Genomic DNA, 144,179 nt, shown 5'->3' with positions numbered 1-144,179 from the left:
CTCATATTTTAGAAAAAAGTAAAACACTACTACAAAAAGAAAAGAAAAAAGAACAAGATGTTCTCACCTCCCTGAACCTAAACAGACAGGATGGCAATCTGTCAGATAATGGAAAAGAAGTCCAGTATATTTATGGATGAACTGCTGAAATTAACCTTTAGGAAAACTACCAGTCATACATTCCACAGTCTGGTCTTTATTAAAAGTCTAGCAGGAAGACAGTCCCCTTTGAAAGACAGTTACTGCAGTTTGCCACTGGCCAAGGAGGGACACAACAAATATGCAGATGAAGAGCGCACTCTAGTCAGGTGAGACCAAAATAAAACTTTTTGGCCTATGTGTCAACAAACTATGTGTGGCAGAAACATTCTGAAAACACAAGTCCCAAATGGTGATGGCATGGCAGCATCACACAGTGGAGCATGCTTTGCTTTAGCAGGACATCACCACGGTCACTGATGACGGGAAGATGCATCCATCCATTTATCTATTCCCAGTACCCGCTTGTCCTTGCAAGGTTGCTTGTGGGCTGGTGTCCTGTCATTCATTAGGTGTTAGGCAGAGTAAACCCTGGATACATTGCCAGCCCATTACATGGCAACACAGAGACACATAGGAGAAATAACAAAGCATGCACACACACACACACACACACCCGCCCACGCCCACACACACACACACCCCACACGCCAGCACACTTAAGGACAATACAGACAGACCCAATGGTCATGTTTTGGGACCTGTGGGAGATAATCCATGCATGCAAACTCAGATAGACCTTTTAAACATTGATGGGAATTTGAAAATGTGTGTATGTTTGATTTGTAGTAGGGCATTTACACTTAAGGAATGTATAAGTAGTACTTTATATTATGTGTTGTTTTCTCTTGGTAAAATGTCTTAAATAGAAATTTATCATCATTATACTTGCGATTAAGCAAATCGATGCCCCTCGGGGTTAAAATGTTAACACAGCAGTGACATACTTTGGACAATTAAACTTATCATTATTCGTGTTACATTGCAAAATAAATTAGCTTGTAAAATTAGAAAAGTAATTTTGTGTGTATGGTATTTTTCCACAAGCTCTGGGGTCCTGACTTTTACAGAGATGCTCTGCAGAATTTGTATAGAACATGAATGTGTGCAGCATTAATTCCACAGTTGTCGCAGTGGTTTTCCAGTCAGTTCCCCAGTAAATCTCTGGTAGATCATGGAGTCAGATAATTTGTGAAAGTAGCAGTTAGTCTTCTGGGGCGTGCACTATGTGTTAGAGAGTAAGTGTTTAAATCGACTCTTTTGCAAATAGTCAGCAAAAATAAAAATAAAAATTAGCACATTCCCCAGAAAATATTAGGTGTTAATGCCCGGAGAAAAGGCTTTTGTCAGTGTGAAAACATTTGGGTGTATCTGCTTTTATATGGGTGTGGACTATAAGGAAGAATGGTCAGCTGTCCATTAGCAAAAGTCAATTTGTAATGCACAATGTTTCTTTGGTGTTTAACTTGTTCTTGACTCACAGTAACTATATGGAAGTGAAGACTTAGGCATTTGGACAACAATCTGTGGATCTCAGTTTAATTGCTTTTACAGAAGTACACAGTAGTGCACAAAATTATAAATTGGAGTTAATTTATAATTTATAATTCCTCCCTGCCTAGATAGAAAAATGTGGCTTGAGTTAGCATGGATGTTGTTTTCAGATGTCTCTCCAACATTGGGAATTTGGCAGAAGAGAACCAAAGTTTTAGAAATGCTTAACTTTGACATTGAAACACTAAAGAAGCAGTACCAGTTAGGAAATTTAAAAAAAGAGCATGATAATAAAAATTTCTCTGAATCATAAGATTTTCTCACATTCCTCTTTGGATGTTGGAGAACATAGTTTGATTAATGACATTAGCCAAATTTTCATTGGCTCCTAGAATGAGATACTTGTGCGCATTCAACATCTTGATTACATTTTTATCCATCAAAACAAAGAGCATTACTTCTGTAAAAAATCTGCATTTTTTTCTGAGTCTTACATTTCTTCTCCACCTTAGGGAAAATAGAGCATCTTTAACAAACCAGTAGTGAGGTTAACAAAGCAGTCACTGTTCATTTTTAAATATTGCAGCTAAGACATCCTAAATGCAAAACCAACACTCCAGGTTTCTGACATGAACAAACTGCATCTGCTCTGAGAAACCCAGCAGCAACATCACTTGGTTTTGTTATTGGGATTTTGTAACATTACAGCAAGAAACGTTGGTAAATTATTTAGTCAATAATAGTAAATAATGCCAATTATTTAAATAAATTATAATCATAAAATCCTATTTACTATACATTAACATTTTTAAAACCTCTGAAAGATTGATTTAAGATATTTTAATTCAAATTAAGACCTTATTTTTAGATTAATTCAATGCCTACTAAAACTTTTTAAGGGAATCCTGCTCTACTTGTCCATGTGTCCGACAACGCTCCACTGCCTGGCCAGCTACAAACCTCCAAAGATCCTTCTGCTCCAGCAGCTCCAGGTTTCTTACTCGGTCTCTGCTCAAGCAAGCTGGATCTCACTCACATCTCCAACCACATCCCCTCACAAGCCAACCCTTGAGATTCCACTCATTCCTCCCTGGCGGACATTCACACCAACTCCAGTAACACTCTTATCTCTATATCTCACCCTGCATATTATATTCCTCAGCTCACCACCGTTCATCTGCTTCCTCTTTGTGTTCCTCATCCCCTGCGTCGTCAAGGTTCTCCCCGCTTCCCACACAAACTCATCTCACTGTTCAAAATTCTTGTAAAATAAAACTTTGCTGCATTATGAGTTCTCCTAATATTGCATGCATATTTTCTCATTTGTGTTTCTAATTAGAAAATATTGTTGCAATTTGCACTGCACAAACCCCTCTGCAATGAAAATTAATATTTTCAAGTTTACTTCTGTAATAATTTTGCTTTTAGACCAGAATTATTTAGTAGTCTTAGAGATGCAATTGGTTCAATCTCCCACTAAATCTACCGCTAGCTACTTCCTGTCACATTTAGCTCTCTGAATTTTCACTCATCTCCTTTAAACTCAACTGCTCCACATTCATGTGCAGACACATGAATGTACAGCAATGTTGTTAAACTTAAATGGCATAACTACTGATACTGTCCTATTAAAGGTCACCATGCTATTGATTATTTCACAAGGGGATATTTTAAAGGGAATGAAAGAAAGGAAGTGATGGGGTAGGAAATATGTACCGCTGTTGAATTCTAATATTAAAAAAAAATAAAATCCCACTAGATCACGGATATACAAGTTTTTTGTGGTAGACAAAAGAACTAATAGAACCTAGAAGTGAATGTTCATTTCTTTAATATATTGTAATATTAGACCTTATAAAACAAATGGCCATTTAAAGAATAAATTGTTCTAATAAAGTTTAAGCCAAATATCTACATACACAGAATCAAAAGAAATTGTCTGAAGTTAAATCAGCTCAAACTTCTCTTGTTTTAGGTTAGTTTTATCGGAGGTAAAATCACCAAGGACCAGAGGGAATTTGATAAGTTAAAGCTGCAGCATGTAACTTTTATTAAAAAAATATTTTTTCTGTATTTGTTAAAACTTTCACTACGTTGTGACATTATAGCAGAAGAGAGTTTGGCTGTGAAAAAAAATCAAGCTCCTCTGCCTTCTCCCTGATGACATGTACAAAAAGATAAAAGTGTAATCTGAAATTCCAGAAGAATCCAATGATATAATGCCATAATGTTATTATTTTGCTCACAATAGACAAAACAATTACATTTGTTTTTTGTTTTGTTTTAGGCTAATCAGTTTCACATGTTTAGCCTAATAATCATACAGTCTATGGTATGGTATCAATATTATTATGTTTAAGGTAGCAATCTTACCCTTCAGACACTGTTTCATTGTCTCAAAATGTGAGTTAAACCACAAATTGTTTTGAAGCTGCCGCCACAAGGCATGACCGGGAGTTCTTGGCAGACTCTGACAACGACTAACATAACATCTTTGGAACTTACTTAAAAAGAAACTCGAGAAGCCATTTAGAAAATACATAATACGTATTTTTTTCTTGTTTTAAAATATATCTAATTCCTACAGGATCCTAAAATCCTGGAATTTAACTTTTATGTGTTCTGGCGTTACATGCTCTCATGTAAAGAAAATGTTTTAATCCCCTAATATGATTTTATCTACTTCTGTCATCATAAACTACTGCTTTCTTTCCCCTGTGTGCTTTTATCTTTTTCAGGTTTTTTTTTTTTACATTGCCTTATTCACACTTTCACTCTCCCCTTCTGTCCTGCCTTTTACTATCCTAGTTTACACCCAAGTATTCACGTGTAAAGCAAACGCCCCGATAACTGCAGTGGCTGAAATTGATGTGACATGTTTCAAATTTTCTTCAGTTCTTTAATATAGCATCTGCCCACCCCATCTCCACCCTCGCTCTATTCAATATCTCACTCCCTCCTCCTTGCGCTCTTTCACTGACTTGAGCAATTCTAAAGCTAGCAAAGTCATTCCATTCTGCAGGCTAGTTATTAAATTTGTTTGCAAATCTCTGTCCCTTTCACCACCCCCCCCCCCCCTCTCTCACTCTCCCGATATTTCTTTCTCAGGCGTCTTCGTCTCTCCATCCCTCCCTGCTCTTGGCGAACTGCCACATCCCCAGCTGTCATCAGCATTCAGACCCATAAATGCTGTAATGGCAATGAGAAATTGAGGGAAGGAGAAGGAGGAATGCCACTGTTGAGACAAAGAAACGGGGAGAAGCCATAGGGAACAGAGAGAAACATATCTCCTGGAAAAATAGCTCAGTACGATATTTTCGAACATGGAGCAATCTTTAATATTTTTTTTTATAACAGCAATTTGTCACCAACTCTCCTGACTACACTGGGGATTGAAAGTGAAGGCAGAAAACCAGGTAAAGATGCAGAAAAGTGGGAGTAAGGTTTGGAGAACTTTGGTTTGGGCCAACACATCTACTGACATGTTTGAATGATTATAAAACATCCCAATCAAAAGCCATACATGAATAAACTGAGATACACAAATGTATACATGAAAGACTGCGTCACTGATATACAAACGCTCCACTGCTTTGTTAAATTATCGAGATTACTTAATATCATCTATACATCCCTTGTTTTCCTTTTACATCACTGCATTAACCCTGAGTTCATTATTTACATGTTGAATGAATAGAGAATTTCCAATGTCAAATTTTGATCAAAAAGGAAGTGAAAGGTTATGTGACAATGTAAAATTATTTCCTTAGTCTTCCTGATGCAATATGTAGTATAAAGATGTTTACCATTATTGTTTGATGTACTACATACTTGTGGCAGTGCATCAGTAAATGGCTTGTTAACATTTTTTTATTCACCTAAAACCCATGTTTACATGGCTGTAGGAGCTGTTTAAGGAAGGGTCACAAAGGTCATGTTCAGTAGACAACTTGTTGTGGCATGGAGAAAAAAATTATAATTTAAAAAGCAAGACATATTCCCTGATTTCTCCAGTTGCTGAAAGCTGCAAAGTGAAATAATAATAATAAAAAAACACATAAACAAATGCAATTTTGGTTTGCTTTTCTTGTTTAAATTTCTCTTGAAAATAAAAATTGTGATTTTGAACAGGTAGACTGAAATAATTGTAACAGATAATTTGAGTTAAATCAACTCAAATTATAGCTAGGATTTAAATTTCAGCTATATTAAATATAAGAATTTGTCTTTGTTAGATATTTCTATTCAAATCAACTTAGAAATAATTACAATGGACTTAAGCTATTGAATACATTATTAAAATATGAAAATAATACAACATTGCAAAAGATTTTAAGTTGACTCAACTTTTAATTGAGAGTGTTATGCTTATATTAATTACATATTAACCAATGCGTTTGATTCTTAATTTTCAAAAGTTCTCCTGAACATGTTTTCATTTTGTGAGATGTTTCACAGCTCACAGAAATATTGTTGTCTTCCTCTTTGTCACTACTGCATCTGTTGCTTGTGGTTCAAATTCATGCTTAGATTGTTCAGTGAGAACAAAGACAACATAGCAAAAAAACCAGTATTGTAGACCTACTGGGAGTGACAGGAGAATCAGACTTTAAAGTTGTAAAAGTAAGGGGCAAACTCTCACCATTTTATATACATAATATAAAGTCTTTGCTATATTTTAGACTATAAAAAATATATTTTACCATGCTATTTATTAAACAATAAAACAGAAACAAATAAACAGAAACTAAAGACTCCACACCATTTTGTGGAGTCTTTAGAACACACACACAAATAAAAGAAACTAAAAAAAGAAAGAACATAATATACATGAAATCTAGAATTTAGAGATATAGTTTCTTTTTGACATGACTGTAGTCGGACCGATCTGCTATGTGAAACTTCTTTCTTTCTTAACATTTTCTAAATCTGTTTACTTCAAAAAATGTGAACATGTTTCTATGCTGTGTATGATTTTAAGATTTGAGTAGGATCCCAGGAGATGCAAAATATGATACTCATCTTGATGTCTAAACCAACTGCCTATATACTTGGATAACTGCAAGTGGAGCACAAGTTAGTTTTCTCCACGGTTTCTATCTAATTGGATTTAGATGGACACAAAGGACCAATGTGCCGGCTAACGAAATAATTATTATGTTGTCTGGGAATAAACACTGAAACTCAGACTCTAATGATGGTGGGATTTTGTAAAATAATGTTTTCATATAGAAACCACTAATTGTAGCTGTAAAAAAAAAACTGCAACAGAGACCTCAGAGACTTGTGGAAGATACAGACATGATCTTATGCAGACTGGGAGAGACTTAATTTGTTTTTGTTTTGTGGTTCTCTGTTTTAGCATTTTTCTGGATCTTTCCCATTACATTTCTGTGGGTCAGGTTTGATGGCTTGGTTATATTTTCTTACTAGCTTCACTGGGTCAGTGGAAGTCACTGTCCATGCTTGGCATCCAGACACCGTTCGCAACTCCTTAGTAAGGAAAGTAGCTATTGACCTTCCTAAAAGTTGTTTACTGATGCCATAGCCTATAATGTGCATTTCAGTCATGTGTGATTGGGCATTATAAGTAAAGGAATATTAATGCTGGCAGGGCAAAAAGTGATTATCACATTAAAAATACTCCAAATATAGCTTCAGATGAACTTGTGTAAATGTAATAATGTCGATACTTTGCCTGAACCTAAAGTACATAAATCTGTCTTGTCTAAAATCAAATTAGACCAGAGGCATACACAATGCAAGAAGTATGTATGCCCTGCTTACAACCTTCCCCTTGCTCTCTCCTGCACAACCTTTCCCAAAGAGGAAATTAGTTAGCATGGCCACCGATAATGCCATTTAAATATCAGTGATGATGTAATTTAAACAGTTTTCCTGTAATGTAGGTTAGGTTATTTCTCTGCCATTAGCACAACGGTAGCATCTTGAGCTTCTATGCACTGTATCCCTATACAGTGCATCCCTATACAGTATCCCTATGCAGTGCATAGAAGCTCAAGATGCAGCATGCACAGAAGAATCATAGGCAATTCTAAAACCTTCCTTCTCGCTCTGACTGGTTGTGTTTGACCAGGACTGGTGTATTTCTGCAGATGGCAATAGGAGCACAGTTTTTTCACAGATTATCTGTCTCATTCTGACAGAATATAGGGATGTTTATTTATTTTTATTTTAGACACTAGTAGCCTTCATTGAGCAGTGAACAGACAGGAAATCATAATGAGTCTGAAGGGGAAGATATACAGCAAATGGCCCAAGACTGGGAATCAAACCTAAGAACTGCATAGAGGACTACAGCTAAGCTCAAATGGGGACTGCAGCTCTAAGGAGGAGATTGTGAGAGAGTCAAGGCAACACTCTAGGTATAGTTTTAATGAGGGAATATTATTATAGCATGATATAAAGCTAGATTTTACATAAAACACCTTTTACAGTTCACTTTGCCCTTCAAGGCAAACCTCTGCTCATATCTTAGCTCAGCTGAACTACAGTTCACAACAAGCTCTTGAAGCTCTGGTTTAAAGACTGTTTACTCAGAAAACAAGAGGAAAAAAACAGCCAAGAGGAAATAATGAACTGATTTCTCATTTGAATATCAATGTTTTTATATCATTGTTGCTCAAGAGAGACAAAATATCCACAATGCAAAATCACTGTATTTGTTTAAAACAACGTTTGTTGTATTTTTGTCTTCATGATTTGACCCATTGTTTTTGTTATCTGTGTTTGGCACCATGCTCTGACTGGGACTATTTTTGTTCCTTGCCAGCACATGAAGCCTATGTATTAACAGAAATCCTGGCTTCATGCACATATAAACAGAGAGTCCTAGCCAAGCAGCGACGTCGCTTTTTGATCCTTCGATGTCAGTTCTTCCTATCATTGTTAAGCAGAATTCTCTGATAGAGAATGGGAGCCGGGTTTAGACACAAGAGGGAGAATGTTGATGATGACCTTTTACAATCGAGTGGACGGTAGAGTAGACTAAGAAGCATAAATTAGGCCAAAAGCACTACAGACCTCACCAGCCTCAGTCATGGTCATTGTATGTAACTTAATAAGAAGCAGACACAGCAACCATTGAATCTAATGAAGAGCAGTGATGGTCCAGGACTGACGGGTCATACTCATGGTGAATCAGAACAGCCAACTCCCATCAAATAAGTTGAGGGCACTTAAAATAATGTTGTAAACCAGTTGCCATAAAAAAATTAAGTAATGTGTAATGAAAACCCAAGTGTATCTAAATTTAACTTTTGAGTGGACCAGAGTAATGATTTTAAGTAAGTATGTTCTATTTGTTTAGCACCTTTCACAGATAAAATCACATAGTACTTCATGAAACACAGGAAAAGTACAAAGATAGACATCAAATCTCTCCCACTCAGCTCCTTCAGACTAGCTAGCAGAAATTAGCAAACAGCTGGTGGAATTGTATATTGGCTGAGCTCATATATGAACTACTTTTCAATTTCAAACATTCTTGAGAATGATGTAAAAAGCTTAAATGGAGGAATGTTGTGATGCATGACAGAAAGAGCAGGAGTTTCTTGAACAGAGACCCGACTTTCAAGGTGTTAAATTGCAAAGTGCAATTTATTTTAAGTCCTGTTTAATGTCTGCAGCATTTTATAACAACTGGAGATGACAAAGGTATTTGACTGTTGAATAAAATTGCACCATATGCCCACAAAACACATGAAACTACTCATTTGAGATCATATGAGCAATTTCACAAGGCAACAAGAATATGACAAAAGACAGCATCCTGCAGGATGTAGAATGCTAGTAAATGTCACTTATTCAGAGAGTTGCGTGAGTGACAAAAAAGAAAAGGTGAGTTTATAAATGGGATACAGAGGATAGTTTGGCAAAAGGCAAACAAAGTCAAAGAGAGAAACAATGAGAAAGTTTGACAAGAAGGTAGTAGACATTGAAGTTGAGAATGGCTCCAAGAACGGGGATTAGTAATAAACAGCGGTGTGGTGGAGACGAAAATCCCAGGGAGCAGAAGATTGTCTCTTCTTGTTTCCTTTGAGCAGAGCACCAGGCTGCCCTGCACCTTTGTAGGGAGTCATCTACCAAATTGGATCAATAAGTAATTAACACTCTGGCTCTTTGCTGGCAAGTTCTCTTACCTCTCTTCACTGATGCTTGGTCTAGTGTGCTAGTCTATGGAAAAACAAGCAAACACTGAAAGGATGGAGATAGCGGTCCAGTCATGTATAAATACATGCAAATTTTTCATCTTTAGATTATTCTGTTCATTACAGGTTGAGCATGTTGAATAAAAAAAACTCAGGTCATCTAAACATCTTGTGTTTTCAATTTCTTCCATTTTCCACACTGTGCTCTACATATTGATCCTTCTTCACACAAATACATACAGTAAAAACTTGCTTCCCTTCTTTTTCACTTTTTGTCTCATTTAATAACAGTGTGGTAGAGGTTTTAAGGGATAGTGGCACCTGGTAACATACATCTAAGGCTGTGTTCACACTGTAGCCTGAAGTGACCCATTTCAGATTTTTTTGGACGTAATGTGACCTGTATCTGATCTTTTCATGACATCCTGAACAACACAGGTCAGATTGTTTTCGAATGCAACCCAGGCCACTTGGATACCAGATACTTATCCGATTCAGATGTGACCTAATGTCCCGGCCGACTTCATCCGACTTGAACGTCACTGGTACTCGACAAACGTCACTATTCTGCGTCTTGATATGCACAAACGGGAAGAACAACAACAACCATGACGGACTATAATGAGGATTAAGTCATTAATATGCTGGCTCCAGTCAGACAACAACTTCAAATGTGTCGATAGCATCCATGTTTATTTCCGCAAACACTGAACACTTCTTATGGTGGCTGGCAAAACACCAACGCTGACATTATTGCGCCCTCTACTGTACATGCGGGACGTTTGCCCATTCACACTGGAGAACACATACAGGTTGCATATATTTGGAAGTTAAAGATCTGATTTGACAAACAATCGGAATTGGGTCACTTCAGGCTGCAGCGTGAACGCAGCCCAACTTGTAAAAATAAGAAAAACAAGTTGTGCATGGATGAATCAGATGGAGTAGATTGAATGTGTAGCAGGTGAAATGCTGCAGAGGAAAATATACCAGGTAAACCTCTACTGTATGCTAATGAGACAAAAAAGGAGGATGAGAGAGAGGGGTAGCAACTGATAGAATGACAAAGGCAAAGACAAGAGAGACAAGAAGACAGGATTGGAAAGATAACATCTCTGGGCAAAGTAGAGGATTGATGTGTGAGGATTCAGCACAGAGCCCTATCATCAATCCTATTGGCTAATCACATGTACAGCTGAATTATTGATAAGAGAGCTTCATCAATAATTGCAGTGCTGCTGCTTGTGGACCACAGAAGAAGGGAATCAGAGCTGGTGGCTTGCACAAGGAAAACATGGCCTGGACATGTTTTCCAGGCCATATATATATATATATATATATATATATATATATATATATATACAGTATATACACTTATATATAGGTGTGTGTGGGTGTGTGTGTGTGTGTGTGTGTGTGTGAGGGCGTGCATTTGCGTGTGTGTGGAATCATTTTCTTCTCCACTTGTCATGTGGAATAGACTGATTGACAGGGTCAAAGAACATTGAGTGAACATTGTGGAATATTTGGCAGCTGAAGAGTCAAATATTTCTCTCCCAGGTTTATTCATACCAGGAAAAACAGCTACAAGTAGAGAGTAGATTCACTAGAGGCTCAGAAAGACAAGTCCAAAAGCAATTGCAGTAAAACAATAAGTTCAAAGTTTCTGCTGCCCCCAAATGGACATAAATTGAGTTGTGCAAATGTAATATAGCATAGTACAGTGTGACTGCATGTGTCTGCATTTTGTGAGCTGGAACCTATGAGGCTTTTACTGTAAAGGTGGCTAATTCCTTTAACATATTGATTCTCTACACTGCGTTGTAAAATGACACACCTCTCCATAGGCTGTAGATACTGGCAAAATATGGAAAACGCATTCAGACCTGTTACCTTTACCTTTCATTTGCAGTTTGCATTCATATGCGGATTGCCATCTCAAAAGTAAATGTATTATTTTTATTTGCTATTAAATTAATTTAAAACTACAATTTATGCAGATGTACAGCTGCACACACCATAAATCTACAGTCAGTTTGTCATGAGTTGCGGTGTAGGTGGTGAGGCAAAACGCTAGGAGACCCAGGTAAGAGAGATGTGGTAGATTTAATGATGAAATAATGCTCCAAAACAGTCCAAATCCCTGGCAGCACTGCTGAGCGGAAGCTGAGGCTCAACACAGGTAGCAACAGAGAGCACGAATGGACTAACACGACACACGGCAGAACAGAAGCCAAAATGAGACGAGGACCCGACAACGACACAGACACACAGGTGACACTAAATACACAGGAGGTAATCAGGGAACGAGACACACCTGGGAACTAATCAAAGGGAGACAGGACAACACGGAGACTCAGAGACACAGGAAACTCGAAAAAAACACACAGAAAAACACGGAACATGACACAGCTAATAATATACAACTGAAATAATAGAAATGAAAACATATTGTGTAGAAAATACAAGATTTTTCTTAATCTGAGTTTTGTGACCCCAGCTTTACTTTTTTGCCTCAACTAAAAGCTCAGTATGCTGGACTATTAAATCTTATATGTAACACTCTTTCTTCTCTGTCTCTAGATGAAAGTTGAAATGAATCTAAATTAATGAATATCATTACAGCCTCTTCAATAGCTGCACTGTGTTACTAACCTCTCTTGGCTTCATCTCCCTCGGCACATGGGTCCTAGGCAACCAAACCTTTCTGGGACTTACAGATAGAAAAGTGTAACTACTGTTTTATATGTTTTTTTCCCTTCCAAATGGAAGAAATGCTGATTCTTTGATCAATAGGGAGCAAGACATGCCATAATGAGCTTTACACTTAACAAGGGTGCTTTAATGCCTGCCAACATGTTTTACACTGATATCAGTGTCTTACATTCTGTTCAATTTTCGGTGGCATTAGACTATCAATTAATGTTTTAAACTATTTAAAAAATAGAATTTATTTGAAAGTGCTACATGTATTCAAATAGTTTATTTGCTCTTGAAAAGTCATGTTAATAAAGATATACCACAGCCAGTGGTTGTTGTTTCCTTAAACAGTTAAATCTAAATACTTATTTCAGTTTGCACATGTAGGCTAGTAAATATGGTATTGTGTAACCTTTTACTGATTCTAGGTTTTGCTGTATTATTTCCACAGCATTGCTAAAATTACAGAGAATAAAATCCCATTAATTCAATCTGAGATGAAAGATAACATTCTGACAGCTTTTCCTCACCCCGCTACTTTTCACTAATATTTTCTATTTATGATTTATTTTCAGTTCACGTTTTGCTGAACCAAATCTGCAATTGCTGTGACTATCGTTGTGTCCTTCCTGGTAGAGTCCATATGTTTTTGCAGCCAGGAGCCTTATAAACTTAGCCCCATCCTTGTTTACCACTAAACCACTAAAGGAGCTACTGATATCATCAACTTCTCAAATTTTTATTCCATATATAGTATTAGAAATTAAACATTACATTTATACCTCTCTTACCTAAAATAACAATAATGGGTGCCACTGCTGGAGGCTTCTTCCTGTTTAAAGGGAGTCAACATGTGACTCTTCGGCCACATGTTTTTTAAGTCAAGTTTATTGTATAGCACATTTCAGAAACAGGGCAATTCTCCAGAGGTTGTTGCGACAAGATGAGTCCAATAACAAAATGGCAAGATTTTCATCACACAGCTGCAACAAGGAGAACTGATTTTGGCCGTTCAGTCTTAAAGTCTGAAAATTTTAATCTTCACAACTGACAGGTCCCTTCCCAGTGCTTTCTGTGAAACAAAAGCTCTTTCTCCACAGCAAAGTCTGAGCAGAACCTGATACATTTATAGCTTTCCTGTAATGTTATATTGTTTCCCCACCACTAGCACAGCTGTAGCACACCAGCATCCTTGAACTTGAATGATGGTACAGGAGAAGGGTTTGAGCAGCGCACACAAGAGCATGATCGACACTGCTAAGATCCTCCTCCTGGATCTCAGTTGTTTCTGGTTTGGAGCAGTGTATTTCTGCAAATGGCAGCAGGAGCACAAGGAGGAGCCAAAGGATTTTGATCTCGTCACAAATCTCATTTTTATTGTCTCATTTTCTGCTGTCATCACATAGTGATAGTTTTAACAAATCTGTAAGAAAAAATATGTTTTTATAAAAATTACATTATGCAATTTTAAACGTGCATTTATAACCACACATGCGTATTGTAGTCAAAGCTGTGTTTCTAAGCATAAGTATATGCTTTTTTTGTACCATTTCCCTTGATCAATGGCCCCTGCCTGTGCTTCAGCTGCTTCATAATTACACCTGTCTGCAACATCTGAGGGTTTAAAAGATCAAACATTGTCTCAATCCTCTCACAAGGAACAGATCTAAGAGTCAGACATTGCAGTAAAAGGTCACTTGCTGTGTTTGGATGCTACACAATAGTTTCCTTTTTTTTGGTTTCTTTTTATCTATTTGCCTCCCTTTTCTGTTTAGTCCCTTACTCCCATGTGTGGTGAATGATCCTGTAAAATGTCACTCGCTCTAAGAAGTGATTATTGAGCAGAGGACAGCAGGTGGGATAGGTTGACAAGCAATCAACAAGCAAGCAACCAAGCAAAAAATAAATTTTATTATGGTTGTGATCAAGCTCAAGCATATAATATAAAGGTTTTCAGTGTAGTCAATGTTGTGTGAAACACAGAGAAACACCATATGGCTATTATATAACACCACCAATTTAACAGGTGGAGGTGATTAAAATCCTTGTAAGAAAATGGCATGCATAGATTAAATTAAAGGAGTGGAAGTTACAATCATGTTCTATCTAATACGTATTCTTGTCGGCACTTTAAAGATATTTCAATGTAAAAATGTATTTCTTCAATTTACTTATGTTCACAGGCAGATATCAGGCAAACTTATTTAGTTTGTCTTTTCGATATCACACTAAACATATTACAAGAAAACATAATAGATTAAGAATAGAGAGAGGGTTTCAAAAGATGGCGCATTGGGGCGTGCTGTGGTGGCGCAGGGGGTTAGCATGCCCCACATTTAGAGGCCTTAGACCCGCGGACGTCGCGGGTTCGACTCCCGGTCCAGACGACCTTTGCCGCATGTCCTCCTTCAAAAATGGCGCCGGCTCAGCTGGCTGCCTGCAGACGCAGCTCCTGTCGTGTGTGTTAATCTGTGTATAAAAAAATTCTTGCTGTAACTGCGAAATAATTTCCCTGCTGGGATGAATAAAGTAATTCTTCTTCTTCTAGAAACAAAAACAAGAAACAGAAGGACTGATCCAGGAATACTTTCTACGTTGAAGAAAATTAACAAGTTAATAGCTTTTTAGTGGTTTCATCTATAACAGAAACACATATAGTAAGATAGGTTCTGAGTCAGTTTTCAAATCTATAGCATGAAAGACATTGTTCTTTAAAGTAAAAGCCAGAACAATCCGTGTCCAGGATGTGTGGGGTGTGCAAAGATGTTAGCTGCCATTTTTCTGAGTTTAAATCTGTACAAGTCCTGGCTGGAGGGAAGGTCAGTCCTGATAAACTTCTCTCCAGACCTGATTGTTGATCGCAGTTTGGTCCTGTACCGTTTTGTGGCTGAGCCAGATCACACTTTGATGGACAAAAGGAGGACTGTCTAAATAATAGCAGTGTAGAAGTTAATGTCGAAGTTTGTACTTAATGTACTTCAAGAATTATGATGTCCACTGGCCCTCCTTCTGAACCATGTCTATGTGTAAGAACCATCTCAGGTGAGGGAAATGGTGGTTCCTGTAGGAACCAGATGCTACCCACAGTAGACTCAGTGTGGTTGAGGAGGGCTGTGTAAGGAAGCATGGAGGTTGTTCTCTGTAAGTCCAATATGAGCTCCACAGCCTTGAGCTGGTTAAGCTCCAGGTGGTTCCGACGGCACCAGAGGACCAGCTGATCCACCTCCTGTCTATATTCACTCATCAATTTCCTGGATTGGACTATCACAGTGGTGCCATCTATGAACTTGAGGAGTTTTGTAAATGGATCTGCTTGGTGCAGTCATTTCTGTACAAAGAAAAGAAGAGTGGTGAGGGACCACAGCCTTGTGGGTCTCCGGTGCTGATGGATCTTGTGTTTGTAAAGATGCTCCCCAGTAACTACTGTTCCTGTTAGGTTCTGGTAGATGACGTCTGGACTGATGGTGTTGAATGTCTACCAGAAGTCCACAACTGCATTGTGGCATATTTCCATTAATAGTTAAGATGAAGTAAAGTCCCAAGTTGACCTCGATACGCAATCTGCTTGGTGTCCAGCAGAGGCCCTGTGATGCCCTACAGATACTTCAATATAGGAAAGGATTTTATGACCACATACATTATGATGACAGGCCTGTAGTCTCAGTCACAGGCTCTCAGACAGAAGGTGAATTAAAAACATGAGCTCCTGGAGCTTTTCTTCCTGCCATTTTTTATTTTTTGCCATCACTTCCTTTTCATTGAGTCAAATATGAGTTGACAGGACATTTAACTAATGACAGAGACATTCAATTCCTACAGTGAAAATGTATAATTTTCCAAAAAAACATCTGACATTGTTTGAATCCAGAAGCAATGAAATAGTATTCAAATGGTTCAAAGTCCCACTTTGAAGGATTTATTCTACATTTTAGTTTATACACATAAAACAAAAGTTCCATTCAGATAGTTTACAAACTTCTTTGTTTTTATTAACACACATACACGAACACCCCCACTCACATGTAATTGATTGCATCAAGCCCCAAATAGGCAATTTTAGTAAATTATATACATTGTTGTTGAATATAATGAATGTCAACTGGAGCAGCAGACAGCTGGGTTGAATAAGCAATGTGGCCAGCTGGTACAAATATGTAATAGCTGACAGATCTGATTCATCATAATTCTCAACATTTTGTGACCCTCATCAGAATCACGAGCAGAGTGGCTCTTAAAAACCTCTCCATTACTTAGTGACCCACAAAAAACATGGTTTGTATGGAGCAACAATAATAAAGATCAGAGCAAGCTGTTCACTTATGCTTAAGGATTATCTTCCTGGAGAGTAATTCATCACTGTGGTTCATGTGCTATGATCTGTTTATGAACCACATCTGCTCAGTGGGCTATTAATAGGAATTCTTGTTGCGATCGTGCCCACAGACACCCAACCAAGCAAACATTAGCTCAAGCATCCAATGAGGTGCAATTCTTATACCCGTTCTGCCTGCTTTATTTTTAGACAGTCTCTACAAGATCATTGAAGGACAAACTTGTTTAGGGGTTATTTATGCTTAACTTTATTGTTTTGATTTGAATTCAGTCTTAAGGCTTCATGATGCTTTCACAGAAAAAGAAAACTTAACAAGGACTTCCCAATGGTGTTTCATGTTTCTCTACTGACACTGGTTTGAAAAAGGACAACTTTACAGAGAAGACAGACAGCCAAGTTTAATTAGATTCCCAAGACTAAGGAATTTTAAAGATCAAAATACTAGCATGGCTAGAAATATGACTTATTTTTAGAAGTTCATGCAAGATCAATTTAATCATTAAATTGTGTGTTCTGTTTTCAATTAAAACGGGGCAGATTTTGTTTCAGATTTCCAATTGGTCTTGAATGCACAATTTGCTTTTGTCCAACACTAACGTAACTGTCATTTATTTAGGATACCAGACAATTGAGTATCCTAAACATATATAGGGTGAGTTTGTTGGTGGTGATAGGTCAAGATGTTACCTATCACACCCATAGCTGATATGCAAGCAAGAACTGAATGTCAGCTGTAACTGGCTTCATAGAAGAGATAAAAAAAATAAGATCTCCTTTGCAGGGGAAAAAAATATGAGGTAAATGTTTTTGTTCGGTACCAAGTAGAGTTTGTAGCTACAAAAGTTTTTCCTTTAGCTTATTTTAATGTTTATCTGTATGATGTAGCACTGGAAAAGTTTCTAAGCCCTTGTAGGGTTTGGAGAAGGAGACAAGGGACAGGTGTGATTGGTGTTGCACTTGAGGCTTTGTCCATGGCAACGCTCTGAGGAAACAACACAGATGATGGAATTTCATGAAGAGCATATTGCATTTCAGCACAGTATGTGTTATGTCCTATTGTGCAATTCTGTATCACAATGTTATATTTTTGTAAACAACTATATAACGTGTTCTGTGTTATCATTGCAACAACCAAACCAACACAAGAAAATAGAAGGCAAATGAGATACAGGTTCAAAAGATGGAAGGAAAAAGTCAAAGTAAAAACACTTTAAAAAAAAAGGAAATATGGGACCAGAGGGAGTGGGTAAAGTGGGAAGCCCAATCCGAGTTGATGGGGTTCCACAGCACAGCTGCAAAATCAATTTGACTGGTGGTGCTTCTGCTGTGAATGAGAGGCAAAGATGATGGACCAAGTAAGTGGAGAAGGCAGAGGAGAAGGAGAGCGGGATGACTGAACAAGGATGAAGCTTTGACGTTAATAAGACTGTGGCAATAAAGAAGGGAATATGGTAAGAAGGATTGAGGGGGGAAAGAATGAAGAGAGGTCATATTGGGGACAAAACAGAGAGAACGCCAACGCACAGTATGCAGGTGATGCAATGTAGCATACACAAACACATAGTGTTTACTTGCTGATATGAATGAGGACAGCTTTGACTCATACTACCAAAAGATAGAATGTGCCCTGTACAGACAATATGTCCCTAATAAACCAGGTACAATTTTAAAACAGAGTAATAAAATATTGCTGAGAAAATAAAGTTTAGGCCATTCTCGTATTGCTATCAAACTGAGATGAGCTAGTAAACAAAACAAAAAGTGTTCACTCCATTACTTTTTTGTTCCGCTTATTAAATAAAAGCAAGAAGAGAAATGGCTGTGTTCCTTTAATGTAGTTACTATAACACAGTAAAGGCAATTCTGAGCCCTATATTACCTTGTCCTGTCTAAAACGAACCTCAGAGTAATGTTTTAAAGTGTCCTCTGCACACTTTATCTACTGACTTTAATGTTAATACATGGACTGCTGAGGATGTACATTCAGGAAAATTTATTTTTACACGTTATCAATGGGGTTAATCATGCTTATTGCCTTTGCTGGTGGATGAAACAAACCCCCATGTAGTTCTTATCCTGTTTGCCTAAAGCCCTATAGATTTACAAGAGTAGCACTTGAATTAATTAACTCCACAGCTTATTAGCTAATTGGAAGAGGAGAAACAATGATGACCCACATTTTGATATCAGCAGGTACCAGAGTGGCTTGCCATCTCTCACGTCGTCTCTGGCTATGTTTGAATGTGCTAATATTTTCATAAGTTATGGTTTTATTATCCAAGTGGGCTGCAAAGGAGCTGCTTTGCCTTGCAAAAGTACTAAAAAAGTGCTCCTTGAAATTTTAAACATGTTATTACATTAAAGCAACAAACATTATAGTTTACAGGGATTTTATGTGAAAAATAGGGCATAATTATGGAGTGGAAAATCATTTTTGAAATAAATAGGGCAATGTACTTGGATGCGGCACATTTTTACCTATTTAATAGAGGGTACCATAATCACCTCTAATGTTAGCTTTTTTTTTTTAATACAATACTTTAAATGTTGTAAATAAGTATTTGTCAGTAGAAAAAAAATACAGCTGCTGCTGTGACAGTTACAGCTTCTGAAGGTGGGCAGTGATATGTCTGACAGCAAAGATTCAGTAATGATTCTGATTATGCAGATTGTGAGCTCTGATGAACAGGGCTTCGAGACCAACTGCAGGAAATTGGAGGGCTAATGTTTGCAACCAGTAACACTTAATTCACTTGGGTAAATAAAGGTTAAACATAAAATAAACTCCTTTATGTTTTGTTGCTGAGAAAAGGCCACTTCAAAGTAGCATGGAAAATTAAAATATTTCTTAAACATGCAAGAATCTAGGCAACACTTCAGGTATGTTTTTGATGAGGGAATAATATTATGACATGATGTAAAGCTAAATAATAGTCAGTTTTACATAATACAGCCCCTTATTAGGCACATTGGTCTTGAGTTGGATGGAGGGAAAATAAATAAATGTAGTTATTGGGACCCTAAACAGTGTATTTCTTTTTCCACTGTGGTAAAATGTTACATGTATTTATCTGCTTGATGTGTAGATGAGATGATATATGAGAGTAATAATATGAAAAGAATAATATGAAAAGAATAATATGAAAAGAATAACTTGTAAAATAAACTCATGAGTAAATGAACAGGAGGATAATTTTTCTAACATGAGACGATGTGGGTCCAACAATCCACTTGTTGAACATCATTTCAACCAAAAGAAAATACAATGCAGATGAATTTGTCTTTATTATCCTGTAAAACCTTTTGGGTAAGAATAGATTATGATGGTAAATTTTTGACTCCATGTATCAAATTACAGACATCAAGAAAGTTTAGCATTCCTCTTACAGAGTTTTGGAAGATGATTGGTCTCTTTCCCGCTCTGCAGTCAATGCACCAATTAACAGCTGACTTCAAACCAGTGCTGACTGGCCGGCCCGATTGGAACCACATGCTCCAGGGAGTGAGGTGGAACTGGACCTTGCAGTGCAAAAGGGGCTTAAATGCACCAACGGAGAAAAGGAACCAGAGTACATCCATTCTATTGTTCTTAACACAAAGTTTGTGCATTTGAGGCAACAGTGTGTGCCGGTTTAGTTTAGTGCTTTCCCTCAGCCACCATATCCTTATTGTATTATGAAGGGTGCGACTTCCAGAGTGGAACTCCTTATTTTTTCATTGCAGTTGACAGCCTCAGCCAAGAGGTTGCTATTTTTGAAAAGGAGTGGGTGACTGTGGAGATAATAAATGAGCACACACAGAAATACATGAACACACTTTCACTCATTTAAGACACAAAAACGTGGCAGCAAAACATACTTTGGACTAAAAACAAATGCATCTGAACAGTTTATTTAGAAACTGTTTTAAATACTTTTTTTGCTTTAGGATAAGAAATATTCCAAATATACATTTTAAACATGAACAATTACATTCACTCACACACCTGCATACTCTATTGTAAACTGTTTTGATTTTCTGTCTTGTTTTACAAAACAAGACAGACAACCATCAGTCTAATGCTGTTAAATAATTTGGACAATTTTCCAATTTTTTTGTATGCTTCTTTGCCTTTATTTTACTATGACAGTTGTTGCTTTTGACTAATATTCTCAGTGATAGCTGTTGAATCTATAGAATGTCTATTGGGATTCTGTTTCAGCCTAATTGGATCCTCTCACTGACATCAGTCTAACGTACGGCTATTGACCAGTAGGGTCAAATGCATCAACTATTGTGTTGCTAAATGCCTCATTTATATCCCACCTCTAAAGGCAGAGCTGTTTGGTGGATTAGGCTGAGTGTTCAGTAGAGCTAATGACTCCCTCAGGGTTAAAACTGTGAATGGATAGTTTTTTAGTGATACAGGTTCCAATACATCTTATTTGAAATGTTAGCTATGCAAAATTTAGCAGATTTCAGGCCTGGATTCCTCTTCTTTCATTGTGGTGATGCTTGGACAACCAAACCTTTGTCTGCGCTGTGTTGTGTGCTTGTTTGCAAATTCAATAAATTGTCAAATTATTTCTCATACCACACTATTTAGATATAGTAGTACTAACTGCAGAAAATATCTAAAGGCACAAAATTGAATACATTTAAAATTATATTGAACTGAAATATTTTGGTCAAATTTTGAGAAATCTAATGTGGTAGTAAAAATTATATTAGCAAGTAGCTGTAGGAATGTGGCTGTAATTTAGGCCCTGACATTGAGAGCTTTTGTGTGTCACATGCACTGTGCGTCTTCTGTCTTTTAGCTCATTCTCTTTTTTGGTGTGACATTGAAACTGGCCGCTTATCCCTTGATCACACTTAGCTTCATTTGTCTCAATTAGCAGTGACAGATTTTGCTTTTCTCATGTCCACATCAATTAGCTGAATACAGAACATTGCTCGTGGGTTTATGTCAAGGATCGGTTCCTGTATGTGTGTGTTGACCAGCATATGAATGTCGGGTAAAAGTCATTAGTAGGGAAAACAGATTTTTGCTAAACCTGATAGCCTGGATATCTGGAGAAAAATATTGTAAAATTAAATAAAAAAATTAAGGAAGATCTAAAGTAGAAATTTGTGTCTTAGGCAGTCTATGTTTGGTTCACATCTGCAGAAACCATTGAGCAAGAGGCAGGGCATACCTTGGACAGATTGCCAGTCTGTCATAGAGCAATGACGCACACACACATTTGCATAGTACATGACTTACCCTTAATCTGACCTAAACTCAATTCACAACCTGGTCGTAAAGCCTCTAACACCGCATACGTGTTTAAATTTTATTGATGATGCATTAATTTATAAGCAATGTAGACAAAAAAAACCCAAAAACAAACATTCTATACAACTGTAAGAATAAATACACATACACAAGTACACAACCTTATTTAATAAATATGTATAATAAGGGGTATGAAGAAGTAGAACTTATTTAATCATAACCCTTTTCCATCTCATGGTCCTTAACTTAAATAATCTTGTACTTTTTTCTGTAGTTGTGACATTTAAATAGAGCTCTTATTTAAATAACCTATTGAAGATTTCCATGCACAATTTAATGTGTTTTTAATTCAAATGCCAAAAATAGATAGCAGTACACAGAATTGGGAATACTGGTAAAATTCTGGTACCCAGTGTCAAAGCAATCACACAATTTGTTTCTCACTCTTTTACTCTCATTTGCATGCAAATGAGTGTGAAAATAAGGAAAAAGTGAAAGATGGTTAGCACTTTCTCCTGTCTAAGTAACAGGCTGAATAAACCATATGTTCTCTCACCAACAACATCACCTTGTTTTCGCACCTCCTGAAGTGTGTTTTCTTTACTGGATAAGACACTCTTTCAAAGGTGCTACTCTAAAGTGTGGCTGACTTAGCTTGTAAGACTAACAGGATATATTTCAGAGCGGGGGGGTTATATTCAGACTTTATAGGTATCCATCTGTTGTCTTGCTGTTGTTTAAATGATCAATGTTTCTCACCCAATAAAAATGTGCTAAATGATGTTTGATAACACTCCATTTAAAGGACATCAATTTTACTATCATACTTAATGTTCCATTTATTTCTATTATATTCTATGCATAACAACTTTCCTATCTTGCTGTCAAGGTTTTTTTTCCCATTTTGTCTCCAACAAACAATTTCAGAATAACACAAGATAAGAGTGTTTTTGTGGCTTTAAATAAATTGTAAACACCTGTGTTGTGACACATTTTGTCTTCTGTTAATTGTTTACCGTTTAATAGTTTTCACTGGGTAAAACAGACAACAGAAGTACAAGTGCGGTTTACAAAAGAGACATTGATTGGTCCCTTGCCTGTGGCAGCAGCTAGAAGATCAAAGCAGTAAGCCTAGACATACCCTGGGGAACTGAAAAGAGAGATTTTCCACAAAGCAACAGGAGTTCACCAGTATCCTCTGCTGCCAAGCAATTGATTTTGGTACTGACAATGCAATTGTTCACAATGCCAGCTCAGGACAAAAGGGTGACACTTAGTTATATAGTCCAGAGTCTCTACTGAGGATAGATAAGATGGAGATCTATCCAGGGGCAGGCTGGACTGTCCCAGATTCGTCTCCTCAACTCATTCTAGGACTGCGTGACTAAGACCACAACTCTAGTTTTCTTTTTTTTTTTTTGGTCCCGTTTTCCTCCTCTTTCTAGTCATGGGGGGGCAGTGTTCCCTTTGTTATGCTGGACCTCCTCCTTCATTTACTCTCAGGATGTTACCATGGCAACTACAAGACACTAAATCACCTCAAGTAGAAGTTTCACTAAGAGTGCGTGTGTGTTTCAGTGTGCTCATGCATGCAGCTTCGGATAAGTGTGGTTGCCACCCCCTTCATTGCTACTGGAGCCATGAGTCCTCTATTCCCAACCCCAGAGAAGATGCACTCAAAAACACAAACATAGATACCAACCAATTTACTAACTAGACACATTTATCAGCACAAAGACACGACAGAAAGTTGTGGTAGAGTGCTCGTGAAGTGTGATAAAGGACTACCCTATTTCTGGAAACTGTTACCATGGTAACTAAGGTATAGTAGAAATAGGCTTATGTTCTTTAGAAAGATGAGTGTTTTGTTAGTTGTGTTAGGTAATAAAATAAGCAGCCACAACTCTTCAAGAGTCATGAATATTAGTAAACAAATGCTTAAAATGTAAAGTTTTGAGGTAAAAAGGATGATTGTGAGTCTAAATAGAGAAAGATAAATGTAAAGAAAAACACGAAAGTCTTTGCAAAAAAAAAAACTTATCTCAAACTGCCCTTGTGTACAATAATGTGTGATATGAGGCTCTACTAACCGAATAGGCAGTGCTAAAGCCGTCAAGTTCAGTGTGGGGCAGCTGCTTTTTCAGTGCAATGGGGCATGGGATTAAATGCTGACAGTGAATCAACTGGTATGACTTGTGCTGTGTTGGGAAATCTCTATGCACTGCACCAGGTCAAAGAGATCGAGTGGGTTCTAATTAGAGTTGTAGAGAAGTCACACAAGCCTCACTTGAACCATCGACTACCTTTACGAATCATTCTCGTCACAGAAATAAAATTGTATCTGCTGTGTCATACATGTATATATAACCTTGTTTTGTTATTTTTTTAAATTAAATAACAATGAAACACTTTCATCTCTGAACTACCACCAGAAAGATAATTTAGAAATAACATCCTGTCAGTAAATCTCTTCCCTAAACTGTTCTCTGGGTAAAAACTTATCCAGTCTTTAAACTTCCTCAAAACTTTCTCTCTCCCCTGTCTACTGTTTTTTGTTTTGTTTTGTTTTCTATGCGCTGTTTGTTCACTATTATTCTCTAAAGAATCCACTAAATTATACAGACACAATTTAGTGGACCTGTTTTTCTTAGGTGTTTATAAAGTCAGTTGATCAGTTTATTTAGGTTAATCAAAGTAAAAGGATCTGAATATATATGCAAATTATATATATATATATATATATATATATATATGTTTTTAACCAAGTATCCTTTCCCTTTAACTCCACAATACTTTGTATCGTTCTATTATTTAAACTCTTCATAGAAAAAAACTGAGGTTATCAAATAAATGTTTCAATCCTGCATCAGTGGCAGAACCTTCTGACAGATGAATGAAATTTTTTTAAGCACTGTAGAGTTTGCTCCTTGGCATATTCCAGCAGATTTTTTTAACCATGTAAGCACTACAGCAAGCTTTACATGTTAGGTTTCGAGTGTGTGGGTTTCTCCATGCTCTTGCTATTTTTGTTCAGGTAGGTGCAGCCGTGAATATGAGCTGAGGGCTGAAACTGAAAATAAACTGGAGGTGGCAAATCACGTCAATTGCAGCCAGTCACATGAGAGACTCTACTCGTCTGAGCAGATGAGCACGCTACAATAAGGAATAAATGCAATATCCCACAGCTGCATGGAGCAGCTCTTTATTAAGGTTCACTTGTGACTGAATAAATTGAAAAATGCTAAGAAAGCCATTAAGAAAAAAAAAAAGTTTTAAACAATTGTAATTTTGCAGCACTGTATAACTAAATGATTTAGCATAAGGTGAAGGGATACATTACAATTCTAGTGTGATGCAAGCACCTTTAAACTTTGATGTATTTCAAACACATTTAATCCAGTTAGTTCTGATGTCGTTTTTTTCTTTAGTTATGCGTTTCTTAATTATATCATAATTGCTTTATACATTTACACATTTCTAAACAGGGGTTTACTAACAGGACAATATATGTTGACAGACAACATTTGAGCAATATTTTTGGCAAACAAAATATAGAAATATGTAAATATTCCTCAATGAAAATGCGGAATGTATATTCCTTCCCTGCTTATAAATTTAGCGGCAATAACAAACTATATGGCAGAGGTCAACTTTAGCTTTGTTAGCAGCTCAGTAACACTATTCTCACAGTGCCTGTAAATTCTTCACATCTTGTCTCATTGTCTCATTTCGCTTTTTACTGAATACCCAAAATTCTGTCACACAAATTATTTAAAACTGGAGCAGGCTTCTTCAGAGGTTGACACCTAGTACGATATCTTTAGGTAAACTACTTCCCAGCTTACTTAAAATAAGAACTTAAAATGAAGATACATGAAAGTATCAAGCCTAACGTAATCACCTTCATATTATAATAACAGCTTATACTCGGTGAAGTAGGATATTTACAAAAATGTCACTTTTTGTTACAAAGTTGTCCATATAACAAGAAATGTGCTTTAATGCCTAGATATAAACCATGTTCTGCTTCCTCTTGTTTATATGTAAGCAAGGCTAGTATGACAATCAACAGACATTAAGTTCAAACAAAGCTTAAATGAAGCAATGTCACATCAGACTGATTAACCACACTAATGCAAAATATTTTGTTTTAAAAGCAGCAAAATTGCAGGTAACAACAGAACACTCCTATTTATAATTAGCTGGAAACACTGTAGCATCCTGTTATTGTCTGTACACAAGTCCAAAAAGATAAAGATGCAAATTACAGGGTACTAATTTATCAAACTGCCGTTCACTGCAACAATTCAATGAACTGAAAGTGTCATAAAAATGTGCATATATATATAAAGAGCCTGTAGACAAAATGTGATGTAGATATCACTTGTAGTGGTCTATAAATCACTGTGGACTACCCAATCAATGATGCTGGGCGTTCTTAATTAATTTGTTTACTTGCGTTTTCTCCATCATTCCTGCATCTGCTTCAAAATGGTAAATGTTAATAAAATGTGGTAGCAGACTGCTGCTGTGCCAAAGACAAAGATAGTTCTAAGTGTTTAGTCTGGTGCCAGGGTTGCATGGTCTAATCTGCATTTCATGGCATAATCAATCTGATTACTTCTGTTTAATTTTTTCTTCTTACCCATCTTTTCTGTCTCTTTAATTCTTTCTTTTTCCCAGAGTCTTCCCCAGGATTCTGTAGCCTACAGAACTAGACTAAAAGAGCATTGGAAGGGTGTTGCAGGTATTTTGAGTTAATTAACTGATTAGTGTGGCAAAAGGTGTCTTCAATATTGAACCTTTTCACAATATTCAAATTTTCTGAGATACTGAATTTCTAATCATCAACATTAAAAGAAACAAACATTTGAAACATATCAGTCTGTGTGCAACGAATGGATCTAATATATAAAGTTTCTCCTTCTGAATGGAACTACTGACATAAATCAACTTTTTCATGATATTCTAATTTTATGACCAGCACCTGTATATCTTATGATATTTTTATTTAATAGTGTAAAAGTCTTTTTAGAAAAAAAAAACTTGAACAGAGACTGATGATGTGTCAAGGCTTGATAGAGTTGGAATGATGATTTGGTGCATCTGTTCTTTTGCATACTTGTTTGTGTTTATTTACATCCTTCATGCGTCTTTGCGTTGCAAGCATTTCCACAAGTCATGGTGTCATCCTACAATCTGGAACTTAAAAATGGTGTAAAAACAGAAAACGTTGTTATTGCCCCTCTTAAAAGCAGCAGGAGGTGAATTCTTCACTCTGACTTGCAAAAAAAAAGAGAGAGAAATTTATTCAGAAAACTTTACAAAGTGTTGTGGGCAACTGAGCTTGGAACATTGCGTTTAATTTAAAGAAAAGTAGTGTGTATATATATTTATATGTGTGAGTCTCTGTGTATGTGTATTCGTGTTTTTATCTCCTTACGGCTGAGAGCTTGAAGACGTATCCCGCTGCTGGTAAATTACCCAAAGCAACATGGTGTGGGGGGGAAGCAGTGGAGAGAGTGTGGAGAGGTGAAGTAGGGGATTGAAAGACAAGCAGAAAAAGACAAAGACAGAGGAGTGATCATTTGGAACCCTGGGTCTTATCAAACATTGTTAGAGCACCCTACTGCCTCTCATTTACAATTTTATCCTCTTCTGAAACAACCGTAGACAGAAGTTACACAAACATATTACCCAGCATTGGCAAAAAAAAAAAAAAAAGCTAAAGACCAGTTCATTATCAATATTGAAGGAAAACTTTCAGAAAGCACTTCGATGGTGCAAAGAGAAACAGTAACTGAAATGACTACTTCTGTCAATTCTTCATATTAGCAAATGAACTGGCTGTGCAACATTGGTGGAAAATGATGATTAACAGCACTAACAGAATAGAAAATAAAATGTGATGGTGGCATTCCTAGAATATAGAATAATCTTATACATTACTTTTAGTATGTAATTGATTTGGTGCCAAGATGTGCCGCTAATAAGTTACCTATAAACTAATTATCTACACAAGTAAATAGGCATGTGTGCAATCCAGGAAATGGTTGACCAAATTGCTGCCATACAAACAGTTTAAATTATCTTTCATTCTAGCATCACAAGAAGTGAATTTTAGTCACCGACATCAACAGGGCAACTCAAGAAGCGATCAGATTTCAGAATGTTGGCTCCATTTCAAACAAAGATCCATATCAGCCTCAAAACTATAGTGTTGCAATACTAAAATAACTCTAGAATATTCACACTGGGAAGAGACAGCCATCCCATCCGCCAACCCTCACTCTGTGCTGCTGCCGATTGTTGTTTGGTTGACTTTAGTTGAAGTTTAGGCTTAAGACCAAAAACTGTTGCATATTTATGTAATGAAATATATCCAATAGTTTCATATTTATATAAATAAGTCTTTCTTTGCCAGACGTCATAGAGTTTAGGCAAAACAGTGGAACCTTTAATGAAACCTGTAGCTGGAGAAGTTTGCTTGCTTAATGTATCCGTTGAAAATATATTAGGGCTGACGCTGTTTTTGTTTTTTTTAGTTACCTTCTATCTTTTTGTTGTTATTCAGCACTTTCTGCTTCAAAATATAAACATAAAAAGACATTATGCTGACCCCAAGAGAGGGTATTGTTGCGCAAATGTTATGACTAAGGGGTGTTCAAATATTGGGATGAACATTTTCCTCCTTTTATCATTAGATCACAGGATTTTCTTTCTCATGAAAGTACATTATATGCCCATGTGATGTGCCAAAGGATGGCTTTTACCTGGCTACTCGTTTAGAAGAATTTTATGGACTTGTGGATTGCTGGTAATTATTCAGAACTAATTGGCAGTTGTTGGCCAATTGGCATATGATTCCAATATACTGACCTAGAATAGCTTCCTTAAATACAGTAAATAAAAAAAAACCTCTTATGGAATGGTTAAATTCTCCCTAGGTGTGTGTTTGTGTGTGAATGGTTGTTTGTCCTGTATGTCTTTGTGTTGCCCTGCGACAGACTGGCGACCTGTCCGGGGTGTACCCCGCCTCCCGCCTGGAACGTAGCTGGAGATAGGCACCAGCGACCCTCCCGACCCCATTAGGGACAAGGGTGCACAGAAAATGGATGGATGGATGGATGAAAAATAAAAGCAAAAAAGTAACTCTTCTGAATAGGAGTCAAAACTATAAACGAAATAAGATTTCTTTCAGTCTAATATTTTGCAAAGCTTGGTACATCAACTTTTGAGTGAGATTGAGCATCTGTCTCATATGCAATTGAAATGTCAAAAACAAAAGCAAAACATAACCTGAAACTCAATTCAGCTTTTATTGTTGCTATGAAACCTTTAACGTTATTCTGACAATTTAACATTTTTATTATTTTTGGAGCCAGTTTGCTGTATTCTTCTTCACAGTCCTATCTATAACTGAATGTTTGGATAAGCCTGCATGAACAGTCAACAAATCATGATAAAAAAACTATCCTGGGGAAAAAAAGATATAGAAAGGGAGAGATGACAACATGGAGAACCCAAGCAACAAAGAAGATTTCTTTAAACAGTCTAATATTTTGCAAAGCTTGGTACATCAACTGTTGAGTGAGATTGCACATTTGTCTCATATGCAAATATTTGTAAATATTTTACAGAGAAAAAACAAAGAGTGTAGGAATTGTCAGACTGCTTGAAAATGTTGTGTATGTCATTGACTTTGACTAGTAGCTGATCAGTTCCGACATAATGGCAACAACTTTAAAAAAGACAAAGAAATTATTTGTTTGTTTGGAAGTACAAATCAGTTTTTATGTACCTCAATGATTCTGATTCTAATCCAATTTTAAATATAACAGTCCTCCAGATATGGTGGTTAGTTAGCAGATAGAACATTACATTCATATTCTCTTTTTGGATATCCATGATCATTGACTGACTAATAATTTGTCACAGCATTATGTTCACTAACAGTATAGCGTTATTCAAATCAATTTGAAGATGTGTTTCAATGAGGGTTGTTTGAAAATAAAAACCTTTAACCAGGTATTAAACACACTTATCAATAGACCCACAATAAATTGGGCAACACTTTGGAATATAAAGAGATGAATTATCTCAACAAATGTTATAGGTGTACTGTATATGGCCCCCTTTGCTGGAGACATTATTTATGATCAACTATATTATTAGCTATTTTTCTGTAAATATAAAACATATACAACTAGTAAATTCAACATGCAAATTGATTTGATATGCATGAACAAATCTGAATGTAGAATGTAAAATTATAATTTAATTACTAGCTTATCGAATCATATTCCATCTCTCTGTGTAAGAAAACCTCCTAGAATGAGGTTCAGAAATGCTGACGCCTTCTGCACCAACTCTGTTGGACTATCTTATGAAAAGCTATTCAAAAGCAACAGCCTGCATCATGACTTTATTAAAACTCTGGATGTAATGGCGTGATAAAATGTGCATATATGTATGCACAGTGATAAAGTCTTTAATACCCCACACATAGCATATGCAAATTATTGCCTTTAAAATATATGAACATGTTTGACCTAACGTAACCAGTAATTTATGTTTAATAGGACGCTTATCCAAATTTAAAATTATTTTTTTATGCTGTAATTTTGCTAGGCACACAGACATACCCACTGACATATTAATTTTGGAGAGACGACCATGACCTGAGATAAAAGAATGTACAAGTTGAGACGATGGATCACTTTAATTAGTATTTGGTCTTTGCCTGATGATACCCAGACGCAAATGTTCTTGCAGACCATCTGTAATGATAATGAAATGAACAAGTTCACGTGTGTGGCCATGTGCCACCGGATGAGCACAAACCAGATAGAGTTTGGCTCCAACAAACTCTATCTGTTATTTATTAGAAGATGCCTGCTTAGCTAAAAGCAGAAAATAAATCTGAGTTTCACAAGAATAAGACAAATGGGTGATACTGCCACACATATGCAGGTATAATGTCATGGTGACAGTGTTAATAAATATGTAAAAATAAAATATCTATATAACACACATACCCCACATTTAACTAAATATTCTTGAGGTCCAAAAATTCAAGTAGTTGCATTTAGATATAGCATTGTATTAACTTTTCTCATGTTTTCCTAAATCCTACTGCTTTGCAAAGTAATGTCTGCTGCTTAGTGCAGTATTTTGATTTGCTGGTTCTGATTGGTTGCTATTTATCAAAGTGAATGTGGTTTTTGCAAGGAATACACTGATTGGATGAAAAAGACCTGTCTGTAATTGGCTAGCTGTGTGGCTCATTTACATAAACATTGTCCAGTTGTAAGGACAGACATAGAGCCAAGCGCATGTGAGAACACAAACTGGGCGAGCATGTGTGAGATGTGAACACATGCCACAAGATAGATGCAGTCACATCAGTCGCACTGCACGCTCAGATTGGTGGCACAAATATGATGCTATTAGTTGCTTTTACAAAGAACTTGCATCAATGCTAGCTAACTCTGCCTCATCTAGCAGCGACTTGGCTAACATTAAAAATGTGGGCTAGGCGATGCACGCCCCCCTCCGTCAGTAGATGAACGAGCAGCTCATTGTCTTGCATTTTTAACCATTTCACCAAAAATACCCTACCCGTCTTTGCAATCACTGTTACTGGTGTATAAAAATATATATTTCACATTTAATAAACAAATAATGCCTGGTAGCCTGCCAGCCTTATAATTCACTGGTATGGTCATCTAAAAATAACTGAAAATATTTCTCTTCTGGTCATTGTGAATGAACTGATTTATAATAGAAAACTGTCAGAAACAATTTTCAATAACCCTTTTTCCTTAATAAATGATGAACCTCTAGAGAATAATAAAAAAATAAACATGGTTTCAGTCCCTTTCTTCATCTCAAGTTTTATTTCAATCCATCTATGAAGGACTTTCCCCCCTCTTTTCTTCCCTGCCACCTAGTCCCAGTCTTTTTCACATCTTTTCTTTGCTTCTTATTACCCAACCTAATGATAGCCCGTCCGCAAAGAAAGAGGCACTGATGGCAGTGTGTGCCTGTTGTTATACTTAGATCTAATTAAAGATCATTATAATCCATCAGCACAATCGAGGCTGGGTGCTGATAGTCAGAAGAATGGGGATACAAGAGTGGGAGGGAAGCTGTGAGGGAGTATAAAAATGAGATGGATTGTGGGATGTGTGCTGAGGGGGCTTGATAACGTGAATGGATCTCAGTCAGATCTCAACCTCAAATACCCCCGCACTACTTGATATTATTCCATAACTACCCCTTTGATTTGTCAATTATCTAAATGTGATTACAACACATTACAATGATTGCGACCCTTGTACTGCCACAGAGGCAAAAAGGAGAGGGAGGAGAAAGGATAAAGAAACAGTTAATGAGAGGTGATCAAGAATGTACTCCAGAGAGTTATTAGCTAGAGGCAAGGCAGTTATGGAATTAAAATGTAACTGTAAGAATCTGAGTTAAGTGATCATTGTAACACGTACTGTTAGCAATTTAAATATACAAAAATTCTCTCTAAAATCCCATTTTCTGCAGTGATGCTAAAACCTGTTGTTTGCTCTAGCTTTGAAAAAAACAACAACAGGCAAACAGAAAATAGAAAACATCACAGACAGAAATGGTCTAAAACAACAAGTATTTTGGCATAATTTGAAGCAAACCAGAAGACCTCCAATAGAACTGCTTTGTTTTTCAGAACCGTGCCTGTGGAGGTAAGTGGGGCATTAGTAGCCTCTATAAATTTATTGCTCCCAGGATAAATAATCTTATTAATTATTTTTATGCATCCAGATGTTTTCGTGAGTTGCCATAAAGTTCTTTTATTATTTATGCTCCAGAAATTCTAGTTAGTTTTTTTTTTCCTATGGAACCCGAAAGATTTTGATATTTAAATAATGATTCATTTTATTACATTAAAACACAATTGATGATGCGGGAGGAGTGATAAACCCATAAATCTCACTCTTATCCTTTGTTTCAGCTAAAGCATCCAACTTTTGTAGATCTTTGCAGTGGTATAATTTAAGTACTGGATTCAGGCTGGTTTAAAGACATTCCAGATGGCTCTCTGCAGCTCAGAAGCAGTAAGTTTCCAGATACCTGGGAGTCACAAAAGTATGACATGCACAGCCCCCTTTCAATGTCTTATATTGTTCTGTTGATCAAAGAACAGAATATCCAATTCCAGTATTACTCATCCAACAAGGCGACCACAATGCCAGTAAAACTCAATTGAACAAGAAAAATATGGGTGGAAACGGTGGAAAATAGTTTGATATTAATTTTGGATTTAGTATAAATGTATTTAGGAACAAAACAAAAGAAACTCCATAAATTGAGGCAAAGGCATGTCAAGGCATGGCCCATAGTTACTTCATAAACATAAAAATAACAATTATTGCTTAAGTAAATATCTGATTACTGGTAAAGCATAGCTGTTGACTGTTGTTCTTGTCACTGACCTGACTTCTCAGAACTTGTCTTACACAATCCAAATATTTGTCTGTTGTTGCTTCCCTTGTGGCCTCTTTGTGGTTGCAGTTTCACAATTTCACATTCCTTGCCATCTGATTTTCTTCCTTCTGGGACTGTAATCCCCACTGTGTGGATTACCTTTCCTCTCTTTGTCGCCATCCGGCCACATTTCTCCAGTCCAAATGACGTTCTGATGTCCGTGCAATAGATCCTAGGTCTGACAGTTCTTCATACCTGAGAGCCTTTGTTGAATGTCTGCCACTGGACTTTGTTCAGACAGATTAGTGTGGTCTGCTCATTTGCCTACTATTTGCCCCTTTGTATCATTGTTATGTGGTTCTTTCTTCTCCTATATATTTTACCAGTATTGCTCAGTCTTGTACGTTTTTCTATTAAAAGGAAATAGGAATTACTTCCCTATCTTTCTCTTTGTTAATCTCTCATAAAAAATAAATATCTTTTGAATTAAACAGCAGTATTGTTGAACATTTATTTTCAATAAATAAATTCTCACACCATCATATACAAATATACATTTGTATACAAATGTTTCTCAGTTTTGGCGACTAATTATCAGATTCTCTTGTACATGATGTACAATGAAGGGAAGATTCTTTGAGCTGCAGTTGGACGCTTGCTAAGTTTTATTACCTTCAGAAATCTTTCAGTTGTATAATAAACCCCTAATTATCCAAGGTCATGACTCAAGACCATTAACTTATAGCACAGCTGGGCACTGTCTGACTTCCTCAAGAGGTTTCAGAGTTTGTATGTGTTAGTATCAATATTTATATGTATACACATTTTCAGTTTGCTGCGTACATGTCAAGCCACAGTTTCCTTTTCGTTGCTGTGGCCTGTGTTGCTGCTGTTATCACCGGCTCCAGGCTGTATAAATTAAACAAGGCCAAGGAAAACAGAGGATAACAAGAAGAGGTTACGCACTGTAAAGCAGAAACATCATACTGACACCCATGAACTGGGGTACTGATGTTTATTTTTTCTTATCAGTTTGTTTGAAAACTCCTTTCTATCTTTCTAGCAGAACCAAAACTGTTGTGCACAGTGCAAAAGAGGAATTCTATCTGAGTACTTTAGTTAGCAATCCATAATTAAAGACTGTGAGGTATTAGAGATTAGCCCACACCCTAAGAGTTTTGCAACAGGCATCAAAGCATAACGAGAATAAGAAGAGTGAAAACGTGAGAAAACCACTGAACTCACAGTTCATTATCTGTGAATAATTTAAAGCATATGAGAAAAATACACTGAAAATAGGAATTGCTTGTTGAACACAAATCAAATAATGGAAATAATAGAACATGATCCTCAGTGCTATGCTCTCTGGCCAGATCCCAGTGGGTATTAAAAGCAGGTAAATTATGGAAGTTTCAATGCCAACCCCAACACAATAAGCAAAATGCAGCAGGTCCTGAAAGATGCTTCTTTGCTTACTTGGAATCTCTCTGGCATTTTTCTAATCAAAATGAAATCTATGCTTGAGGTAGTTATCTGTACTAAACTATAGTGTTGCTGAATTTATACACAGCTAATGTGTTCCTAATATATTCATATTATTGGGGTCTTTAATCTGACTGAAATAAAAGCACCTTGTGAGCATCAAATGGCTTCTTAGAAAGGCCAGTTCTTTGAATCTTTCCTCTGTTACCCCAAATCAAGACTCGTTTTGAGCGGCAGGCATGTCTGGTTTACATTCAAAGTCTCTCTGGAGGCGCGTCGAGGGCTGTTGCGGCCTGTTTGGCGCATTGAGCACGTCCAACGTGTCCAACACTCCGCAGACTTTGATTAAACCAGACGCGCCTGACGCTCAAAAAACATTTGGTGTGAACGCACCAAAAGTGCACACGCAACTTGAAGCGTCAGACGTGTTTTTGATGCACGTAACGCACTTAGTGTGAACGCACCATAAGTTCTCAATATGCCCTCCATAATTAAGACTTTTATTCAAATATGGAGGCCCAGAGATGTACTTAAATGAACACTGAATATTTTCAGGACTACAAGTTGCTCCGGGGTATAAGTTGCATCAGGCACTTGCATTATGAAGGGAAAAAACATATATAAGTCGCTCTGGAATATGCTATATTTATTTAGAAATTGTCAAACGAGAGGGGGTCGTCGTTCATATTAATGAAATATTAAGATTAAATCAATTACTCTCTTGGCAGTAGTAAACTGTAAATTTGACAGCCTCACTCCCAATACACATAACACAAATAAGCATCAAAAATAAAACTCATATCTTAAATACATCACACAACCTTGTTACACAAATGTTCATTTATTTCCTGTTGGCAATAATGTGTATTGTTAGATACACCAATCCATACTGCAAGATTAGAAACATTGTAACAGCAGATTTAAGAAAGATTTACGCCTGAGGACATTGATACACTTGGTTCAATCCAAAAGCAGGAATCCGGAAAATGCATATGCCTGCTGAGTTTGACTCAGTATATCTCGTAAAATCTTCTGTTCGGGCCACTGTGTTTCTGTCAAAGCTCATCTAAACATATCTTATTTGTAAAAGTTATTTATTAGTGTACTGAATAAATGTACACATATGGCTTGCTATAACTGAGCCTCACATGTTGATCGTCTTCCTCCTCTGCCCATGTGTGTCTGCCTGTATGACTCCTTTCACTCAGCTGGAAGCAGCTTACCTCATATGAGCTGCTGCACTGGCTACCATCCTAAACCAAAGCAAATAGCTCTTTCTCTTTGAATCTTTCCTCTGTTACCCCAAATCAAGACTGTTCAGTGTTTCAGGTCTTTTTTTTCTTTCCATGCAGCTTTGGAATTCTGTCATTTTCTTGTCAATTTATTTCACCCTTCTCCTTAGCAACCCTTCTTCCCCTTTAAGATTTAGTCCTCTGACAGAAACCTGTTTATATAAGGTTAATTTGCCTCTGACAAAAGTGTCCCTCTATACTTCTTTGGGTGTCCTGGAGAAACACTTTGAAAAATATGAGGAACAGATTTAAGGTAAGACCTGGAGTCAAAAGCTCTTTATATATCTCTCTACCAAGCTTTCAGAATCCAAATAGGCAAGCTGATGCACATTCACCATCTTATTTTACTCTGCAAAAGACATTCAGTGAAACTTCACTTAAACATTTTTGAACTTCCCTTATTTAAATTCTAGGAAGCTATAGCATGGTTACTCTGTAGGTTGTCTTTTTTTTCATAGCAAATGAAAGTACACCATCTCTAAATTATGTGCTTTAATGTCTTTTGGGCTTGTGCCTAACTCCATTGTTCATTTAGTGAGTGTTGGGGTTAGGCCTGGATAGGCTGTAGGTCCAGGACAGGTCCAAAGGCAACATACCCACAGTTCAAGATAATCCAGAGCAGTGACTTGTGCAAACATATGTGTTTGGACTTTGGGAGTCAGATATTTTACCCAGACCAAAATCTACACATGCACATGAAGAACTTGCAAACTGCACACAGAATAGTGCCTATTTGTGTGTCTTGTATCGTGTCTCGTACAGGATGTAATGGGATGTGATTAACACCCCATATCAAACCTGTTTGAACTTTTGATCACTCCTCATTTGGGTATATCACTGTTAAAGAAGCACCATGAGCCAATTTTATATGTCACCATGAGACATATACTCTCACCAAAATGTTACTCAAAAAATTATATAACTAACCTGACTTACTATATAATAAATATATGAATATAACATATTCATATTAAATTTAATACTTGCTTGAAAGTAGATGTGTTAGTGAAAAGGACAGGCAGAAATTTAAATATTGAAGTTTAGGAACTTTAAATGACTTCAAGCCACATAAAAATATTTTATCACCAAGTATTTCAACTTGTATATTTAATTCAAAGGGCTCACAAATCTCTCTCGTTCGCGTTTGTTTTTGCATTCTCTTCTTTTTGGACCAGCATCTCCTCACCTCCGGATTTTATTCTTCTTTGTAGTCCTGGATTCTTGGCTCCATGTTGCGAGCACAAATACTGCCTGAGCAATCAGGTTGCATGTAAGCATTGGTTCATACGGTGTGTGAGCATCATTTGTAAGCTGTGAATTATTGAACCCTGCCTGTAGTCTTATAGTTTGAGACTGAGCTGAATATGACTGAATTGAACAAACCGTGTATAGTCCTATAGTCCTCTCAAGTTACAGGTGTGAGTAAAGTTTGCTATTTATTTATTAATCAAGCTCCCAGACTGTGGAAGAAGAGAGGAGAGGCATAGACTCTGCTTGAAGTCCAGTGTGAAGCTTCCACTATCAGTGATAGATTAAAGTTGCCATGTCATCTGCTGGTGTTGGTCCAATATGTGGACTGTGCATTGACTGTGGTCCTGAATTCCACAGTCAATGCATTTGTCTACCAGAGAGTCCTAGATCACTTTATTCTTCCCATTTGCAGAGAAGCTTTATGGAGATCCTGATGTTAGTTTCCACCAGAACTTGACACCAAAACTTCACACATTGCCAAAGCTAAAAATGCTGGTTCAATGACCAAGTGTGCTTGATAGGCCAGCAAACTTGCCTGACCTTAACCCTCTGGAGAATCTGAGGTATTTTCAAGAGAACAATGACAAACACCATACCCAGCTATGCAGATAAGCTGAAGGCTACAATCTAAATCTAAACAAAACAGGCTGACTTCCTCCTTGTCCCACCATGTAAGTGGTGAAAACAAAGTGCCCAGCCAACTATTGACAGAAATTACACTTTTCAGAAATAAGGATATTTAGAATATGATCCTAAATATCCTTCTTTATTGATTTCATGTACTATTCTAATTTTCTGATCCAGAGTATTGCAACTAAATTCCCAGATGATCACTTAATCCATAAACACAGAAAAAAAAAGATATTGAGACTGTGATATAAAACAAGTCATGTCCTTAAGTAGTACAATTGCCAATACCACATACGTCATCCTTAAATACCATGACTAGTTGGGAGTGAGAATGGGTTGTAAATACATGCACCATCCTGAACTGAAACACCACAGAATGAACAATAGCTTTCAACCACAGGCTTGTCATATTACATGTTCAAGATTTTAACATATCACTGACTTCATGTTTGCCCCCTAATTTGTAAATATTCCAGTTTATAGGGTACATAGAATATAATTTGTTCACTATTAGGTTTCCTGCATAGTAATCTTATTCTCTGTGTATTTTTTGTGAATTTGTCCTACAAGTAATTGTGTATATTGTGTACAGCATTTTTTAGTTTAGGATGCTATACAGAGAGTTACTAAACTGCTCTATCACTGCGTTGCAACAACAAAAAGTTCTATTCTATTCTAACTAGACTTAAAAACAACATACCTACTCAAAAAAATGTATGTTCTACAAAATCCTTGTCATTTACACAATTTTCAATGTACAGTGTACATCAGCTTAATATTGATACTGTGTATTATGTCTGTTCAAAAAGCAGTCCTTACCATTGGAATGATCTCATCTTTAAAGCATATACTTTCACATACCTTTGTTAGTGAATTTTAAAACATGATTTTAAAACTTATGGATACTCAAGCAGATGAAATGGTCACAGTGCCCTGTAGGAGATTAAAAGGGATACCTTATATTTTAAAATTAGTTATGAAGTAACTTCTTTTCATTAGTCTTCTATTAAGCATGTATACAATAAATACACAAACCAAATATCTTTTTCCAACTAATGTAATTCAAATAAGTGAGAAAACAATAGACACTGGGCCAAATCGCGTTTCACCCTAAGCAAACCAGAAAACCCACAGCAGCGGCTAATCGGGGGATTCTTTCTGTGATCGGAGCCCCCATGCTCCCAATGTGCATGGATTCTCTTGGATAAACGGAACAGGAAAGGGACTTTGAGCTGTTTTTGTGTGCGGGTAGTTTTTCTGTCCCCCTCCACCATATCCCCAGAAAAACCTGAAATGTGGAAGATTCTGGATTTGTGTTTGGCCCTAACTAATTGAGTCCTTAAAAACCTTCCTGCCCTGACTCCCGGACAGCTTTGCTGCACAAATGCATCCCACATTCACAAAGACACATTCACAAATCCAACTGCAAACACACATGTGCTCCTCTTTGTGTCTTTCTGTGCCAAGCCTAATCCTGCTTTACCAGCTGTAGAAAGAGGGAGACACAGAGAGAAAATCTCCTCCCTGCACTCCGTTCCAATTCACTTTTCAATTTCAAGGTGCTTTATTGGCGAGGCTTTGCCTGAGTGATGCCAAGGCAATTAGCAAGAAAAAAAATCTTGCTTTCAAAGCAAAACGAAAGGAGGAAAAAACAAATTGGCTCACATGACAAGCACCACAATCAGAACAATAATAATCAGCATTGAAATCATTTCAATTTGCCTTTCATTAGTTTATTTTTGTACCCACAATTTTAAATGGTTTTGTACAGTTTTTTTGTTGTTTTTTTAAGTGTAATGGCCCATGGAATGTGCTCCATGAGAAGCGCAGATGAAAGCAGAGAAAAGGCAGCAGTGGAAGACCGATCCTGGATTTCTAAGGAAATGTTGGACTTTCTTACACCCTAATTGTAGTCCCACATTTCAACACAGAGCTTCAGTGTGGAGACACATAATCTTTAAATAAATTAAAACATAATGCGGTTAAGTCATATTTGCACATGTAAGCTATAAATGGAGAAATAAGAAATTTGACAATAACACTGATGATATTTTATTTATTAACTTTTTGAGAATACATTTTTTGTTTAGAATTTAGTAACAAATTGAGAGGAGAAAAAAGGACTGCCTTGGTAATATTTGAGATACCTGGATAAAAAAGTAATATTTGGTCAAATATGTGAACAGGAATAATTAAAATAGGCTCTTAAGGATGAATTCCTGGAGATATTTTGAACATGCCAAGATCTCATAACGGAAGAAAATAAAAAAAAGGTACTTGGTGTGCTTCATGAAAATCCTAAAAAATGACTAAAATATAATGTGTTTATCTAAAAACTAGCACAGATGTTTGCTTTTATTCTGTTTTTGAACTCTTTATTAAAAAAAGAGTAATTTGTATGTACACACAGCACTGAGCCTGTTTGAATCGCCCTGTTCATTTGTGAATATTGAGACTCTTTTAGCTCCATATGACTGAGTGTAGCTGAAATGGAGGAGAAGAAAAAGTTTTCTCCTTTCCATTTAGTAGCCAGTAAAACGTTATACAAATTTTTTTTTTATGTTGACTTATTAGGCTGATCTGACATGTTTCTGGGATTATATCTAAAAACAGTAACAATTTCTTCTTCAGAGCAAATTAATAAAAATATCAAATTAATAAAAGCTAACTAGACAGCATAGCAAACAACCTCTTATTATCTTTATATTATCTTTCTCCTTATCATGGTAGAGAAAGATCTAAAAGATAAAACAGAGAATGGCAGAAAAGGCAAGAAGAGACAGTGAGAAGTTAAGTTATAGTGGTAAATATATTTTTCTAAAAATAAGATAAGGTAATCTAAAAATATTTATCTTTGTCATGTACATAGAAAGAAATATACACAAGAGAAATATTAAACGTGATCATAGAAGCCCACCAAGATAGTTTATACATGGCCTCAAAATTCCATGTCATAACTTTATGTTTCAAAGTTGTAATTATCCAGTCACTTGAATTGATAGCAATCATGTTTAAAGGCTGTTGTCAAGAAGTGACCATTTGAGGACCCTAGTAGGTGCAAGAGTTGGAAAATGAAGTTATTAGCACTGCTTTCCGAACAGACAAACCCTAAATGTCAACTGAAAAAAGAGACTTATTCTGGTTCCTTTGCAATGTAATTTGGGTAGTTTGTACATTTGGTATGGGCCTCTAGGAAAAGTCTAAGAATTGAGTGAAGGGTCTGAGCATTGAATCATGTTGACATAACCTTACCACATTCTTCACATCATAAAATGTCATGGAGTCTTCCAAACTGCCCTAATGGCTAATAATAATATCGACTTGTGACAGTTCTCTAGCTCAGATGGCTCAGATGGCTTGTGGTATAGAGCTGACAGCAGGACCTCTAGATTCAAAGGAGGGACAGCTGGCCTTTTGTCGTGGAGAGTAACACAATTTACACTGGTGCCAAAATAAAACTAGGACAAACAATCCCTCGGGGGCATGTGTCTTCCTAGAATTAAGGCTAGAAATTCTACTCTGACATTCAACTACGTGCCCAGGAACATCATGGATTGAAAGAGCAAGTGCCAGCCAGTTGTCCATGGTACTTAATATGGATCGAAGGCAGTTACAGACTTTGCGCATGCATGAGTGAAAGCGTTATTACTTGATCCAAACAGACACACCAAAGCATTCAGATGTCAGAGCAGAATCTGCTCAATAGCAGAGCGTTCATCTCATCTGTTTGCCCAGGGACAAAGTTGAGTCACAACAATAGCAAATAACCCTATATTATGTGGGTCAATCTTATCCCAGAGAGAACTGAAAGAATCCATTGAGTCATGGGAAGAAAGTTTGGTTGGGATGTCTCTCTGATAGTTTGCATTGCAATGTAGGCATGGATGTTGTTTATCGAGTTGGGAATACAAATAAATCTCTCTCCCACACACAAATAAATGCACCTTTTGTAAAGAAAGAAAAATATAACTTCACTGCAGTGTGCGTGTGGCTCGTCCAGATTATAGAAGTAAAATGGGAGACAGATCTTGAAATCATTACACTTCTCTCTTATGCCATTGAAGACTGCCCTTAGGAGTGCTGGACTGAGTAGTTTATATGACAAGCCCAGCAGATGTGGCTTTCCACCAGGTGTTTGCTAACTGCTGCTGCCGCTAGTCTGGAGGAGCCGAGTGGGGGAGTCACGGGGAGTGTATCCTGTGAGACGGAAGCTTACCTGGAGAGTGCTGCTTTAAGGAGGAGCTTTGTAGACATATGTCGCGTTTTGCTAGAGCAAGAGCTTAAGCACCCAAGAATGGCTGCAAAATGAGATTCATGAATTCCTCAAACATGCAAGAAGAAACCAAAGCAACATTCTAACTGTGTTTTTGATATGGGAATATATAGACCTCAGAAAAGACAATTTTACATAGTACCCTCCCTTTAACAAGACATATGTACTGTACATTTTGATAACAATGGGGAGTTTTTGTGAGGAGACCACATTACGGACAGCAAGCTTCCAACGAATGTGAGATATTATTTATCTTGTCTCGTTGATCTGTTGTTTTATCAGTTTCTGTTTCCTAGTCTTGCTTTCTACAGACCCAAAATATCTGGTCCTCCTTTATTATTTACTTGCTCACTGTCACTGGTGTTTGGTTAGTTCTATTCAGATCTTTAGTTATTTTAGTTCCTTTGTGTGTTCCCTCTGTTCCAGTTCTTGGGTTGCCTCAGCCAGTTTCACTGTTTTGAGCTATGCGTTTTGGGAGATCTGTCATGATCTGTGTTTTTCCTTGTTTATTTAGAGTTTTCTGTGTCGTTAAGTCTCTTCGTTGTCCTGTCCTCCCCTTGATTGTTCCCAGGTGTGTCTCGTCTCTGTGATTACCCTCCCGTGTATTTATCTCCACCTGTGTTCCTTGTTCCTCGTCGGGTCCTCGTCAATGTTAGCTTCTTCGTCGTCAGTGTTTCCATGTGCCTGCTGTTCGTTGTTTGGACTAGTTTTCATCATTAAATCTTCATATTCATCATACCTGGGTCTGCTGCCTCTGCCTCACCACCTCACACCGCACCGCTTCATGACAAGATCATGTCTTGTTTTAGTTTCAATAATTCCTATTTTTATCTTTGCCTGTCTCTGGACTAAAGCTTGAATCCTGTGCTGTTTACATCAATCTCCTGACAGCAATCTCAAGAAAACAGCTTTCAGAATACATGAATATTTCTCTTTTTTTGCCTTAGACATATGAGTGAAGGGTTGATGTATTTGGATATTACAATATGGAACTTATTTTTTAAATTTGTTATAACAAATTCATTATTCTGTAGCAAGAGAGTTTCAACATGGTTTCCATGTGAAACATAAACAAATTCTGACACCATGTTGCACACCATCAGTGTTACAGTTGAATGGCTCTGTGTTGGGCTGTGTGTGCATATGGTACTCCAGTTTCTTGTTTATTTTTGGGTAGCAAGCCTAGGGCTACTGGTAGAGTGGTTGCCATGGAGTTTTGACATCATCTCATAAATGAGAATAGATGAGTTTGGGAAGTCAATATGGGCTGGAGCAGCTGAGGGGTGTTAGCAGAGGAAAAGAACCCTTAAAAAACATTGCTCCATTAAAATAACACTCACTTCTCATTGAGTCACTTGTGCATGCTCATGAAGCGAAGGGTGCCCATTAAAATGGAGATAAATTTTTTTTCTGAATTTTTCGACATGCATTTTACAGGAGTCTTGTGTAGGCCATTTTACTAACAGGGTGCAAGAGTGTCTGATTTACTATATTTCACTTATATATATATATATATATATATATATACACACACAATATATATTTGGTTAAATATATCAAGATATAAATTGAATGCCTTGAGATTGGCTTTTTTGGTGAATTTGGACAGTAAGAATGAACTTAATGTAATTTAATTGTTTTACTGTTATTTTTAGTTAAAGTCATTACTAAACAAGAGACACTTATAATATTCTTTTTATATTCTAGTGTGCTATGGATTAATGTCTGTAAATAAGACAAAAATAATCTAAAGTTGGTGATCTCAAGATTTGGTTGTGTGAAAACAACATAAAACATCTCAAAGGCGTGGCCACACAAACATGCTGTGCTAATAATATTTATCGAGTTTTGAATATGTGACTACAGATTTGACAAATGTATTTTAATGATTGTCCAATGTTCTTGGAGTATCTCTGCCTTTCTGTAAAGTACTAAAATGACAACCAAGAAAGTTCAATTCAATTAAAAGATTCTAATACATATCAAGATGTATGCATATCTAATATATGCAGTTCATATACATGAACTGTATATGAATAAAAAAACAAATTGGGAGGAGAAAATTAGCTTTGTTACCCATGTGTGGTCCTGAGGAAGGAAGCCCTACAAATGAATTGTTTTTAACATTAGCTGATTTTAATTAGGGATATCAGTGTAGTTAAATCTCTGAGCCATGTTCCAGACTTAAAAGGATTTTTTTTGTCATTTCCTTTCATCCCACTTTTTCTTCCTTAAATAATTTCTTTTCCTTTCATTATATGTGTTAATTCTCTTCTCTGTGAATCTCACTTTACTTAATGTCAGCAAGAGTATGGTATTAGCCAGGAAGTGTAATCCTTTTTCACTCAACCTTCCAAGCAGTATTAGCCAAATCATAGGGATATATAATTTTCTCAATGACTTGTCCAATTTCACAATGCACATACAAACAGACAGTAAGCTGGGTTAATGTTTGCTCTTTGAACATTTTACATCTGCACATTACATTTTGCACAGACTAATAAGCACTATAAAATAGATTCCACTAGTTTTCTTTTTGTCTGGATATCTTGTTTGGAATATCTGTGCTACCATGACCATGCTTTTTTTTCTTTTCTTGTGAGCATGAGTGCTCATGCAACTGTTTCTCTTCAGATACAATATCAGGCTGGAAATAGAAAAGCAATCTTTCAGCTAAGTGATATGTGAAAAGTGTCACATTCTCACCTGGCAGTAATTGCCTACTGGCGTTGCTCAGCTATGGCAACGGACGTTGTCATGGTTTGAGGGTTTGGCCGTGCTTGGATTTTGTCATTGGGTTTCATGAATTGCAGTCATGCAGTCATGTGCTGTTATTTTCTCCTGCTTTGCTTAATGTTAATCTTGTTTTATTACTGCAATTGTCTTTTACTACTAATTATTACTATAATAATTGGTTTATGTTGAAGTTTTCTTAGTCATATTCTGAATGTCGTTTTATTTGGTAAAATTTGCCACTCCCTTGTAAGAAAAAACAGGTTCTATTTGCACTCTAGTTGCTGTATTTCTCACGTAGCCTTCTTTTACTAGTTGCCACTCACCCTTTGCAGTATGTCTTAACACATACTGTATACCAGCTGTATTTTTCATTATCTGACACTTTGAACTACCTTGTTGCTGAAATGTCCTAAGAAAATAAACTTTATTTATTGATTGATTTAGGATTCTATCTATATGTTTATGTGTGACCTTTGACATTTTCATGTAATTTTTTTAATTCCACATCATTTTGCTTAAAACAATCTCAGTGCTGGCCTCCTTCAGTCGAATGGATTCTATTACGCCTTTACGTCACGAGGCACCGCTTTTTGTCATTCTGTCCTGCGCCCTGCTTCATCCTGATCTATGTCAGGATGAAGCTATGTTCTATGTTCTAGATCTACGATCTATAAGGTGAGAAAAGAGGGGATGGGGTAAGAAGATGTATCTTACTATAACTACTCTGAGGTATGTAATAAAATGCTCACATCACAAACTTACACCCTGCTAGGTGTAAGGATTGTGCAGTTTCACCAAATTCCTGGTGTCTATAAGTGTTACCAAGAATACGTGTGTGTTTGATGAAAGGGATTCATGCGAATCACACTATGCTAAAAGACTAGCAAAAAAAGTCATCTGGCCATAGGCACCGAATTAATGACATCTGCTGGGGCTGTGCAGCTCTACAAAAGGCAGAAAAGTAAAAAAAAATAATAAAACATGAATGAAAGACAGAAAATGAATTGGTTGGCAAAACTTTTCTTCTTTCTCATCATCACTCTTTGATTTACATCATATTTTTGGCTGAAATCATTGTGACTGGTGCACATAAAGCTAATCAAACTTGCCAGACACGCTGTTATTACTTCCAACTTATCTCTCATAAAAGAATGCTGAATGTGAAAGGTGGATAATCCAATGAGCATAAAGACTTAGGCCAAGGCTTAAACTGAAAATGTAAAAGTTCTTTGCCTAAATTTTATTTATGCTAAAGTGGTACAGGTTTCACATAAACAAGTTGACCACAGGAATTACTGATCTATAAAATGACAATAGACCTTCTTTTAATACTAGTGTGACCCATTCTGAAAAGTAGACAACAGGTATGGTTGTCGACCAAATACCAAAAACATCAGCAAATAATCTTAGGAGAAGCAATTGTTGCTTCACATCAAACAAGGAGTTATAAGTCCATTTCCAAATAATTTAAAGGGGATCAATTTACAGTAATAAAATTGCCAAAGACAACATTCTTCAATGCAGTACAATGCTCAAATTGTACAAATGCTCTTTCAAAAACTTAAAAACTTTTTGCAATGTTAAATCAATTTAATTAAAAAACTAAACTAAATATGTTGAAGAATGCATGTCTTCAGTCAGTCAGTGCTAACAGTTTCTTACTTAAAGCTCTTCAGAGCAGCAGACAAATGATGCAGTCAAGTTCATCAGGATAAAGCGAGATGCATGGTTTCAGAAATAAGGAGCTTTTGAACACCTTTCCTGATAAATATATGTCCTTTGTTCTCTCATTTATGATGGTCACCCTATAATTGTCTTATCTTCAGGCACCTCCTACCACTTCAGTGGTATTGCCTTCTTAAGTTCCACTTATCACACCAGTAGACATAAAGTTCATTTAGCAAGAGATTGCTGGTTATATAATCAACACTGACTGGTAAAGTCAAAAGCTTTGTAAACATAATGTGCCGCAAAAATTGAACATAGATCAAATGCAAATACATTGCAGTAAGTCACTATAAACAAGTGGAAATAGTTTTTTTTTTCCCTCATTGAGTGACATTTAATTAGTGCTGGGATCTGGCCATGAAGGATTGAAACACAGAGGGAACAAATAGACATATTAAAACTATTAATCCGAGGAAGAACTGAATTAACCCACCTTCATTGTGACTATGCAACATGATTAACAAAAACCCCGTCCTGGATGAAGTAGTTCTCTTTTTAATCCTAAAGCCTACAGAAGCCACATTTGCATCTTCACTGGCATTGACCCTGGCTTTTTTGAAAATTTGCTCAAGGAATCTAAATAATTATAAATTCCCCAAAAGAAACGCTGGTCCAATGTCTCAAGATCAGAATGAAAACCACAAACAAATGTTCACTTATGCAACAAGTAAAAAAAAAAAATCAAGTCAACCAAGGAAAAAGGAAGAAAATTGCATACATTCACAAGCCTCGTTCATCTCATCGCACAGTTTTTAGATGCCTGAAAGTGCTTCAGGCTCATTCACATTTACATTTCTTTACTCTGACAGAGCTTTTAAATTATTTAGTTCCATATCTGTGTTTCTGCATCTGGCAAACCTTCAGATCTATTAAAAACACCAACAGGCTAGCCTAAGAAACAATCAAACCTCATATGTCATTGGCTATGGCAGAGTGCAGCTGGTAATCCCTTTGTTCAAAAAAATTTCCACCTGGCCTTGTACATGCGGGGACAATCAATATTATTTATCTATTGTGATTAAGTTTGTTAAACGACTCAGCCAGGAATAATCTGCATTTGCTTATCCATGTAGATACGGCCAGAAACAGGCAGCTGGGGAAACAAATGTCTCTCATCGTGCCACTGACAAGCCACATACGATTGCCATGCTTTGTGGTGAAATTGCTGTAGAAGATTGAGTAGCTTTTAGTTGCCATGTTCTATTAAAAAAAAAATAATTGTTTGGTTTGTTTTTGGTTCTAGCTGTTTGTTTATGTTCCCAGAAACGTGAGGTGGGAGATGATTTTTTTAAGCTTCTGTAATGTTGGAGATCATTGCTTCTGATATGGAGTGGTGATACAGTTACAAGACAATAGGGAATTCTCAAAATTTTTAGCCTGTTTTTGTATTATAAAATGATATCAAACTTATGAACCTCTTGTCCGTGCACTCAAAGCTGCTTTACAATTAAATCAAGCATTCCCATTCACCTACAAGCTGCTGGGTTGTAGCCACAGCTGCCCTGGGGCAGTGTGACAGAAGCGAGGCCGCCACACATCAACATCAACAGCCCTTCTGGCCACCACCACGGCGGGTGAAGTGTCTTGCACAAAGACACAGACTCAAACCGACAACCCAATGATTGCAGGACAAATTCCTGCCACTGTCACTACCATCAACCCTTATGCATAATTATTACGGTGCCTGAAATCAAATTAAGAGAAAACAGCTCACAACTGGTAGTCAGAGGCAGTGCCCACGAGGAAATACTTCTCATTTTTGTGGAAATAAAAAAAAAACTTGAAACACTCTACATATTATTAAGTAAATTTGAGTGTGTAAAGATGTATGTGCCTGCACTGACTGAAAACTACAGGAATTGTTTTTATATCAATCTTCTTGCACTACACAGGTGCTGCTAACGTCTGAAGGCAAACTGACCTCAGGCAAATGTCATTCAGCAGACAATAGATCCATATTGAAAATAGGTAAACAGAGGTACAACACTTTGTATGACAAGTTGAAAGAGATTGACTTAAATGTTACAAAAAATTAGCAAATTCACAGTCTAAATAAATAAAAGTAAGCACATTCTGAAAATGTAATTTAGTGACATACACTATTTTATGTTTAAAAACAAGTCTAAAAAGAGCAGTTCTTTAACAAAGAAACACAAGGATGCTTTGGTTAAAGTTATTCCATAGTACTGTTATCAGATATGTGCTGAAACGACTTGGCTCTGTCACCCTGAGATAAATTGCTTTTGTCTCTACCCACTATGCTTGCTGTGTTTTTCTTCTTTCGAGTAAATGCTTTTGTGGAAGAAACATCACTTATCAATCTTGTAATTGTTCCTATTTTTCTCGTATATTATGAGTCCGGTGGGGTTGTTGAAATGTATTTCTAAGGTGAGTTGTGAAAAGTGTGAAAAGCTTGTCATTCAACATTTTTATTTCAACATTTTGGCAGGCAAAGCCTCTGCTTATCTGGCATGCCCATCTCTGTGGTGTGGCAATAGTTGTAATCTCTTATTGATGTAAATCAATACATTTGATACATCGATATTTTGTTTTTCTGATAACTTTTTAGGTTTTATGAGAGTTTGCAGTCAAATACTGTACATTTATAAGGTTGAAGAAATAAGTGACTTTTTTAACTCTAAATGATTATGATCCATTTTTTAAAAATATGTAAATGATAGAGTGATATAATAATGGAATTCTAGGACGTGCTGCTCATTTTGGAAGCATGTTTAAGTAGCTTTGTTACATTAGTATTGATTTGATCTTTTTGTAGACTTTTGTTCAAACTGATTTTGGTTAGGGGATTAAATGTTTGGATAGTTATTCCCTCTGGGTTTGAATGCTGCATAGTTGGAAGAATATTTCCTTTTATTTAATTTTGGACAACAAAAATGACAGCAAGATACTGTTTTTAAATATCTGGGAGCAGCTAATTAGCATCTCAAAAGCTCAAATAATACTTGAACTACGACCCCAAATCCCAGATGAGTTGAAAACAAATCTTCATGGGCCAAAGAGCAGAGAGAGAAGAAGGAAGCTCAAACTGTCTATTCTCAATCATAACCATACAGTTAGAGATTTAAAGAGGAGCAGCCAAACAAATGAGATGGATTAGCATTGCTTGCCAACAACTGATGGTGTCATTCAACATTCAATGCGTGTTTGTGTGGAATGTTGTCTCTTCTAGCCAGCTGTTAGCTGTTAGCAAGTCATGACAGTCATTAGACTATCATACTACAACATACATAAACTTTATCACCAGAAAGCAAAACTGAGATCACTAAGTTATAGTGCCAGTGGTAAATGTTACCTTGTGTGCAAGGAAAGATTTTTGTTACACACAATAAACAAATGGCAAATAACTTCAAACCTCCATTTTCCCAATAACATGATGATGATTAATGACCCAACTAGCAGGTTTAGCAAAAGTGGAACGAGTGTTGTTGTGCCTAATCACAAAATTAATATAAAGCTATTTTAAAAGTCTTTTTAAATTACTATGCAAGTTGACATTTCCAGGTAAAACCTTGTGGGTGACAAAGGCTTCTGGATTCAGAAATAAAAACATAGTAGCAAACACAATCCAAAGTGTTTTAGGTGTTCTCACTTTTAAACAAAGGTGTTTTTTGATTTGAGCTTTTTTTTGTTTTTGTTTTTGGGGGGTTTTTTACTGGAATTTTCAGTTAAATGGGACCTCAATTCTGTGTCCTCCTTTTAAGCCCAAATAGAATCCTGTCTAATAATAACCCATGGGAGTTTAGAGTGATAACAGTTTGGGAGAAGTTCCTAGCTGCTCTCAGGTCCTAGATTTTTTTAATGATATATATGAGACAGATTTCAGAAAGATATAAATAATTAAATAACAAGAGAAATGTAAGTAGGATTACAAGTAGTTAGTAAATTATAGTGCCTTCCAAAAGAGTTATATATACCTTAACAAAATATGCTTATTTAAATGACATTCAGGGGTGCAAGATGTGACTAGTAATTGCAATGCTGTATTCATGCGTTTGTGATGTGGGTTGACTTTTCTTTGACACATACTGATCTAGCATGGCAATCAAGCCTGATTCATTGAATAAGGCATAAACATAATCCCTTTGTGTAAAACAAAGCAAGAAGAACAATTGATTTAGTTGCGTTTTTCCCCAAAACTAACTGTTTATTCAATTCTAGCAAACATGTTATTAAATATGAGGTCATTCTTGTTCCAGAAACCCTGCGGGTTGTTTGTTCATCTAGGAACTTGACCTTTAATTATGCCTTGCAAAGTTATACAGACCCCTTGGCATTTTTCACACTATCGAATAACAACCACAAACTTTATTGTACTTTATTGCATTTTTCGATAGACCAACACAAAGTAGTGCATAATTTGGAAGTGGAAAAAAAGGATGGATAATTTTCTTGTGGTCATCCACTTTGATTCAACCCCTCCTAAATAAATACTTTCAAGAGCTACCTTTTCTTGACTTTACTGTAGCTACAACCTTTTATGGAAAGGTTCTCCAATTCCAGTCGTGAGAGCTATTGTCCTGCTACAGTTAGATGCATCATTCTCTACCACGCCTCTATCAAATGCTGGCAAGATAACTTGTTGATTTTATTCAGGAAGGTAGTGACCCCTGCTTTAGGCGAAGTCTCATTTAGGGCTATAACTATTCCTCGAATGATTCGAGTACCTCGATTAATAAAATTAAAATGTATCTGCCCCGAAACTTTGTTAGATTATGTTTCATCACACCGTGTTCTGGACGGATCATTATTTGCGTTGCCCGGTGCTCTCATTTTCACCTATGAGTTGTTGCTACATGCTAAGTGCTAAAGTCCAATTTTCAAGTTCGGTCTGGGAGGATTTTATTGATTGATGATAATGTCCGGATTTTTATTGTTTTTTGGGGGGACCAATAAGCATCCACTAGGAGTACCAGAGAAAGGCCATTTTGTATTTCTACCTTTGGAGTCCAGAGATGGGCCGACTGACCTGAAGGATTTTAGCTAGCAGGCGCTTTTGTTTTGTAAATAAGGCCATTACCTTATAAGTACCCTGGTAATGGCCTAAACGCATCTCACAGTTGCACAATTGTTCCTTAGACTTAGACTTAGACTTAGACTGACGTTGTTGTCATTTTGCATGCACAGGGTGTATACAGAACGAAATTTTGTTGCATACGGCTCAGGACAATGTTTGAGGTTCCAATGTTGTGAGTAAAATAAAATACAGTATAAAATATGAATATAAATCTAAATATAAAATATGAAGTGCAGGATTGACAGTAAAATGGAAGTTATTTAGCTCTGTACATGTGCAAGGTATAAAGTGGAGACCAGTTTTTGAGTGCAGTCCAGTTAAGAGCTCAGCAGTCTGATGGCAAGTGGGAAAAAGCTGTTTCAGAACCAGGTGGACCTGCACCGGATGCTGCGGAACCTCTTTCCAGAGGGCAGCAGGGAGAGCAGTCCATGGTGGGGGTGTGAGGGGTCACTGATGATGTTTCGGCCTCAGGACACACATCCTGCATCGATGGTCAACCTGACACTTCGCCCTTTTGCCTGAGCTGGGTGTGGAAGGTTGTTGCCGAAGCAGTTTCTCCTTGTGCGCCTTCTTCTCACTCACATGAGAGTTACCGAACTCTTCTGCAAGCTCAACCAGGACGTCCACCCATCTCTCCTGCACCCCAATGTACGCCTCATAAAGCACATGTACATTCAGTGCTGCCATGTCAATCATGTTTGCCAGGTTTGCTGACCAGCTGTCACATATGGATGGAACCTTGGTCACCCCCTGCAAGATAATGACTGAAATAAATGCCATTAGTTCTTGTGAACTAAATAGGTGAAGCAGTCACCTATTTATCCTCCACAGCACAAAAGGCTGCATGCAAATTTGCATGTGCAAAGTCTCCCAGATCTCTTTTGCTTACACTTTTTGCATGATTTTTTTGAGGTGGATCAACACAATTAATTTGGTTAGTTTATTTCTAAACTGTCATTTTAAACCCACTTAGCTTTATTTAAAAGAAAAACATTACTAATTTCTTTTAGAAAAACCTTTGCATATTTCTTGAAACAGATTGTATGTTTTGCAAACTCTATGTACATTTGGCAAAATGACCTGGATAATGCAGCACAACATCATGGATCAGCTGCAAAAGGTCACATCTCTCCAAAAACACTTCATGTATGCTTCAAAACTAAACTGACTAGTTGTAGGTATCATAGATACCCACCCCCAACATGGACTATTCACACTCCTACCTTCTGGCCTGACGGGTAATGGCCACATTTACAATTGAAGAAGGGATGCTAATTTGAGCCATCAGAGTCGTCAGTTTGGACTCAGGGTCTTTTCACCCTGTTTCGGTACGTCAAGGGAGAGGTCGAAAACCCTGGTACTAATGACTGGTGCCTGGAGTACGGCAGCCTTTCTCCTCTTGGAGCTGCTGCCTGGTGGCCGGGTCAGAGCGAACGGCGGAGAAGAGCACAGTATTTATACAGGTGAGCGGATAAACTGAACAGAATGTGCATGGTAAATATAAGATTTAATATTCTGCACATTTATAGTTTGGTCTATTTAACGCTCTCTGTGTGTGTGACCTTATACTTGGTACATTGTAAGGACTATTTTCCTAACACACTACATTGAAGGGAACAACTGCCCTTTACAAGGCCAAAAGCCTGGACCCAATAAGGGGAGGTTTTTGGGTTATGACTTAGGTTTTAGGACTAAGGTGTAAATTGAAATTGGGTTAGGCTTATGCTTAGACGTGTACTGCTGATGGTCAGGTTTAATAAGGGTCAGGTTTGGGCTATGTAAATGAATGTAACATGAAAGGAAGTCAATGCAAACTCCTTGTGAAGATAGAAAAACATAATATTTGTGTATGTGCATGTGAAAGAGAAAGAGAGAAACCGAGGGAGAGAGAGAGAGATAAAGAAAGATGTATTCAAACTGCCTGTCTTGCCGCAGACTACGCCTTAAGTAAATAAGGGCCAGTCTGACCCTGTCATTGCAGACTTGGTTTTGGGGGAAACAGGATTCCATAGAGCATCCTTTTTTTTCCTCTTCATTTGCAGCAAACCTGGTTTAGCTCACCATTATGTGACCAAACTCTTGGCAATCAGGATTAAAGTGTTACTACAGGGTAATTGAGCTGTCTTTCTCCTGGCTCCCACACATACAAACTCTGACATATTAATTATAGTTTCTTCATTACTGGGCCTATGTATTATGTGTGAAGAATGCAACATTTATACGACATGTTGTATTGTTTAGAAGTGATGCCTAATCACTGGATATCTTTTTTTATTTACTTAAAACAGATTTGAATTAATATGTCAAAGAAGTTAGCAAGATAAAGAACACTACAGCAAATCTGAAGTATATTCATATGGCATTTGTACAAGTCATCTGGGGCCTTTACTGTAAGTTGATTGCACCTCAAACATCAGAAATCCTCTGATTTAAATTTAATGTCAACAAGTGCCCTCATTAGAAATAAGTTGGCCTTTAGCAACCGTCTCTTTTCTTACTCTTTTCTTTGGGTTTGACACATGCTGCACACAGGATAATTACTCATTTCTAACTGTGCCAGATTAGCTGACCCCATAAAACAATAGTGACACAGAATGCCCAGAAAAGAATTACAATCTCTAAATGAGTTTTTATTTTTGGGTTATATCCATTTTTAATACAGCAGTTAGAGACTGCGCATGGGCAATATAATAAGCTCATGTTGAGATCAGGCCTTACGAGATGTCAAAAGGGCAAAGAAAGGACAAGATATGGGTTAGAGGACACGGGGAGTTCAAGGATCAGCTGGAGCATCAGTGAGTGATACTGTATCTGCTACCATGAAGGAGCATAGATGCTTCAAAGAGGCTTTCACATTATTTGAAGCACAAATTCACAACACTGACAGAATAATGCAAAATCTTCATAGAATCTTCATAGAAGAATTAAACACACCCAAGAGTGATGTGAACTTTTGTTCATGACACACTTAACACAATGTGTCGATGTTAACACTAGAATGGCTGGGTTTTCGATTTCTCCCTAGAATGGCTGAACAGGGCCAAAAGGCCCTGAGTCCACCCTGACGACTCTGATGGCTCAAATTAGCATTCTTCTTCAATTGTAAATGTGGCCGTTGACCGTCAGGCCAGAATGTAGGAATGTGAATAGTCCATGTTGGGGGTGGGTATCTATGATACCTGCAGGAGATCAGATCTCCTGTAGGTAGTGCTCTTCAGTTTAGTTTTGAAGCATACATGAAGTGTTTTTGGAGAGATGTGACCTTTTGCAGCTGATCCATGATGTTGTGCTGCATTATCCAGGTCATTTTGCCAAATGTACATAGAGTTTGCAAAACATACAATCTGTTTCAAAAAATATGCAAAGGTTTTTCTAAAAGAAATGAGTAATGTTTCTCTTTGAAATAAAGCTAAGAGGGTATTAATTGTGTTGATCCACCTCAAAAAAATCATGCAAAAAGTGTAAGCAAAAGAAATCTGGGAGACTTAGCACATGCAAATTTGCATGCAGCCTTTTGTGCTGTGGAGGATAAATAGGTGACTGCTTCACCTATTTAGTTCACAAGAACTAATGGCATTTATTTCAGTCATAATCTTGCGGGGGGTGACCAAGGTTCCATCGCTATGTGACAGCTGGTCAGCAAACCTGGCAAACATGATTGACATGGCAGCACTGAATGCACATGTGCTTTATCAGGCATGCATTGGGGTGCAGGAGAGACGGGTGGACTTCCTGGTTGAGCTTGCAAAAGAGTTCGGTAACTCTCATGTGAGTGAGAAGAAGGCACACAAGGAGAAACTGCTTCGGCAACAACCTTTCACACCCAGCTCAGGCAAAAGGGCGAAGTGTCAGGTCAACCATCGATGCAGGATGCGTGTCCTGAGGCCGAAACATCATCAGTGACCCCTCACACCCCCACCATGGACTGTTCTCCCTGCTGCCCTCTGGAAAGAGGTTCTGCAGCATCCGGTGCAGGTCCACCTGGTTCCGAAACAGCTTTTTCCCACTTGCCATCAGACTGCTGAGCTCTTAACTGGACTGCACTCAAAAACTGGTCTCCACTTTATACCTTGCACATGTACAGAGCTAAATAACTTCTATTTTACTGTCAGTCCTGCACTTTATATTTTATATTTAGATTTATATTCATATTTTATACTGTATTTTATTTTACTCACAACATTGGAACCTCAAACATTATCCTGAGCCGTATGCAACGAAATTTCGTTCTGTATACACCCTGTGCATGCAAAATGACAACAACGTCAGTCTAAGTCTAAGTCGAAGTCTAAGGAACAATTGTGCAACTGTGAGATGCGTTGAGGCCATTACCAGGGTACTTGGCCTAGGTAATGGCCTTATTTACTGAACAAAAGCACCTGCTAGATAAAATCCTCAGGCCAGTTGGACTATCTCTAGCCTGAATAGGTATATGTCCAAATGGCCTAACTCCAGCCATTCTAGTGAGAATCCAAAATTGGCAGAGTTTTTTAGACTGAGCTCCTGGGGAACGTTATGTTGTCCGAGTGCTGAGTATAAGGAGGACCCATGTGCATAGAGCTAGAAAGAAAGGAAAAAGAAAAGAAGACTAACGTACAAGGATGAATCACAGGAACAATGGTGAACATGGAAATTAGCCGGAGTGCAATGGAAGGAGCCAGTGGAGAGGCTAGGGGAATTAATATAAAGAGAAGGGACTGGAGATCACAAAATAACTGATTTGAGAAGAGAATTGAAGGGAGAGCAAATGATGACTAATAGCTGGGAAGAGGGTCAAATGGAAGGCTGAGGGTAAGAACCAAAACAAGGAGAAGAAAGAGACAAAGAAAACCTAGAAGTAAACAGTAACTATTAACTCAGCTTGCAACATTTAATCAAGATTGCTCTATCTGTGTGATTCTTAAAAGAGGAAAAGCACAAATAATCCACTGGGATGTGCATTTTTTTGCACACAGTAACATTCAAAACTTTTTTATACTGTAAGCATTAGTTATTTGTCAGCTTAATCAGCTTATTCCTTTAAATTAAGGTATATGTAACCCTGTACATGTCTCTGATGTCAAAAAGGCACACGTCTGCAGAGTTCTTTTGATGATGCCTTTTAATTTTATCTTCATTTGTAGCTTTTTAATTACATACCTTCACAAGTTCTTAGTTTTTTCTAGTACTAAAACGAGTACTAGAAAGTACTAGTGTCTAGAAACTAGTACTAAGTAGTACTAGTTTAGAAAGTAGGAAAACGCATGGATTTATGAACAATTTGGGAATGATAAACAAATTAAAATCATTTGCAATCATTTTTCTCTGAGTGGTTATTAAAGCCAGAGAAGATGGTTGATGTGTTCCATTAGGAAGCTGGAAGCTGAAAGGTGATTCTTTGGTCCAAAACATGTATCATACAAGTCTTGAAGACTTCCTGTAACATCTGCCACTACTAAAAAGAATGATTATTATTCTAACACCCTAAAGGTACAGACCATTCATACCAGTCAGACCATTCATACCAGTCATCTCTACCTGGTATGCACCTACAATACAGTCTATACCACAGCCCACATTTCTGCAACACAATTACAATATGGCACAAACAGTATGGTACAAGCAACTTTATCTTAACCATAACTCACAGAGTAGCTCTGGATTTGGGTTAAGTATTTTTTTTTTTTACTTCTACAGTTAAGCAGGATAAACTTCATCTTATGGTAATATATCCAGTAGACTGTTTAGTTAAAAACTTGGTGTCCTGTCTAATCATAAATATTATTTACCAAATAAAAAAAATTATCTATTTCCATTCAACTGAGAAACAAATTCGCAAACACAGTATGTTTGTGTTTACAGAACATTTAGGAGAGATGAAAGGCACTAATGCCTAAACTAATACTTACACTAACTCAAGGATGTCAACAAAAATGAAGATGAATGAAGGACAGAAAAAGAAAAGTTACAAGATTTAGATAAAGACTAGTAGGGATTATTACATATGTGCTTATTTTAAGGAGGGCTGCCTTAGAAAAAAAACTAAAAAGCTCATGAAAACAAACTGCAACTTTAAATGGTTGTGTATTGACCATTGTCTGTAATAAATTTTTGTGAGCCTGGGAGAAATGGTTCTCACAGGTAATGATAAACTCTTCTCTGGCTCAATTACACAGCACTGTATGACCTGAGGGGACTGTTTGATAGGTCTATTAGCTCTTAGTCAAGATAGCAATGCTGCCTATGGGACCTTTAGTTTAACACACACTCTAAGCACTTGAAGTTGCCTACACACAAAATGCACAGCAGCACACACACATTGCTGAATTATTAAAAGGAAGTGACCAAGTTCAGTGTACATTGCTTAACACTGCCAAGCTGTAGAATATCTTGGGCGATTTGGCCTGATTCTTTGAATTTCAAAGAAGCACAAATCTTGAATGTCTGTTTATGCTCTCTGTTTAACATGTCACTACACTATCACATTATTTATCAGTTTTGAAGGAATATATACTTAATATAACAGGGTGGGAAACTGGAGAAGCAGCTAACGTTTTCAGAATTGTAATTCTTATTGACACATTTTGCAACAAATCTGAGAAGCATGAGTCACAGCAGATTTATACCACGAGATATCAGCTTGACTCTTGCCTGACTTCAGAACAGTTATGATTATTTAGAAAGAGCAGGAAAATTATCTGTATTCCTATTTTTCTTTCTGTCTCTTTTTTTCTCCCAGGTGGATCACCACCCATATCCAAATCTATAAAAGTTTAAATCTACTAACATGCAAAGCATGGTTGAATAAATTTGTATGTGTAAAAAAGTACTGCTAAACTAGGCCTACACACAAATTATTAAAGCAACAACTTTTTTTTAAAAAATAGCACAATTTCTTTAAGTGATCTTGTACAAGCTATGGGTTTTTGGATGTGTACTTCTGTTTTTTTTTTTTTTTTTAAATTAATTGTTTTAAATTACTGTTTGCAGACAAACTCTATATTGTCTTATTTGTTAGTTTTTATGGTACTAACTGCTGTGACCCTTCTAATTTCCCTTTTTGTGATTAATAAAGCATAATCTGTCTATATATTGTCTCTAAAAAGGTAACAAAAAAATGTTTCACTTGGTAAAAAAAAATAAAATCACTGAAAGAAGCAAAAATACATTTAATTAAATTCAAGTTTTCGTATGAAGCAATCCTTTTTTCAAAATATTAATATGAACCACATTTTCATCAGGCAGACATTCTCTTTGTATATTATCTTTCTTCTTATGCATTTCTCCTCAGTTTGAAGTGAAGATGCATTATGCAGTAATAACCATGCACTTTGGCATCTTGCTTTAAGTTTTTCTTATGTTGAAAAGTGCTGTCACTACAAGACCGCCTTTGCTCTATGATTCTCTCTCTATATATCCACTCTAATAGCCAGAGAGTAAATAGCCTTACAAAAATGCACTTTTGAAGACATTTGGAAAATGAGCCAGTTATACAAAAAACATTTAATCATCTTTTAGGGGACAAACTACAATAATAATTTCTTAAAATATACTTTTGCGTGAAAAAAAAACACACTTTTAAATCTAACTTTCAAAGTTTATTGTTACAAAGCTTTTCAAACTAGACAACCACTTTATAATGTAGAGCAGGAGAGTTAAATACATTTTAATTTTGGGCCATGTCAAGATCACAAATGCTCTCATATGGCCAGTTGTGCCAGAATATATTAATAAAACTATCCAATAATATTTTTGACATCTAATTTGGTCCTATACAAATGAAAACTGATCTAATTTTAATGATAAAATAATACTGAAGCACACTGTTATATTAAAGTTCAATTTATGTGGTCTCCTAGAGTTTAGAGGGCCAGATAAATAGTTACGCAGGGACAAAATCACAAAAATCCAAGACAACTAAAGAGCTAGATCAGCCCAAGCAAATATTCATAGACCCTGTAGACTCTGTATACATTATTATTTTACCTAATGAATTTAAAAGTTGATTGCAGGGCGTGCCATGGTGGCGTAGTGGATAGCGCGACCCATATTTGGAGGCCTTGAGTCCTCGACGCGGCAGTCGCGGGTTCGATTCCTGGACCCGACAACATTTGCCGCATGTCTTCCCCTCTCTCCTTCCCCGTTTCCTGCCAGCCTACTATCATATAAGGGACACTAGAGCCCACAAAAGACCCCCTGGAGGGGTACATAAAAGTTGATTGCTTTTACAACCTTTGTTTTATCTTAACAAAAAGAAATGATCTTGAGCACACTTTTATGTTCATGCCCACTAAAACCCCATAACAAGCGAACTACGCTTGGCATGTCAGTACCGTGTGGCAATTTGAGGCTTCAGTGCTTTCCATTAGGAGTTTGAAATTGATTGTAAATGAATATGGATTCATTATAATTTCACAACTAAATAACTGTACTTTGATTTGCATCCACATGGCGTGCAGCCCACCTGATGTTAGATGTGGGTCCCGTGTTTTAAATTGGTTTCAGGATTGCAATGATTAGCATGGAAAGACACACATCACAAACACATGCAGAAACAAACATACAATGTGGATACTGAAACTCAATTGTGTCAAAGGCCATAGGGATTTTATAATGAGTTCCCTACTGCCATAAATTGAATATTGCCAGTAAAAGGAAATATATTCATAAATGTTTTAGCTTGTGTGGGAAAACATTTTTCTTGTATTTATGTGTTTTTAGTTGCGTAAACCGCTGTGTTTCTGGGGAAACGGATTGCATTTCCGGGATAATCAATGCCTTAGTCAATATAACGTCTTTACAGTAAATGTCACATTCACATGTGGCCCCTGGAATTTGTTTGTTTTCAATAATCTGAACTTAAAAACATGAATTAGTCACAAACATTTTGAGAATGGTGATGCAATTTTGGAGAATGGTGAAAGTACTTGAATAATTCAACATTTTTACATAATCTATTTCAACCAATAAAAAGTGGAACTGAGAATGGGATTGCACACATTTATAAGGACCTTTCAAGCACCATAAAAGTTTATTTTTTGCTTCACATACTTTACTTCAGTCATCCCCATTGCCCTGCATGTTTTAGATGTTTCCCCTCTCCAGCACAGCTGATTCAAATGATTGCACAACCTTGTTAGGATTTATGTAGAATGTTTTGGGGGACATTCCTCTAGATACCACTGTAACTTAGGAATAGGAAGTGAGAAGGACTGTCATTTTAGCCATGGTATGCATTGCACAATGGTCAAAGGACATTATTTTATGATACAGAAAAGAAATTCTTGATTTGACTTGATGCAGGTATCAAAAAAGAGTGCTTGGACATCAAGACATTTGACAGGCGCTGGTTCCTTTTGAAGTTACATTTGATCATCATACTTTGGAAGAAATATAATAATATATAAATATTTTCCAGACAAGAAAAAGGACAATTTTGTTTAAATTTACTTATTTTTATGTTTATGAAGTGTCACTTGAATAATGGCATTCTGTTAAAGTATACTTCAGGTTTAGAAACAAATATGTACCTATAACTAATCTATGAAAGTGTTTTTTTGTTTTTTTTTATTTTAACTCAATCTTACTAAAAATGTAAGTCATCTTCATTTTTAAAAATCTTTTGTGTAATATATACTGCTCAAAAAAATAAAGGGAACACTTTAAGTGTTAAACACCTGTTTAAGTGTTCCCTTTATTTTTTTGAGCAGTGTATTTTTAATTTCTTCACATTTAATTATTTGTCCCACACATAATTGTTCGTTTATCTATGAGTACTAATTACTTTAAAGCTCTTTGTGCACTACATAATATTAAGAAGAACAGAAAAAGAGTAAAAGACCAAAAGAGATAAAACACAATAGGGAAAGAAAAACATACAAATAGAGTGAGAGAGAGGAAGGCACAGGAAATGAATAAGAACATACACAAGTCGCTCACCTCACTTTCCTTTCCTTCAGTCTCATATATAAATGTGATGGCACCTCTCCCCATACAAAACCCCATAGGCAATTTAAAAGAAAGTAGGCCAAAATGAAATATGGCTGCAATATAAAAACAACACTTTAGACACATACAGTGTCTGATAGGACCTTTTTGTGTGTGCACATAAACAAAAGCGTATGCACATGACCACACAGTGCAGGACAGCTATAGATGCAATGGTACATTAGGTGAGCTGCATGACAGAAAAGTGTTTTATTAAGATTGAACAGTACGTAAGATTTGAAATGCAATTTTATGCCACTAAAAGTGCTGTATAATGAATCACCCACTACACCAACACACACACACACCAGTGCCACACGCAAACTCCATTATTTTCTCCCTCTTATGTAGACCCTGACTCACAAATAGAAACACACACATGTGATTTCTGTGGAGTCAAACTGCTTTCACAGTGTCCTAACCTTTAGCCACCACCATACTGTCATATAAACAGGCTAAATCCCTGATAATCTGTGTGACAGCCACAGAGTTCTGTGCTGAGTTACATTTTAAGAGTGAGGCTGACCCAAATATGGATGTGGGCATTAGCCAAGAAACTGACCTATTAGCAATGTGATGTCATACATGACTCCATATAGACTAAAGAGCAGAGAGTGGACATGGAAGCCAAGTGCCAGTAAGAGGTGACTGCATTTCCTTGTTTGGAGCTTCAGGGCTTAATTACTCAGAAACTACACACTGCAACATCAGTAAAGTGGACACTAATCTGGCTTAAACATCCTACTGAAAATGGTGTAAAATCACTTTAAGGAAAAAAAGTAAGTTCAATGACCTCCAACAAACTTAGGACCGACCAAAAAAATATTTAACTGGTTAAGCTTAGGGCTGCACAGTGGCGCCGTTGGCACCGTGCAATCTGTGAAAGTGTATCAGCTTTCAGAGATTGTTGGTACACTATCTTGATAGTATATCAACTATCATAGATAGTTGGTACAATAACTACCTATGACAGTGTCAGTGTCATAGATAGTTACTACAATAACTATCTACACTGTATGTTGCCCTGCAGCATGAAGGTTCTGGGTTTAAATTCTGACCACAGGCCATGTTCTCCCTGTGCACGCCTGGGTTCTCTTCGGGTACTCCGGCTTCCTCCCACAGTGATTTGTCACTCTAAGTTCTCCTTAAGTGTGCGTGTAGAAAACCATGTGTTCCCCTCGTTACTTGTTAACATTGGGTTGAAGAAAGTTCATCGCCAATTACTGTAAAGACCTATTTTTATCTATTACAGAGTTATTTTCTATTGCTTAACCTTTTGGTTCAGTAAAAAATTTCAACTATTTCTTTGTGTCTGGAAACAGCTGGTCCTGTTCAGGCCAATTTACTCTTATCAGTCTACAATCCCCAGCAAGTTATCTTGTTAGAGTGGTGCAATGGAAACCAGTTAATAAGATGTCACAACAGTTTTTCTCTTTTGCAGTCCACTGGTTTTTAAGTAAACTTCCTGCTCCATCTCCCTAGCTTTTCCATTCTCTCTTCCATAAACTGAGAATATTTATGCTTATACAATTCCAACATTTTGTATTTTCACTATGCTTTCACTGTGAAGGATAAAGAAACCAGAATGTTTAAGACCATTCTGATTGCTAGGCCAGTGCACATGTTGAGAAGGGCTGAGTTAAGAATTCAAAGAATTTCCTCCTCATAACTTAGTAATAGTTAATGAGCAGGCTTGTTTATCACCACATTTTTCTCCAAAATTGAGAACAAATATTTTGTAGACAGATTTATCACTGACGCATAAGGACATATTTTACATTTGAAATTATGGTTTGAAATATTTACAGTTTGAAATCAGATAGATGTGAAGTACATGTAAGAGTGACAGACAGAAAGAGCATGACATAAACCAATATTCTTCTCTCTGACACCATGATTGGATATTTGCTATCGCTTTGCTCCAAGCTTTTACTCGAGAAATGAATTAAATGTTTTTTTTTTTTCCCCTGTCTTTTTTTAAAACTTCTGAGCTCATCCTTCATAACAGCATATTGATGTTAAAGGGGCATGGGTGAAATTAACTTGTATGTTTGGGGTTACATTTCACAACACAGCCTATTCTGATGATGCCAGAATGAGAGACACTCTCTCAAAGGCCCCCATCAAATTCCTGTCATTTCTTCCTTTAACCACCTAATCCCTGATGGTGTGCAGTTAGGATGGAGATGAGGCGGTTCCACATCTCAAACAAATTGCTTCCTTCATATCTCTCTAGTTTTGTATGTCTGTCTCTTTCCTACCTCCATCTGTGCAATTGTCCAACCGTACTGCTCCTACATGACAGAACTCCCATGGACCCATGCATACAGATTGATGTCCACTTTAAGGTTCACTTGCAGGCTGAAAGATATAAAAAAATAAACAAAAATGAATAAAGCTGAACAAGTTGAGTCAACAGAACTGATTCTAGTCTATCCGGTGAAGATAACATACCAATCTGACTGATTCCTGTGTTACTAGCTTAATCTTATTTAACATTAGATGATTTAGTTTATTTTTAATCAAAATTATTTGACTTTGAAAACATATATATAACAGCAGTACTGTCATAGTATCTCTCCAAAACTATAATCTCAGAAATGAAATTTTTCCATAACTGAAAAGAAGGGGCATCACACAAAATATATAATCATTATGAAGTTTCTAGCAGCATCCATAGAGAGATTAACAGTCAACGTCACATTGTGTGTGCATTCGGAAATCAGGCAAGAATATATTATTGTAACTATTTAAAATATTTACAATTAAGCTAATACAATAATTTACAACTTGCCACCAGTGTAGATCACCTCTCTTTGTCCGGTGCAACTCCCACATGCAGCTTTTTGCCGTCTGCAGTTTTTCTTTTCAGAGATTTTCTTTTCAGCACATCGTCTCTAGCACTGCCTCCCTTCAAACCTGCTGCATTTTTAATTTTTGATGGCTTAGTTTGTCACCTGCCTTGATAGATGCTGCTACATCCTCGTTTTCCCTCTAATTGTGACCAAACTAATGGCACCGGAATAGGGTTTTCCTTAAACCCTATTTGTTTTTATTTTAAAAAACACAGCATTTATGTCTAGCTTGCATAGGACAAATACAATACTATAATTTCTTCCTACTTTGGCCACACTTAGAGGGAAAATGAAGATGTAGCTGCATCTATTGAAAATGCAGAGGGTTGAACGTCATGCAGACGTCATCCAGACAAAGTGAGGTGATCTGCTCTGGCTGCCAGTTGTAAACTACTTTAATTAGTGTATTTGCAAATAGTTTAAATAGTTAGAATAACATATTCTTGCCTGCATTCTGAAGGCAACATTCACAGTAGAGTGGCAAAGTGACGCTGACTCATAAACCCTCTGATTTTGATTTTTCCATACAAAATGCCTGACTTTACTTTCATATAAACAATGAAATCTAGTGCATGTAGTTGATTTTAATTTTTTATCTGGCATCTGTTATGTTTCCTTGAACAGTTTAGGGTACGCCTATGAGTTATACAAAACATTTGTTAAATTTTTTTACAGAAAATTATTCTTAGATAATGAGATTTTAATCTGGTCAGTTTTGCCTATTTTGTATCGGGTGGCATTTGTAAAGTTACACAATAAAAAAATCAACACCAATATTTTGGTTTACTAAGGCTATAGAGACAAATAGCCCTAGGCTAAATATTTAGCCTGCTAACTAAATATTTAATTTGAAATCCAAATATTATTTTTTGCTTTCCACAAACAGAATAGTTAATACAGCAGTTACAGCAGTTGAGACTGCAGTTACAACAGTTAGTATGCCACTTTGTTTCTCACTGAGCAACAAGAAGCATTGTGTCGTACTGGAGGTCCCTCCGAAGAATCAAAAGGTGTGTCAATTCTAAAAGGTACTTACTTTAAATGTGTATTTTGTTAATATGTTTATTTGACATAAACTTAAAGTAGCATATGAATGGAAGCATTGAAAAATGATTAGTTACACACATTTTATATGTGTCTCAGCTCTTATAGTGGTGATATGTCGTGCTTTTGAAGGAATTAAATCTCATAAAACCATCAGTTAAATGTCATCCTTGTTCGGGGTGTCAGGCTACAAATAACATGGTGAAATTATGACTGATTTTTTTTTTTCCTATGACAAGCTATACAGGCCAAAATATTGCTGTTAAAATGTTACTGAGTGACTTTATGAAAAGGCCTCCAAAATGTTGAGCTCCTTTCAAAATGATGTTTTAGGCCCTCGTCACTTTAAATCCAAATAACCTGCTGTTGGTCAACCATTCCCAGCCCCTCCCCTGACTTTTACATAAACACTTTTAGACAAACACGGGAAAATAGCTGCAGATGTGCAACAATGCGTTTTAGCCTGTTGCGATTCCTAGGAAAGGTTAGGATAGCTCTATGAGCTATACAAAACATGTTCTTTACATTTATTGAACTGAATCATTCTTAGATAATGTGATTTTAGTCTGGTGAGTTCTGCCTATTGTGTATGGTGTGCCTTGGTAAAGATAAACAATAGAAATTAATAGCAATATTTTGTTTTATTTAGCCTGTCAGAACAAAAAATCATTTTATTTTGTTATACCATATCTGCTTATAAGCATGTTAATTTGAATATTAGCTAAGTATTTAGCTAATATGCAAAATATTTAGGTTTCTAAATTGGCAAGCAACCTAGATACCTGGAAAGCTACAGATTTAGGTGTGAGCTAAATATTTAGGTTCGAAAATAAATATTTAGTTTGAAAATTAAATGTTTAGCTTGGACAATAAATATCTAGTTTGGAACAAAATATTTAGTTAGAAATACAGATATTCATTTTGGAGTTAAACACCTAGTTGGAAAGTAAACCTTAGTTTAAAGGCTAAATATTTAGCTTCCTAACTAAATATTTAATTTGAAATGTAAATATTTATTTTGTAAAGTAAATCATGTGGGTTAAAAGATTGGAATGCTAACATTTACAAATATATGAATAAGATAAATGATTAGTTTTTATTACAGCAAATTTAAATATGTTTTATTGTGCCAGTAATTTTGTTGCTTATGTAGTGAAGTCCTTGACTTCTGTTTTGAGCTGTATATATTTCTTTTTAAATTTGCGCTCTGTCTAGTGCTGTAGTATAACAGTTACTTGGTTTTCCTCAAATAGAGCAGTTGGTATAGGAGTTATGACAGTTACAGCAGTTGTTACAGCAGTTAGTGCAGCACTTTGTATTTCACCTTGTATTTCACCTTGCAACAAGAAACATTGTTTCATACTGGCAGCCCATGCCAATACTGAAAAGGTTTGTTAATTGTACATTGTATTTTCTTTTAATGTGTATTTTGTCTGTTGATAGGTTAATTTGGCATAAACGTAAAGTAGCATCTGAATTTAAGCATTGTAAAATGATTAGCTACTCACATCTTATATGTGCTTCAGCTCTTACAGTGGTGATATGTGGATTTTAATGCTATGATGAATGGAATGTGCTTTTAAAGGGATTAGATCTCATTAAATCGTAAGTAAAGCTATATCCAAACAACATGGTGAAATTATGACTTTGAAAAAAACAGACTTTTTTTCTATTAACTAAAATATTACTGTAATTTATTTATTTATTTTTATCTTGTAACTTTACAAGTGGTACACCATAGTTTTGAGCTCCTTTCAGATTGAACTGCTTTGGGCACTCTTGTCACTTTAAATTGAAACTGACACCCAAATCAACTTTTATTTTTGCTGATAAACTATCTAAATATGTTATTCAGGGTTCTATCTTTATGTTTCTGAGTGAAGTTTGACATTGTGGTGCAATTTGTTGAGTCCAGCGTTATTTTGCCCGAAACCGTCTCATTTGCTGGCCTCGTTCTGTCAAACGGTTCTCTGGCAGTTGAATATTCTCCTGTGTTTACAAACAAATAATCCTGTAGTTGTCATGTGACGCCACACTTCCGGAAACTTTGTAACTGACAGTCTTTCTGGAAGGCAGCTGCTACGGAGTTGCTATGACAACAAGAAACAATCCGCAGGCTCAAAACCAGCTCTCATCTCTTCCTGTCTAATTTGAAAACAGCATAAGTACACTACAAATATTACTTGACCACTATTTTTGAGTACTCTTCCACCTCTCTGTAATACTAAGATAAATATCAGTGGTATTTACTGTAGTACTTACTGCCGAACTAGCAAAATTAGCTTAGCTAATGTAGCTTTTATCTGCAAGCTAAAACGGACATAGCCTACAGTATGTGTACGTTACTACATGTACTTACTCTGCCAGTCACCAGAACCTTGCAAATTATGTGAAGATGTCGCACGTAATTTACCAATCCGTTTAAACACAGATTGTATGCGTCCATGAGTTCCAGGCCATAAAGCTCCCCCATGCTATGCACCCTTCCTGTTTACTAAGCAATGAACTATGTCATATAGATCGGAGGCAGCTTGTCCACACTGACTGACCTGTTATCTGTCTCATAAGGGTTGATCAATACAACAGCTATTTTGTTGATTTTTCTTGCACTTTGGTCGACACTCATATGGTTCATCTATGCTTTGTGCCGTATAGGTTGTAGCGCTTGGTACAACTTCGTCACAGCCTGGTTCGGTCAACCTCCCCCGCCCACACACACACACACACACACACACACACACACACGCCCACGCACACACCAATGTTGTCGCCATAAAAGCATCCACCAATGCAGAGAAAGAGTTGCTAAATTTACAATAAATGTTTTGAAAAATTTATAAATATAGAGACAAAGTGGGTAAGCGGGCAACGTGCTTCTTTAGTCCTGATCACAACATACCATAAGCAAACATGGCCGACGATGTGGCAATAGCGATAGTTTGTGGACTTATGTTAAGCGATAAAAGACTTAAAAAGAAAAAGCCTTTGGAATGCATTTTATTATAGCAAGGATGGAGTTGGAATTTGTGCTATAATTTGCTTCTGTTTTGTTGGATTGATGTGAGAATGAATTGGGTGTATTTGTCCCGTCAGTTGTACATTAGCAAATTAAAGTGAACAAGAATGGGCGTGCCGTGGTGGCATAGTGGTTAGCGACCCGTATTTGGAGACCTTGAGTCCTCGTTGCGGACCGACGACATTTGCCGCATGTCTTCCCTCCTCTCCTTCCCCGTTTCCTGTCAGCCTACTATCATATAAAGGACAAAAGAGCCCCTGGAGGGGTAAAAGTAAACAAGAATGATTATAATTTATCTATCTTTTATTGTTATTAATATTTAGAATAAGTGACCAAAAATGCTTCTATTAATAGTTGCTCTTTGCTGCATTGACTGCAGCTATTGAAGTGATATTAAGGGTGGGACAGCCGGGTAGGCACTCGGCTAAGGGTGTAAACGCCTACCTCATTCCATTAAGGCTGTGCCCCGACTCAAATATATACACACACACACACACACACATATATATATTATTGTGGAAGAAGATCATTTAATGCTAGCTTTGGACAAAAAGTTTTGGCTCTTTCCTCTTTTCTCTCCCGAGTCCTTGGCGAGTGGCGGCGTCCTGCTAAAACGAAACTAACACAGCGTGTTGACGTCACAGATCACAGAGTTTAATTCATCAACAAAGCTGCAGAGATACAGAGATATGCATTAACTCATAAAAATAAAATAAAGACACACCAGGGGAAGACAAACGAACACAGAACACATAGACAGACAACGGCGCCCACGTGGAGAGGGAAAAAAGATGGAAAAACTCTCTCCCTCTTTTTCTTTACACTCCGTTTTAAACAAAAGGGGTGTTTCCGTATTTTAATCTATGCAACGAAGGCGTTCCGTTGTTCAACCAATCAGAGACCTGTTTTCGGCCAGAAGGGGAAAAACACTTAATCTCAGTAAGAGGGCGAACCACTTCGTGCTCATCTCTGTCTGGCACGAGGAGAGGCGCCAAGAAGTCTCTTGCCCCCTATCGGAATGTAAATTTATTACTCTGTCTTCAGCGGGGGAGGAAAAAGCCCTGCTTGTTTAAATGTCTGCTATTGTCAGCTCTCCCATGCTCAACATAAAACTGTTCCAATAAAAGTGTTGGCTATACCTTTACACATGTTGTAAGTATTTTAGCACTTAAATAATCATTTTCCTTTACAATCCCCCTGTTGAGGTCTGAAAACAACAGACCTCAATAAAAATCTATCAAGCCGCGCAATACACAACCAAAACACAGAACAAACAAAAAACCCAAAATATGAAACAAAAAATAAAACAGGGACATATACAAAAAATTAATAAGAAATGCTCTGCAACTTAAAAGACAACATACATCACAAAATTACAATCTGTCAAAATGAAAAACACACAAAAGTACAATCTGTTGCTCGTCTTTTTCTGTTTTTTTTTTTTTTTATGTCCATCGATAGTCTCTGAAAAACAAAATACGCAGTCTTCATCAGGAAATGTTCAAAAATATGCGCGCAAAAACGAAAGTCCTTTTTCAGAGTTCGCAACGAACGAAAACACGCAATAAAAAGTTAATGATGATCCTCTTGCAGCCTGAACCTCCTCGGATGGAAACCTCAGGTTTCCAGCCGAGCGGCCGTTGCTCACTGAAAATTGGATTATTATGCCAATATAACAGTGAGTTTCAAAAAGAAGGTGAAATCTCTTCCTGAGAAACTAGATCCTGTCACGTGACCCGACACCAGTTTATAAAACAGACATTTTGTTTCAACATGAGTTTCATTAGCATCAGAAACACAATTACAACATTCTGTAATATCATCATAATCAAACAATGGCCTCACTTAAAAATAAATTTGTGCTTTGTCATTTTCCATCAGGAGAATTACTTCTTACGCTTTTTATCAAATAACGCAGACTTTGAAGGAGATCACATCCAGACGGCACCAGAACACAGCTGCAAACTGAAATGAGAAAGCAGATGTAAGAGTCTCCAAAAGCATCATTCATTTGTGTATACCACACAAATATCTTCAATTCACTCGTGTCCGAGTGAATCCTCCCCGCTCGTGGCTCTGTGGCTGTTATCTTTGAAAAAATGTGAAACCGCTCCTCCAAGCAGCTGCACACCCCCTCTAAGACAACAGCATTTGCCGTAAATTCCAGAGTCAGACTTAGAGCTCGGAACTTCAGTCCAGTCTATATGTAGAAAACCGTGAGCAGATCTCATACCTGTCTCGTTCTGCACATTCGACGTAGGATGTGATCCATTCAACCTACGTTTCAATTATTTCATATCATACCTCCAACTGGTGGAAAACGCCAAAACCTTGTAATCACTTGCTTCAAAAGACATGTGTCCAAAGTAATGTTTTGCCAGAATGTTAAACAAATGCAGATCTTTTCTTAAACCAATCTTGTAAAAATAGGATTAAACAAACGAAATAAAACAATAACAAAAGCTTAAGATCGTAGTCGTAAAGCTTACATTCACCATCAAAAAATGAATATCAATATGAATTAAACAGTCCAGTATCAATTACTTTTATAGAACCAACGAGATCTTACTGGTTGTTATTGTCTAAAACATTTTACATACGTTCTTCAAACAAAATTCAAAAGAGACAAACCTGGAGAAATTATAATGTCAATGTATCAGTGAACAAATCCAGACATTTTCAAAATATACCAATTTTACCTATGTCTTTTGCCTGTCGAATTTAAAGTTTTATTCAAAATCGTTTTAAATGGATATAAATCAAAACAAAAATCAAATTTAGAAAAATCATTATAATCCCTCATCTCAGGCCCCCTGAGTGCTTCTACTGATTAGTGATACTTAATCAAAAAACAGATTCTTCAAAACATTTATTAAGACGTTTTACTCCATTAAATTAATGCTCTGAAAATGGCCAGCGCAATAATATTTTTTAATTTCTATAATTATTTTTTTCCCAAGTTAATTAACCAAAATATGCTTCATTCTCACTATAAAGTTTTCTATTGGTTTCAAAATACTTTAGCCCATTGTCAGAACATTTTCAACGGAGAACAACTCAAATCCATTTAAAATAAGCACATATATCACCAGACCATATTTTCCTTTCACTTTTATGTATAGCACAGATCAGACATGTTTTTCAAAAGTTTTGTTTAAGTACTATAAATTTCAGTAATCTCTAATTAAGTAAAATAAACCCATAAAAATAAACCCATAACATATTTTCCCCCTGTTGATGATGCATTAGCTATTAAATGCAACATCATTCCCAGTACCTGAAATAAAAATGTTGATGAAACAGGGTTAACATGTTAGCTGAGAACCCCACCGATATGCAATGCTGCCTTTTTCTAAAAAGTAAAGTTTGCAAAACAAACAGAATATGTCATTTAAGCATGTGTTAAACCTTCAAGAATACGATGTTCCCAAAATACTTCACATTACAGTTTTAAAGCTCATTATGTCATCGTATTCTTATGACTTACAAATAATTCAGTAAAAAACGTCTCAAGAAGTTTACTAATTAATACACTGTGCTGGTCTCGCCTACACCAGCCAGAGAGACGTTGAAGAAAATTCAAAACACAGTTAACAAAGAAAAATCCAAAAAATAAGAAATTGGGCCCAAACTGAGATCAACATAACAAAACACAATTCAGGTATGTAATAGAACGACTCAAGGCACAAACGGACTTACCAAGACACGAGGGAAACCTAGATAATGGCTGATCATACCATTAACACACACCAAAGGGTAAGTAAACACACAAACTTAACAAATACAGGTCAATATATCACTAAATTTACAAATGAAAGAAATTAAACTAAAGACCAAAGTTCCCTGTCCCCTGATGAACGGGTCCAGGGGAAACTAGTAACTCCAAAGAAAAAAAAATTAATTTGTTATACTTAACAAAATAGACAGAGAACTGACTCGAATAGCTAAATAAAAAGTCAGACTAAGGAAAACAAATTTAAAAAACAAAAATCTAAACTATTCCCTAAACAATATAAAATAATATGAAAAGAAAACAGAAAATCATTATAAAAGGTTTCACTAAATGTAGGAAACCAAACTGCATCAAAATCCGGCGTCATGTGATGATAGTGACTCTCTACAACTTTCCACAATCTATAATGTCAAAGAAAACCCCAAGATTTAAACAGCCAATCTCTATGCACAGACCTGTCTAACTCAAAACAAAAATACAAACCAAAGCTTCCCGCAAGCTATTTTAAAGTGTACCTCACACTATTTTCAAAGCTTCCCGCAAGCTATTTTAAAGTGTACCTCACACTATTTTCAAAGCTTCCCGCAAGCTATTCCAAGAATTTACCACAAATTCTATCCATTACAGCCTTCCCCAGACTTGTCTATTCCAAAAACAAAACACATCAAAGCTTCCCGCAAGCTACATCAAGAATTTACCGCAAATTCTTCCCGTCGGTCTACCGCAGACCTTTCTGATTGTCCAATTATTAGTCCATCGGAGATGAGCCGAAATCTCCCAGCTGATGCAAACTCAAACTAACTTTTAATACACAATTTCCTTTCTATTTGGAAGTCCAAGACTAAACATTCCGGGGAAAAGAATACTACTAAGAAAAACCCGACCTTTACAACAATAGGGTAGCAAATCCTATGTTTGGAACCGTCACGAACCTCTTGTTTCACGTGTATTTCAATCCAATTATCATAAAGACTCTTTTAAAAACACAATCTCTGCATCCCTGCAGCTCCGACAACTCCGCGTGGCTGCACACAGCCACAACAATCAAGCACCCCTCCCCTTTCCGAGCACATGGCGCTGTAGACAACAAAGGAGTAATTAAAACATGTCTTACCGCACGAGCCGAACGGATCGATCGGGGAGAGACCGCCACCCGCCAAGATTCCAGAACCGGACGGAGCCCCCAATTATTGTGGAAGAAGATCATTTAATGCTAGCTTTGGACAAAAAGTTTTGGCTCTTTCCTCTTTTCTCTCCCGAGTCCTTGGCGAGTGGCGGCGTCCTGCTAAAACGAAACTAACACAGCATGTTGACGTCACAGATCACAGAGTTTAATTCATCAACAAAGCTGCAGAGATACAGAGATATGCATTAACTCATAAAAATAAAATAAAGACACACCAGGGGAAGACAAACGAACACAGAACACATAGACAGACAACGGCGCCCACGTGGAGAGGGAAAAAAGATGGAAAAACTCTCTCCCTCTTTTTCTTTACACTCCGTTTTAAACAAAAGGGGTGTTTCCGTATTTTAATCTATGCAACGAAGGCGTTCCGTTGTTCAACCAATCAGAGACCTGTTTTCGGCCAGAAGGGGAAAAACACTTAATCTCAGTAAGAGGGCGAACCACTTCGTGCTCATCTCTGTCTGGCACGAGGAGAGGCGCCAAGAAGTCTCTTGCCCCCTATCGGAATGTAAATTTATTACTCTGTCTTCAGCGGGGGAGGAAAAAGCCCTGCTTGTTTAAATGTCTGCTATTGTCAGCTCTCCCATGCTCAACATAAAACTGTTCCAATAAAAGTGTTGGCTATACCTTTACACATGTTGTAAGTATTTTAGCACTTAAATAATCATTTTCCTTTACAATATATATATATATATATATATATATATATATATATATAAAGTACATTTCACATGACAAACGTAGACTTAATGTGCCAGGAAGAATATATAAAATATAAATAAATAAATAAACAACTAGATAAAGAGAGATGTGATTATTTAAAACGACACACAAAATAAGATCCCATAAAATCAGACAATGAAAGAAGTGAAGATAGTTGAGCATAAGATACTGCTCAGCTTGATAAAATCAAGTAATTTATTAAAAGTATTAAGTTTTGAGAGAATAATAATGGGTATCTGTTCCTTTGCTTTCTCCTTAGATTTCCCATGGCAGACTTTCAGCCTTTGCTTCTTCTCATCCTGACTGAATTAGTTGCCTCTCATCCTATAATCATCACCAAATATGGACGAGTTCGAGGGAGGTTGATGACTGTGCTAGATGGTCAGGTTCAAGTATTTCTTGGTATTCCGTATGCAAGACCGCCTACTGGAAGTTATAGATTCCTTCCTCCGACCCCTAAACCTAAATGGGAACATGTGTTGGATGCTGCTGCATTACCAAATTCCTGCTACCAGGTGCGAGATACCACCTTTCCAGGTATGATTCAAGAATACACAAATTAAGTTATTTTAAAATAAGTTTAATTTCATCTTGCACCTGCCCTCGTCAAAGTGTTCAGTGACATTCATATAAACGCAGACTGTGAAAGAACCACAGTCCTGGTTCTATTGGACCTCAGTGAAGCATTTGACTCTGTTGACCATGACATACTACTGAAACGACTGGAAAGTTGGGTGGGAATCACCGGTCCACTACTCAACTGGTTCTAATCTTACATAGAGTTCTCATCAAAGCAGACAGAAGTCCGGTGTGGGATATCCCAGGGTTCATTCCTAGGATCTCTCTTATTTAATATCTATATGCTCCCACTATCTCAGGTTATAACATGAAATGAGATTAGCTACCTAGGCAGATGATACACAGCTCTACATTATCAGGTCACCAGGTGACTCCAAACCCATCCAAACTTAACAGAGGCTTATAAATGCCAAATTTGTGGATGTGCCAAAACTTTATCCACCTAAACAGAAACACAACTGAAATTATTATTTTTGGCCCTTAAAATGTAGGATCTAGAGTCAATGCACGGCTTCTGTTATTACAAATAAAAAAACAGCAATCAGGCCTGAAATCTGGGTGTAGTGATGGACCCTGACCTGAACCTTCAGAGCCACATAAAGACAGTTACAAAGTCGGCTTGAAGAACCTTTCCAGGATTAGAAGACCGCTGTCTCAGCTAGTTCTAGAGAAACTCATCCATGTGTTTATCTTTAGTCATATTGATTACTGCAATAGTGTCTTTACAGGTCTGCATAAAAAAATCAGACACCTGCAGCTGATCCAGAATGCTGCTGCTAGCATTTTGACTAAAACCAGGAAGATAGAGAACACCACCCCATTTTTAAAGGGCAGCTCATAAAATAGACTGTAAAATACTGTTACTAGTTTATAAATCACCGAACAGTTTAGCACCACAATACATTAAAGATCTGCAGTTGCTGTATCAACCTTCCAGACCCTTCAGGTTTCCTGGTTCTGGTCTGCTCTGCATCCCCATAATTAGAACCAAACATAGAGAGTCAACATTCAGCTTCTATGCATCACAAATTTGGAACAAACTTTCAAAAAATTGCAAAACAGCTGGAACACTGAGTGCTTTTAAATCTAGACTTAAACCCCACCAGTTTAGAGTTGCTTTAGAAACATAATCAATTAAAAATTTAACAATGGCATTTAATATTTCAATTATTATGCTTCAAAAGCAACTCTAAACAGGTGAGTTTTCAGTCTAGATTTAAAGGCACTCAGTGTTTTACAATTTTCTGGAAGTTTGCTCCAGATGTGTGGTGCATAGAAGCTGAATGCTCCTTCTCCATATTTTGTTCTGGTCCTAGGGATGCAGAACAGACCAGAGCTAGAAGACCAGAGAGGTTCGAAAGGTTGATGCAATAGCAGATCTTTATGCATTTTGGTGCTAATTTATTCAGTGTTTTATAAACTAATAATAGTATTTTATAGGCTGTTCTCTGAGCTATAGGGAGCAAGTGTAAGGACTTTCGAACTGGGGTGAGGTGCTCCATCTTCCCAGTTTTAGTGAGAACTCAAGCAGAAGCGTTCTGGATCAGCTATAGCTGTCTGATTTATTTTTTTAGGCAAACGTGAAGACACTGTTGCAGTAATCAATGTGTCTAAAAATAAACGCATGGATGAGTTTCTCTAGATCTTGCTGAGACATTAGTCCTCTAATCCTGGAAATATTCTTCAGGTGATAGAAGGCCCGCTTTGTAACTGTCCTTATGTGGTTCTGAAGGTTCAGGTCAGAATTCATCACCACATTCAGATGTCGGGCCTAATCTTTGCTTTCCAGCTGTTATAGCTGAATTTGTGCATTGACTCTAGATTGTTCCTCTTTAGGCCCAAAGATATTAACTTCCGTTTTGTTTCTGTTCAGCTGGAGAAGGTTTTGGCACAACCACGTGTTTATTATTTCTAAGCATATGTTCAGTGCTTGGATGGGTTCTAAGTCACCTGGTGACAAAATAATGTAGAGCTGTGTATTATTTGCCTTGTTATGGTAGATAATCTTATTTCCTGTTATAACCTGAGCCAGTGGGAGCATATAGAGGGATTTTTCATTTGTAAACACAGGGGATGCATGCACATGACTGCAACAAGAGCTGGGCCAGCCTTTAAACACTCACAGGTCACCGTGGTTACCCGCATTTATCTTGCTGTTTTAACATTAGCTAGCATGTTGTCATCGTCATGGTCAGCAGTGCCAAATGCTGCACTGAGGTCCAACAGAACCAGCACTGTGGTTCGTCCACAGTCTATGTGTACGTCATTGAATACTTTAACCAGGGCAGTCTCACTACTGTGGTGATCACGGAAATCAGATTGAAAGACATTAAGGCAGTTGTTTACTTTTAGGAAGCTATTTAGCTGCAGAAACACAGCTTTCTCCATAATTTTGTAGATAAATGGAAGGTTGGAGGTTGACCTGTAATTCTGCAGTATTGATTTGTCCAGATAGTTCTATTTATCTGCGGTTTGATCACTGCTGTTTTAAAAGTCTGAGGGGAAACACCTGTTGAGAGGGATCCATCCATCCATCCATCCATCTTCCTCCGCTTATCCGAGGTCGGGTCGCGGGGGTAGCAGCTTCAGAAGGGAGGCCCAGACTTCCCTCTCCCCGGCCACTTCTTCCAGCTCTTCCGGGGGAATCCCGAGGCGTTCCCAGGCCAGCCGAGAGACATAGTCTCTCCAGCGTGTCCTGGGTCTTCCCCGGGGCCTCCTCCCGGTGGGACGTGCCCGGAACACCTTACCAGGGAGGCGTCCAGGAGGCATCCTGACCAGATGCCCAAGCCACCTCAACTGGCTCCTCTCGATGTGAAGGAGCAGCGGCTCTACTCTGAGTCCCTCCCGGATGACTGAGCTTCTCACCCTATCTCTAAGGGAGAGCCCAGCCACCCTACGGAGAAAACCCATTTCGGCCGCTTGTATCCGCGATCTCGTTCTTTCGGTCATGACCCAAAGCTCATGACCATAGATGAGGGTGGGAACGTAGATCGACCGGTAAATCGAGAGCTTCGTTTTTTGGCTCAGCTCTCTCTTCACCACGACGGACCGGTACAGCGCCCGCTTGACAGCAGACGCTGCGCCAATCCGCCTGTCGATCTCCCGCTCCCTTCCTCCCCCATTCGTGAACAAGATCCCGAGATACTTAAACTCCTCCACTTGGGGCAGGACACCCCCCCTGACCCGGAGAAGGCACTCTACCCTTTTCCGGCTCAAGACCATGGCCTCGGATTTGGAGGCACTTATCCCCATCCTGGCCGCTTCACACTCGGCTGCGAACCGCTCCAGCGAGAGCTGCAGATCACGATCCGATGAAGCCAAAAGGACCACATCGTCTGCGAAAAGCAGAGATGAGATCCTAAGGCCACCAAATCGGATCCCCTCAACACCTTGGCTGCGCCTAGAAATTCTGTCCATAAAAGTGATGAACAGAATCGGTGACAAAGGGCAGCCCTGGCGGAGTCCAACTCCCACCGGAAACGAGCCCGACTTACTGCCGGCAATGCGGACCAGACTCTGACACCGGTCATACAGGGACCTGACAGCCCGTATCAAAGGGCCCGGTACCCCATACTCCCGGAGAACCCCCCACAGGGCTCCCCGAGGGACACGGTCGAACGCCTTCTCCAAGTCCACAAAACACATGTAGACTGGTTGGGCGAACTCCCGTGCACCCTCCAGGACCCTGCCGAGGGTGTAGAGCTGGTCCAGTGTTCCACGACCAGGACGAAAACCACACTGCTCTTCCTGAATCCGAGGTTCGACTATCCGATGGACCCTCCTCTCCAGGACCCCTGAATAGACCTTGCCAGGGAGGCTTAAGAGTGTGACCCCTCTATAATTGGAGCACACCCTCCGGTCCCCCTTTTTGAACAGGGGGACCACCACCCCAGTCTGCCAATCCAGGGGAACTGCCCCCGATGTCCATGCGATATTGCAGAGTCGCGTCAACCAACACAACCCTACAACATCCAGAGCCTTAAGGAACTCCGGGCGGATCTCATCCACCCCCGGGGCCTTGCCACCGAGGAGCTTTTTAACCACCTCGGCAACCTCGCCCCCAGAGATTGGAGAGCCCAACCCAGAGTCCCCAGGCTCCGCTTCCTCAGTGGAAGGCATGTTGGTGGGATTGAGGAGGTCTTCGAAGTACTCTGCCCACCGACCCACAACGTCCCGAGTAGAGGTCAGCAGCACACCATCCCCACTATAAACAGTGTTTGTGCTGCACCGCTTCCCCCCCCTGAGACGCCGGATGGCGGACCAGAATCGCCTCGAAGCCGTGCGGAAGTCTTTCTCCATGGCCTCTCCAAACTCCTCCCACGCCCGAGTTTTTGCCTCAGCAACCGCCCGAGCCGCATGCCGCTTCGCCCGCCGGTACCCATCAGCTGCTTCCGGAGTCCCACAGGCCAAAAAGGCCCGATAGGACTCCTTCTTCAGCCTGACGGCATCCCTCACCGAAGGTGTCCACCAACGGGTTCGAGGGTTGCCGCCGCGACAGGCACCGACAACCTTGCGGCCACAGCTCCGATTGGCCGCCTCGACAATGGAGGCACGGAACACGGTCCACTCAGACTCCATGTCCCCCACCTCCCCCGGGACGTGTTCGAAGTTTTGCCGGAGATGGGAGTTAAAGCTCCGTCTCACAGGGGATTCCGCCAGACGTTCCCAGCAGACCCTCACAACACGTTTGGGCCTGCCAGGTCTGACCGGCTTTCGCCCCCACCACCGGAGCCAACTCACCACCAGGTAGTGGTCAGTGGACAGCTCCGCACCTCTTTTCACCCGAGTGTCCAAGACATACGGCCGCAGATCCGATGAAACGATGACAAAGTCGATCATCGAACTGCGGCCTAGGGTGTCCTGGTGCCAAGTGCACATATGGACACCCTTATGCTTGAACATGGTGTTCGTTATGGACAATCCATGGCGAGCACAGAAGTCCAGCAACAGAACACCGCTCGAGTTCAGGTCGGGCGGGCCGTTCCTCCCAACCACGCCCCTCCAGGTCTCACTGTCGTTGCCCACGTGAGCGTTGAAGTCCCCCAGCAGAACAAGGGAGTCCCCAGGAGGAGCACTCTCCAGTACCCCCTCTAAGGACTCCAAAAAGCGTGGGTAATCTGAACTGTCGTTCGTCCCGTAAGCACAAACGACAGTCAGAACCCGTCCCCCCACCCGTAGGCGGAGGGATGCTACCCTCTCGTTCACCGGGGTGAACCCCAACGTACAGGCGCCGAGATGGGGAGCAACAAGTATGCCCACTCCTGCCCGACGTCTCTCTCCCTGGGCAACTCCAGAGTGGAAGTATGTCCAGCCCCTCTCAAGGAGACTGGTTCCAGAACCAGAGCCATGCGTCGAGGTGAGACCGACTATTTCTAGCCGGAACCTCTCGACCTCACGCACTAGCTCCGGCTCCTTCCCCACCAGAGAGGTGACATTCCACGTCCCAAGAGCCAGTTTCTGCAACCGAGGATCGGACCGCCAGGGTCCCCTCCCTTGGCCGCCACCCATCACACAGTGCACCCGACCCCTATGGCCCCTCCCACGGGTGGTGGGCCCATGGGAGGGGGGGCCCATGTTTCCTCTTCGGGCTGAGCCCGGCCGGGCTCCATGGGTAAAAGCCCGGCCACCAGACGCTCGCCATCGTGCCCCCCCTCCAGGCCTGGCTCCAGAGTGGGGCCCCGGTGACCCGCGTCCGGGCGAGGGAACACCAAGTCCAATGTTTTTACTCATCATTGGGGTCTTCAGGCTGCACTTTGTCTGGTCCCTCACCTAGGACCTGTCTGCCTTGGGTGACCCTACCAGGGGCATGAAGCCCCAGACAGCATAGCTCCTAGGATCATTGGGGCACTCAAACCCCTCCACCACGATAAGGTGGCAGCCCATGGAGGAGAGGGATGAATTCATTAATTGAATCAGATCAGATGCAAAGACATTAAGGAATTTCTTTTAGAAAGTTGTGGGTTTGATATCCAGACAACAGGAGGAGGAGCTTAATTGAGTCATAATTTCTTCTAAGCATTTATAGTTAGGTAGTTGAAATTGAGTAATTTTTTTCTGCATTTATTATGCTTGGTCATAGCATCAGCAATGTATTTTGAGTGGATGTGCAGGTTACTCTAATTTCTGCAATGTTTCTCTGCAAAGTGGTTGGCATATTCATTGCAGGCCCTTTTAGATTGGAGTTGAGGTAGTAAAGTCACAGGTAGTACAGTCACAGCTTTATTTGCAACAGTTGACAGGCTTGTCAACTGTTGCAAATAAAGCTGGAGCAATTGTTAATGTTTTGTTTACAATTTTCTTTGTGTGGTTTAGTATTAAGTGATAGTTAAGCAGTCTTATCAGTCGACATCACCCTGATAGACATGTACTCTACTGTGCATGTCGTCTTCAGAATGCAGGCAAGATTATTCTAACTATTTAATGGAATTACATTTAGGCTAATAAAATAAATTACAACTTGCGAGTTAAATGCAGTGGTTCAACCCACTGCATTTTTAATTTCTAACGACTTAGTTTATCACCTGCCTTGATGGATGCTGCTACATTCTCATTTTCTCTCTGATTGTGACCCAAGTAGGAAGAAACTATTGTATTTTATTTGTCCTTTGCATAATAAATATGATTTCTTTTTTCAAATAAAAACATACCTTTTAGGAAATCCCTATTCCGGGGCCCTTATTGCTCATCATATATATGCTTGTCTTATTTGGAGGGCCTCAACATGTGATTGCTGATGATCCTACTGTCAACAAATTGATTTAATGAAGGTATTGAGTAATGTCCGACGTTTGGGCCACTCATTTATCGATTCACCTACATTTAAAGCTTATACCCATAAGCTTTAAATGTATTAAAGCTTATCCATAAGCTTTAATACCCATAAACCTATGGGGTCTCATTTGCATCTCATTTGCATCCAAATGAGATGCCTTTGGATGCATCTCATGTCAACGTCAATGTGGTAGCATAATCTATTTTATTATGCTGTGATAAACAGTTGTAGTACACTGACAACATGCTGGCAATCTTACAACAGCACAATACATGCAGGTAACCATGGCAACCAGTGAGCTTTAAAGGCCAGTCGACTGTTGCTGCAGTCAAGTTGCGCAAGCATCCACAGTGTTTACAAACAAATAGTCCTTCTATAGGAACTGCTTGATCTTTTTGTAAAGGCTGGACTAGGTAGTCTGTCCTACAGAAGGACAAGACTTTCTTATCAAGAGGAAGTAGGGTGACCTAATCTGTGGTGGTTTGTACAGCCTTGGTATAATTGACTAAGCAGAGTAACTGTCCAAACCTCCTAGTAGAAAAGTTTTGCATAAACAGAGGTTTCATTTTTTTTTTATTATTTCAACAAATCAGGCATTCCACTGTTCACTACTAAGATTTAACCTTGACAGCAGCAGCTGTAATTTGTTATATACATAAAATTCTTATCTACTGTTTAATGTAGAGTGTATAATATGCTGATACTGGAGGTCACTACAGCAGGGACTGTGTTTTTTTATTGGTATGCTTAATTTTTCCATCTGTGAACATTAAGCTTATGTGCCTTACCAGAAAGCTCCAGTTTTATCTCATCTGTCCAAAGGTTATTCTCCAAGAAGCTTTGTGGCTAGTCAATAAGCCTTCTCCTACATCGCAGTCTCATATTTTTATGTTTTGTTTTCTTCCTTAGTCGTCTCCCATGAATTTCACTTTGCTCAAATGACTGATGGTGGGTTCTGACCCAGGCGTAACTTGACCTTTAAGTTTACCTTCAATTTCTTTGGATGTTGAGTTCTGGACTCTTTGGTTACCATTCATGTTATCCTTTCTGTAGCGAACGTAGTCACATGGGCATTTTTTGTGCATATTTTGGGGGGTACTGTTTGATTGGTGGCGTCATCTGACCACCTCAGTAATTAGGTCGTCACTTGGTCACGTGATGCTTTCGATAGAGGACTTTAAGTTTCGTTTTATACTCAGTTGGTGTGCGCAAGCGGCAATAGGAAAGACAAAGAACTGAAATAGGGAAGAAATGGACTTCTAGCAACTCCTAACCTTCTGGTTGGAGGGGCATACGGTATGGACAATTGAGTGGAATATTCTTGTGTTTGTATATGTGTAATAAGTTTCATTTGAATAATTCATATAAGGGAACATGACGGTTTCACTGATGTATATTTGTCACCGTGTATTTCATTGCAGTGTTCACGGTGGTCTTGGACGTTTATGCGGCAAAAAATTCATTTAATAAAACGTTTGAAACCATCAGTCGAAGTGTTGCACCTTCATCAACCAGCGAGAAAACGTTGGGAGCAGCTATACTTTCCTTCAGTTTGTCATCAGTTTCCATCTGCGGCCACAGCCAGAGAAGTTTACTAAAGTCCTGTGTACCTTAAACGTCTAAATAAATTATGTGCAGCTGTAGTCGCAGGAGTATCACTGACTGACTACAAGCTTTAAGATACCTTTAATACTAATTAGAAGACACACTTTTATTGAACATATCCCTATCTGGTCGAACTTTTTTCATTCTTTTCTAAAAGTGCCATCATTTTTGTCCAGGACTGTTCATTAGTTTATTATTTAAAATGATTTAGTTGAACCTCATTTGAAAAGCATTGTCTGATCTTTGTTGGTTAATTTTCCATAGATGTTTGAAAATTAACCAAACACCTTCCCCTTCTGTTATGGACAGAAGATGTCACTTGTGTGTGAGCTAAAGGTAGAAATATTTCTAATTTCAACTGGTTTGTATTTACTAAGGTAAATACAAACACAAACAATGTACTCATGTTCATGAGGAAAGTACTAAAATTAGTATCCTAATGAACTTTATAAAGCTATCATTATAATTTTTAGCCTTCTACTGAGTGATGAACAGCCCAACACTAAACTAAAAACTTTGGTGCTGAAAATAAGTGAAAAAGCAGCTGATGTCCAATGAAAAGCTTTAAAAGACATTAAAATAATTTACAGGAATTATTTGTAACTGTGAAAACTTGTAAAAAGCTCTTTTCCACCACATGTCTTGTTCCTAGCTTGTCAATAATCAACAAATTATAGTGTGATCCATAACTTTGCACATCATAGACGTTAGACTTTAAATAGACTTTAACCTTAAGATTAGAATAGTTAAGAGCTAGTTCAGCATATCTAATCTGTGAAATGCTTGTGATAAAGGCTAAGGATTCAATGGACTCAAAGGTTTTATAATCTTGCAACTACTCTGGCTGTAATCAAACTTTATTGTTAATAACAATGTGATATTTTTGCAGGGTTTGAAGGTGCAGAGATGTGGAATCCAAACACCCCTATGAGTGAGGACTGTCTGTACTTGAATGTTTGGGCCCCTGTGTTCAAGACACCCACACCCCAACGCGCAGATCATGTTCCCGTATTAGTTTGGATATATGGAGGTTCCTTTGTGTCAGGAACATCCACCCTGGATGTCTACCAAGGCCATTTCCTGTGTAAATCTCAGAAGGTTGTTGTGGTATCTATGAATTACAGGTGAGAAAACATTTCAATTGAAATCACGAGTGTACCCAATCCTAGTTCTTGCGACACGGCTTTCTGTGTGTTTGGCTGTTTCTGCTCAAAAGCATTTCATCAAGTTTTCATTGTTTTCAAAGAAAAATAATTCTGTCAACAGAATCAAGTTTTTACAACTCTTTTCTGACTCATTTGTTCAGACATGAGAGTCATCTGGAACATGGAATTTAAAAGTGAGAACAAAAGACCAGGATTGGAGAAATGCTGTTACAAATTCTACAATAGGCATCTCATACATCTGTTTGACTGAACTGGTTATCTCAAATACTAGGAGAGCAAGTTCAATATTCATCTTAATATAAACATGTTCATATTCACAACTTACAGCCAGTAGAAGGGAAATCACTAAAAATTCACAAGATGAACTAGTTTTACAATGTTTTACATATTTTGTCATAATTGTTCTTGTTATTACTATATTTTTTATAAAGCTTCCTTTACATCACTTTATCTGCAAAAATGATAACAATGGTCAGTTTTAACACAAGGTGGAAGTGACAGTAAAATATGTTGAGTACAGCACTGACATATGGTGAATGCTTTTAGTATTGTTTTTTTCTTGTGGTCATGATTTTTAGACTGGGACCACTTGGCTTTCTGGCTATTCATGGACACAAAGAAATCCAGGGAAATCAAGGTCTACTGGATCAGCGTTTGGCACTTAAATGGGTGGTTGATAACATCGCTGTATTTGGAGGTGATCCTAAAAAGGTAAAATAATATTGTCCTTATTTTTCCTAAAATCAGAGAGTAATACTGTATGGACCATGAATGAATTAATGTAAATGCACTGGCATTTACTTTTGCTCCCAGATAACACTATTTGGGGAGAGTGCTGGAGCAGCATCTGTGGGGTTCCACCTGGTCTCTCCAGGCAGCCAGGGCCTCTTTCAAAGGGCTGTGATGCAGAGCGGCTCCCCTAATGCAGCATGGGCCATAGCAAATAAAACTGAGATATATGACAGGTATGTGTGCTTAGTATTGAGCTAGTTGTTCCTGGATATTCTGTGTAGATCATTTAGTTTTTTTTTTTTTCTGAAGTATGATAATTATCCTGCGACAGACTGGCAACCTGTCCAGGGTGTACCCCACCTCTCATCCGAAACGTTAGCTGGAGAGAGGCACCAGCACTCTTCCCAAACCCACTAGGGATAAGAGTGTTAGAAAATGGATGTATGGATGATAATTAGCTTTCAAAATATCTTACAGCCATATAGTAAAAAATATTTGATACTGAAGGGTAATTTTGAACATGTTCTACAGCACTTCTGGCACCTTGTACTGAAGGCAACTTAGAAATGAAGCATAAAAAAATACATTCATTCCAAGCTTTCTTTTCCACTCATATGCAGTGCAATGGGTGTCCAAAAAACTAGCATTATTAGTACAAAAATACAGTGTCTTGAAATAGACAGAGCTTTCTTCTCTTTTGGCTTTTTAGTGGACTTAATGGATCACTAAACTATTTGTAATATCAAATATGATCTTAGGAAATATAAAAAACAGTTCTCAAATGTTGATTTCAATTAATAATCCAAATCAACCTAGCTTTAAGTGAAAAAGTAATAACTGTATAAACACCAAAAAATGGTTGTGCCACCTATAAGTGTAACAAGATTTCCATTAGCCATATTCGTTCCAAGAATCAGTGACATTTAAAATCCTGCCACACCATCTCAATCAGATTTAATGGTTTACTCCCAGTTATATTCTTCACCTTAAAGCAACTACAAATAATCAACAATTACAATGAACACATATCTAAAATTTGAGACTAAACTAAGATAAGTTGATCAAAGCCGTATGATGAAATGTTCACCCCTACCATATATGGAAGTTCAGAGTGAGGGAGGACAAGATGTGCTAGCTTCTGTTACTAGCAACAGAAGATAAATACATGAGCTGTTTTTTTTAATGATGAGCAACTGAAAAGTTAAAAATAATTAAAATACTGACATACATATAACTAAGACAAATACTATAGGCACATTTGCAGAAGTAAAAACATGTTACTTTTGTAACAAACAGGACAAGCAACGAGGGAGAAAATGAGGTGAGGTACATAAAGCCATAACTTTTTCTTATCAGGAAAAGATTGCATGGCCATGCTCTAAACAGACTGACTAACATTATTATCAAGTGAAATAATTGCTTCTTTTAGTTATCTTTCAACACCCAAGGACAGCATTCTTTCACCATCAATTACTGTTAGATTTGTAGTCTTAAATAAAAACTTAAATGAAAATAATCAGTATTGGTATCAGCAATACTGCATCTGTTGGATCGACTCCAAAAAAAATGCATTATCACACATAGAGGTAAACCACTCAAACTTTTGATCTGCCGTGGAAGATCAAAAGTTTACAGCACCAACACAAACTTTTTCATTCGACAATACCAAACTACAAATCTCCAAAGCTCACCTACTTGCACTGAAATATGATTCCATTCAGTGTCAGTTAACTTGAAGAGGATCAAACCCAATTTTCATCTTATATTGTTTAAAGCTAAATGATAAAATTAAACCAGTTTATTTCCAAAAATAGTGTGACTCACATTAAAAAAAAAATTATGCGAGACCTCATTTGGATGTAAATGACACAATCCAGGCACTGACGGATGCAGGGACTGAGCAGTGAATACAGAACAGGTCGTTTAATAAGGGATTGGCTTTTTCACAGTCAGACAGGCCAGTGTCAGAGCCAGGGAATCCAAATCAGGGTCAGGCAGTTCCTGATCTCAGGGTCAGACAGACATTGGGTCAAAGCCAGGATGTCCAAATACAGTGGAGTAGGTCAGGATCGGGGACAGGAAGGACAACTGAAAAGAAGGGAAGAGACAGACAGGTTAGTAACCAGGCAAATCGCTCAAGTAGCTACAGTGGGCCTGAATGTGTTACCGCTGAGGGTTTCACAATAATCTGATGCCATGCAGGAGGAAGATCTGTCCTTATATGGCAGCAACTGGACATCAGGGTGATGGTGATCAGGTGTGAGTGGTCACAGCTCAGCAGCAGCTGTGACAGGTCCCCCCTTCAAGGTGCCCCTCAGGACAGCCGAAGGCGTCCTTGACGACTGTTGAATTCATGGATGATCTGAGGGTCCAGGATAGCAGAACGTGCCACCCAGCTCTGCTCTTCAGGACTGTACCCTTCCCAGTCCACTAGGTACTGCAGACCACACCCATGACAGCGCACGCCCAGGAGACGGATGTGCAAATAAGGCCACCATCAACAATCCTAGGTGGAGGGGGAGGTAGAACAGGGGGACAGAGGTGACTAGAGACAACAGCTTTAATCTGGGACAAATGGAATGAGGGGTGGATCCTCATTGTTCAAGGAAGGTTAAGATGAACAGTCACTGGATTGATAATCTTGTGAATGGTAAATGGGCCAATAAAACGAGGTGAAAGTTTCTTACAGTCTGTCTTGAGACGTACATTTCTTGTGGACAACCAAATCTCTTGAAGAGGTTGGTAACTGGGAGCTGGGTCCTGTGACGATTGCGTTCAGCGATCCAGGAGAGAGCTGCACGGGTCCGTCGCCACAAACGATGACTCCGGCGAAAGTGATGCTGCACGGATGGTACTGAGAGTTCCTGTTCCTGAGAGGGAAATAGAGGCAGTTGATAATCCAAGGACACCTCAAATGGGGACTTACAGTACATGTGGCTGTACTGGTAAGGGAGTTGTGGGAATATTCTACCCAAGGTAGATGCTGAGACCAAGAGGCAGGGTTGTTAGTTATGATACAGCGCAGGGCTGTCTCCAATTCCTGGCTGACCCTCTCTGTCTGGCTGTTGGTCTGTGGGTGGAAGCCCAATGAAAGACTGACTGTGGCTCCTAAGGCTCGACAGAAGGCATGCCAGACTTTGGATGTGAACTGGGGCCCCCGGTCTGTAACAATGTTCAGGGGGATGCCATGTAACCAAACCACATGATGCACCAGAAGGTTGGCAGTTTCCATGGCAGTCGGCAACTTGGGTAATGCTACAAAATGGGCAGACTTAGAAAACCGGTCAACAATAGTTAAAATAACAGTTACCTTCGGATGGGGGGAGCCCTGTAACAAAGTCCATTGAAATGTGTGACCAGGGTCGTCCTGGGACAGGCAGAGGGCACAAGTGCCCGGAGGGTTGTTAATTGCTGGACTTTCCTTGATTACAAGAGGAAACATACTGACGGGTGTCTTGAGCCATAGATGACCACCAGAAATGGCTCTGCAATAAGATGAGTGTTCAATAGACCCCTGGATGGTAGGAAAACTTAGAAGCATGGATCCATTGGATAACCTTAGGATGAACACTTTCTGGAACAAACAAATGGTTGGGAGGACAGCGCATTGGGGTGGGTTGTTCGTGTGGAGCCTGTCTCACCAACTGTTGGTGAGACAGCTGGTAAGACACTCTCTGGTTCCTTTTCCAGAGCCTCAGGTTCAAACTGACGAGACAGTGCATAGGGTTTTGAGTTCTTGGAGCCAGGTCTGTAAGTTAAGACAAAGTTGAATCTTGAGATAAACAATGACCATCTGGCATGGAGTGGAGCTAACCTTTTGGCAGACTGAATGTAGAACAGGTTTTTGTGATTAGTCCAGACTACAAACGGTTGTGTTTTTTCAAAATGGCCTACTGGTGTCTTAAAAGCCGTCTTCCATTCATCTCCCTCACGTTTCCTGACTAAATGATAGGCATTTCATAAATCCAATTTGAAGAAGATGGTTGCCCCCCACCCCCATGCAGTAGTTCAAAAGCTTTGGACATCAGTGGTAATGGGTATTTATTCCTAATGGTAATCTTGTTTAATCCCCGATAGTCGATGCATGGGAGTAATGTGCCATTTTTCTTTCCTACAAAAAAGGAAGTGGCACTCAGTGGGGATGACGAGTGGCGGATAACACCAGCTGCCACAGAGTTGTTGATGTACAGTACAGACCAAAAGTTTGGACACACCTTTTAATTCAATGAGTTTCCTTTATTTTCATGACTATTGACATTGTAGATTCACACTGAAGGCATCAAAACTATGAATAACACATGTGGAAATATGCACTAAACAAAAAAGTGTCAAACAACTGAAAATACCCCTTATATTCTAGTTTCTTCAAAGTAGCAACCTTTTGCTGTGATTACTGCTTTGCACACACTCTGTATTTTCTTGATGAGCTTCAAGAGGTAGTCACCTGAAATGGTTTTCACTTCATAGGTGTGCCCTGTCAGGTTAATAAGTGGGATTTCTTGCCTTATCATGTCATGAAAATAAAGAAAACCCATTGAATTAGAAGGTGTGTCCAAACTTTTGGTCTGTACTGTAGGTCTCCATGGCCTCATGTTCCTGCTTGGACAGGCTGAAAAAGCGACTGTTAGGCAGCGATGCATCTGGCAGGAGCTCTATCGCACAGTCGTACGGCTGGTGGGGAGGATAGCGAGAGGGCTAGGGTCTTGCTGAAAACGGTGGCCAGGTTGTGGTACTCAGGAGGAACCAATGACAGATCAGGAAGATCCGGACTCTCACAAAAACTCCCACAATTGGGCTGGGCAGCACAAAGGCAGTTATTAGAACAGGGCAGACTCCAGCTAACTATACTTCCTGTGACCCAATCAATATGGGGATTATACAGTCTCAGCCAGGGATGTCCTAACACCATGGGGAAACTGGAGGAAGGGATTACTTTAAATCGGAGAACCTCCCTGTGGTTACCTGATGTTAACAGGGGGGGGATGTCTGACAGGTGACAGAAAAGAGAGCACCATTAAGGCCGTCAGCAGATAACGGGGGGGGGGGGGGGGTTGATGGGAATATTAAGTTCTTTAATTAAGTCTTCATCAATAAAATCATCCTCAGCCCCAGAGTCAATTAAGGCAGTTAACGTGTGGGAAGTTGACCGGTGGCAAAGCTTAACATCAAGTAGTAGGCAACTGGTTGAGAGTTGGGGATTGCCCATGCTGCTTACTAGGGTCCCCACCTCTAATGAGTTTTGTGTTTTGGCTGTACAGGGCAGCTGGATATTCTGTGCCCGGACTTACCATAATAGAGGCAGTCACCAGTTTGAAGACGCCTCTGTCTTTCTGTGACAGTCAGGTGTGTTCCACCTATTTTCATGGGTTCGTCACCAGGGGGCGCTGGAGCCTGTGACTGGGCCGACGGAATGATAGGGGTGGCGCTGCTGCGTTCCACAACAGACGGAAACAGCCGAGGATGCGCTGAAGCAGACTGGCCGGGCCGCTCTCGCTCAGGAAGCCTGTGGTCAAGACTGATCGATGTTGTGATTAGTGAGTTCAAGTCTTTGGCATCATCAGTGACAGACAGGCAGTCCTTTAAGGCATTGTTTAAGGCTTGATAATACACTCCTTTGAGAGCCTCGTCGTTCCATTTTGTGTCGGCAGCCAATGTGCGAAACTCCACTGAGAACTCAGCCGCACTACGGGAGCCTTGGTGAAGTTTAAGCAGACATTTAGAGGCGTCCCTACATGATACAGGTGATCGAACACCATGCTAAATACTTTTAGAGAACTGTTCAAAGGTAAGGGAAGCTAAAGGTGTAGCAGAATCAAACGCTAGCGCCCAGGCTAAAGCCTGATCCCTTAGCAGTCCCATGACATAATATATCTTGGATAAATCGGAGGCAAAAGTCATAGGTTGCTGATTAAATACATCCGACATTGTAACAGAAAACCGAGGCACTTTGACACCTCACCCGAGAATGGAGCGGGGATCAGGGACATACGGACCTCGAGAGGTTACCAGACCGGAGACAACAGGAGGTTCGGCCGGTGAGGAGACGGGTGGTGGAGCAGCCGAAGTTTCTGACGGTCCTGGATTGGGGGAAAGTATTGAGGTTAGTTTAGCTACCTGTGAGGACAACTGTGCGATTTCCAGATGGAGAGTTTCGCTGGCTGCTTCCAGTCCAGAGAGTCGATGTTCGTTTTGCCCTAGCAAAACTCCTTGTCGGCCTATGATGTCCATCAGAGACGCAGCGGATTCCATTTCAGTCGGGTCCCTGTTGTTTGGTCAGATTGTTCTGACACAATCCAGGCACTGACGGACCAGGGACTGAGCAGTGAATACAGAACAGGTGTTTATTAAGGGATCGGCTTTTTCACAGTCAGACAGGCCAGGGTCAGGGAATCCAAATCCGGGTCAGGCGGATCCTGATCTCCGGGTCAGACAGACAAGGGGTCAGAGCCAGGATGTCCAAATACAGTGGAGTAGGTCAGGATCAGGGACAGGAAGGGCAACTGGACAGAAGGGAAGAGACAGACAGGTTAGTAACCGGGCAAATCGCTCAAGTAGCTACAGAAGGCCTGAAGGTGTTACCGCTGAGGGTTTCACAACAATCTGATGCCATGCAGGAGGAAGATCTGTCCTTATATGGCAGCAACTGGACATCAGGGTGATGGTGATCAGGTGTGAGTGGTCACAGCTCAGCAGCAGCTGCATCAGTAAATATGACGTTTTCTTTTTTGTCACATGTTATGTAGATGTAAATATGCTTCTCTGTGCCCATATATTGAATTAATTCAAATATTGAATTAGTATTAACAGCCACCTCGTTCAGATTGGCACTTTTAGGATGGTTGATTACAGTGCCGTCCATTTCCATTAATCATCAAAGTGCCAAACTGCTGCATTACACATGAAATGGACAAGTATTAATTTTTAATAATAAAAAAGAATTTGATCTTAATTAGTGAGAATGCAAATGCATTCTAAACTAAACACAAGAAATGAATAATAAACATGATCTAACAAAATTAACCAAAGACAGACTGAAATAAATAATAACAAACACAAAACACACATAACAAATGATCAAAACTATAAATTCAGAAAAAACACCAATGCAACCAAAATCCCAAAACACAGAACTTATATTTTTCATGTTAGTCTTTGTCCCATCTTCTTTTTTTTTATTTCTTTTTTTTAATTTTATGTCTTCAATAAAGTTCAGTATTATTTACTTTACATAGTGCTGCAGTTTCTGCTTGGTGCCAACTAATTGTTTTATTGAACTCTTTTCCCAACAAACAGAGCCGTCGGACTAGCAAAATTGCTAGGATGCCCCGTGGATAGTTCTTATCGTATGGGATATTGTTTGCAGGATGCTAGTGCTGAAGACATAGTAAACAAACAATATGAAAATCTCGTTCCGCCTTCAGTTTTGTCCGTGCCTTTTGTCCCAAATATTGATGGAGACGTCATACCATCTGATATAGAAGTAAGTCTCTACGTGTTTGTATAAGCGATTTCTTCAAAAGGTGAAGAACTGCAAATGTTTGACATATTACTTACAATATTTGAATTGTATTAAATGCTATGTTAAATTACCATTTGAAAAATAAATAACTTCTTGCTAAACAACAACAGCAAACCTTGTCTCAGTGACCAAGGATCTCTAATTCTCTCCTCTCTTATGGAATTCCAAACTTTCAAGAGGAAATGAAAATCTTTTAACTCCAGTACATACTTCATTTTATGATTTTTTTTTTAAATAAGATTTTGTGGTAAATTCCTGCAGATTTTTACACCGTATGGCACTGTAAACTTGTGGTCCCAGAAATATCTTAAGTTGGATATGGACAGACAATATTTTGCTCATGTTAAATCAGTAGTTGTGTGGTTATTGCCTGTTAATGTTCTACTCACTAGGAAAGTGACATTCATTGCCAATAAACAATGCAATTCAACATCATTTCTAAACTGGTCTTAGTGTAACACAAAAGTTTGACTTGTCAATGAATACCTAAGATCAAGACATTTTTTAATTGAGGATGGATCCAACATAATTATTTTAATCATGTCTTTTTTCTTCTGCAGACGTTGCTAAAAAGCTCTACTCTTCACAAAAAAGAACTGTTTATAGGCTTGAATAAAGATGAAGGAACCTACTTTCTTTTTTATGGAATGCCTGGTTTCACTCGCCAGGGTGGAAGTTTCATCACCAGGAAGAACTTTATGGACGGTTTACCACTAGCACTGACAAATAAAAGTAAGCTTGTTAAAGAAGCTGCTATTTTTGACTACACTGATTGGCAAGATGAATCCAATACGCAGTCCAACCGTGATGAAATGGGGAGGATGGTTGGAGATGTGCTGTTCAATTGTCCTGTAATGGCATTTGCTACTAAGTAAGTTCCAGGTTTCACGTTAAGTGATAAATGCTTTTACATAGAAAAACATCCTCTGTTCTAACTGTGGTCTACATATGTTTGATCCCTGATAGCAATACCAAAAAACTTTATAGAACTACTTTATAGAAGTATATTTATAGAACTTTATATAACTATTACTTAATTTCACTTTGGGATTAATGAAGTATTTGAAGTAAATTGAAATGAGTATCAAACACAAGTTAACTTTCTAAAATAAAAAAAATACATCATTTACCTACATTTCAAAATGATGTACTTGTTGTATAAGTCCATCACATAAAATCTCTATTACATACAGTCATATTCCACAAATCTCAAATCTAAATGTGCATTTCGATGAGGCTTGTTTTCCAGAATAGAAATGCCTTTTGAAAGTAACTTTTAAGCAGTTATTAACATACCTTTCTTTAGGCCACATTTTTGGATTAAATGTTTTGCTTAATTGATCTGATGTAACATACTAATCCTATGTTATGTCATTTCATTATCTGTCAGCAAAAATCATCATAATTTCCAGAAATAAGTAATTAAACTATCAGTAGTTACTCTAATGTGTCAGTTGATGAATTTTTAATACATTTCAATAGCACTGCCACTTTTTTAATATGCCTGTGCATATAAGGCTGTGTTTATAATTGGCCAAATTATAAAAAGTTGAAGGTGGTAGGAATGCAATTAGGGGAAATGAATGTTATTTTATCAAAAATATCAAGAGTACAAAAAAACATTTTTGATTAGTTACAATGCAGAACTGTGAATTGTTTGAGTCAAACAAAAAAAACTATTTGTCAAACTAAAGTAATTATTTGATGTTATCAGTGGTTTTCAAGATAAAAAATAAATAATGGATTCTATGGATGCTGCTTGTAGCAAAAGCATATTATGTATTTATACAGCTACTTTGGAGTTTATGATACTCAAAAAGAAAAGCTAAAATAAAATTGGAGGTGGCTCAATACTTTTCTTTTAGCACCATGACTTACTCTATAAAGCATGTGGCTGGAATAGTGAGATGCAGTTCCATTTTAGACAAAAGGGTTTCAAATGTCAGATTTCTGTTTGGGGCTTCATCTGCACTGAAATAAATATGTCACCTCTGAACTGTGGCAATATTTCTAAGGAAAAACAGGTTGATAAACTTATTTTACATCTGTTAAGTCTTATTAGTATTACTAGCTGCAATGCAAAAATTTGCAAACATGATGTATTTATTGACTTTTCATTATTTTTGTAGGTTTGCAGAACGTGGCGGTAAGACCTTTTTTTATTTTTTTGACCATGTGTCATCCAAAAATCCCTGGCCAACATGGGCGGGTGTTATGCATGGCTACGAGATAGAATTTATCTTTGGGATGCCTCTGAATACTTTGTTGAAGTACTCAGAGGATGAAGTGACTTTGGCCAAGACGGTTATGCAGCACTATGGCAACTTTGCCCGGACTGGGTAGGCTAAACAGATTCTCAGTCAGTCATGCAGAGATTGTGAGAACCCTAAAAACTCTTTTGTTTTACTTTTTCAGAAATCCAGGGTTTAGAGGAGGTGATTGGCCACGGTTTACCACTAGAGCTCAGACCTATGTCACTTTGAATGACGATAGTAAAGGAATAAAGAACAGGTTCAAAGCTAATGAGTGTTATTTGTGGAACAATTTGATGAAAGAATATCAGAAGTTGTCAGGTGAGACACACTAACAAGTCCCTCTACACCAGAGGTCTCAAACTCCAGTCCTCGAGGGCTGCAGTCCTGCAACTTTTAGATGTGCATCTGCTGCACCTCACTTGAATAGAATAATTAGGTCATTGGCAAGGCTCTGGAGAACTGATCTACACAAGGAGGAGGTAATTAAGCCATTTCATTCCAGTGTATTGTACCTGTGGCACATCTAAAAACTGTAGGTCTGCGGCCCTCGAGGACTGGAGTTTGAGACCCCTGCTCTACACTACAGGTCTCAAACTCCAGTCCTCGAGGGCCAGTGTCCTGCTATTCAAGTGAGGTGCAGCAGATGCACATCTAAAAGTTGCAGGACAGCAGCCCTCGAGGACTTGAGTTTGACACCCCTTCTCTACACAGTCTGACACAAATTCTACACTTTAGGTTACATATAAAGCATCTCCAGTTGGAAGTATTTTGTTCATATCTCAAAAATAGATGTTTTGCCTGTTGAGATTAGCCATTTTGGTTTGCTCTAGGTTTTTAAACTAAAGAAATTCACCTCAAAGAGGAAATTAAAGCTTGTAACTGAAGCTATTCCTTGTGAAAGATTACTTAATCCCACACACAATCTCTTTGCTCTTTGTCTTTCACAGATTCCCTGACGCGGTGCAGTTCAAGTGGGATTGTTCACTACAATTGGGTGTTCCTTCTTATTTTGTTAGTTATCAGTTTTACCCATTGACTGAGCTCCTGCTCTCTGTTTAATTCGTGTGTTTAATGTGTAACAGGTGGGTGTTTGCTTTTCTTAAATATGTCAAATATTATCAGAGCACCACCTGAAGCCCATATGTTGATCTTCGGGTCCCGATAGCCTGTTTCATTTAAGGGTTCACTGAAAAGCATAGTTTGAAAAAAGGCCCTTTAAAACTATTTTTACACTGTTTGAATAACTTCCTTCCTATGCTGATTACGAATAGTTGTTAAAGTGGTTTATCATTAAAACAAATTTATTCTATTTTTCCTTGACTGGTTTTTTATTTGTTAGAAACACACAAGATGTCACTAGTTGTTGCTTGGTCTTTTTAAGACCTTGTTATTAAATACAAATGTGAAAATGAGGAAATAGCAACAGAAAAAGGTCCAGTAGCCTCTCTCTCGTGTTTATAAGCTACATTTGCAAGAGCTATTTCTAAGCTTGTGGTTTGTTTGTTATTGCTATAGCAACTCCATAGCAACTATTTGCCAAGATGGCCATCAGTTACAAAGTTCACTGAAGTGTGACGTCACATGAGAACTTTTATTATTAACCCATTAAAAGCTTACAAAACTATTACATCATCCTCAGGTCTTTCAGTTATTGTATAAATGCAGAGTAACTACTTCATGTCAATTTCTGAGTTTCAAGAAATTAAAACTCAAGGGTTCGAGCTTATTGGCTGTAACCCTATACTATTCAATCTTGTAGCAAACAGACACAACTCTGGTCATCTGAACTAACCTCAAACATGAAAGCTGACTCAGTGTCTTAACAAATGTGACAAAAAGGTTTGTGTCCACAATGTTAGATTCTTAAGCAATACCTTTCTCAAAGAATATGCTGCCCTTCTATTGTCGTTACTATTTTAGGTGCTATTGTCCATAGAAAAAATAATAATAATAAATTGTCTACTAATCAGAATCAGTAGGTTAAAACTCAGGTATTAAAATTCTGTAAAAAACATTAAAAGGGTAAAACATCCAAGAGGGTGAATGCATCTTTATCTGAACTGATTTGTTGATTTGTATTTGATTTTTCAGTTGATTTGTGTTGACTTTATTTTGGAAAACTTATTTAGACTTTGTTGGTGTTGAGTATATGAAAGAAAGATTCTGTGAAATACCAAGAAAGTTCTATGTGGTAGAACAGTGAATTATTGACTGTTTAAGAGGTATGGCAATTAAAACTGGAGAGAAATTATTTTCTTTGAGGTAGTTCTTTTGTTTGTCTTCATTGCAATGCAAAAAAATATCTGTTTGAGGCACCCTTGACTCTCTTTACTTCAAAGCATTTTTTTTCCCCAATATGTGATAAAAATTCCAAATAAGTTGTAAGGATTTCGAAACCACTGTTTGGTAAAACGATACAGCAACTGAAGCATGTTTTAAACATAATGCAATCTAACTTTGCTAACTGTCACTTATGCCCTCAAGCAACTTGAGTACATTTATTTATTGTGTTTTTCCGTGATCTATCTGTTCATTTAAAATAAAGATGATCTTTAAACTGCTCTAAAAGTTTTAAAATCTCACAACTCTCTAATATTTATGATGGATAAATAAAAAGTAAATATGCACTTCTTGCTTCATCGCTTCATTTCTCTTTTCAGTGCTCTGCATTTGCCAAGCTCCTTAGTGCTGAGCTGCTCTCTTTTCAATACTGCTGATTAAAAATGTCTGATGCATCAACACAACTAAGCTGATTACAGATTTTGTTTCCCTGAGCAAAGGTTTCTAAAGAAGCAAGAAGTGAGGTATATTGGGGCACACACTGAGTCAAAGTGGTTAAACTGTGTTTAGTCTCATCTTTCTAAAGTGTGCTTAAAAAGAGGAAGCCTTTGCGTCTGTGTTCGTGCAAATTGCTTTGACCATGTCTAAATGTGAAGTGTGTCATTTTAAGCAGCAAACCACTCAAGAAGGAAGAGATTAAATAAGACCTTGTAAGTGTATGTGATACACTTACAATGATGTCTATCAATGTTTTGATAAATATCAAAGCAATGGGCATTCGAAGTCCGATTCATCAAACTACTTCTTTGTTTTTTACTTAATGTGATTTATACATCTCTCCTATAATTTGATACATTGGGAGGACACAACTTGTAGGTTCCCAGCTTTTGAAGTTACTATTGTGGTTAACTTTTTAAAAGATTGTAGGAATTTGTGAATATCACACCTCCACTTTCTCTGGCTGAAGAGAGCTATGGCACTAAGTGTCAGTTAGCTCTGCCCTGGAGCTGCATACAGCAAGGTGCCCACTCCAACTCGAGGAGAGAAAACAGCAGTCTCTGATGGGAAAAGATTAGAGGGAGAAAAAAAATTGACCTATCTTACATCTGATATTTGCTTTGAAGTGTGGCGAATCAAGCAAATGTTGTAGTGGTAATACACATAAATCTTTTAGCTGCTACTTTGCATGGGGACTCTCTAATGCAGATCAGGCTTATAAGATTATTTGTTGGTGCCCCAGAAACGAGACAGAATCCACTCTGAGTGGTGTGATGCTGATTCAGGTTCAACGTTTTAAAAGTGTCAGAAGGTACTGAAAGGTTGGAGTTTCTGGATTTTTACTCTTGTATTAAAAATACCCAATGGCACTACCAAACATGATTTATTTTCTTGCTATGAAACAAGTTTAACATGAAGTTTAATTAGCTTCAACTTCAATGTATTTTATTTGCAGTCTCAGACTTTACTGCATTCTCTTTGGTTAACTTCATACACACCGAACTTATATTGAAGGACTGTTTTACATCTGTATATACAACATAGCACATTGGGTAAGGCATTGGAGCGATTTGGTCAAGCAAATGTGGATCACAAAAAAGTTACTTTGAATGCTACAGTCACAGACAACAAATTGGAAAGTCCTCATCAGATGTGCAATCTTTGCATTTCAGAGCTTGATGAAAAGGGAGAAAACAGAGAAAAATCCCAGATTATCCACAGACAGATGATGTTCTTAGTCATGATAGACAAGGTCACTTTAAATCTGGCATCAGTGAAAGCTTCATGTGTGGCCCAGCAGCTTGACCGCCAGAAACAAGGCTGTCCTTATGGACAGCAGATTGGGAGTCATTTTCTTAAACTGTTCAGAGAAAGATTTGCACATCAAAGGCTTTTGTTGTTTTGTCTTCCTAACATTATTTCATGTTTCTCTATAATAACATATCAGCTCATTGGTTTCTTGGTTAGGGACCTCTTACACAGAAATCTAGAAGAAGGACAACATTTAATCATAAACTGAGTCTGAGCATGTTAATTTTTTATTTAAAGTTTAATCAGCTTTAAAAGCCTATGTGATCATTGTACTTTGGATAGGACGTCTAGGGACAAAAAAAGGTCTATGTCATAGAAGACTTTAGTGCAGAGAAAGAAGTATCTGTCTGACTGAGCGTTTTGCCAACACAGTTTATGCAGAGGATGTGATCTATTGTACAACTAACCCTACTTATGAAACTGATTCCAAACCACAGAAGTCAGAGTGCCTGTGTTTGGCACAGTCATGAGAGGAACAAAAAGAACAAAAGAGACTGGCAAAACTTTGAGACACAGAATGCAGCATTAACCCATTTTCATGTAGGAAGGAGTCACCACAGCTGGAATCGCCATGATGTCAGATCTATAAAACTCTGATCACAGTAAAATTCCTTCCTCTTTTGGCCACAGCACCCATTGCATTGCAGAACACACATGCATACATTTTTAAATATATATATCTCATATATATATATATATACTGTATAAAATTCCCTTCTCATCCACCGCGGGTGGTTCTTATCCTCTGAGCTCGGGTCCTCTACCAGAGGCCTGGGAGCTTGAGGGTTCTGCGCAGTATCTTGGCTGTGCCAAGAACTGCACATTTTTGGACTGAGATGTCTGATGTTGTTCCTGGGATCTGTTGTAGCCATTGGTCCAGTTTGGGGGTGACTGCCCCGAGGGCCCCGATGACCACAGGCACCACTGTGGTCTTCACCTTCCAGGCCCTCTCCAGTTCTTCCCTGAGGCCCTGGTATTTCTCTAGTTTCTCGTGCTCCTTTTTCCTGATGTTGCAGTCGCTTGGTATTGCTACATCTACCACAACGGCTTTCCTCTGTTGTTTATCCACTACGACAATGTCTGGTTGGTTCGCCATTACCATTTTGTCTGTCTGGATCTGGAAGTCCCACATGATCTTAGCTCTGGCGTTCTCCGCCACCTTTGGGGGTGTTTCCCACTTTGATCTCAGGGTTTCCAGTCCATATTCTGCACAGATGTTTCTGTACACTATGCCTGCAACTTGGTTATGTCGTTCCATGTACGCTTTCCCTGCCAGTATCTTGCACCCTGCTGTTATGTGCTGGACTGTCTCAGGGGCCTCCTTGCACAACCTTACACCTTGGGTCTTGGCTGGTGTGGTATATCTGGGCCTCTATTGCTCTGGTGTTTAGGGTTCCTGGGCGGCCAGGATGAGGGCCTCTGTGCTGTCCTTGAGTCCAGCTTTTTCCAGCCATTGGTAGGATTTACTGATATCAGCCACTTGGGTTATTTGCTGGTGGTACATCCCATGTAGGGGCTTGTCCTCCCATGATGGTATCTCTGGCACCTCAACCTCCGTTCCCTGTTGTCTGAGACATTCACTGAGCACATTGTCTGTTGGGGCTTTGTCCCTGATGTATTTATGGATCTTAGTTGTTTCGTCCTGGACTGTGGTTCTCACACTCACTAGTCCTCTGCCTCCTTCCTTGCGGCTCGTGTACAGTCTCAGGGTGCTGGATTTGGGATGGAACCCTCCATGCATTGTTAGTAGTTTTCTAGTCTTAATATCTGTGGCTTTTATCTCCTCCTTTGGCCAGCTAATTATTCCAGCAGGGTATCTGATTACTGGCAGGGCATAGCTGTTTATCGCACGGATTTTTTTCTTGCCATTGAGCTGGCTTCTCAGGACTTGCCTTATTCGTTGGAGGTATTTAGCTGTGGCTCCTTTCCTTGTGACCTCATCAAGGTTGCCATTTGCTTGTGGTATACCTAGGTACTTGTAACTGTCCTCTATGTCTGCTATTGTTCCTTCTGGGAGTGAGACCCCTTCTGTATATATATACATACATATATATATATATATATATATATATATATATATATATATATATATATATATATATATATATATATGGGGGGGTGGACACACACACATCCCATGTATTTTCTCTTAATCATCTTACTTAATTATTTTCCTGCACTTATATTTCATTTTGCATGTATTGCACAGCTGTAGTCAACTAAATTGGATTTGGATCTGGTTTTTATTAGTAGTCACCAAAATATATGTATATAGTCCACCAAGGCTTCGTACATACTGAGAAAGGGGGCGGGGGGAGAATCCGAACCACAAACATTTACATCTTATTATTGAAACAACAAGGTGTGAAATTGGAGTTGCAGTTCATGATTGAAATGATTTTATTTTAGAAGGTGAAACAACTCCAGGTAATGTCATGGATGTTTCTTTTTCTATGCAAGAAATGAAGAGAACAATATTTAGATCAGGATTAACAGCACCAGGAAAAGATCAGATATGCTATAATATGTTAAAACACTTAGGGAATCAAGCTGAAGAAAAACTTTTAGGTTTATATAATAAAATCTAGAAACAAGGAAGATTACCTTCTAATTGGAAAGAAGCAATTATTGTGCCAATTATTAAACTGGGAAAGGATCCAACAAACCCTTCAAGTTATAGACCAATTGCACTTACTTCATATTTAGGAAAGATTATGGAAAGAATGATAACGGAAAGGATTACATATTATGTAGAAAATAAAGGACTTTTGTCTTCATGTCAAAGTGGATTCGGAAAAGGAAGGAGTACAATGGATCCAGTTGTGTGTTTGGAATCAGATATTAGCTCAAATTAATAGGGAAGTAGTGGTAGCAATATTTTTTGATATTGAGAAAGCATATGACATGGTATGGAAGGGTTACTTATAAAGTTATATAAAATGGGGATTACAGGAAGGACTTATAATTGGATTAAAGATTTTTTGTTTAATAGAATTATACAGATGGGTACAGATGAGGAGTAACAAGATCCGATAAATATAAAATTGATAATGGAACTCCACAGGGAAGTATTATCAGTCCTTTATTATTTTCAATCATGATTAATGATGTTTTTACAGAAGTAGATCAGGATCTCATGCAGTCATTATTTGCTGATGATGGAGTCTTGTGGAGGAAAGGGAAAAATGTAAGATTAGTGTATGAGAAAATACAAAATGCTATTAAATCTGTTGAAAATTGGGCTTATAACTGGGGAGTTAAATTATCGGTGGGTAAATCAAAGACTGTTGTTGTCATGTTCTGTGTTTTCTGTGTATTTAATTAGGGGTTTCTGTGTCCCCGAGTCTTCGTGTTGTCCTGTCTTCCCCTTGATTGTTTCCCAGGTGTTTCTCGTTCCCTAATTACCCCGTGTGTATTTAGTGTCACCTGTGTCTCTGCGTCTCTGTCGGGTCCTCGTCTCATTTGGCGTCTAGTCCATTCGTATGCCTTGTTGCTACCTGCGTTGAGCCCTGGATTCCGCTCAGCAGTGCTGCCTCGGTTTTTGGACTGTGTTGGATTTTTGTTTGTAACTCTGTGCATTAAAACCACCATTTTTACTCCGTACCTGGGTCTACAGCGTCTGCCTCACCGCCACACCCCGCACTTCATGACAGTTGTATTCAGTAGGAAGAAAATTGATTTAAAAATGTATGGAGAAAAAAAAGAAAAAGTAGGTAAATTTTGTTTTGCTTTTTGTTGTTGTTTTTTAACCCAATGAATGATCTGGATTAATCTGGAGTTGAACTTGTCAAATTTTTTATATAAATTTTCCAATGAGCTTAATGCTTGTCAATGAAACAAAAAAAACAAATGCAGCCTGTAAATAGCTTCAAGCAGTTATACCAAACAGGTATAACTGGAGAAAAAACTAATTTAAGCATAAACATTCAAATATAAACACAGCATATATTCATCCAAGGAAAATCAATTCTTCTATGTAACATCTTCAACAATGAGCTGTTTCTCACTGTTTTCATTGCTGGAAGAGTTTTTCTCTATCACTTAGTCTTTTCCTTCTTATTTCCTATATTTTATATATTTTTACCTGAGACTATGTTTCCTGTCCTTTGTGTTGCATCTCGTTTTTCATTGGCACATGTCACAAGTGACTCATTCAGGACTACACATAACACTGTCAGCATTTCTTAAGATAAATAAGGAAACCAGTGTGGATACCAAAACATATTTTCCTGACTAAGCACTAAACTCCACATGACGAGCTCTGACTCCAACATTTCCCATGAGATTCCTTGCATATTGCTTACATACACATGGCAGACAACTTTTTATCCGCAAACAGCCAATTAGTGGTATTATGGCATAAAGAAGTGTTTTGGAGTCTTGTTCAGTGAAAAAAAAAAGAGAAAAAAGCTGTGCTAAAGAAACAGTGATGTATATGTAATGTTTCTTAGAAAAATAATGGATTGAAATGCTTATGTTAACAAAAATAAAGCACACAGTTAATTCAATCTGGAGAGACTCAGACGGAGATAAGAAGACAATTAGAAGAGTTTATTGACAAACAGAATTTAAAGTCTTTGGCGCTCGGGCCCCGGCTGGGGATAACGGTTATCGCAGTGTTAGCGATAGGCTTCAGATGAGCATCCCCGATGCTGTTAGGAACGTCATCCCCCAGGGCCCGGCACTGGTGGTGGAGGTTGAAGAAGGGTGCGGGCCTCAGGACCGGGCGAATGGAGGAGAAGGGGTGGTGATGGGTTGAGCTCGGCTGGAGAGCGAAGGACACCATGAATGAAGGTCCTTATCAGCTGGGACTTGGTCGATGATTGGACGTGACGTGGCTTGGTCCGGCGTTGATAGGTCGACGATTGTGGGAAGGTCGCTTCAATTAACAGGTCCCGGTGGGGATAAAAGAGTCTTCCAGTTTGAATTTGTACCTAGGCTTCATAAGTATGCTTTATTTGAGTAAATGTTCTCTTGTGCAAAAGCTATGAAATGTTTTGTAGACAAGTAAATACTCACAACCATCCACTGAAAGCTGAAATAACCTCTGGCCCATCGACCCTGAAAAGAATAAACAGGGTTTAAAAATTGAATAGAAATAATGTCTCTTTGTGTGCTGATGGAGGAATTTTCATTTTTTTATTAATCTTTTATATGGTTAATATGTGTAGAATGAACAATCCTATGTTCATCAGATTTACCGTATTTCAATTCATTAACATGTTTGTTCAAGTTCACAATTTTTTAAGATAAGGAAATTCATAAGCAGCTCCAACAGTATATGTAAATAATTTACACAAATCTTGATCAAAATGATCACTTTTTATTTTGCAACTGAATTAAATTCCCATGATGGATGATAACCTGTCCAGGGTCCAACCTGTCCAACCTGTCGCCTTTCGCCCATTGACCTCTGAAGCTAAACACCCCTGGTGACTCCATAAGGGCTCAGCATGTTGGAACACCATAATTCATTATGGATAATGAATTAAATTCATTTTGCAGGGATGATGAAATGAAGACCTGAGAAGAGAACTTTGGTTAGAAAACACGTCTAACAATAATAGAAAACGTTTAGAAATGAAACTGTCTTCATAAAATAAATATATATACATTGTTAAAATAAAACAATGTGTACCTTTGTATTTATGCTGTTTTCATAACAAAAAGTGTCAAAAATAGAACCAAATACATATAAAAAAGGGTATATTACAGCAAAAAGAAAAATAAAAGTAAAAACATATAACAGAGGGATCTGCTTATGAGATCAAGATAATTATTTGACGCAGTACAAGTTTTTGTAAGTTTCTAATTATTAAAGTTACGTTTTTCAACTAGGCAGTATAGGTCTTAAGTCAGTTTTTTTAAAATTATTAAAAGATGGGATTTTATCACTCCATTTCATCTTGTGGAATAGACTTTATTGATCCCCAAGGGGAAATTGCTTATTAGTTGACAAGCTACTCCGTCCAAAGTCACAAAAGACAAAGTTTATAATATATACCTAAGATTGATGTAAATAATTCAATATGTCTAAATATAAATAAGTAAATAAATAAATGACTAACACATGCAAATATATGAATCTATAAGTAACATTTAAATGAGTGCAGAGAAAATAAGTTTTAAGTCACTCAGACTTGGGTATTGTAAAATCTAGTGGCTACAGCCAGAAATGATTCATAATAATTTAGGTTTCTAGATTAGCCAGCAACATAAATGCTAAATATTTAGGTCTAAGCTAAATATTCAGGTTGGAAAATAAATATAGCTTGAAAATTAACTGTTTGTTGCTTTGAAAAAAAAAGTGTTTGAAAATTAAATTTTTAGCTTGGAAAATAAATATTTAGTTTACAACTATATATATAGTTAGAAAAATGCATATTTAAACATCAAGTTGGAAGCTAAACATTTGTTTGAAGGCTAAATATTTAGCTTCCTAACTAAATATTTAATTTGAAATGTAAATATTTATTTTGTACTCTAAAAGGTGTGGATTAAATATCTAGTTTGGAATGCTGACTTTTACAAATGTATGAATAATGTGAGAAACCATAAACGGCTTTTATTGCAGCAAATTTGAATACATTTTATTTTTGCCAGTAATTTTGATGTTTATGTAGTGAAGTCCTTGACTTCTGTTTTGAGCTGTATACATTTCTTTTTAAATTTGTGCTCTGTCTAGTGCTGTTGTATAACAGTTACTTGGTTTTCCCCAAATAGAGCAGTTGGTATAGGAGTTATGACAGTTACAGCAGTTGTTACAGCAGTTAGTGCAGCACTTTGTATTTCACCTTGTATTTCACCTTGCAACAAGAAACATTGTTTCATACTGGCAGCCCATGCCAATACTGAAAAGGTTTGTTAATTGTACATTGTATTTTCTTTTAATGTGTATTTTGTCTGTTGATATGTTTATTTGGCATAAACGTAAAGTAGCATCTGAATTTAAGCATTGTAAAATGATTAGCTACTCACATCTTATATGTGCTTCAGCTCTTACAGTGGTGATATGTGGATTTTAATGCTATGATGAATGGAATGTGCTTTTAAAGGGATTAGATCTCATTAAATCGTAAGTAAAGCTATATCCAAACAACATGATGAAATTATGACTTTGGAAAAAAAAAACACCCTTTTTTTTATGTGACAGGTTATATAAACCAAAAATATTACTGTTATTTATTTATTTATTTTTATCTTGTAACTTTACAAGTGGTACACCATAATTTTGAGCTCCTTTCAGAAAGAACAGCTTTGGGCACTCTTGTCACTTTAAATTGAAACTGACACCCAAATCAACTTTTATTTTTGCTGATAAACTATCTAAATATGTTATTCAGGGTTCTATCTTTATGTTTCTGAGTGAAGTTTGACATTGTGGTGCAATTTGTTGAGTCCAGCGTTATTTTGCCCGAAACCGTCTCATTTGCTGGCCTCGTTCTGTCAAACGGTTCTCTGGCAGTTGAATATTCTCCTGTGTTTACAAACAAATAATCCTGTAGTTGTCATGTGACGCCACACTTCCGGAAACTTTGTAACTGACAGTCTTTCTGGAAGGCAGCTGCTATGGAGTTGCTATGACAACAAGAAACAATCCGCAGGCTCAAAACCAGCTCTCATCTCTTCCTATCTAATTTGAAAACAGCATAAGTACACTACAAATATTACTCGACCACTATTTTTGAGTACTCTTCCACCTCTCTGTAATACTAAGATAAATATCAGTGGTATTTACTGTAGTACTTACTGCCGAACTAGCAAAATTAGCTTAGCTAATGTAGCTTTTATCTCCAAGCTGAGACGGACATGTGTACGTTACTGTATAACTATGTTCTAAGCCACACAACTCCTCCATGCTATGCGCACTCTTCGTGTTCACTAAGCAATGAAATGTCATAGAGCTCGGAGGCGGCTTGTCCACATTGACTGACCTGTTTTCCTTACCTATCTCAAAAGGGTTGATCCCTTCAGCAGCGATTTTGTTGATTTCTCTTGTACCTTTGTCTAGACCAGGGGTCTTAAACTCCAGTCCTCAAGGGCCGGTGTCCTGCAGTTTTTAGATGTGCCACAGGTACAAAACACTGGAATGAAATGGCTTAATTACCTCCTCCTTGTGTAGATAAGTTCTCAGTGATTACAGATAAAATAAATAACATATGGCAGGAGAGATGAAATTTAGAAGAAAGAGGAAGGAATTTACATAAAACATCTAAAAGGTGCAGGGCAGAGGCCCTCCAGGACTGGCGTTTGACGCCTGTGGTCTAGACTCATACTTTCTTTTTGTTGATCTGGAAGCTATGGTTCATCTATGCTTTGTACAACTGCGTTACAGTCCCGTTCGGTCAATAAGGTTTCTCTACAATTGTGTTAGTAGGTTGTGTAAGAGGATTAGATAATTTTAAAAAATTCAAAAACTATACTGCTCAAAAAAATAAAGGGAACACTTAAACAACACAATATAACTCCAAGTAAATCAAACTTCTGTGAAATCAAACTGTCCACTTAGGAAGCAACACTGATTGACAATCAATTTCACCTGCTGTTGTGCAAATGGAACTTTGTACAGAACAAAGTATTCAATGAGAATATTTCTTTCATTCAGATCTAGGATGTGTTATTTGAGTGTTCCCTTTATTTTTTTGAGCAGTGTATTACTTTCTTGCACAGTGCGTACCATAGTACAGCTGCATGGCTCACGGTGTTTCCACATATCAACCAGACAGTCCTCCAATTTTGATGTCCACCGGACTCTAGTTCCACCATGTCTGTTATTTTTTTGTCTGGGATTCCCCTCCATGTTTATTTTACCGTGCTTTCTGGTTGGCTTACCTGTCAAAAAGCTCCGTTCTGGTTTGCAGTAGAGGGACACCACACAATACGCGATATTGGGCCAAGACAATCCAACATGTTGTCAGAAGGGGAAAATCAGGAACAAAAATCCTACCCTGTGGACTAAGTTTAAAGGTACTGGCGTTCTGCTTGGGTTGTGAGAAAATGGGCTCGGCTGGGGTTGCTATAGGTAATATAGGTAATGGCAGAGTTTTATTAATTGTAACTTGAGATAGGCATATGGGGATTTTTGAAACAGCTCAATTTCCAGACAGCAAAAAAAAATTGGTTGAAGTTAATTCATTTTTGTCCTCACAGTGCTTGGTAATGTTTGTTTTTCCACAACAAGCGATTCAAAGATTAATATACTCTAACTCTGTTAGTTTCTATTTAAAGTGAAAAGCGTATGTTTTGAGTCAAGTGATGTTTTGGTGACAGATTTCACATGACAAACATAGACTAAATGTGCCAGAAAGAATATATAAAATATAAATAAATAAATAAAAACTACTACATATATAGAAAGATATGGATATTTAAACAGAACACAAAATAAGATCCCATAAAATCAGACAATGAAAAAAGTGAATATAGTTGAATAGCAAGGAGGATAAAATCAAGTAAAATCACTGTTTATTAAAAGTGTTAGTTCTTGAATGAATAATAATGGGTATCTGTTCCTTTGCTTTGTCCTTCTTAGATTTCCCATGGCAGACTTGCAGCCTTTGCTTCTGCTACTTCTCATCCTGACTACATCATTTGCCAATGAAAATGAACCTATAATCACCACCTTAAGTGGAAAGGTTCGAGGGAAGTTTTTTAATGTGCTAGACGGTCATGTTCAAGCATTTCGTGGAATTCCGTATGCAGTGGTGCCTCGCTCTGTCCTAAGATTCCGTCCTCCAATGCCTGTGAGAAAATGGGATGATGTGAAAAATGCCCAAGATTTACCAAATTCCTGCTACCAGTTGCGAGATGAAACGTTTCCAGGTATGATTCAATACTACACAAATAAAGATATTTCAAAATATGTTTAATTCACCTAGATATTGTTTATCATTGAAAAACTTGTCTTAATATGATGGAAGTTCTGTCCTTTGCATTGACTAAATTTAGGAGAATAAAACAATAGTAAAAAACAACAAAAAGATGATCTGCTGCTGTTGCAAGGTGGATGTGGGGGGCATTTGTAAAACTGAGGTAGCAAAACTGAAGTGGCCAGAAATTCTCAATGGAGGAAAAATGCAATGACCTAAATGTTAATGCCTTTCTTTAAACCACAATTATCAACTGACCCTTTAAAAGTCCTTTAAACCAGTAACTCAAAACTGTTGGCTATAACACTGGACATAGGAAGAGAAATGTCAAATGTTAATTACCAAAAATCCCACAATGGTCACTAAAATAACTTGAATTGGACAAAAGTGAAATTAGTAGAGTTTTAGGAAAAATTAACCAATGAAAATCAGACATTGTTTTGGAATTGTGGCTCAACATTATCATTTCAAGCAACAACTAATGAAAAAGACCTTCACAAAAATTATGATACATTTACCGATAACTTAAATTTTCAACCTCCCATTCTACAGCAAAATTATTGAAAAAGTAATATTTAAACAGTGAAATAGCTTCCTAATGACAACCAACCACTTTGGTTTCAGGGCTCAGCACAGTACTGAGACTGCCCACGTCAAAGTGTTCAATGACATCCATATAAATACAGACTGTGCAAGAACCATAATTCTGGTTCTGTTGTACTTCAGTGCAGCACTTGTCACTGTTGACCATGACATACAGTATTACTGAGACGACTGGAGAGTTGGGTAGGACTCTCCGGTCCAGTACTCAGCTGGTTCTAATGTTACATAAAGAACCAAGATTTCTTTCAATAGTTAATTTCTCATTGATTAGGCTAAAAAATACTACAATAGGCTAATAAAATAATTTACAATTCGCAGGTTGAATGCAGCAATTCAACTCACTGCATTTTAAATTTCTGATGACTTAGATTATCGCCTGCCTTGATGAATGCTGCAACATTCTTGTTTTCCCTCTCAATGTGACCAAACTAGGAAGAAATTATTGTATTTTATTTGTCCTTTGCATGGTAAATATGAGTATTTTTTTTTTCAAATTAAATTACATTTTAGGAAATCCCTGTTTTGGTTCGATATTGCTGATGGGTCATTAGAACTCATCTCATTCACTAATGTCAATGTTGTAGCATAATTCATTTTATCACACTGTGATAATGAGTTGTAGTCTACTGAAAAAGTGCTGGCTAATATTATAACAGCAAGATAAATGCGGGTAACCATGGCAACCAGTGAGCTTTTAAAGGCCGGCCGACCCTTGCTGCAGTCAAGCTGAGCGAGCATCCGCTGTGTTTGCAAACAAACAATCCCTCTATAGGAACTGCTTGATCTCTTTGTAAAGACTGGACTAGGTAGTCTGTCCTATAAGGATGCATTAAAAATATTACCCATACAAGACATTGTCATCAGGAGGATTTAGTGGAGTGGCCTAATCTGAAGTGGTTTCGTATATAAATTTGTCTAAACAGAGTGACTGTCCAAACGAAAAATGTTTTGCATAAATAATACTTTCATTTTTTAAAATTATTTCAACAAATTGAACATATCATTGACACTCTTTGGTTACCATTCATATTATCCTTCTCTTCAGTTTGTCATCAGTTTCCACCTGCAGCCACAGCCAGAGAAGTTTACTGTGTACCTTAAACTTCTAAATAAATTATGTGCAGCTGTAGTCGCAGGAGTATCACTGACTGACTACAAGCTTTAAGATACCTTTAATACTAATTAGAAGACACACTTTTATTGAACATATCCCTATCTGGTCGAACTTTTTTCATTCTTTTCTAAAAGTGCCATCATTTTGGTCCAGGACTGTTCATTAGTTTATTATTTAAAATGATTTAGTTGAACCTCATTTGAAAAGCATTGTCTGATCTTTGTTGGTTAATTTTCAATAGATGTTTATTTATTATTACCTTTTTAATTGTAATTTTCAAGTTATTTAAATGACGGTTGAGGGGTATTCTGTTATGGACAGAGGATGCCAACAATTTTGTCACATGCATTTTAGCTAAAGGTAGAAATATTCCTAATTTCAACTGGTTTGTACATTTTATTCTTTCAGTCATTATTTATGGGGACGTTTTTGTCATGACAACGTTGAGCAGGAATATACTCATGTTCATGAGGAAAGTTACTGAACTTTTGCCTTATGTGCTGATTGAAATTCGTATCCTAATGAACTTTATAAAGCTATCATTATAATTTTCAGCCTTCTACTGAGTGATGAACAGCCCAACACTAAACTAAAAACTTTGGTGCTGAAAATAAGTGAAAAAGCAGCTGATGTCCAATGAAAAGCTTTTAAAGACATTCAAATAATTTACAGGAATTATTTGTAACTGTGAAAACTTGTAAAAAGCTCCCTTCCATGCCTTGTTCCTAGCTTGTCAATAATCAACAAATTATGGAGTGATTCATAACTTTGCACATTATAGACTTTAGACTTTAAATAGACTTTAACCTTAAGATTATAATAGTTAAGAGCTACTGTAGTTCAGCATATCTAATCTGTGAAATGCTTGTGATAAAGGCTAAGGATTCAATGGACTCAAAGGTTTTATAATCTTGCAACTACTCTGGCTGTAATCAAACTTTATTGTTAATAACAATGTGATATTGTTGCAGGGTTTGAAGGTGCAGAGATGTGGAATCCAAACACCCCTGTGAGTGAGGACTGTCTGTACTTGAATGTTTGGGCCCCTATGTTCAAGACACCCACACCCAAACCGGAAGATCGTGTTCCTGTATTAGTCTGGATATATGGAGGTTCCTTTATGTCAGGAACATCCACCCTGGATGTCTACCAAGGCCATTTCTTGTGTAAATCTCAGAAGGTTGTTGTGGTAACTATGAATTACAGGTGAGAAAACATTTCAATTGAAACCACGAGTGTACCCAATCCTAGTTCTTGCGACACGGCTTTCTGTGTGTTTGGCTGTTTCTGCTCAAAAGCATTTCATCAAGTTTTCATTGTTTTCAAAGAAAAGGTTTATGTCAACAGAATCAAGTTTTTACAACTCTTTTCTGACTCATTTGTTCAGACATGAGAGTCATCTGGAACATGGAAGTTAAAAGTGAGAATAAAAGACCAGGATTGGAGAAATGCTGTGACAAATTCTACAATAGGCATCTCATACATCTGTTTGACTGAACTGATAATCTCAAAAACTAGGAGAGCAAGTTCAATATTCATCTTTGAAACATTAATATAAACATGTTCATATTCACTCCATACAGCCAGAAGAAGTGAAATCACTAAAAATTCACAAGATGAACCGGCTGATGTTTATCTATCTGAATATACTACACTGCCAAAGTCAGCTTATTAAAAAAAGAGCATCAGTGCTATTTTTTATAACGTTTCCTTTACATCACTTTATCTGCAAAAATGATAACAATGGTCAGTTTTAACACAAGGTGGAAGCGACAGTTAAATATGTTGAGTACAGCACTGACATATGGTGAATGCTTTTAGTATGTTTTTTTTTTTTCTTGTGGTCATGATTTTTAGACTGGGACCTCTTGGCTTTCTGGCTATTCCTAACAACCCAAACATCCGGGGAAATCAAGGTATACTGGATCAGCGTTTGGCAATTAAATGGGTGCGCAATAACATCGCTGCATTTGGAGGTGATCCTAGAAGGGTAAAATAATATTGTCCTTATTTTTCCTAAAATCAGAGAGTAATATTGTATGGACCATGAATGAATTAATGTAAATGCACTGGCATTTACTTTTGCTCCCAGATAACACTATTTGGGGAGAGTGCTGGAGCAGCATCTGTGGGGTTCCACCTGCTCTCTCCAGGCAGCCAGTACCTCTTTCAAAGGGCTGTGATGCAGAGCGGCTCCCCTAATGCAGCATGGGCCATAGCAAATAAAACTGAGATATATGACAGGTATGTGTGCTTAGTATTGAGCTAGTTGTTCCTGGATATTCTGTGTAGATTATTTAATTGTTTTTTTTTTTCTGAAGTATGATAATTATCCTGCGACAAACTGGCAACCTGTCCAGGGTGTACCCCACCTCTCATCCGAAACTTTAGCTGGAGGGAGGCACCAGCACTCTTCCCAAACCCACTAGGGACACGGGTGTTAAGAAATGGATGTATGGATGATAATTCGCTTTCAAAATATCTTACAGCCATATAGTAAAAAATATTTGATACTGAAGTTTGAACATGAACATGTTTTGAACATGTTCTGGCAGTTCTGACACCTGGTACTGAAGGCAACCTAGAAATAAAAAATAAAGGATTACATTCACATCAAGCTTTCTTTTTGATTCCAAATATCCACTCACATGCAGTGAAATTGTTGTCAGAAAATTATCATTTTGTGTACGAAATACAGTGTCTTGAAATAGACAGAGCTTTCTTCTCTTTTGGCTTTTTTACTGCACTTCATGGATCACTAAACTATTTGTAATATCAAATATGACCTTAGGAAATATTAAAAAACTGTTTTCAAATGTTAATTTCAATTGATAATCCAAACCAGCCTAGTTTTATGTGAAAAAGTAATTCCTGCTTGATATAATAAAAATAAATGGTTGTGCCACCTATAAGTGTAACAAGATTTCCATTAGCCATTTACCTTCCAAGCATCAGTGACATTTAAAATCCTGCCACAGCATCTCAATCAGATTTAATGGTTTACTCCCAGTTATTTTCTTCGCCTTAAAGCAACTACAAATAAACATCAACAATTACAATGAACACATATCTAAAATTTGAATCTAAACTAAGATAAGTTGATCAAAGCCATACCATACCCTTACCATATATGGATATTCTGATTGGGGTAGGAAAAGACGTGCTAGCTCAGAGGTGGGCAACTCCAGGCCTCGAGGGCCGGTCTCCTGCAACTTTTAGATGCATCTCTACTTCAACACACCTGAGTCAAATAATGAGGTCATTAGCAGGACTCTGGAGAACTTGACTGCACTTAGGAGGTGATTCAGCTGTTGGATTCAAGTGTGTTGGACCAGGGAGACAACTAAGAGTTGCAGGACACCGGCCCTCGAGGACCAGGATTGCCCACCCCTGTGCTAGCTTCTGTTACTAGCAACACAAGATAAATACATGGGTTGTTTGTTTTTTTATATAATGATCAGCTGAGTTTTTAAAAATAAATAAATAATCATTAGTAATACTAAAATAGATACAACTAAGATAAATACTACAGGCACATTTGCAGAAGTAAAAACATCCATCATGTTATTTTTTGCAACAAACAGGACAAACAGGGAGGGAGAAAATGAGGTGAGGGACATAAAGCCATAACTTTTTCATATCAGGAAAAAATTGCATGGCCGCACTCTAAACTGACTGACTAACATTAATATTATCAAGTGAAATAATTGCTTCTTTTAGTTATCTTTTAACTTTAAGAAACACCCCAGGATAACATTCATTCTCCACCAATTACTGTTAGATTTGTAGTCTTAAATAAAAGCTTACCTACGTGCACTGAAAAATTACTCAATTCAGTGTCATTTAACTTGAAGAGGATCAAACCCAATTTTTATGATTTTAATCTTATATTGTTTAAAGCTAAATTATGAAATTTAACCACTTTATTTCCAAAAATAGTGTAACCCACTTTAAAAAAAAATATTGGAGACCTCAATTGGATGTAAATAGGATATTTTCTTTTTTGTCACGTTATGTAGATGTAAATGTGCAACTCTGTACCCATATATTGAATTAATTCAAATATTGAATTAGAACTAGAAAAATTGCTGCTCCTAGCGAAACAGCCATAAGAATGCAAATCTGCAGAACATACAATAAAGAGCATAACAAAGCAAAAGACTTAGGAAAAAAGCAGAAGAAAGCTACAGTCATGCATGGCAGAAATATTCTGCTAAATAGTAAAGTTCAGCAAAAGATATAGCATAAGTCATCAGAAGCAGAAGTTTCTATGCAACTTGAAATATTTGAAAAAGTTCAAGCAGAAGTTTCTATGCAACCTGAAATAGTTGAAACAGTTTAATTGTAAAATTTAGTAAAAGATATAGTTGTTCAGCAGAAGAAGCAGAACATTTTGATATATGAATTGCTAAAATTGATGAAAGTTTGCAGAAGACTTTGGTAGACAGTAAAACCAGTAAAAGCAGAAGGCATCTGACAAAAGGAAGACAAGAAGAATGCTGACCCTTACAAAAGAATCCCATGAAAATCACATGTGCCACATGAAAACTGCACATGTGGTTGACACAACTTTTCACATGTGAATGATGTGTGACTGTTGTGAATCACATGTGAAAGCACATGTTTACAAGTGATTTTGGAACGTTTCATGGTAAAATCACATGTGATTCCCATGTGATCACATGTGATACACACATTTCTACATGTGGAAATATGTGATATAAATGTGATGCATATGTGAAAACATGGGAATCGCATGTGAAAACATGGGAATCGCATGTGTAAACTTGGGAATCACATGGGTTTTTACCACAAAGTATTCCAAAATCACATGTAAACGTGAGAATTTGTGCGAACCACATGTGCATTTTTTATATGGTACGTGATTTTCAGGTGGGATTTTTACTTGTAAAATTAATGAGATTTTTATTACATATTCAATACAATCACCCAATCTTTACATTGAAAAAAATATGATCATATGTGGTGCATATGTGAGAAATATGTGATCACATGTGATCCCCTTTTGAATAAACCGTGGATAACGTGAACAAAATACGTTATCACATGTGGAAAATGGGAACCACATGTGGAACATGGAAACCACATGTGACCTCATGTGAATTTCATACAAAAAAACCTCATATGATTTTTTTGTAAGGGGACACAAAGATAGAAACAGAGCACAAGAGAGAAACACATTGAAGAAATAGGAGAAGCTGTAATGTCTGTGCTCCAGAAGAGTTTGACAGAAAACTGTAAGAACTGTAGCAATAATAGTCATAGTTCCTTAAAGTAGACATGCATGTACGTGATGCATAAATTATTTCTGTACAGATAAATATGTATGAACAGCATCATTTTGTTTGTCAACAAGCATGAAAAGTTCAAAAAACGTCCAATAATGTTTGAGACATTTGAAGATAATTTGGTGTCTTGTAACTTGTTTAAAGTTGAATGAAGTTTATATGTTGAAGTAGGCAGCAGTAGTAAGCTGTAAAAAAGCAGATGATTTTAGCAGAATTTTGAACAATTTCAATGTTTTCCAATGGGGCTGAAATTTGCACAAAAGTGAAAATATTTCAAAAAGTACAGCAAAAGATATAGCATGTCTCTCCAGAAGAAGCAGAATGCTTTGATATATGAATTAGCAGAATTAGTTAGTAGAAGTAGTTAAATGTAGTAAAATGTACCAGTTATATAAGAGAAACAGGAACTTAATAAATGAGAAGGCAGTAATGCCGTAATGCATTCTCACTGATTAACAGCCACCTTGTTCAGATTGGCACTTCACTCACTATGCACACCATTTCCATTAATCATCAAAGTGTCAAACTGCTGCATTACACATGAAATCTACAAATAGTAATATTTGTCCATCATAATAAAGAACAACATGATCTTATTAATAAGTGAGAATGCAAATACATTCTAATCTAAGCACAAGAAATAAAAAATAAACATGATCTAACTAAATTAACCAAGGACAGACTGATCTAAAGCACAAGATCAGTCAAAATAAACAATAGCAAACACAAAACACACAAAACAAATCATCAAAACTATAAATCCAAAAACACCAAGACAACCAACATCCCAAAACCCAGAACTTATATTTTTCATTCTAGCTTTTGACCCATCTTTTTTTTTCTTTCTTATATATGTTCAGTATTATTTACTTTACATAGTACTGTCATTCCTCCTTGGTGCTAACTAGTTGCTTTATTGAACTTCTTTCCCAACAAACAGATCCTTAAAACTAGCAAAATTGCTAGGCTGCTCCGTGGATCATCCTGCTAGTCTGGAGTATTGTTTGCTGAATGCTGATCCTGAAAAGATGTCACTCAAGCAATTTGAAAATCTTGTTCCGCCTTCAGTTTTGTCCATGCCATTTGTCCCACATATTGATGGAGACGTCATACCATCTGATATAGAAGTAAGTCTCTACGTGTTTGTATAAGAGATTTCTTCAAAAAGGGAAGAATTGTAAATGTTTGACATATTACTTGCAATATTTGAATTATATTGAATGCTATGTTAAATTACCATTTTGAAAAAAAAAAACTTCTCGCTAAACAACAACAGCAGACCTTGTCTCAGTGACCAAGGATCTCTAATTCTCTCCTCTCTTTCAAAGGGAAATGGAAATCTTTTAACTCCAGTACATACTTAATTTCATGATTTTTTTTTAAATAAGATTTTGTGGTAAATTCCTGTAGGTTTTACACCGTATGGCACTGTAAACTTGTGGTCCCAGAAATATCTTAAGTTGGATATGGACAGACAATATTTTGCTCATGTTAAATCAGTAGTTGTGTGGTTATTGCCTGTTAATGTTCTACTCACTAGGAAAGTGACATTCATTGCCAATAAACAATGCAATTCAACATCATTTCTAAACTGGTCTTAGTGTAACACAAAAGTTTGACTTGTCAATGAATACCTAAGATCAAGACATTTTTTAATTGAGGATGGGTCCAACATAATTATTTTAATCATGTCTTTTTTCTTCTGCAGACGTTGTTAAACAGCTCTACTCTTCACAAAAAAGAACTGTTGATAGGCTTGAATAAAGATGAAGGAACCTACTTTCTTTTTTATGGAATGCCTGGTTTCACTCGCCAGGGTGAAAGTTTCATCACCAGGACGGACTTTATGGACGGTTTACCACTAGTAATGAAAAATTCAAGTGCGATTGTTAAACAAACCGTTATTTCTCACTACACTGATTGGCAAGATGAAAACAATACAAAAACCAACCGTGATCAAATGGGGAGGATGGTTGGAGATGTGCTGTTCAATTGTCCTGTAATGGACTTTGCTACTCGGTAAGTTCCAGGTTTCAGGTTAAGTGATAAATGCTTTTATATAGAAAAACATCCTCTGTTCTAACTGTGGTCTACATATGTATGATCCCTGATAGCAATACCAAAAAACTTTATAGAACTATTTATAGAACTTACTTAATTTCACTTTGGGATTAATAAAGTATTTTTGAATTGAAATTGAAATGAGAACCAAACACAGGTTAACTTTCTAAAATAATAATAAAAAAATACATCATTTTCCCTACACTTCAAAATTATGTACTTGTTGTGTAAGTCCATCACATAAAATCTCAAACACATACAGTCATATTCAACAAATCTAAATGTGCATTTCGATGAGGCTTGTTTTTCAGAATAGAAATGCCGTTTGAAAATAACTTTTAAGCAGTTATTAACATACCTTTCTTTAGGCCATTGACTTTTCATTATTTTTTTAGGTATGCAGAACATGGCGGTAAGACCTTTTTGTATTTTTTTGACCAAATGTCATCCCCAAATCCCTGGCCAAAATGGGCGGGTGTTATGCATGGCTACGAGATAGACTATGTATTTGGAAATACTCTGAATGAGTCCCGTAAGTTCACGTCGGATGAAATGACTGTGTCCAAGAGGATTATGCAGCACTTTGGCGACTTTGCCCGGACTGGGTAGGCTAAACAGATTTTCAGTCATGCAGGGATTGTGAGAAACCTAAAAACTTTTTTGTTTTACCTTTTCAGAAATCCAGGGTTTAACGAAGGTGATTGGCCATTGTATAATGCTAGAAGTCAGGTGTATCTCATTTTGAATGACCATAGCAGAGGAGTAAAGAAGAATTTAAAAGCTAAAGAGTGTTATTTGTGGCAGACTTTCCTGCCTAAATTACAGAACATGCCAGGTGAGACACACACTAACAAGTCAATCTATACAGTCTGACACAAATGTACACGTTAGGTTTCATATAAAGCATCTCTAGTTGGAAAGTTTTTGTTCATATCTCGAAAAGAGATGTTTACCTGTTGAGATTTGCCATTTTGGTTTGCTCTAATTTTTTAAACAAAAATTCAGCTCATAGAGGAAATTAAAGCTTGTAACTGAAGCTATTCCTTGTGAAAGATTACTTAATCCCACACACAATCTCTTTGCTCTTTGTCTTTCACAGATTCCAAGCTGCAGTGCACTTCAAGTGGGATTGTTCACTACAATTGGGTGTTCCCTCTTATTTTGTTAGTTATCAGTTTTACCCATTGACTGAGCTCCTGCTCTCTGTTTAGTTCATGTGTTTAATGTCTAATGTGTAACAGGTGGGTACTTGCTTTTTTTAAATATGTCAAATATTATCAGAGCACCACCTGAAGGCTATATGATGTTCCTCGGGCCCTATAGCCTGTTTTACTTAAAGGTGTCACTGAAAAGCATAGTTTGAAAAAAGGCTTTTAGAATGTTTGTGCAAAAAAAATATATTTTTACACTGTTTGAATAACTTGCTTCCTATGCTGATTAGAAATGGTTTATAAAGTGGTTTATCATTAAAACAAGTTTATGCTGTGTGCCCTTGACTTTTTTTTTATTTGTTATAGACACACAAGAAGTCGCCCATTCTTTCTTGTCCTTTTTAACACATTATTATTAAATACAAATGTGACAATGGGGAAATAGCAACAGCTAAGCTTGTAGTTTATTTATTATTGCTATAACAACTCCATAGCAACTATTTGCCAAGATGGCCATCAGTTACAAAGTTCACTGAAGTGTGACGTCACATGAGAACTTTTATTATTAACCCATTAAAAGCTTACAAAACTATTACATCATCCTCAGGTCTTTCAGTTATTGTATAAATGCAGAGTAACTACTTCATGTCAATTTCTGAGTTTCAAGAAATTAAAACTCAAGGGTTCGAGCTTATTGGCTGTAACCCTATACTATTCAATCTTGTAGCAAACAGACACAACTCTGGTCATCTGAACTAACCTCAAACATGAAAGCTGACTCAGTGTCTTAACAAATGTGACAAAAGGTTTGTGTCCACAATGTTAGATTCTTAAGCAATACCTTTCTCAAAGAATATGCTGCCCTTCTATTGTCGTTACTATTTTAGGTGCTATTGTCCATAGAAAAAATAATAATAATAAATTGTCTGCTGATCAGAATCAGTAGATTAAAACTCATGTATTAAAATCCTGTAAACACATGAAAAGGGTAAAACATCCAAGAGGGTGAATTCATCTTTATCTGCATCGTAGATCAACAATGACATTCTAGAATGCTGACAGTTTAGACTGAATATTCTCAGACAGAGGAGGGATATCAGTTCCATTATTGGTTGCAGAAGCCGGCTACAAGTAACACAAATGACTGTGCTTAAATTTGTGTTATGCAGTTTTGGACACAATGAGTGACATTACCGAGTTGATTTATATTTGTTTTTTCAGTTGATTTGTGTTGACATGATTTTGGAAAACTTAAACATTACACTTAATATTGTTGAGTATATGAAAGAAATATTCTGAAATATCAAGAAAGTTCTATGTCGTAGAATAATGAATTATTTACTGTTTAAGAGGTATGGCAATTAAAGCTGGAGAGAAATTATTTTCTTGAGGTAGTTCTTATGTTTGTCTCCATTGCAATGCAAAACATTATTTGTTTGAGGCACCCTTGACTCTCTTTACTTCAAAGGATTTTTTTTTCCCAATATGTGATAAAAATTTCCAATAAGCAGTAAGGATTTCGAAACCACTGTTTGTTTGTTTTTTCTATCCCAGATTTAAATAAAATGAAGCAGCAACTAAAGCAGGTTTAAACCGAATGCAGGCTAACTTTGCATTAATATGTTTCATTCATCTCTCATTCAAGCTAAAATCAAAATTCAAAGTTATTTTAATCAATTTTCCCTTTTGATAGAACACTTTTGACAATATTGTCTTTTAGTAGTAGTATGCCATATTTGCATCACGTTTGTTAGTCCCCTCTGTGCTTACGTCACCGTGCTTTCTGATTGGCTTACCCGTCAAAAAGCTGCGTTGTCTTTTGCAGTAGGGGGACGCCACACAATCTAAATTGTTGTTGGAAAGGGAAAATCGTGACCAAAATCCTGCCGTGTGGACAAGGCTTAAAGGTGCTGGAGATCTGCTTGGGTTGCTTCGTGAGAAAATGGGCTCGGCTGGGGTTGCTAGGTAACGTCTAGGTAATGGCGTAGTTTTCCTTTATTGCAACTACGTATCTGGAGATTTTTGAAACGGCAGCAAAAAACTTAAACTGAGTGTCTTTTTAAGCGCTTGGGTTGTTTTTAGAAGCAGTTGAGAACAGAAGAATGGAAGGGAAACTTTCAAAATGTGAATTTTGCACACACCTTTAAACTCAGAATGATTTTTATTTTAACTAGGACTAGTTGTAATTTGTGCTAAACAATTTGCATGTTTTATCGGATTAATTTAGGTATTTGTGAGGGTGAATTGGGCGTGTTTGTCCCATAAAGCAGATGACATCAGTTGTAAATTAGCACTAAAACTATTTTTACACTGTTTGAATAACTTCCTCCCTATTCTGATTACGAATAGTTGTTAAAGTGGTTTATCATTAAAACAAATTTATTCTATTTTTCCTTGACTGGTTTTTTATTTGTTAGAAACACACAAGATGTCACTAGTTGTTGCTTGGTCTTTTTAAGACCTTGTTATTAAATACAAATGTGAAAATGAGGAAATAGCAACAGAAAAAGGTCCAGTATCCTCTCTCTCATGTTTATAAGCTACATTTGCAAGAGCTATTTCTAAGCTTGTGGTTTGTTTGTTATTGCTATAGCAACTCCATAGCAACTATTTGCCAAGATGGCCATCAGTTACAAAGTTCACTGAAGTGTGACGTCACATGAGAACTTTTATTATTAACCCATCAAAAGCTTACAGGCAAAAATGATTCATAATAATTTAGGTTTCTAGATTAGCCAGCAACATAAATGCTAAATATTTAGGTCTAAGCTAAATATTCAGGTTGGAAAATAAATATCACTGTAAAAAATATCTGTAAATTTTACAGTTAAATAAAGTAAACCATGAAAATTTAAAACCGTAAATTGGAAATCAGTTTTAGACTGTTTCTCTAACAAGTAATTACCGTAAATAAGATAATTAGGAAAAAATGTAATTTTTACTGGGTTTTTTTTCAGAAAATTTACATTGCCCTGCTGTTACAAAAAATCTTGTAATACTTTTAACAGTAATATGCTGTAATTTTACTAGTAGTACATACTGTAGTTTTTGCACTCATCTTTCTTAAATAATACAGTTAGTAGCTGTTAAAAATGCATACTGTTGTGACAATTACAGAAACATACTGTAATTTTTCTAGCAATGTATACCGTAGTTTTTGCATTCAATAATTATAAGGTATACAGTTCAAAACTGTTCAATATGCATACTGCTGTGGCACTTACAAAAATATACTATAATTTTTCTAGCAGTGTATATCGTAATTTTTACATTTAATTAATCTAAAGTATACAGTTCAAAAAGGTCAATATGCATACTGTTGTGGAAATGAAAAAAAAAATTGTAGTGGTGCTGTAACCGTTGCTTTTAATTCTCCTGATAGCCCAAATTATGTAAAAATAAACAAATACTTGCAATCGTCTTAAGTTGTGGGTCCTGAATCTGGAATCTATTAAAGTTTGACTTTTTGAATGGAATTATGGAAATTAAATATCTTTCCATGAAATGTTCTGTACTGTAAATTATCTTGTTGCCAATATTGGATTTTTTTTCATTAACAAATAAATTAAAATAATCTGTACTCAGTCACAGAAAATGTTTTAGAGATATTTGTAGTCTATATTGTAATATAATTTATTCGGTTTAACAAAAGTCATGCAAGTCAAGTTTCCTGCCTATAGACCTGGCAGGCAGCCTGTAGTCAGTCTTAATTAATGGCCCAACAGGGGCCCCCTGCACCTGGTCCGCGCGGACGGGCGAAGTGGAGTTCTGGCGGTACTTTGGAAGCGGTGGATTTGAACGGACCAATCAGCGCGCTGCATTTGAGGACTCGTCGCACTCGGTGGTTCGCGTTTTTGTCCAGCTATTCCGCTCAGATTGTGCAGAGACTTCATCATCCAACCTTCTCCATCTGATCGGCTCTCTTTCTCAGGTAAGGAAATATTGCGGAAAATTTCAGAAAACAAATAGTTTGAATTGCATTCGGTTGGTTGAAAAGAAATTTCAGGGGAAACGAGGGAAAAAAAAGTTGTGGAAAGTTAGCCTCTCCACAAAGCTATTGCTTACATCTGTTTTGTATCACCATTGCTGTAAGCTATCCATCGAAGTAATATATTTAAGATGTATTCATGCAACCTGTGTGCAGAAACAGTTAAATCTGTTAAAGCCTTTGTTCTCCATTGCAAACTGCAACGAACCGAGGCGTATGTTCAAGTGTGTTGCAGCCGGTTGCAGGCAGGTGTGTACTGGTTATGCAGCATTAAAAGCACACTTCTATCGTCATCATAATAGAATGCCAACAGTTGCTCTGGACACAAGTTTAACGAAATTAAAATGCACAGTTCCACTTTGTAAATGGCAGTGTGAAGGGATAAAAGCTTTGGTTGTTCACTTGAAGGAGCATATAGTAGAGGGGCGCCAAGTAACTTGCCCTGTGAAAGGGTGCACCTCTGTGTTTCGTGTAAAATCTTCCTTTACCTCTCACATCTCCAGGAAACATAAACATTATTTGGAAAATGTGATTTGTGAAACAAGTAATGAAGATACTCAGAGTGCTGCAAGTGCTACCACAAAAGATTCCAGTGTGCCAGATGCAGAAGACACAGTCATAGATGGACCAAATTTCAGTGACTTGTATCTTAGAAATGTATGTATGTTTTACATAAAACTACAGGGACAGCATCTTCTTCCATCATCTACCATTCAAAACATTGTAGAAGAGATGCAGAATATACATGAATTGGGACAGGCATACTCTTTAAATAGATTGAACTTGCTTCTTAAATAAATGTCATTTGCAGATGAAGACATTGCAAAAATCTGTGACACAGTAGAACAGTCGGACTTGTTCTCAGCTTGCCACACAGGGCCGATGAGAACTGCTTATTCTAGAGCCCAGTGTTTTAAAGACATGTTCAAATATGGGGAACCCAAAAAAGTGTTGTTGGGCAAAGATGAGGACAGAAAAGATAGATTTGCATACTATGTTCCTGTGCTAAATACGTTAAAAGGTATGTTAGATTCCAAATATTGGCAGGGCCTAATGATGGCTCTTGGCGTTTCAAAAGCTGATGTTCTCTCTGACTGTGACGATGGTAAGGTGTTTATGTCCAATGTATTTTTTCAAGAAAACCAAAATTGTCTCAAGCTGGTTCTCTATCAAGATGCATTTGAAGTTGTGAACCCATTGGGACCTGCAAAAAAAAAGCACAAGATCTTGGCTGTTTACTTTTCTCTACTCAATATGCCACCCCATGGCCGATTAAATACTGATCATATGCAGTTGGTCTTGTTGTGTAGAGAGAAGTGTAACCCAGTGTTTAAAAACACAAGAAAAAAATAATAGATGTTGATTCAATGTCTTATTCTACCAAAATAGCTAAAAGGTAATTACGTAAATCTTCAAAAAATGTGAAATATGCTTTTAGTGTTAGCTTCTATTGACAGATTAGGCAGCCAATGGCTGGCGCGGTCTGGTTTCGTGTCGGCCAATGGGGTTGATCGTCCCGCCCCTTTTTAACAGCTGGCGGTTGTTTCGTTCGGAGCGCGGCAGACAGGCTTGAAAGCTAACAGCTGACGGTTGCTTCGCTCAGAACGCTTGAGAACAGCTGACGGTTGTTTCGCTGCGAACGCTTGAGAGCTAACAGCTGACGGTCGTTTCCGTAAAGAGGTAGAAAGAAATTGACGAATCTGGAAATTGATCTCGGAGGGTTTCCCCCGTGAACAGCTGAAGCCCGAAAAATAGCCGTTGACAACTCGGAGCATCGGTCAGTTTTTTTTTTTGGAGTTTGTACAGTACACTTTTGGCTTGGAGGGCCAAAGATTCCAAGACCCTCTTCTCCTGAAACTGGATGGCGAGCCCCAGCCCAGAGGACCAGGCGCACGGGTAGATAGTGACCCGACTGGTCACCAGCTGAGAGACTTTGAGACTGAAGAATTAATTCATTGGAGACTGAAGTATTCAATTTATTTATTTATTTATTTTTTATAAAAGCGCGCAGTATTTGTTTGTCTGTTTTAAATGTGGATCCACAATTGTTTATTATATTAAATATTTGCTCTTTTCTTGTAGACACTGTGTGTTCTGTTGTTGCTCACACCTGGGTTCCCTAGAATTTAAAATCTTCTGATTAGGCCCAACTTCCTATATATATAGTATAAATTAATTAACCTATTTTTGTGAGTTGCAGGTTACAAAAAATTTGGCGAGTACAGCCAGGAGCCTAGTTGTGTGACAACAGTGGAACAACAATTTGAATTTTATCTGTTAACACATTGGTACTATGGATTTCATTGCAAAATTAGGAATTAAGATACCAAATGCAGTCATTGTCAGCGGTTTAACTGGATCTGAAAAGGATGATGATGTTTTTGACTACTTGCGACAATGTGGTACAATAAGTAGGACACTAACAGTCGATGATAGCTCATCTGAGTTTTACCAGAACTGTGTCGTGGAGTTTAGCTCTGATTTAGCTGTTCAGGAGCTAACACCTGCATTGCCTTACCTGTATCCATCAGCTGAAAATCCAGATGTTAAATACTGTGTCCGCGCCCTAACAGATGTTTACACAAAAACCGTAGGGGGCAGTGTAACTGATACCTACCTCACTGAACTAAAGACCTTAGCTAAGTTAAGTGGGAAGGATTTTGAAGAAGTCTTAAGGGAGGTGATGTCAAAGTTTGAAGAGTCCATGGGATCTGTTGAGGCAGCTGCAAGCCCATGTCCAAATAATGACACAGAGCCTACACAAAGTGTTGGTTTCCCTCCACACCACATTGATAACCCCCACTCTCCTAAGCTTGTTCAGAGCCCTAACCCAAGTTCCTTGAAACTTAATCAGAAACCTCATATATTAAGTCAAACCGATCTAGTCTCACCTGAAGTACAGAGGATTGTGGTTGAACATGTTGTCAAAACTACAGAGAAGACATCTAATGGTCACTCCACCCTTAGGTTGAGAGCTTTTTCTGGAAGAAACCCTAGACCATATCCCGAAGTTGACTATGAAACATGGCGTTCCCATGTTGACTTAATGATGGGAGACACATCTCTTTCTAACTTGGAAAAAACCCGAAAAATTCTTGAAAGCCTTCTCACTCCAGCTTCAGATGTCATTCGGCCTCTTGGGCCTGATGCATCCGTTGATGACTATCTTAGGCTGCTTGAGTCGGCATTTGGCACTGTTGAAGATGGTGAGGAACTGCTTGTGCGATTCATGAACACTTTGCAGGATCCTGGGGAGAAACCATCTGCGTACTTGCATCGCCTACAGGTGGCACTGAGTCTTGCAGTGCGCCGGGGTGGTGTAGACCCCCGAGAAAGAGACAGACAGCTTCTTAAGCAATTTCAAAGAGGCTGTTGGGATGATAACCTGCTGACAGAACTGCAGTTGGAGTTAAAGAAAAATAATCTGCCCACGTTTGCAGAACTATTACTCCTACTCCGTATTGCAGAAAACAGACAAGAAGTTAAAAGCACAAGAATAAGAAAACACTTTAGTGCAACCAAACAAAAAGCAGCGTCACATGAACAAACTGTCACTGAAACAAAAATTGACTTTTCCGAAACAACTTCAAACACTTTAAGTGATCTGAAAAAACAGGTTGCTGATTTAAAAAGCCAATTAGCAGCAGTTATGAAACAAAAGAAACAAACAGTACCTAAGAAGAACCAAACAAGAAAACCTGACCATGCAAACCCTGAACCCAACTTACCTTCACACAGCCGCCCTAGTTCACGGCCCAAGCCTTGGTACTGCTTTCGCTGTGGGGAGGACGGACATATTGTTGCCAACTGTGAATCTGAGCCAAACCCTGCACTTGTAGAGGCAAAACGTAAAGAACTAAAAGCAAAAAGGCAAATATGGGATAGACAACACAATGGCTCTGCTTCTTTAAACTGAAGTTTGCCTCTGTTGAGGGACAAACAGAGGCTACCACAGAGTCAAACCGTCCCCTTGAACCCAAGCAAAATGTGCCGACTAAAAAACGTGCCATTTTAAAGTCGCATACTAAAACCGGCAGATTCAAACTGCCTCAAGGTTTAATCGGTACTAAAAGTACAGCCCAAGTAAAGATTGACAGCAATACTGTAAACTGCTTACTCGATTCTGGCTCCCAGGTGACCACGGTCCCACAATCATACTATGAACAACATCTGTCCAGTCATCAGATTAAGCCACTTTTTGACCTACTCGAAGTAGAAGGTGCAAACGGCCAATCAGTGCCTTACTTAGGGTATATTGAAATGAACGTCACTTTTCCAAAAGAGTTTCTCGGCATTGAAGCCGATGTGTCAACACTTGCCTTAGTCGTGCCAAACATTCGAGCTGCTTCCCAGTCTTTGGTGTTAATTGGAACTAACACCTTAGATGTGCTTTATGAATTGTATAACGAAGCATGTCCCGGACTGCAGCCTCTCATTTCAGATGGTTATAAGGCAGTGTTAAAAGTGCTAGAGTTAAGACACAAACAGACCAAAGGCAGTAGCCTTGGTCTAGCAACCATGTATAACAAAGGCCCTCAGCTAGTCCCAGCAGGCCAGACAGTTGTCCTGGAAAGCTTGGTAGCAGTGTCAACTAATACCACAGAGAGATCCGTGCTGCTAGAGCACCCATCCTTTTCAACCTTACCTGGGGGTGTCCTAGTAAAGCCAAGTCTCATCAGCTTACCTGAGCGAGCACCCTACCTGATACCAGTTGTTCTCACCAATGAAACTGAACATGATGTGACAATCCCTCAAAAATGTGTGATTGGAGAGATCCACACGTTCCAGAGAGTCCTCTCTCACCAACATTCAGTGGGATCTTCCAAATCTGAAGTCGGTCAAAAACACAATCTGGTTTTTAACTTTGAGTCCTCTCCTATCAGTACTGAGTGGAAAGAGCACATCTTGCATAAGCTCAATAACATGCCAGAGGTTTTTGCACAAAATGACCTTGATTTCGGTCGGACTGATCAAGTCAAGCACAACATTAAACTGTCAGATGAAACTCCATTCAAACACAAAGCACGACCCATACACCCCAATGACCTAGAAGCCGTCCGTAAACATTTACAGGAGCTGCAACAAGCAGGCGTGATTCGAGAATCCACTTCACCGTTCTCTTCGCCCATTGTCGTTGTGCGAAAGAAAAATGGCGACGTCCGTCTCTGCATAGATTACAGAAAACTCAATTTGCAGACTGTAAAAGACGCTTACGCGCTCCCGAACTTGGAGGAAACATTCTCTACATTGACTGGATCTAAATGGTTTTCAGTCCTTGATTTAAAATCTGGCTGCTATCAGATTGAAGTAGAGGAAGCTGACAAACCAAAAACTGCGTTTGTATGTCCCAGTGGCTTTTGGGAGTTTAATAGAATGCCTCAAGGCATTACAAATGCTCCCAGCACTTTCCAGCGCCTTATGGAACGATGTATGGGTGACATGAACTTAAAGGAAGTTCTTGTGTTCCTTGACGACATCATTGTCTTTTCCAAGACACTTGAGGAGCATGAAACTCGATTAATGAAGGTTCTAAACCGCCTCAAAGAGTACGGTCTTAAACTGTCTCCTGAAAAATGCAAGTTTTTTCAAACTTCGGTGCGATACCTCGGACACATAGTATCCCACAAAGGGGTGGAGACAGACCCAGAGAAAGTGAAAGCTCTGAGTAGCTGGCCTGTGCCCAGAGACCTTAAACAACTTCGTTCGTTTTTAGGTTTCTCGGGGTACTACAGGCGCTTTATCAAGAACTATTCGAGCCTTGTTAAGCCTCTCACAGATCTAACATCAGGCTATCCACCGCTGCGTAAGAGCACAAAACCCAAAACTAAGCCTGCTGAGTACCATGATCCGAAAAAACCCTTTGGTGAGCGGTGGACTCCCTCTTGTGAGCAAGCTTTCAAAGACATCATTGAGAAGCTCACTTCTGCTCCTATCTTGGCATTTGCAGACCCTAAGCTGCCGTACTCACTTCATACCGACGCCAGCACCACAGGGCTTGGCGCCGCCCTTTATCAGGAACAGAATGGACAAACAAGGGTCATTGCTTATGCCAGCAGGGGGTTATCCAGGAGTGAAGCTCGTTACCCCGCCCACAAGTTAGAGTTTTTGGCCCTAAAGTGGGCTGTAACCGAAAAGTTTGCAGACTATCTTTATGGGAACCAGTTTACTGTCATTACTGACAGTAACCCTCTGACCTATATTCTGACAACAGCTAAGATGGATGCAATGAGCTACCGTTGGTTAGCTTCTCTTTCCACCTTTAACTTTAAGCTCCAATATAGAGCAGGAAAACTCAACTCTGATGCAGATGGTCTTTCAAGGCGACCGCATGGTGAGTTATTAAATGATGCTGTATCACAAAAAGAGCTTGACAGGATACAGCAGTTCACCCAAACTCATTTGGCACAGCAAGACACCAGTTTAAGCCAAGAGGTGGTGTCAGCCATCTGTGAGAGACCCTTATGTTGTAGTTTCTCAGATGAACCTACCCCTCTTGTTCACTCATTAGCCATCTCGGTAAACACCTTACCAGATGACTTTGTCAATGAAGATGATTGTGGTGGTCTTCCAGTAGTGCCTCATCTGTCAGCTGAACAACTCAAACAAGAGCAACGAGCTGACCCTTGCTTGCGCGAGGTCATTATCCAAATTGAGACTGGTAAAAAGGTTCCACCTACAGTCAGAACAGAACTTCCAAATATAAGTCTGTTGCTTCGAGAACTAAATCGTCTTGAGCTGCACAACCAAATATTGTACCGAACACGCCAAGATGATGGCAGTGTCACTCATCAGCTCGTCCTACCCGAGCAGCTCCGTGAGGCAGTTTTTCACAGTCTCCATAATGATATGGGCCATTTAGGTATTGAGCGTACCCTCGATCTCGCCAGAGGAAGGTTTTATTGGCCTCGTATGGCAGCTGACATCGAGAACAGAATCAAAACATGCAACCGCTGTGTGCGGCGAAAGACCCATCCGGAAAAAGCTGCAGCGCTTGTGAACATAAAGTCTACCAGACCGCTTGAACTGGTTTGTATGGATTTCTTATCCATTGAGCCAGATCAAAGCAACACAAAGGATGTGCTCGTACTAACTGATCACTTCACTAAGTATGCCATAGCCATTCCAACTTCTAACCAAAAAGCCCAAACCGTGGCAAAATGTCTTTGGGATCACTTTATAGTTCCTTATGGCATCCCTGAACGATTACATAGTGATCAAGGGCCAGATTTTGAGTCACACGTAATAAAAGAACTTTGCAAGATCATGGGCATTCACAAGATTCGAACCACTCCTTATCATCCTAGGGGGAATCCTGTGGAACGCTTTAACCGCACCTTGTTAAGTATGCTTGGGACCTTAGAACATAAAGACAAAACGCAGTGGCGCAACTTTGTAAAACCATTGGTCCATGCGTACAATTGTACGAAAAATGACACAACTGGATTTGCACCTTATGAATTAATGTTTGGTCGTCAACCCAGATTACCTGTTGACCTTGCATTCAACCTACCTCTCCAAAACAAAAGTTTTAAGTCCCACTCACAATATGTGGAAAAACTGAGAACAACTCTCCAAGAAAGCTACAAACTAGCAATCCAAAATGCTAACAAAATGGCCGACAGAAATAAAGCCAGATTTGACATGCGTGTAAAACCATCCAAACTAGAACCTGGAGACCGAGTTTTGGTGCGAGCCGTTCGTCTTAGGGGTAAGCATAAACTAGCCGATAGGTGGGAGACAGACATTTATGTTGTGGTAGAACAAGCTGGTGATCTGCCAGTCTACACCATTAAGTCTGAAACTAAAGATGGGTCAGTGCGCACTGTCCATCGTGACCTTCTTCTACCTTGCGGGTTCCTTGCTCCCACAGAAGAAAATCCAACTCCGCCAAATCAGGTCTGCAAACCTAAAACACGGCAGTCCCCTGAGCAAAATGAAGAATTCAATCTTCCTGAACCTGAAAACGAGGAGCTCTATTGGCTTAGAGAACAACCTGTCCCAGAGCCAATCAAATTCACGCGAATTTATGAGATTCCAAAACAGACATGGCCTAAAAACTTACCTGAATGTGACACTGTACCTGGATGTGACAACTTACCTGAATGTGACAACACACCTGAATTCAGCAATGTACCCGATTGTGATGACGTTCCTGGCAGTGACCCGGTAGTTCCTTCTGAAGAGAAGTTTGAAGCAGTAGTAAATACTGAACGGTTGACCCATGGTAGTGATTGTAAAAGTGAACCTAACCTACATAGTGAAGGTGTATGTGACCAAAATGTATCAGAGGACAAACCCAACCACCCAAGTCATGAAACCACAAATCCTGTGAGACGTTCAGAGAGACAAACCACTCAACCAAAGAGGCTCCAGTATAGCCAGTTAGGGAACCCACTCATATCCATTGCCCAGTCCCTATTCCATGGCTTAAGCCTTGCTTTTACTAGTGCCTTGATAGAACCTGAACTTGAAACCACTTTTAAGGGTTCCAGCATTCCTGTCATTTCAAAACAACCCATCCCATGCAAAGGGACTTGCATGTTCCAAAGGGGGACAGTGTAACCCAGTGTTTAAAAACACAAGAAAAAAATAATAGATGTTGATTCAATGTCTTATTCTACCAAAATAGCTAAAAGGTAATTACGTAAATCTTCAAAAAATGTGAAATATGCTTTTAGTGTTAGCTTCTATTGACAGATTAGGCAGCCAATGGCTGGCGCGGTCTGGTTTCGTGTCGGCCAATGGGGTTGATCGTCCCGCCCCTTTTTAACAGCTGGCGGTTGTTTCGTTCGGAGCGCGGCAGACAGGCTTGAAAGCTAACAGCTGACGGTTGCTTCGCTCAGAACGCTTGAGAACAGCTGACGGTTGTTTCGCTGCGAACGCTTGAGAGCTAACAGCTGACGGTCGTTTCCGTAAAGAGGTAGAAAGAAATTGACGAATCTGGAAATTGATCTCGGAGGGTTTCCCCCGTGAACAGCTGAAGCCCGAAAAATAGCCGTTGACAACTCGGAGCATCGGTCAGTTTTTTTTTTTGGAGTTTGTACAGTACACTTTTGGCTTGGAGGGCCAAAGATTCCAAGACCCTCTTCTCCTGAAACTGGATGGCGAGCCCCAGCCCAGAGGACCAGGCGCACGGGTAGATAGTGACCCGACTGGTCACCAGCTGAGAGACTTTGAGACTGAAGAATTAATTCATTGGAGACTGAAGTATTCAATTTATTTATTTATTTATTTATTATAAAAGCGCGCAGTATTTGTTTGTCTGTTTTAAATGTGGATCCACAATTGTTTATTATATTAAATATTTGCTCTTTTCTTGTAGACACTGTGTGTTCTGTTGTTGCTCACACCTGGGTTCCCTAGAATTTAAAATCTTCTGATTAGGCCCAACTTCCTATATATATAGTATAAATTAATTAACCTATTTTTGTGAGTTGCAGGTTACAGAAGGATTTCAAGGAATTTGGCCATTCCTGAGTTTTTTCAGAACTGTTGACTGACTTGAAAATACTAGAGGAGAATGGGATAACTATGGCAGATGAATCAGTTGTGAAAGGAGCACTGTATTGCATTGCTGGAGACAAGTTGGGCTCTCACTGCAATCGGGGGTTTTACGGAAAATTTCAGTACATCTCAGTACTTCTGCAGATATTGTCTGATTACTCTGTCTGAATTTCAGAGTGAAAATCCAGCTATCATTGGACCAGAGCGGACTCCAGAAACGTATCAATCTGCCACTGAACAGCTGGAAAGAGGATGTGACAGAAGTACAGGGGATTAAATTCAGGTCAGTGTTTAATACTTTAGAGAACTTTAATGTTTGTTCACCAGGCATGCCCCCTTGTCTTGGCCATGACATCTTTGAGGGTGTCCTCTCATATGATGTTGCACTTTATCTCAAATACATGATTGTCAAAAAGAAATGGCTGACATACACAATTTTGAACAGGCGCATCAGACAATTCAAATACAAAGCAACAGATGCTTGTTCCAAACCTTGTACTGTCACTCCAAAAGCACTGAAACTCAGTGGACAAGCAGTACAAAACTGGAATTTCTTGAGACTGTTGCCTCTGTTAATTGGTGATAAGGTGCAGGATTCACAAGATGATATATGGCAGTTAACATTGCAGCTTAAGGATATTGTTGACCTGATTTGTGTTCAGCAAATTTCCAAGCCTCAGATTGCATATTTGAATGTTCTCATATTTGAATGTTTCCAGATAACGCACTGAGACCTAAACATTATTTACAGCACTATCCAGGGCTGATTCTGAATTTGGTCCACTCATCAGGCTCTGGACCATGCGGTTCGAGAGCAAACATAGTTACTTCAAAAGATGTGCCAGACAACTGAAGAACTTCAAAAATCTGTGTTTGACTCTTTCAGAGAGACATCAAATGTTGCAGGCCTTTCTTTCTGCTGGAACAGTGACTCTCCCAACCTTGCAAATAAAAGATGGCTCACCATTTTATTTAGAACTTTACAGTGAGGAAGTTATAGGTGCAGTTCTTCATTTTGGGTTCACTGAAAACAATACAATGACTCCCACAGATGTGCAGTAATAACGTACAAGAAGGGCCAATTTGTAGTCAGTAGGAATGATGAGTCACTGGAGTTTGGTGAACTCATCCTTACATTGGTGAAGGATGAATCTGCACTTCATTTTCTGATGAGAGTGTATCATGGAGAATTTCTTCCACACTACCACATGTACTTTGTAAAGGATGAAACAAGAAGATTAGAATGCAGACACATTAGTAAACTGATTGACAGTGGTGTATGACACTAGATTACTATTGCCACAGCCTCCCATTCCTGTTTGAAATAACCTTAGAACCAACTAAAGCTACATGTACCTTATCTAGTAAACTTTTTTGTTTTTGAAAAATAAAAATTAGAAAGTGTGCATATTCTGCGAAAATGCAAGAGTGAATGCTTAATGCTTTTGTTGAAGATGCCAAAACGTTTGAAGTCAACTGCTGAAGACTTGCAGAAATGCAAGAAATAGGCACCAGACGCACCAGAACAAATTATAATCCTGCAAAGTGCCTAAATGGGATTATTATAACAGAAAAACTGGCGAACAGGAGTAAAAACTTTTGAATAATGGAAAAATTCTACCTAAACAGTATTAGAAATTGCTGGAGAACAGCGGTTCCTAACCTAAACAGTAGGGTCACCGCAGTTTATAAGGTAAAATTATATAAAAGGCTAAAAGTAGCTAAAAAGCTAATGGTTGCTTTTAGGCTTCCACTTGCATGTTCACTTACAGTAATATATTCTATGCAATGTAAAAAAAAAACTAATGTAAAACCTAAAATTTGAAAAAGACAGAAACGTTCCCCTATTCCCTCTGATAAAAATGGTGGGTGAATGAAATCCAAAACTTTTATGGTTCCTGAGATATCAACATTTGTTTGGAGGCATCGGTTAGCACAGTGACTACAAAAAGCATGCCACATGCAGCATGAAGAAACCAACGTCAAAGGCTCAAATTATTCCCAGGTATTAAACAGCACAAAAGCTGTCAAACTGCCCAACTTCAAAATGGCCACTGCCTTGTGTCCTCCATCAGCCCTGAAACTGGATGATTGATTGCCATTAATAGGCAGAACCTAAAACATCCACTGTTCAACACGACAGACATTTTATATTGTAATTCTCAATTCAGCCACAGGATGGAGCAGTTTCCCCCATGAGGTGAAAAATTCATAAAAACCTGAATATTATAAAAAGTATGAAGGTTATGACTACCAAGAGATATAGCCGGCATTAGGAGAGCAAGCTGAGTAGTATAAAAGTTGAATGGTGAAAATAGCACAAAGTATGCAGGAGAAGAAGCGTGGTGAAATTTACGGAGCAACCAGGAAAGTGGAACTCAATAGTGTGAATGAATGCCTACAGCCGTGGTCCGCAACCAACGGACCTCGGTCCGGATACGGACCCATATGCCATCCCATCCGGACCCGGAATAAATTGTTAAAATATTTGTTAATTTTGACGGGAGAATTAATTTTAAACCGGAGCATTTATTTTTTTCCCTATCTGACACAAGTGCTTTTACCAGCACTGCACTGAGCAAGGATTGGAAGCTACAAACCAATCGCGTGCGAGTCATACTAACCACGTGGTTCAACTAGCGAATCAAATCGCCAGCTTGAACTCAGAGCGAGTTGTATGAGCAAACCGAAGCAGAGGTTTGTAGCCAGGCACAGACATCCACGGAGTGTGATATAAGGAAGAGGAGGTGAAAGGCGAGCGAAAAGCGATTGAAGCGAGAAACGCAGGGAGGTGATACAGGAAGACAGGGCGTGAATTACAGTCAGAAGAGGTGCAAACACTATGGCGCTTTCTAAAAAGAGAAAAGTAGATGCCGAAAATCGAGCGTTCAACACGGAATGGACTGATGCATACATGTTCATTCTTCCACCCGCGAGCACAAAACCAGTGTGCCTCATATGCTCCGAAACCGTGGCACTTATTAAAAGTGCCAATGTCAAGCGTCACTATGAGACTAAGCACAAAGCATTTGACCAATCATACCCCCCTAAGTCCGAACTCCGGACGTAGAAAATTCGAAGTCTCACTGCTGTTGAGGAAAAATGATTATTTTTAGTGCTTAATACAGTTAATCTTACGGCATGTGTAAAAGGTATATTGAACATTCTTATTTTGAACAAATTTCTTAATTTTGAACAGGTTTGTGTTAAGGATTTAAAAAGGAACCAAATGCAGATCAAAAGAGATCTCTCAATGGGTCTCCTGCTGTGTTGTCAGAGCACAGGAGGCCGTAAAATTAGCATCTCCAGGGCACTATCATTTGAGCCTGGAGGAGAGAAGCCTGTTTGGTTCACAGAAGATCAAAAGTCTTCCAGAAACCAACATCTGGGATGGTGTAAAACTGAATACAACATAGAAGGTTGAAACCACTAACATTTAATTTCTAAGACATTTTTCTAAGTATTAATACCATGTTTTTAAAGAAGATTGTATTATCTAATTCTAGAACTACTAAGCTAGTAAATGATGAATGTATTTGAAAACTGTACTATCTGTGACAATATCAGAATCAAATGGAGATTGTTTGAATGAAAATGTTTTGTTTAGTATTAGAAAATTGCTCAGGATTTATGCTAAATGGGGTTTTGTGAAGATTACCTTTCCTTGAACCAAAATTACTGGATTTAAGTTTCTCCTGAGAATTTATGTAAGGAGAGATAACGGGAGAGACTTCGGATTTCACAGGTATCTGTGAAATCTTATCTCATGTTTCTTTGCCCAAAATGACCGTAGAACCCAGGAGGTCAGGACGCAGCTGTTGGCTCTTTTGTTTTACCAGAGAGCAAATGGCCTTTGATCTTTGCCGTGAATTAGGGGGAGTTCTAAGTTTCTCTGAGTGTCCAAGGTAGCTTCCAGTTGGTCAACCAGAGGTACGCCTTAATTGAATATATTAAGGAAAGACACACCTTCAGTATAAGAGTTCGTGCACAGGAGTAATAATTCAGAGAGCTGCCACTATTTTGCTTTTTTGCATCAGCTCTCTCCAAAGACGCGTCTTTGTTTTTTTTTTTGTTTGTCTGTCTTTGTCTGTATAAGGTAATGAATATATATCTCTGTTCCTCTGCAGTTTTGTTGTTAATTCATACGTTGCTTTGTATGGGATTAAACTCTGTAATTCTGTGACGTCAACACGCATTGTTGTTTCCTTGTGGCTGCACGTCGCCCGCTGAGAGGGCCTGGGATCAGAGGAAGAGAGAGCCAAACTTTTTTTTCCAAAGTTAATTTATAAATTATTCTTCCTTAACACTGCCCAATATGATCAGTCCACCAGGGTAGGCAAAAACTCGGGCGTGGGAGGAGTTTGGAGAGGCCATGGAGAAAGACTTCCGCACGGCTTCGAGGCGATTCTGGTCCACCATCCGGCGTCTCGGGGGGGGAAGCGGTGCAGCACCAACACTGTTTATAGTGGGGATGGTGTGCTGCTGACCTCTACTCGGGACGTTGTGGGTTGGTGGGCAGAGTACTTCGAAGACCTCCTCAATCCCACCAACATGCCTTCCACTGAGGAAGCGGAGCCTGGGGACTCTGGGTTGGGCTCTCCAATCTCTGGGGGCGAGGTCGCCGAGGTGGTTAAAAAGCTCCTCGGTGGCAAGGCCCCGGGGGTGGATGAGATCTGCCCGGAGTTCCTTAAGGCTCTGGATGTTGTAGGGTTGTGTTGGTTGACGCGACTCTGCAATATCGCATGGACATCGGGGGCAGTTCCCCTGGATTGGCAGACTGGGGTGGTGGTCCCCCTGTTCAAAAAGGGGGACCGGAGGGTGTGCTCCAATTATAGAGGGGTCACACTCTTAAGCCTCCCTGGCAAGGTCTATTCAGGGGTCCTGGAGAGGAGGGTCCGTCGGATAGTCGAACCTCGGATTCAGGAAGAGCAGTGTGGTTTTCGTCCTGGTCGTGGAACACCGGACCAGCTCTACACCCTCGGCAGGGTCCTGGAGGGTGCATGGGAGTTCGCCCAACCAGTCTACATGTGTTTTGTGGACTTGGAGAAGGCGTTCGACCGTGTCCCTCGGGGAGCCCTGTGGGGGGTTCTCCGGGAGTATGGGGTACCGGGCCCTTTGATACGGGCTGTCAGGTCCCTGTATGACCGGTGTCAGAGTCTGGTCCGCATTGCCGGCAGTAAGTCGGGCTCGTTTCCGGTGAGAGTTGGACTCCGCCAGGGCTGCCCTTTGTCACCGATTCTGTTCATCACTTTTATGGACAGAATTTCTAGGCGCAGCCAAGGTGTTGAGGGGATCCGATTTGGTGGCCTTAGGATCTCATCTCTGCTTTTCGCAGACGATGTGGTCCTTTTGGCTTCATCAGATCGTGATCTGCAGCTCTCGCTGGAGCGGTTCGCAGCCGAGTGTGAAGCGGCCGGGATGGGGATCAGTGCCTCCAAATCCGAGGCCATGGTCTTGAGCCGGAAAAGGGTAGAGTGCCTTCTCCGGGTCAGGGGGGGTGTCCTGCCCCAAGTGGAGGAGTTTAAGTATCTCGGGATCTTGTTCACGAATGGGGGAAGAAGGGAGCGGGAGATCGACAGGCGGATTGGCGCAGCGTCTGCTGTCAAGCGGGCGCTGTACCGGTCCGTCGTGGTGAAGAGAGAGCTGAGCCAAAAAGCGAAGCTCTCGATTTACCGGTCGATCTACGTTCCCACCCTCATCTATGGTCATGAGCTTTGGGTCATGACCGAAAGAACGAGATCGCGGATACAAGCGGCCGAAATGGGTTTTCTCCGTAGGGTGGCTGGGCTCTCCGTTAGAGATAGGGTGAGAAGCTCAGTCATCCGGGAGGGACTCAGAGTAGAGCCGCTGCTCCTTCACATCGAGAGGAGCCAGTTGAGGTGGCTTGGGCATCTGGTCAGGATGCCTCCTGGACGCCTCCCTGGTAAGGTGTTCCGGGCACGTCCCACCGGGAGGAGGCCCCGGGGAAGACCCAGGACACGCTGGAGAGACTATGTCTCTCGGCTGGCCTGGGAACGCCTCGGGATTCCCCCGGAAGAGCTGGAAGAAGTGGCCGGGGAGAGGGAAGTCTGGGCCTCCCTTCTGAAGCTGCTACCCCCGCGACCCGACCTCGGATAAGCGGAAGAAGATGGATGGATGGATGGATGGCACCAGGGTATTAAGCCGTGCTTTCAGCGCACAACAGCGTGCTAATGAATGTTCCCTCCGTGTTGCTTGGGTTTTAGGGAAACACAAAAAGCCCTTTACAGATGCAAGTATTGTCAAAGAGTGCATGACTGAAATAGCAGAGGCGTTACTTGATGGTAAAGAAAAAGATGAGCTCTGTGACAAAATAGAGAAAATACCCCTGTCAGCCTGCACAGCCACAAGGAGAAGTGAGATACTAGCTCAAGATTCACTGTCCCAGCTGGAAGAAGCTATTTGTAAGGCACCGTGTGTTGGCCTGGCTGTGGATGAATCTACTGATGTGTCTGACAATGCTCAGCTATTGGTTTACATAAGATTCTTAAACAGGGAGAAAAATCAGTTCTGTGAAGACCTCTTAGGTGTGACTCCCCTGCAGACCACTACCAAAGGAGAAGACATCTACCTGGCCATTAAGGAAATGCTAGCAAAGCGAGGAATAGAGCCAAAACAAGTGATATCAATAACCACTGATGGAGCCCCTGCCATGATAGGGAGAGAAAAGGGAGCTGTGGCAAGGTTGAAAGAAGACAACACTGACCTGATCTCTTACCACTGCATTATTCATCAGGCTGTCCTTTGCTCCACCCTGTCAGATGAGTATGCTGAGGTGATGAAGACAATGATGAAAATCATAAACTTTCTCAGGGCATCTTCTTGTCAGCATCGCATGCTCAGGGAATTTCTCAAAGAGGTTGATGCAAACTCTGATGATCTTTTGCTACACAACAATGTTAGATGGCTCAGCAAAGGCAGGGTGCTAGAGCGATTTTGGTCAATTAGACATGAAGTAACAGCTTTCTTGGAACAACTGGAAAGTCAGAAAGCAGTCAACTTTTCTGTCTTTCTAAATGACGAGAAAAACATGGGTATCGTAGCTTTTTTGGCTGATATCATGTCACACCTGAATGGGCTTAATTTGCAGCTGCAGGGAAAGAACAATTCCATTTGTGATCTGATGACAGCTGTCCGCTCATTTCAACAAAAACTTCAGGTGTATAAAGAAGATCTGCACGGAGACTACACACACTTCCCAAAAGTGAAAGAACAGGTGCGGGGCCATAGAGATGTCTCCTCTTTTGTTGACTTTGTTGACAAGTTGATTGAAAACTTCAGCAAACGCTTTGATAGCTTCAGCATTGGAGAGGAGCTCACCCTCTTCATACAGAATCCATTTCTCATCACTGATGTCAGAGCATTCACAAATGATGTCACACATCACTTCAAGTGGGCAAACACTGGGCCTCTCCAGATGCAAATGATTGACCTCCAGGCAGATGTGGCCCTGAAAGAGCAGTTTGCAAGAACCGAATCTACCACATTCTGGCTCCAGATGGTTTCTGAGACAGCTTTCCCAGATCTGAAAAAAGTGGCCCTGTTTATCTTGACCATGTTCGGCTCCACATACAGCTGTGAGGCAGCGTTCTCTACAATGAACATAATAAAAACAAAATATTGTTCCAAGCTCACCAATGAGCATCTGCACATGTGCATGAGAATGGCCCTGACCTCCTTCAAGCCCAGATTTAAAATGTTGGCAGGGCAAGCCAAAGCTCAATTCTCACACTGAGCAAGGGAAATTGGGGGAAGACAGATGTAAGAGAAATCTGTAAGAGAAATAGTTCAGGTGTTTTGAGAGTTGTTTTGTTGAGCAGAAATATTGAGATTGTTCAAACAAAAGGAAACTGAAGCTGCTATTTTTTTCTTAAGCACTTTCTTTATTTTTGAATACATAATTTAGTTATTTTTAATTTAAACTGCAGCCACACAATGTTATCCTGTGTTTCAGTGCTAATAAACCTCTTTGAAATTATTTTAACCTGTATTATTATTTTTTTTAACACCATGTATTCCGATATTGTCATACTGCAAATTGACGATATTGCGGACCTCTGCTTGAGGAAATTTCTTTGAACTGGACCTCCTCACAGTTTTCTTGAATACCCCTGTCATAGTCCATGACATCACCAACTGATCAGTTGAGTCTCCGGTCAGTCAACACAAAATTCATTTGGACACTTTAGCTAATTGAATAAAGATGAGTAACGAAAGTGAAGTTTATGTGAGACCCAAGGTCTCCTTTTGGAACAAAGTAAGAAAGACTTGTTCTAACAAAGTTCATCCTGGGCAAACCACCCCAGATTATCGGAAGAGGAAATTTCTTGGCGAACTTCTTTGGAAAGTAATAGAGAAAGTGGCAGACACCCCACGCTGCATCTCGTCAGAGAAATCTTTTCTCAACAACACAAAAAACTTTTGGCCTTACTGATGAGAAAAACAGGGGAAGAACATGGACGTTCTTTCAGACGTATCAGAGGAACTCAGCGAAAGGATTTTCCAGAGCATTGCAAGGGATGTGTTCCACTTTGCTTCTGGACTTAATTTGATTGCACTTCTCGACTACCCGGAAGTACATATATTTATTGTGAGAAAATTCAAACGCCACTTGGAGAATCCTGTTCCTAAAAGGAAAATGTTTACAACTACAAAGATAAAGATCAGAAGGACATTATTTCCGAATGAGGATTTGTATTCTGACGAAAATTGCCTAAGTGAGGCTTACACTCAGGCAGACATGGATCCGGAACAGTTTTTGAAGGACGCAAATGAGATGGGATTCAAACGGGGAACTGAAGCTGAAAGGAGAAATACGGTGGAAAGAATTTTTTGGAGACTGATTTACACGTCTAGTTACAGATCTAGCTATGGTGCTTATAAAATGAAGGACACCGACCCTGTCCACAAAAAGCTTGCTCCAAAACTCTGGGAAGCAGTAAAGGACATAGATTTTGTATTTTTTGAGGAGATGGAGACAAAACTCGGCCAAGACATCTTTCAACTTCTCAGCGGCAATGATGACGTAGTTAAAGAATTATTGTTTAAGATGATAAAAAGTGAAAACCCGATAGTCATTTACAAACTCACCGAATGTTTCAGAAGAACCCTGGCACGTCCAAGGAAAATTCATCTTAAGAAAAATTATCTTAGAAAGGCGTGGAAGTGGATTGAACAGGCTGTCTGCTGTGGAGAGGATTCAGAAGAGAGTCAAGACGATTTTAACAATGGACCAAATGTTGAGCCTCGCCCTGCCTCTGACTCGGGGCTGGCCCTGGCTCGGGACCTGCCTCTGAGTTGGGGCCTGCCTCTGAGTCGAGACCAGCCCCTGGCTCGGGACCGGCCCCTGAGTCGGGACCTGCTCCTGACTCGGGACCGGCCTCTGACTCTGGACCGGCCTCTGAGTCCTGTCCGGCCTCTGAGTCGGGGCTGGCCTCTGAGTCTGGACTGGCCTCTGACTCGGGACCGGCCTCTGAGTCCGGACTGGCCTCTGACTCGGGACCGGCCTCTGAGTCCTGTCCGGCCTCTGAGTCGGGGCTGGCCTCTGAGTCGGGGCTGGCCTCTGACTCGGCACCGGCCTCTGAGTCCGGACTGGCCTCTGACTCGGGACCGGCCTCTGAGTCCTGTCTGGCCTCTGAGTCGGGACTGGCCCCTGGCTCGGGACCGGCTCCTGGCTCGGGACCTGCCTCTGACTCGGGACCGGCCTCTGAGTCCTGTCCGGCCTCTGAGTCGGGACTGGCCCCTGGCTTGGGACCGGCTCCTGGCTCGGGACCTGCCTCTGACTCGGGACCGGCCTCTGAGTCCTGTCCGGCCTCTGAGTCGGGGCTGGCCTCTGAGTCGGGACTGGCCCCTGGCTCGGGACCGGCTCCTGGCTCGGGACCTGCCTCTGACTCGGGACCGGCCTCTGAGTCCTGTCTGGCCTCTGAGTCGAGACTGGCCCCTGGCTCGGGACCGGCTCCTGGCTCGGGACCTGCCTCTGACTCGGGACCGGCCTCTGAGTCCTGTCCGGCCTCTGAGTCGGGGCTGGCCTCTGAGTCGGGACTGGCCCCTGGCTCGGGACCGGCTCCTGGCTCGGGACCGGCTCCTGGCTCGGGACCTGCCTCTGACTCGGGACCGGCCTCTGAGTCCTGTCCGGCCTCTGAGTCGGGGCTGGCCTCTGAGTCGGGACTGGCCCCTGGCTCGGGACCGGCTCCTGGCTCGGGACCGGCCTCTGAGTCCTGTCTGGCCTCTGAGTCGAGACTGGCCCCTGGCTCGGGACCGGCTCCTGGCTCGGGACCGGCCTCTGAGTCCTGTCCGGCCTCTGAGTCGGGGCTGGCCTCTGAGTCGGGACTGGCCCCTGGCTCGGGACCGGCTCCTGGCTCGGGACCGGCCTGTGACTCCTGTCCGGCCTCTGAGTCGGGACCGGCCTCTGAGTCAGGACTGACCTCTGAGTCGGGCAATAGGGCGAGTCGCCTTTTGGCATTTCAACTTAGGAAAGCCCAAATAAATAGACATGTCCCCAAAATAAAACACCCCTCAACAATGCAGACTAAAACACAACCCAAAGAAATAGCTGAAGCATTCTCAGAATACTATAAAAAACTATATGATAATACGGACAAAAACACTCAGGAAGATGTAACATCCTCTTTTTTCAAAAAGATTAATCTCCCAACTTTGTCAGAAGAAGAGTCGCTGGAAATGACCCGACCTATAACTTCACAGGAAATTATGAATGTTATTAAAAACCTCAAAAACAACAAATACCTGGGGACAGATGGACTGCCAGGGGAGTTCTACAAAACATTTAGCCAAGAACTAACGCCAGCAATATGTAAGGTATTCAACTATGCACTAACAGAGGGGGACCCCCCTAAATCATGGTCTGAAGCCATTATATCAGTAATCTATAAAGAAGGTAAAGACCTAACTATGTGTGAAGGCTATAGACCCGTGAGCTTATTATGCAACGATTTAAAAATACTAACAAGTATAATGGCAAAAAGAATGCAAAAATATATAGCTAAATTGATTAAACCAGACCAAACGGGATTTATTCTGGGGAGGCAGGGAGCAAACAATATTAGAAGAATATTAAATGTAATGTCATATACAAAATTTAAATCATTATCCTCCCTTTTAATTAGTTTAGATGCCCAAAAGGCTTTTGACAGGGTAAAATGGAGTTTTTTATACCAGGCATTATTGAGATTTGGATTTTCACAGCAATTTGTTGAATGGGTGAAAGTAATCTATAAAAATCCAAAATCCCGAATTCAAATTAATGGGTACTGTTCAGAATTTTTTGATCTCAAGAGAGGAGTTAGACAGGGGGACTGTCTAAGCCCTCTACTATTCGCGGTTAATATTGAACCGATGGCAGAAGCAATAAGACAGAATAAACAAATCCAGGGAATAAGAGACGAGGGAGAGGTGGAACATAA

The 144,179-nt window shown here is 38.6% G+C and overlaps 1 protein-coding gene and 1 long non-coding RNA gene across 4 annotated transcripts; one reads left to right on the top strand and one right to left on the bottom strand.

Moving 5' to 3' along the window:
- Nucleotides 1-65,596: 65,596 nt before the first annotated feature.
- On the top strand, nt 65,597-119,584 carry LOC114133308 (cholinesterase-like). Of its 3 annotated transcripts, none has more exons than XM_027999099.1 (14): nt 65,597-65,727; nt 74,682-74,959; nt 84,268-84,502; nt 85,123-85,255; nt 85,358-85,509; nt 108,672-108,961; nt 111,697-111,931; nt 112,583-112,715; nt 112,818-112,969; nt 116,975-117,161; nt 117,743-118,053; nt 118,491-118,700; nt 118,773-118,930; nt 119,195-119,584. In XM_027999099.1, exons 2-14 carry the CDS (start codon nt 74,689-74,691, stop codon nt 119,281-119,283), a joined length of 2,556 nt encoding a protein of 851 aa, XP_027854900.1. In that variant the 5' UTR covers nt 65,597-65,727; nt 74,682-74,688; the 3' UTR covers nt 119,284-119,584. The 3 variants fall into 3 exon arrangements, with proteins under 3 accessions (XP_027854900.1, XP_027854901.1, XP_027854899.1); XM_027999100.1 differs by having other exon boundaries at nt 65,621-65,745; XM_027999098.1 differs by lacking the exon at nt 65,597-65,727 and adding an exon at nt 67,016-67,150.
- Nucleotides 72,987-87,082, bottom strand: LOC114133309 (uncharacterized). Its single transcript, XR_003593156.1, has 3 exons — nt 87,071-87,082; nt 77,867-77,873; nt 72,987-73,088 (listed from the first exon to the last, which is right to left on the bottom strand). It is a non-coding gene; the product is annotated as an uncharacterized LOC114133309 (long non-coding RNA).
- Nucleotides 119,585-144,179: the final 24,595 nt, after the last annotated feature.

Source organism: Xiphophorus couchianus, chromosome 18 (genome assembly GCF_001444195.1).
Source record: "Xiphophorus couchianus chromosome 18, X_couchianus-1.0, whole genome shotgun sequence".
Classification (NCBI taxonomy): Eukaryota; Metazoa; Chordata; class Actinopteri; order Cyprinodontiformes; family Poeciliidae; genus Xiphophorus; species Xiphophorus couchianus.
The sequence above is the reverse complement of the archived record's forward strand: the minus strand, read 5'-3'. Positions and strand labels throughout refer to the sequence as shown.

What these genes read in the sequence shown, in the direction of transcription:
- LOC114133308 (XM_027999098.1), top strand. An exon ending in TTGGAGGTGATCCTAGAAGG is followed by an intron (nt 112,716 to 112,817) that starts GTAAAATAATAT and finishes TTTTGCTCCCAG; the next exon opens with ATAACACTATTTGGGGAGAG. An exon ending in GTAATGGACTTTGCTACTCG is followed by an intron (nt 118,054 to 118,490) that starts GTAAGTTCCAGG and finishes TTATTTTTTTAG; the next exon opens with GTATGCAGAACATGGCGGTA.